The following is a 144,179-nucleotide window of genomic DNA, read 5'->3' as shown; positions in this document are numbered from 1 at the left end:
ATTTAGAAATTACAGCAATTTTTGTACATAGTCCCCCCATTTTAGGGGACCAAAAGTATTGAGACAAATTCAGTTATAAGTGTATTAAAGTAGTAAAAAAAAACATATTCATATCACATAATGACTACATTAAGCTTGTGACTACACATTTATTGGATGCATTTGCTTTATGTTTGGTTTTGTTTCATTTTGGAGTTTCTTATTGTAAATTAGAATAGAATATGTTTCTAATACAGTTACAGACGCACAAATATCATACCCACAAGACATGCTACCCTCTCATGCCCCATCATTTTTTGGAGGGGTATGATATTTGTGAGTTTGTGACTTTCTCACTCATCATTATTCACGATTCATTCACGATTATCCATAATCATGGTACAATCCACAATAATATAGAATTGTTTAGAGACATATTCTATTCTTATTTACAATAAAAGTGACTCCAAAATGACACTACATTATTTGAACCACTTTAACCTCAGTCATTGTATCATTTCAAATCCAAAGTGCGGGAGTCCAGATCCAAAACCAACAGAAATGGTCCCTAACTCAATACGTTGAGTTCACTGTACTTCCTGCATGAATAAACAAACTATGGTGCAGTTGAAGTACATGCATGTGACATAAAATCACACAGTTTATAACCGTGTTGAAGATTTACATTTCACATTGCAGTTTAACCCTATGTTAAAATCAAACAGACATACAGTGGGGAGAACAAGTATTTGATACACTGCCGATTTTGCAGGTTTTCCTACTTACAAAGCATGTAGAGGTCTGTAATTTTTATCATAGGTACACTTCAACTATGAGAGACGGAATCTAAAACAAAAATCCAGAAAATCACATTGTATGATTTTTAAGTAATTAATTTGCATTTTATTGCATGACATAAGTATTTGATACATCAGAAAAGCAGAACTTAATATTTGGTACAGAAACCTTTGTTTGCAATTACAGAGATCATACGTTTCCTGTAGTTCTTGACTAGGTTTGCACACACTGCAGCAGGGATTTTGGCCCACTCCTCCCTACAGATCTTCTCCAGATCCTTCAGGTTTCGGGGCTGTCGCTGGGCAATACGGACTTTCAGCTCCCTCCAAAGATTTTCTATTGGGTTCAGGTCTGGAGACTGGCTAGGCCACTCCAGGACCTTGAGATGCTTCTTACGGAGCCACTCCTTAGTTGCCATGGCTGTGTGCTTCGTGTCGTTGTCATGCTGGAAGACCCAGCCACGACCCATCTTCAATGCTCTTACTGAGGGAAGGAGGTTGTTGGCCAAGATCTCGCGATACATGGCCCCATCCATCCTCCCCTCAATACGGTGCAGTCGTCCTGTCCCCTTTGCAGAAAAGCATCCCCAAAGAATGATGTTTCCACCTCCATGCTTCACGGTTGGGATGGTGTTCTTGGGGTTGTACTCATCCTTCTTCTTCCTCCAAACACGGCGAGTGGAGTTAGACCAAAAAGCTCTATTTTTGTCTCATCAGACCACATGACCTTCTCCCATTCCTCCTCTGGATCATCCAGATGGTCATTGGCAAACTTCAGACAGGCCTGGACATGCACTGGCTTAAGCAGGGGGACCTTGCGTGCGCTGCAGGATTTTAATCCATGACGGCGTAGTGTGTTACTAATGGTTTTCTTTGAGACTGTGGTCCCAGCTCTCTTCAGGTCATTGACCAGGTCCTGCCGTGTAGTTCTGGGCTGATCCCTCACCTTCCTCATGATCATTGATGCCCCACGAGGTGAAATCTTGCATGGAGCCCCAGACCGAGGGTGATTGACCGTCATCTTGAACTTCTTCCATTTTCTAATAATTGCGCCAACAGTTGTTTCCTTCTCACCAAGCTGCTTGCCTATTGTCCTGTAGCCCATCCCAGCCTTGTGCAGGTCTACAATTTTATCCCTGATGTCCTTACACAGCTCTCTGGTCTTGGCCATTGTGGAGAGGTTGGAATCTGTTTGATTGTGTGTGGACAGGTGTCTTTTATACAGGTAACGAGTTCAAACAGGTGCAGTTAATACAGGTAATGAGTGGAGAACAGGAGGGCTTCTTAAAGAAAAACTAACAGGTCTGTGAGAGCCGGAATTCTTACTGGTTGGTAGGTGATCAAATACTTATGTCATGCAATAAAATGCAAATTAATTATTTAAAAATCATACAATGTGATTTTCTGGATTTTTGTTTTAGATTCCGTCTCTCACAGTTGAAGTGTACCTATGATAAAAATTACAGACCTCTACATGCTTTGTAAGTAGGAAAACCTGCAAAATCGGCAGTGTATCAAATACTTGTTCTCCCCACTGTACATACTGCTAGGCCATGAATCTCTGGACGATTGCTGACTCTCCAGCTCTCAGGTAAGGCTACTCATGATGTGAGGCTAGTTGTGCTTTTCTATGTTAATGAATTTGGCCAACAATCAACAACAATCATTCCTTTGATATGCATTCTTATGCCTACATACAGTATAGATGTGACCATCCCATCCTGCTAAGCTAAGGGACTATCCTGAAACGTAACATCCTCATCTGATGTACACAGCCCAGGCCTGAACAGCAGGGAGATCCAACCCGGTTTGGGAACGGGGTAAGGGGTGCAGAGGTGGAGGAGGAGAGGGGGACCCTCTGTTTCACTTAGTGTCTGTCTCTTCCCTCGCTCCCAGCTGAGCCCTCCCTGTGACTTGACTTTATCTGTGTTCAATCACGCTGCAGCTCCAGCAGGCCAAATCGTTCGCCACCCGGGCTCCCGGACAGTGAAATATGGCCACAATTAGCCCCGGACACAGTTCAATGATGATAAAGAGTATTCACACCTTTTAGACCATGATTAAAAGGCCTGCCTACTCTGCCATTGATAGAGAGAACTAATTTCACATTACTATTATTATCACCATCTCTTGATTATAATGCACTCATTCTCCTTCCCTCTTTTCTTTTTCCTCGGCTCTTCCTTTCCTCTCTTGGCCGCAGATAGATGCCGTGGCTCCTTTATCATTTACACATCAGTGGCAATGACTTGCCCCATTTATTTTGACTCCTTTTTTTTTCATTTATACCTATGCTAGTCTGTTTCTATTCACATCCTCCAGTCTGCATAGAGGGTAGCCCATCTCCCTCCTCCAGCCCATCACCTATACCAGCAACCCATCGTCCCCCCCCCCCACCCCCACCCCCACTACCAGGCAGATAGTCACACCATCACAGTCCCCCCCAAATTGTGCATGAGGAAAGTCACTCCCTAAAAGAAAGAAGAAAATGGGTTGATAAATGGAGGGGCAGTAATAAAATGGAGACATCAAGGAGCATGAAAAGGAGAGGAGAAAAGGTGAGAGGGAGGGGAGGGGGCAGTAAACCGGCAGCAACAGAGCTGTCCATAGAAAGAGAAAGGGAGCGAGAGAGATGGAGAGGGTGAGGGAGAGAGAAGGAGAGAGAAAGGCAGAGGAATAAGAATGATCGGCTCTCGCCTGTGTTCCATCAAGGGAGAAATTACACATTTACTAAGGTTTTTTCTTAAGACGACGGCCCCATAGATCAAACCACTGGATGTACGAGCCAATTTTCAACATGAAATATAGACACCAGGAATCAATTTCACATGTGTTCTCTATCACCCTCTGCCACAGAATACTACTCCTGGTTCTTTTAGGGAATGTATCTACCTATGACTTTCACTGACAGTTACTGTACGTTATGCGATGTACTGATGATGTATTATATTGTTCATGATTATGTGAGCATTTAAATAGTCTTTAATAGTTTTATATATCTGTAAAATTGGTAAGCCAAGCCAGCACCTGTAAGGATAACAATATATATTTGTTCTAGGAGATTAATCCATACCCTCATGAAACACATTTCATTAGACAAAAGAAAAACATTCGATACATTTCACTGATTTTAATAGAGTAAGTAATGTTGTTTTTATGAAACAAGAAAACGATTACCATTGTATACTTCAATAGAATTCAGTTAGATAATACGTTATGTTTGTGTTACAGTAATTAGAAGTTTGTTTCCACACCTACTACAAATCATTTAAAAAAAAGGATTTTACAGTAAAAGAAGCTGACATCACATTCATTGTTTCCTTGACCCAGGGAGTTTGACATGATGTCATGTTTGTGCTTATAGCGGTAATAGTCTTATTGTCGTTGAATAGATAGAATAGAGTACATAGAATGCCATGATACAGCTGGTGTCTCCTGCACCGTGTTGGCAGGAAGTGAGTCATCATCACTTCCTGTCTGCTCGGAGACAGACGGGAAACGCCACTGTGCAAACAGCTCCATCCCGTATGGAGCAGGAGGGCAGCTGGCTGGTTCTCTGTCTGACTGCAGACACCTTAGAAAGTCATGGTCAGCAGCATCTCAGACGACTAGGACAGGAATATGGGCTGAAATCCTCTGGGATATAGGAGAGGGAAAAAGATGTCAGGGGGAAAATAAGATCATACATGCACCTCAATGTAAGGATATTTAGGCCTGTAACAAAAGTCTGCATGTATATCATCATATTAAAATGAATCAAGATGTGTGTGTTTTTCTTCATTTTGTACTATTTGACTCTCTTATTTGACTATAGTTTACCCTTTCTTTGTCATTTTGGACTATAAGACGGTCTCCTCAGTATGTATTTATTTTAACTTCTGAACCATGGCCGTCTATGAACATGGCATTACTTCAGCTCACCCAGTCATCCTCTGTGTCACAACGCAATTACTGCACAACCAGTCAGGGCCCGCGGTGGATAAGCAGTGGGTGGATCTTCATGTAAAATTCACTTAGGTGCCATATTTTTCCTCCTGGACAAGATTAATTGCATTATAACTCGTTTTGGGAAGAATAATGGCAGTGCTGGCGTGCTGCTCAAACACCCTGTCTCACAGCGATTTCTTAATACATCCCACCAAATGGAGGTTAAGAGGGGATATTCTGGAGGTTATCTGGATCTCCTGCACGAGGCGGAGGAGATTGATGGGCTAAAAAGACTAGTGTTCTCTGGGCCACATTCATATGGTAATGCTCTATTGTAAAGAGGAGCTGGGGCTTTTCTTAATCTGGGCTGGAGTGAAATGGAGCTAGCTGTGCTAAGCACTTTATCTCCACACCTTGATGATGCTGTATGAGTGTTTCGTGACAAAACAACATATTTTGTAAATTAAAGAGGTTTTGATAGAAAATAAATGTCATGTGGAAAATGATAACTATTTTCTGATTGAGTTATAATAACAGCTACTGTATGTCTGGTACTAAAATTATACTTCAGACATTTGACTCAAATACATATTACACTTCATAAAGAGGACAACCCTTTGATATCAATCATGTCATTTTGACAAACTTTTGAGTCATTTAGCAGACACTCTTATCCAGAGCGACTTACAGGAGCAATTAGGGTTAAGTGTTTTGCTCAAGAACACATTCTTTACTTATCGTCTCAGGGATTCCAACCAGAAACTTTTAAATTTCTAGTCCAACGCTCTTAACTGCTTGGCTACCTGGCGTACTTATCTTAGATCAAATGGCATACAGGTTCAATGTATGGATGTGTGCAAAAATATTAAATGTATGCATGTCTGCAAAAACTATTGTATATTTTCATTAAAGAAAAAATAACTATTATGATATTAGTTGCAGCATTAAATGGACAGCCCTTTCACTTTGAATGATACCTGCACTCTCTATGGATCACAATAACTGATCTATAACTACTCTATACACATCGAACACACAACTCTATGTCAGCATCCCAAATAGAAACCTATATGGCTCTGCTCGAAAGTAGTGCACTATATAGGGGATAGTGTGTCATGTGGTACACAGACTATATCTAAACAGTATAGATACCCCTACTGAGAACCAGCATGGCTCATAGCAGCTTTGATTAAGTTGGATGCGATGTTTTTGACTACTGGTCACTCTTTAAGTGCCCATTGGATGTTTGTATCCTAGTGCTTGTGCATGCATTTTTCTCCTTATTATCCACACACTTGCCAGACCCTAATCAATAGGCATATTAATCATTTGGAAGGAAAAAAAGGGTGACAAACCAATTATTAATCTGCCCTGTCAAGTCCAATACAGTAATGAATTTGCAAAAAATGGTCTTAACTTCATCCATTCATTAACTGCTGAAGGGTGGCAGACTTCACAATGTCACAGGATTTTCTCTGGTATTGACGCCAGCTCTGGCAGCTAATTTACAACCCTGTCTCCTGTGCAGAGCTCCACCATGCGCTAATAAAACGTACAGACGAGCTTGAAATACAGCACCTTCCATCTGACTCCATGTCGAAAATAGCCCGGTTTCTGGAATTTGGAGTTCACCTTTAAAACGAACTTTCCCTAGCTGTAGTATGTGTGTGTGGCCCACTTCTTCCTCTGTAGGCCACATCAATAGAGACTTCATTCCTCATATCTGCCCCTGCTTGGCAAATTTGAAATGAACTGCCTTTATGTGTTCAACATTTAGCAACAACATTAGCTTATCCTGAACCAAATGCACATGAGCATCAATTTAATAAAAATAAAAGCTTTAAAATGATGCACTCAAATGAAACTGTCTATTGTGCTGTCTGCCGATTTCCAGTCAACACCAGTAGAGGGCGTACCGCTGTAGCTCTCCCCCATGTCTTCTCTTCACCGCTACTTATTGATGAGACTGCTTTACGCTCCACTAAGCCTGTACTCAACAGAAAAAGACCAAAGCAGGATGATGCATCGGGAAATCATTTACTGGGACCACCCCACTTCAGTAACCACAATTTATGATAATTTGATGAATTGATGAGCTCATGTTTCAGACAGTAAGCAAGGCTGCTTGCAGAGCAGATTTTTACTAAATGAGCGCCAGCAGCAGGAGACTAACTCATCTTATATCTTCTTAAATGTTGAAACATGATGCATTCTTTGAGTTTGCTAGTGATAAAATCCTAGTTTCTCTAGCCCAGCCATGCAACCCAGTCTAAGATCATGTTCTATTTATACAATTTAATGTTGTTGAGTGGTGAACCCCTCTCCTTCCCCATAACCCTACATTTGCATACAAATGAAGTTCTAAATGGGCTCAATGACATAATTGACTTGCAATTAGAAATATTCTCGAGCTGGTCACTTTGCAGTGGACAGAGCAAGTGCAAAATGAGGGGAAAAGGCCTGTTTAGCATTTTAATGAAGCTCATTAGCTGTCACTTCACTAGGCTGACAAGAGGACTTATTTATGCAATGGCCTTACAGCTTCATTTGAAACGTGAGTTCTCAGCAGTAATTGTTTTTGAGCATGTTGTCCCTTGATCATCATCGAAATTAGGCCCATTTGACTGAACTTAGCCAACATGTAGAAAGTGTAGCCTACTATGTTTAACTTGGGTGTAGCTTAATCATTCTGTTTTGTTCCAAGGTAAAAGCAAGTTCCAGAAAAAAGGGGTGAAAAACAATCAGACATGCTTCAAATACGTCCAAACCTTTTTATGGTTCAACATAGCTTTGTAAGAGTTCAAAACCCTATTTGATCTATAGCAACCCCACTGCTTTGACATTCACAAGCCTGAACTGATTTGAACAGAGAAGGGCACGGCACACCTTACTTGGTATCCGAGGCACCTCTGTTTTATCCGAGGTACTCTGAGGAGAAACATTCAGATGCTTTGCTTGCCGGCACCCTAATTATCCTGCGATGCAGCTCTTTTTCTAGGTGTGTTCGTGCCAGGCAGGCAGGGAGGGAGGCAGCGCTACACAGGGAGGTGTTAGGTTTGGGGGGGGGGGTTATCTCCTATCTCCCAGACAGGTTTAGCACCCCCAGATTGTAAACAAGGGCCCCAGTCGCTTCCTCCAGCTTGTTAACATCATCTCCGTCATTCAGCGCACCGTTACTGTCAGGTCCTCGCTGCGCCCTACGCAATCAGCATTAACCATGTCAGGCCCTTAATGGGAGCGCTGTAAAACCCGCTGACAGGCCCCGCACTGTGGATTCACATGGAAGACAAACTGCCTCCTCCACCTCACAGTACTCATACGCTGTACTCCGAGACACACACACATAGCATGCACACACACACTGAAGGCTGTAGTATAGAAGTACTGTAAAGATGAGCAGCATACATAAACATCTTTCTCTCAACAAGTAGCATCATAATAGTAGCATCATAATAGTAAATCTTTGTGTTATTTCCTTATTAGTACCTCAGCACTGACTGTGTCAGTTACAGTATGATAAAGGATATTGTGTGACACCTGTGAATAGTGCATTATGAAAGCATATGTTGTAAGGGGCCATGGGCTGTGTATTTATGCATTATAGACTGTTATGAAGTACACTACATGACCAAAAGTATGTGGACACCTGCTCGTCAAACATCTCATTCCAAAATCACGGGCATTAATATGGAGTTGGTCCCCCCCTTTGCTGCTATAACAGCCTCCACCCTTTTGGGAAGCCTTTCTACTAGATGTTGGAACATTGCTGCAAGGATTTGCTTCCATTCAGCCACAAGAGCATTAGTGAAGTCAGGCACTGATGTTGGGCGATTAGGCCTGGCGCGCAGTCTGCATTTCAATTCTTTCCAAAGGTGTTCAATGAGGATGAGGTCAGGGCTCTGTGCAGGCCAGTCAAGTTCTTCCACACCAATCTTGACGAACCATTTCGGTATGGACCTCGCTTTGTGCACGGGGGCATTCTCATACTGAAACAGGAAAGGGCCTCCCCCAATCTGTTGCCATAAAGTTGGAAGCACAGAATCGTCTAGAATGTCTGTGTATGCTGTACTGTAGCTTCAAGATTTCCCTTCACTGGAACTAAGGGGCCTAGCCCAAACCAGACCATTATTCCTCCTCCACTAAACTTTACAGTTGGCACTATGCATTTGGGCAGGTAGTGTTCTCCTGGCATCCACCAAACCCAGATTTGTCCGTTGGACTAGCAGATGGTGACGCGTGATTCATCACTCCAGAGAATGAGTTTCCACTGCTCCAGAGTCCAATTGCACCAAGCTTTACATCACTCCAGCCGATGCTTAGTATTGCACATGGTGATCTTAGGCTTGTGTGGGCTGCTCGGCCCTGGAAACCCGACAAACAGTTATTGTACTGATGTTGCTTCCAGGGGCAGTTCAAATCAAATCAAAGTTTATTTGTCACGTACGCCGAATACAACAGGTGTAGACCTTACAGTGAAATGCTTACTTACAGGCTCTAACCAATAGTGCAAAAAAGGTATTAGGTGAACAATAGGTGAGTAAAGAAATAAAACAACAGTAAAAAGACAGGCTATATACAGTAGCAAGGCTATAAAAGTAGCGAGTCTACATACAGACACCGGTTAGTCAGGCTGATTGAGGTAGTATGTACATGAATGTATAGTTAAAGTATCTATGCATATATGATAAACAGAGAGTAGCAGCAGCGTAAAATAGGGGTTGGGGGGGGGAGGGGGGCACACAATGCAAATAGTCCGGGTAGCCATTTGATTACCTGTTCAGGAGTCTTATGGCTTGGGGGTAAAAACTGTTGAGAAGCCTTTTTGTCCTAGACTTGGCACTCCGGTACCACTTGCCATGCGATAGTAGTTTGAACTCGGTAGTGAGTGTTGCAACCGAGGACAGACAATTTTTACATGCTTCAGCACCCGGCGATCCCGTTCTGTGAGCTTGTGTGGCCTACCACTTCGCTGCTGAGCCGTTGTTGCACCTAGACTTTCTACTTCACAATAACAGCACTTATAGTTGACCGGGGCAGCTCTAGCAGGGCAGAAATTTGACAAACTGACTTGATGGAAAGGTGACATCCTATGACGGTGCCACATTGAAAGTCACTGGGCTCTTCAGTAAGGCAATTTTACTGCCAGTATTTGTCTATGGAGATTGCATGGCTGTGTGCTTAATTTTATACACTTGTCAGCAACGGGTGTGGCAGAAATAGCTGAATCCACTAATTTGAAGGGGTGTCCACATACGGTTGTATATATTGTGTACCAATGAACTGTTATAAATGATAATATAAATGACTGTTATAAATGATAATTTAATACACTAAGATTTGATAGAAGGCATTATACATGCATTGCACATTATGCATCATGTTTATATTAATATCCTCCATTAGCGCTGTGTCAGATTTCGTACAATTACAAAGAAGTTGTAGGCTACAGATAATTATTGCACGTTTATGACATTGCTACAAAGACAAACTAAGAGACATGCCAAAGAGGTGTGTGAGAGAGACATCTGTCTGAAAGTGAGTGAGCAGAGAGGTAAAGTCAGAGTTAATGTGGTCTGTGCTGTGGCGACTGATTGCATCATCCCCCTTCACAGCCACTGACTGCATCCCAAATGGCACACTATTCCCTACATAGTGCACTACTTTTGTCCAGGGTCCATAGGGCTCTGGTCAGAAAGTGCCACTATAGGGAATGGGGTGCCATTTGGGGCACAAGCACTGTCTGCTGCCTCTTCCCTTCATTTAGATTAAAGCCATTCTCCATCTCTCCCGTCCCACGATTAGTGCCCTACAGCAATTTACAGGTTATATGTGACTTCATTTTGGAGTAAAAGGGACACTCGAGAGGTGTAAGAGGGATGAATATAATGGAATGACATGTAATTTAAAGTCCAGTGGTAGCAGGGTACAATCATGGCAGAAAGGCTTGAGGTGATGGGGAGACAGACAACGTGATAAGGTTTGAGGATAGTCAGCATCTGGTTCATTCTATAGAATTGAATAACGCCATTTTCTAAGCCCATTAATAGAAACAGAGAAACCAAGAAAAATGTCTTAGAGGGGATCACTGAGGTTGAAGATGTTCTCAGCCAGGTATCCATTTGGGACATAAAAAGAACATGCGAATCATGTCATGATCTTGCCCTTTATGTAAACGGCTCTTGGGGCCACAAAGGCTAACTGCCCCCTCGCTTGGAGCCAATAGGTGCTTTCCGGGATGCCACTTTGAAACAATCTCTACATGGTCGAGCCGAACGGCCACAACTGTGAATGCGCTTGACCTTTCCCTCCCTGGACTAATCTGATTGTGCCTTCTTTATGAAATCAGCCGCTAAAGGTCAAAGAGCTATTTAACATGGGAACCCTTTAGCTATGGAATTTGCCTTGCAGTAAATTACCTTTATTATGTTTCATTCACATGTCACCCATGCAAAAGGCTACTTAACTCATTGGGTGTCAAGAGCCAAGAGAGTCTACAGCAATGGTGTTTATGGTTAATTGTTAATGTAACTGTCTTATTTGACCGTAAATCATGTGATGGATCAGGAAATGCCAAATATGTAGGCTATGGGGTTCATGTTTTTACGAGCAGAACCCTGAAAATGATCATACAAGGCTAGGACACATAATTTTGCATTGCTCTCGTCTATAAAAAAATCCACAGTGAAAGGATACGTGGTCGCTATGACTCCCAGACCTAAGAGAGCTTTCTGAATATGACCAATAATATCAATGTCTGACTTGAATATTCCCGACCATTCATCGTGAGTGTTGTTAGAGATATGTTAGAGAGAATCAGAAAGGATAGACCTTCAACAAATATCAAATCCATACTGGAGAGAGACTGTCTCGGAATTACGAAGCAAAATGTCAAGCCTTCATTTTGGAGCAGATGTCAAAGCAGGAACTAATAATGGGCTTGTCATTTGAACTGTTGAGCCATCATTCAGTAGCTCATGACCCTTTGCTTTCATAGATACTGTATGTCAGATATCCTCAGCCCCAGTTCCACTGTATGTCACTCATGGACAACTGGATTACTGTCTTATTGGTGACATCAGACTTTCTCCCGTTGCCTAGGAGGGGGATAAATAATAGGATGCATCTCAGAGCTGCAGAAGTAGGTTGAGTCCCAAACAGTGGCGTCGTAAGGCCTGGATGTTTTTGGTCCAGCCCTGAACCTTTTGATGGTCCAACAAAATAAATATTTGTATAATTTTTTTAATTTCAGGCTGTACGTCTGATATGAGTTTCCATAACCGTGCATCACTTGAGCTATGCAGTATTTAAGCATTTTTTTACAGACAAATTTTTATGACAAAAATTAACAATACAATATACTGCACTAGGTAGTAGCAGGCTTCGTAAAAAGCCCCTGGAGTGACGATCTGGTGCCTGCTGTGATTGGTTGAGATTTCACAATGCAGTTGCACACTCACGTCCATTGACCCCTCCCCCACTCCTACAGCGACGTTCACATTTCTAGTCAGCACTAAGATAAACGACTGTCACTCAGTCAGAGTCTGCAGCATAGCACAGAGAAAATATGGATATTTGGAACTTCTTCTGAAAGAGAGGCAAAAAAAGCAAGCAAATCGAGTGTGAGCAGGGTAGCAGGGAATGAGGTGGAGATGGCAGAACAGCCAGAAAGTTAAAGTGCAATAGCAGCAGAGTTTGTGCAGGGTTGGTGGTAGCCATAATTATTATTATTATTATTATGGTAGCATAAGGGTTAATTATTATTATTATTATGGTATCATAAGGGTTGGCTAATGCTAATACGTTAGCGCTTAGCATCCATAAGCTATTGGTTGTCAGTCAGAGTTATTTAATGGTAGGTGTTGACATAAGGATGTTGACATAAGTTATGATATTAGGAAAATATATGTATTTTTATGGGTTTCGTTTCTGTAGCTAGTTTAGCTGGCTAGTCACTTCAGTAGCTACTGACCGAAGAGATTAGGAAAAAAAATTCTGACTGAAAAAAAAATTCTGACTGAAGCACATATCTTCTGACAGTGACACAGTGCCCCCCTGTGGACTGAAGCTGAACTTTACTACAACTAGATATTTAACCATGTTTAAAATGGGCAATGTTGAGGTGGTAGAACTGACTAAATTAAATGAATCATAGAGGTCTTATAACCCATTCCATTCTACAGCTAAACATTTTTGGCTCGTCCCTTAAATAATAGGGATCGGTGTCCCATCCACGGGACAGTTGAGCTAACGTAGGCTAATGCAATTAGCATGAGGTTGTAACTAACAAGAGAATTTCCCAGGACATAGACATATTGTCAGGACCCGGTGAGAGAAACAGTCACTAATAGTCGGCAGAACCCAGAAGATGAGGCAGACTCAGCAGTACTAGAGATGGTGGTTTAATAAAAGGACAAGATCTTCAGGCAAAGAATATAAATCCACCACGTCCAAAAATAAAGCCAAGAGGCACAAAATGGATATCCTCCAAAATACAAAGAAACTCCACAAAGTGGCAAAAACAGCAGGGAAAAACAAACCTCAAAAGACTACTCAAAAATACACAAGCACTAAACCAGAGAACCTCTGGAAAATCCAATAAGAGAAATATATGTTCACAACAAGGCTGGGGCTGGGTGCTAACATACAAACACTGAGCAAAGAACTGAGGAACACACAGGGTTTAAATACTAACAAGGGAACGACACACAGGTGCAAACAATAATTAGAGCAAGGAAAAAACAAAAGGTACAAAAAAGGTGCAATAGGGACATCTAGTGACCAAAACCTGAACAGTCCTGGCCAAAACCTGACACATATCTGATATTGGCAGAAAGCTTAAATTCTTGTTAATCTAACTGCACTGTCCAATTTACAGTAGCTATTACAGTGAAAGAATACCATGCTATTGTTTGAGGAGAGTGCACAGTTTTGAACATGAAAAGTTATTAATAAACAATTTAGGCACATTTGGGCAGTCATCATTTTGAACAGAAATGCAATGGTTCATTGGATCAGTCTAAAACTTTGCACATACACTGCTGCCATCTAGTGGCCAAAATCTTGATTTGCAGCTGGGCTGGAATAATGCAGTTTTTTTCCCTTTGTATTATCTTTTACCAAATCTATTGTGTTATATTCTCCTACATTCCTTTCACATTTCCACAGACTTCAATGTGTTTCCTTTCAAATGGTACCAAGAATATGCATATCCTTGCTTCAGGACCTGAGTTACAGGCAGTTAGATTTGGGTATGTCGTTTTAGGCGAAAATTGAAAAAAAGGGACGGATCCTTAAGAGAATTTTATATTCATATAGGTTATGTAGCTTCTTATCTGTCATGTTCGGAGCTGTGTGAGTCTTAATGGACACTTACATTTTTCTTTACAGTTGAGTTGCCCTGGTCGTGTCAGTATACAGTAACTTTAAAACTAACTAATGATGTGTTGCACCTCTTACCTTGCAGAAGCCAAGGAGAAGGACAGATGAGAACAGCAGGCCAGTGGAGCACTTAGAACAGCAGCAGCCAGGGGCAACTGGTAGGGAAGAGGATGGTTTTGGTGACCCAGACACAGGCCGAAAACAAGTTAAGCTACCCCAGTATCCCTTCGACTGTGATGGATTGCAAAAGAGGGCCTTTCAACACAAGTGGTTTGAAACCTTTGATTAGTTAGAATACTCAATTGAGAGAAATGCAGCCTTCTGGCTTTCCTGTAGACCAGGGCTTTCCAACCCTGTTCCTGGAGAGCTACCCTCCTGTAGGTTTTCAATCCAACCCCAATTGTAACTAAACTGATTCAGTTTATCAACCAGAGTCAGGTGTGCTAGATTAGGGTTGGAGTGAAAACCTACAGGGCGGTAGCTCTCCAGGAACAGGGTTGGAGAGCTCTGCTGTAGACTATGGAAGAGAACACAGCAGAAACAATAAGGATACATTGATCAGCACAGGGTACACAAATTGGAAGACAGCTCTGGACTCATTCCATGACCATGAGAAAACCGCTATGCACAACGCTACAATGGTGTCCTGGAAAAGTTATAGGAGTAGTGTAGAGCAGTGTTTCCCAACTCCAGTCCTCAAGTACCCTTAACAGTACTAATGTTTATTGTAGCCCTGGACAAGCACACCTGATTCAACTTGTCAACTAATCATCAAGCCCTCAATGAGTTGAATAAGGTATGTTTGTCCCTAGCTACGACAAAAATGTTGGGGGTACTGGAGGACGGGAGTTGGGAAACACTGGTGTAGAGCATCGAGACGTTGTAGAGCAACTGCAAGCTGCAAGTGTGTGTGAGACTCAGGAGAGACGGGAGTACTTCCGTTGATTAGTGGCTTAGGGAAAGAGGGTGTACCCTTCCGTGGTCACGAGGAGATGGAGTCAAGTAATAACCAGCGGAACTTTCTGGAGTTCATGAAGGTCCTTTCACAATTCGATCCATTCCTCCAAAATTACAGGGCCTCTTCTCACAGCACTTACCTGTCCCCAGTCTCTCAAAATGAGATGATCCAGAACTGCTCCCAAGAGGTCAATGCAACAATTGTGAAAGAAATTAAGGCAGACAAAATGCATTCTGTAATAGAAGGTCATGCCAGGGATAGGCATACTGAACAGTTGGCAGTGGGTGCAGTATGTTACACGAGCGGGGAAGTTGGTGTACAGGCACGTTTGTGAAGTGCCTGTACACCAACTTGTGTGAAGTACTTAAGTAGTTTTTTGTGGTATCTGTACTTTACCATTTTTTTTCTACTTTTACTTTACTACATTCCTAAAGAAAATAATGTACTTTTTACTCCATACATTTTCCCTGACACCCAAAAGTACTCGTAACATTTTGAATGCTTAGCAGGACAGGAAAATGGTCCAATTCACGCACTTATCCCTGGTCATCCTGACTGCCTCTGATCTGGCAGACTCACTAAACAAACATGCTACTTTTATAAATGATGTCTGAGTATTGGAGTGTGCCCCTGGCTATCCTTAAATGTCGAAAACAAGAAAATTATGCCATCTGGTTTGCTTTATATAAGGAATTAGAAATTATTTATACATTTACTTTTGATACTTAAGTACATTTTAGCCATTACATTTACTTTTGATACTTAAGTATATTTAAAACCTCTCTGTTAAGGTATCTTTACTTTTACTCAAGTATTACTGTAACGGCTGTTTGCAGAAGAGGACCAAGGTGCAGCGTGGTACGTGTTCATGATTTTTAATAAACCTGAACACTAGAACAAAAAATAACAAAGCAGAACAAACTAAACAGTTCTGTCTGGTGCAGACACACAAAACAGAAAATATCTACCCACAAACCCCATGTGGGCAAGAGCTACCTAAGTATGGTTCTCAATCAGAGACAACGATAGACAGCTGCCTCTGATTGAGAACCACACCGGGCCAAACAACAAAGAAATACAAAACATAGAACACAAAACATAGAATGCCCACCCCAACTCACGCTCTGACCAAACCAAAATAGAGATAAAAAGGATCTCTAAGGTCAGGGTGTGACAATTACAATTGGGTACTTTTTCCACCACTGCTGCTGTGGAAGGTGTATTTGTATTTATTTTGTACAAAATTGTTAGTAGATCAACAAAAATGTATATGTGAAAATAGGAACAGAAAATATAATAACTGAATATATTAATTGATATTAGTCTGTATATTATATATGTACCTGTGTAAGCCCCATTCAAAAAATTACAAACGAAATAAAACATTTGTCACAAAAAAATATCTTATTAGATCTAATCTCTCAATGTTCATCTAAAAGTGTACCAAATTCATGCACTAGCCGTTGATATTTAGGATGCCCCCGGGCATCCCTACTTGCTTTGGGCTAAACCCCAAATTGAGTATCACAGTATGAGTCATAATATCCATAAAACCTAGCGGTAAAACCTGGAAACAGTTCGAATTGTTTTTCCACCATTCATTTTTCCGTAGGGGATTTTAGAACTACTTCTTATAAGGTCTGTGTTTCATGTAGGCTGGCATGACTTTTTGATAACCGCGCAAATCTCTATCAGACAAGGTTGCTTTTATCAATATATTCTCCTGTAATTACCCCCCTTCCCAGATGAAACGTTAATTAGCCGCTAATGTGGCTATCATACAGAAGTACAAATCCTGTCGCAAGCTTTGATGTAATCACTCAAGGCCCAGGGTGGGAAAAACCTCCACATTTCTACATGCAAACTCTCATCAACAAGTAGCATGCCTTGATGTCCTCCTCGTTGTTATCTGTGCCCCACTTTACAGACAACACCCTATCCAACGACTGATAGAGTAACACGCTTGGCCCTAACCACTGCTCCATAATTGCTGGCCGTCAACTTCCCTCTCCTCGTGGTGTGCCAGTTTGGGTTGGTGCCCTGTCCAACTGTTGCCTGCCGTATAGCCTCCTGCTGCTCCACCGACAGCGCCATGCCAGCCAGGATGCCTGTATGACCCAGGTGCCCTTGTTTTTTAACAATGTCCGGTACAGACAGGGAGGGTAGTGGTTGTTCTGGATCAGGTTCAAGGAGACAATGCCATTCCACTGAACCTGCCCCAGAAACGGTTCCTTACCCACTGAAGATCCTCCTCTGTGGGCTCTAGGGACAGAGGGTTGTAGTCTTTGGTCGGGTACAGGCCCTCCACTACCTGCACCTGATTGGGTGCGGCTGGCTTCCTCCACTCACATTCCACATACGTATGGCCGATATTGTGAACCGCCAAAATAGGCTGCATGGGTACACTTATGAGCTCCACGGAGGCATTCCCATGTGGTAGAGAATCCTCTGGTCACCAATAGAGACCTGCCAAGAGGAAAGATGTTAAGTACCACATGCCTTTCAATGCATGACTTTCAACACCTTGAAATGCATTTGTTGTAAGAAATGTGCTATATAAATACATTTTGAATTGATTGATGACATTACAGCTGTAGAATATTTAATTAACTGTAATTTTCACATGAGGACAAGTGCAGTTTTTCCATAAACTTTGAATTGATAACTGGGGATTTTATCACTTGACATATCAATCATACAGTGGGAAGGATCCTATAAATCAAGACTGTGTGAATGCATGTACCACTCAGAATAAATAAATACTGTGCCTTTGAAGATTTATCTCTGGTCATGAAACTACAGTACAGGCTGGATTTCTAAACAAAGTCAATTCTGAATGTCAATAGATTTTTGGATTCATTCTCATCAATGACAACATTCTTGAACTGAGTTATCAGTCATCTAAGTCTGGTATCCAGGGTAATCTGGTTACTGATTATATAATTGATTAAGTGTCTCTTTCCTTGTAGAATGTTGACAGCAGTATGGAACACATTGTATTGCCACGATGCTCAAACTTAACTTAATAGCTACACTCACCGACACAGGATAAACTTCATCCCAATGCCATGAGGTCTGAAATAGATACCAAACTTGAAATACTGTACAAACAATTATCCAGGCTAAGTACTACAATATGATTTGTTTATCTACTGCTCTGCTAAATAGCTAGCTAAAGTGTAGTCAGTGACTAGCTAAAACAGAGAAAAAGGATGGTAGAAATTCAACACTATTCAATTAATTTCAATACAGCAGATGGATTCATCATGGATTGGGCAAAGGTCTCTGATCGTGCTGGTGAACGGTAGCTGACAGTGTCGGCTAGAGATGACGTGCAGGATCTTCCTGCAGGAATTTGTAGTCGTTATCAAACGTCATGCCAAGGTAAGCCTACACCAACCACGTACTTAGTTTGAAGTGTTTGTAAAATTCACTCTGTGAAAAAACGATTGGAACCAAAACCACTAGTTTTAATGTTAATAATGACGTGTCCACTGTGCCGGACTATGTCTTCAAATCCTAGAAATGCCCCATGTTCCGAATGGCACCCTGTTCACTATGCCTGGTTCTGGTCAAAAGTAATGCACTATCTTGGGAATATGGTGCCATTTAGGACATAGTCATATACAGTACCAGTCAAAAGTTTGGACACCTACTCATTCAAGGGGGTTTATTTTTACTATTTTCTACATTATAGAATAATTGTGAAGACAAAACTATGAAATAACACACATGGAATCATGTAGTAACCAAAAAAGTGTTAAACTGTCAGAAGGTGAGTGTAGCTGGTGCATGAAGTCAGGCGCAGGAGAGCAGAATGAGTGAGCAACGTACTCAACAAGGCACTGTCACGCCCTGACCTTAGAGATCCTTTTATGTCTCTATTTTGGTTTGGTCAGGGCGTGAGTTGGGGTGGGCATTCTATTTTCTGTGTTCTATGTTTTGTATGACTTTGTTGTTTGGCCGGGTGTGGTTCTCAATCAGAGGCAGCTGTCTATCGTTGTCTCTGATTGAGAACCATACTTAGGTAGCTCTTGCCACATGGGTTTTGTGGGTAGTTGTTTTCTGTCTTTGTGTCTGCACAAGACAGAACTGTTTCGTGTTGGTCTATTTTTGTTATTTTGTCTTAGTGTTCTGAGTTAAAATAAATATCATGAACACGTACCACGCTGCACCTTGGTCCGATCCTTTTCATTCCGACGACAACCGTTACAGGCACAAGGTAACAATTACACTTGACCAAAACAAGACGGTAAAGATAACGCACGGGTGAACACAGCACCCGTCAAAAAACCAGCCATCAAATAATCCTAACTGAACATGAAATAATCCCGCACAACACCATGGGGGAAACAGAGGGTTTAAATACAGGAACAAATAATTGTGAAATGGAAAACAGGTGTGTGAAAACAAAGACAAGGAAAAAGAAGGAAAAAGAAAAGTGGATCGGCGATGGCTAGTAGACCGGCGACGCCGACCGCCGAGTGCCGCCTGAACAAGGAGAGGCACCGACTTCGGAGGAAGTCGTGACATAAACAAATCCAAATATATTTTATATTTGAGAGTCTTCAAAGTAGCCACCCTTTGACTTGGTGACAGCTTTGCACACTCTTGGCATTCTCTCAACCAGCTTCATGAGGTAGTCACCTGGAATGCATTTCAATTAACAGGTGTGCCTTCTTAAAATAACATTTATCAGTTTGAGCCAATCAGTTGTGTTGTGACAAGGTAGGGTTTGTATATAGAAGATAGCCCTATTTGGTAAAAGACCAAGTCCATAAAGATCAGTCAAATAGAAACGACAGTCCATCATTACTTTAAGACATGAAGGTCAGTCAAGCCGGAAAATTTCAAGAACTTTGAATGTTTCTTCAAGTGCAGTCGCAAAAACCATCAAGTGCTAAGATGAAACTGGCTCTCATGAGGACCACCACAGGAAAGGAAGACCCGGAGTTACCTCCGCTGCAGAGGTAAAGTTCATTAGAATTGCCAGCCTCAGAAATTGCAGCCCAAATAAATGCTTCACAGAGTTCAAGTAACAGACACATCTCAACATCAACTGTTCAGAGAAGACTGCGTGAATCAGGCCTTTATGGTAGAATTGCTGCAAAGAAACCACTACTAAAGGACACCAATAATAATAAGAAACTTGCTTGGGCCAAGAAAGACGAGCAATGGACATTAGACCAGTGGAAATTTGTCCCTTGATCTGAGTCAATTTTTGGTTCCAACCGCCGTGTCTTTGTGAGACGCAGAGTAGGTGAATGGATGATTTCTGCATGTGTGATTTCCACCGTGAAGCATGGAGGAGGAGGTGTGATGGTGTGGGGGTGCTTTGCTGGTGACAGTCTGTGATTTATTTTGAATTCAAGGCACACTTAACCAGCATGGCTACCACAGCATTCTTCAGCTATACGCCATCCCATCTGGTTTGCGCTTTCATTCGTTTTTCAAAAGAACAATTACCCAACCTGTGGAAGCTAGTGACTTGAACAATTGAGGAGGATGGGAGACCCACGGTATAGGCTCGGAGATGACAAAGAGTTTTTCAGAAATCGTCAAAGACTCATTATTATTTTAACCTAAAGCAGTTAATAAAGACATTTATAGTACAAAATTATGGGGAATGGGAAAGATAGGGTTACTTACACAGTGTTGGAAAGGGATCACAGCAGAGATTGAATGAGGGTATGAGGCATGAGTTGAAGTGTCGGAGGCTTGACCAGTGCAGGACAGGATTTGACCGGGAAGACAAAAAAACAATAAAATACTTTTTTGCTCCATAAAGTATTCCAACAATATGTGCACCGCCATCATGTCTAATTCAAGTCTTCTCAGGTCTCTGTCATCATGACATGCAGCACTTTTGGGTGGACACCCACCTGTCTTGATCAATGAGAGATGACTTTAAATAGACAAGATGTCCACAAAAATATTTGCTTTTGAGAGGAAAGATCAGTCAACAAAGGGAATGGGCTGGTGGGGCTAAAGAAGGTGTGAAAAGTCTTGTGAAGGCAGTTGTTAGACAGTATGAATTGTTGTGTATGGGAGAGCAGTTTTCCTCATGATATATATTCAATCACTGACAGTCACTCAATTAGCCCATGTCAGTAAAAAATAATTGATTGGTAAATTAGTCTAACCAGCTATCTAAACTTGTAGTAATCACGTCCGAAATACTGACCGGGTGCGCAGGGAACATGCCCAGGGACCCCTGAGCTACAGGGGGTCCACGTCGATTTTGTTAGTCACTTTCGCTCAGATATCACATTAACCTGGCATAAATCATGGCAAAATGTGTAAAATTACAGGAAATTTGCTTTAAAACTGCAAAAATGTCTCCCCACCCCATCGCAAAATGTGTAGAATTGCAGGGAATTTGCTGTAAAACTGAATACTTGTTTTCTTCTTCTGTAAAGCTAATTTATTTGTTTACCTTTTGTTAATCCCTCACTATTTATTAAATTATAGTTTTGTTTTTTTGGTGGCCAAATCTTTATATATTTTTTTTCTTGTTGGGGGGACTATATGCACAATACATAAGTACATATGATTTAATAGTTGGCTCGCATTCATCTGTGGGCTGCCAATCAAAAATAAGAAAAACACAAATACAAAGTATTGGTCACCATGATCATAACACAGAGCCAAAAAGTAACAATAATACTGTAGTATGTAAAAAGAGAGAAAAAAAAAAAGAAGTGAGCCATTGTTTTTCAATTTTGCGCCAAATAGAGATTGTGTGAGACATAATAGGACCAAAGCGTAGTTTACATTGTTTAAGTGATATATCAGTGAAGACCACCTCTACCAGGGCAATAGGATACATCATATTTCTCTCTATACTCAGCCAGGGGGTGGAAGAATCATGTCTAAATCAATTTAGGATGGGACAAAATGCTAGTGCCTGGAAACAATTTAAAGTTTGGTATGGATAGCAAACTTATTTGTTTACCTTTTGTTAATAAAATAGTTTTTCTGCTAACAGATCCCTCAGTATGTATTCAATTGTAGTTATTCATTCCTGTGATGAGTTAATGTGTAGCAGCTAATTGTATAGCTAATAGGCTATGTGTTTGTAGATTGACTGAGGTTAAGTTACAGCAACCAATGTGATAATGGCTGGAGTAATTTTTGCTTGTTTTTACTGTTCTCCAAATAACATTTATGGGTTTTTAAACTGTGTAGAAATGCAGTAAATCAGCTTCAACTTTCTAAACATTTCTTATGAAGGCAGACCCTGGCTAAGGCCCTGGCAACAAGACTGAACTAATGATTAGTAAATCCTTTATAAGGACCTATATTAATCATCTGGTGAATGGAGTAATGATTAATAAACTATTTACTAATAAATGTTTTATTACCTGGAGTTATTATAAAGTGCTACCACATATATATTTAACTCAACTGCCTCTAAAAGGTCACTGTGGAGAATGTACTGTACTTGATTAAGATTCAGAAAATATCTGTTCCATCAATTGATAATGTGTGCTGCAATCTAAAAAAATACATGTAACATACAAGTACACAGAGACACAGTCTGTCAACTAATTTTGAAATATGTTCTACATATAAGACGCAGCAACAATGTAACACATATACTCCATTCCAGATAGGCTATAGTCTGTTCATAAGAAAATGTTTAGTCATGGCCAAGAATTTATGTATTTCTACAAAACTTCCTTTTGAAATTGGGAGCATGCTTGTATTCAAGCAGATAGATTCATGTGCGCCACAACAGCAGAACTTATAAAAGGTCACGTCCAAGGTTATTATAGTTTTGTGTTTATATTTCTATTAGAAATTCAGTTTATTTTCACTTAGTTTTCAGAACAGATTTGCTAGTTTGTATTTAGTTTGAATTGTGTCCAAATATTTATATTTTGTTTTTATATTATTTAGTTTCAGTTTTCGTGTTACGGACAGAAAGCATGCGTGGGAGGCTAGGAGACACTTTTTTGTGTACGTGTTTTTTGGGACATCACTTCTTGCAATGGCGATCAGTAATACAGTAAGACATAGGGTGATGGTGTCACGGGTGTGTACGGGAGGCGAAGTCAGATGCAGGAGAGCAGAGTGTAGTGAACAGGCGCACTTTAATTCCATTACACAAAATACAGCACATAAAAACAATAACATGCCAAAAACACGGAACATGGCAAAAGTAAAGCGCCCGACAATAATCCACATCACAAACAAACAATTACACACAAAGACATGGAGGGGAACAGAGGACTAAATACATGCAGTAATTATGGAATGAAAACCAGGTGTGTAATGGAACAAGACAAAACCAATGGAATATGAGAAATGGAGCGGCAATGGCTAGAAAACCGGCGACGTCGATCGCCGAACGCCGCCCGAACAAGGAGAGGAGCCGACTTCGGTGGAAGTCGTGACAGATGGGTTAGGTTAGGTTAGGTTTCAATTATAAAGTCAATCTCAATGTGACTTGAATTTAAAAGGAATTGTGCAAAGACTGATGAAAAGATATGGCCAGATGAAACCCTCTCTCGCCCATGTTTCGAAGTAGCCTACAGTGTTGTTTTGAATTATGTGCAGTGAGTGAATTTGAGATCAGATGGTGTTAACAAACTGTAGCATAGCCTATCTGTGTTTAGTTTCAATCAAAACATATATTTTGCCTGGTGGCGCCACACGAGAGAAGAAATTGACCATTCGCACAATCATCCAGAAATTTCATAAGAAATTAGGTGGTGTTTTTTGCCTTATAGTAACATTATACCATGCTATTATATTCGGTTCTGTTATGAGTAATTCTAACATGATGTGATCTTTAGCCTACATTGATTCAGCTTTGATCTAACTTTATTAAACACGCAGCATTCGCCAGTGTAGCCTTTTTCCTGAGCAGAGAAGAGACTGTGCTTAAAGTAGAGAATCATACATTTGCACAAATTTAATCCGCAGGCACTCCGTTTTAACTTTAGTAGTACATGTAAGAAGATTCAAGTTAGCTAACCAGACAACTTGTTCTGCTGTTAGCTAGTGATAGCTAGTGATAGTGATACACAAGCTAGGCTTATTTGAAACATCGCCATCTCCTGGTCGCATTTACCCGCCAGATTCAGTAGTTGGATAACCCCATTGAAACCGCCAGATTTTTTACCAAAGTTTAGAAAAGAACTTTAACATAATTCATGATGGATTTTATTTTATTATGGAGTCAAAGATAATAGTTTCAATATAGTTTTTCAAACCTGTTTGTTGATTATTTTATTTCAATTTACTGAATAGTTTTTTCATGATTAGTTTTAGTTTCAGCTTACTATAATAACCTTGATCCCCCCCGTCCCCCTGAAAACAGTCCAAATAGAATTATTCATGTCTGTTTTATGTAAATGGAAAAACACTTTTCTAATAGATTCATGTCATCATACTAAAAGCCTCTCCTCGGGAACAATTAAAGATAACAAATTAATATTGCCTATTATTTCAAACAGATTCCCAGATGCAGAATCCATAATTCTAAACCAATTGTAAAATTACTCCTTATGAATGTGCTGCAACGTGTCATTTAATGTTTCTTTTTCAGACTAAAATCATTTCTTTCATTAATCAAAGGTTAATGACATTGAAGTTTTAGAGTTTATGTGATGGGAGGCCTGTGCACTCAGACTCTGAACACAACTTTCCTTTACTATATAGGATGATATGGCTTCTGTAGGGAAACAAAGCAAAAGTGTAGAGAGTGTATAGTAGTATTTTACACCCACACTAGCTTCCCTAGCAAGCCTTCATTTATTCATTCATGTTAAATCTATTTGTTACTAGGCTTAATGACTATAATCCCCAACTTAAGCATACATCATAAATAAGACCATTGTGTTGCTGTCACGTATACTCCCTCTCCGGCCTCTAGGTCATCAGGCTGCTGATTATCCCGCACACCTGTCACCATCTTCTCGCGCACCTGCACCTCATGACACTCACCTGGACTCCATCACCTTGATTATCTTCCCTATATCTGTCACTCCCCTTGGCTCTTTCCTCAGGTGTTATTGACTCTGTTTTCATGTCAGTGCGTTGTTTGTGTTTCGTGTTAATTGTTTTTAAAATTTATTAAAACACTCACTCCCTGAACTTGCTTCCCGACTCTCAGCTCACTCGTTACAGTTGCGTCGTTAAAAATGTTATGTGCATATAGTGCTCATGTGTAAACAGATATTCTCTCTCAAATTAACTGCAGTACTACTAGTAATTACAGGATTATGTACAATATCTAACAGAGCACAGTATCTCCACATCGTTCTCTCCAGTCCTTTGTTATGCGGCTGTGGGGAAAATGCTTGATGAGGGATTCATACAATCATTGCAATTTCATTATATGTTTTTGCCACCCTCAAATTGGAAAGGTTGTATTTCACTCCTCCTGAATTCACTTGTAGGTTCAGAGAGGAAGTGGAGACTATGTCCAAATCTCCTGAATTTGCTATTGTAGCCAGGGACTAAACAGAATATCAAACAGAAAATAAAAATGTCCCATCTATTTCTATACACAAGAATGCAATCCAAACGCCTGCATAAGGCCATGTTGGATCATCAAGAGTAGGTTCCAGCAGTGGCAGCAGCCACACTGACTGTACTACATTGTAGAGAGGATGGCTAAGGGTCAGGTAAATAGTGCCTAGATCATGTAAAGGAGCTGTAATATTTTCCAGATAAGGTTTCTATTATTTAATGACATTGTAGCAGGAAGGAAGGAACCATGCTGGCCTGGCTGTCCTGGCACATACATAGCAGACAGTGAATAGGGAAGAACAAGATGATTTAATGTAATGGGGGAAATAAAGCATCATTAGCGCAAATTAACTTTTGTCAGCCGAGGTGATCTTGTTGGGTGCTAATGCCACTGGCAACCATGGAGATAGCAATTTATGCGCAGGGGGGTAGGGTCAAGTGAAGTGCACTTCGTGATGCATTTAGCCCTGAATGGCAGCGGCGGTCACCGGCGTTCCATATTGTTTTGCCTCCTTGAGTTTGCAGTGCCAAGACGAAGGATGCACCATGTTTAATTCATACCGTTGGTTTAACTCACGGCCAGGAATGAATCCTAGTCCATTAATTAGTACCAAACGGCCATTCAAAACAAGATCTGCCTTGTATAGGTCACCGATTTTGCAGCGCTCTAGTGTTGCCTTGCTCCTTTGGCTGGAGTGGAGTGGACATCCAAGGCTTAGAGCAGGAGTCCTGCTGACTGCATGCCCACTGTAGCTGGAATATATCACATCAATACAGTTTCTCATAATGCAGATTATAGCTGCCTAAATGATGCCTTGCATATGCCATTTTTGAGAAAGCAGTTATTTGAACCGTCAGTTTATCATTATAATTATTGAGCTGCTGATGCTGTTATGGATTATGTGATTGTTTGATATTATCATGGATCATGGAACAACAAGATGTACTGTGGACTTGTCGTTTGTCTCTTGGCTGCTGTGTAGCTACGCCTGAATACGTGGGCTGAGTGTTTCCTTGCTTTCCAAACATTTCATTGGCTTTAGTTAATTTATTATGATAGTATTGTTCAAAAGGGACACATGAAAATATTTAATAAAAGCCACTGATGAAACAGGAATACGAGAAAATATTGATGCTAAGAAAACTGTATTGCATTGTTTTCTGTCCATTTTAAACTGGCAATTAGATGACAACAGAAGTGGAGGACCTAAAATATCCTACCTCTATTATCACTAATTTTGTAAGCATCATAAATGTAAATAACTAAGTACAATTAAAAAGACTGAAGAACAGTGTTGACAAATTCAGATGGACCCCGGTGACAGGATTCTCCTTTCCTGGGGAACGAAGCCAAATTGATCTACCCCACAGTGCCATTTCCTCTCCAAAGACAGTCTTTTTCCCACCACCTTTTCATGCCATGAAATCTGTTATTACTGCAGAGGCCACAGACATCTCCCTTCTGCAGTTTATCTTTGTTTCAATTCATTTTTCAATGTTATTTATTGGTTGTGCTGCTATACTTTTTGTTAACCTGTATTTTTTTCTCCATTAAATTATTTTTAGGTCGATTTTTTTATTTTCTTCTTGGAATAAGAACTAACCAGATTACATGTATTAGTAGTAATTATTTAGCATCGCTACAACGGGAAAAGAGGAGAGCAGCGGTGACTAAAAGCATGATCTGAATCTCTGGCGGAGTAGCTGAGAGACTAGGAGCACCATGTTAGATGGGAGGGAGATTAAAGCCTTATATGTTAATCAAGCCATGATGAATAGACCATACTCACACAAACACAGGCACCTCACGAGTCCCTTGTGCATTCTCCACGCAACTGGGACGGTGGACGGGGAGAGAGAATTAATTCTATTAAGTGAGCTTGTAAGGATGCACTGTATGCAGATAAGTGGTGTGTGTCAGGGAAAATTGCGGGGGTGGGGGTCACTGGAAAGTTAAGTTCATGTAATGCACTTCTGAGGTGGGGCTGTCATCGCTGTGACATATCTAAATCTTCTTAGTTAGTGGGGTCTAGCTAACGGATTATCAGCCACATTTGAGTAATAGACTCCTCATTTAGATTTAATGCGTTTTGCATAGAGAGCAACCTCCCCTCATCACTCTTAAAGATGAATCGGCTTCCTAGGCAAAATTCTAAAGATATTAGTCTGCCGGCAACTGCATAAATCATAACATTTTACTAATGGGAGCAAAGTTAAACACTCCTCCCACCCTTTTAAGCACACATGGAGGAGGATTATGATGATGCTGCCTTGGCCATTTGTTCTCCCATGCAGGCAGGCAAAGGTCCTCTTTATTTACATGAAGCTTGTGCCCAAACGGCACCCTATTCCCTTTAAAGAACACTACTTTTGACTAGAGCACTATAGGCCTTGGTCAAAAGTAGTACAATACAAAGGGAATAGGTTGCCCCTTTATTTACATGGAGTTTTGTGTCCACACAGCCCACAGGGAAGCTGGCTTTACATAAGCATAAAGCCATTAATCATTGATATTTATTTCAATTAACTACTACATTATCATAGTGTAATTCATACTGTTTGCCTCTGCATAGGACAAATACTAATGGTAGAGTGTTGACCTACCGTGTGTTTACCTCTCATGAAAAGATTATATAAAGAGATGGCGAGAATAGTGTGAAAATGTGGATTATTAAAGGTGCGGTGCAGTCAAAAACATGATTTTGCTGTGTTTATATATATATATATATATACTGTCACGCCCTGACCTTAGAGATCCTTTATTCTCTATTTTGGCTAGGTCGGGGTGTGACTAGGGTGGGCATTCTAGTTTCTTTATTTCTAGGTTGGCTTGGTATGGTTCCCAATCAGAGGCAGCTGTCTATCGTTGTCTCTGATTGGGGATCAGATCTAAGCAGTCTTTTCCCACCTGTTTGTTGTGGGATCTTGTTTGTTTTTGTATTGTTGCCTTTGAGCACGACAGAGCTGCATGTTCGTTTCTTTACTCTTTATTGTTTTTGTGCCGGTTCTCATAATAAAAGATGATGAACCCAAACCACGCTGCATTTTGCTCCGATTCTTACAACAACGTTCGTGACATATACACACAGTACCAGACAAGAGTTTGGACACCGACTCATTCAAGGGTTTTAATTTTAATGTTATTTATTTTATCTTTATTTTTACTATTTTCTACATTGTAGAATAATAGTGAAGACATCAAAACTATGAATTAACTCATATGGAATCATGTAGTAACGGGAAAAAGGTTTAAACAAATCAAAATATATTTGAGATTTGAGATTCTTCAAATAGCCACCATTAGCCTTGACAGCTTTGCACACTCTTGGCATTCTCTCAACTAGCTTCATGAGGTAGTCACCTGGAATGCATTTCAATTAACGCAGAGTAGGTGAATGGATGATTTCTGCATGTGTGGTTTCCACCATGAAGCATGGAGGAGGTGTGATGGTGTGTGGGGTGCTTTGCTGGTGACAGTGTCAATGATTTATTTCAGAATTCAAGGCGCACTTAACCCGCATGGCTACCACAGCATTCTGCAGTGATACACCATCCCATCTGGTTTGCGCTTAGTTTTTCAATGACCCAACACACCTCCAGGCTGTGTAAGGGCTATTCGACCAAGAAGGAGAGTGATGGAGTGCTGCACCAGATGACCTGGCCTCCACAATGACCTCAACCCAATTGAGAGGGTTTGGGATGAGTTGGACCATAGAGTGAAGGAAAAGCAGCCAACAAGTGCTCAGCATATGTGGGACCTCCTTCAAGACTGTTGGAAAAGCATTCCAGGTGAAGCTGGTTGAGAGAATGCCAAGTGTATGCAAAGCTGTCATCAAGGCAAAGGGTGGCTACTTTGAAGAATAAAAAATATAAATAAATAATTGTTTATCATTTTTTTGGTTACTACATTATTCCATATGTTTTATTTCATATTTGTCTTCGCTATTATTCTACAATCTAGAAAATAGTAAAACATTTTTTTATAAAACCCCTTGAATGAGTAGGTGTGCACAAACTTTTGACTGGTACTGTGTATATATATATCATTTCCAAACTATGAGGTTGGAATGATACTGTGAAATTGTGAAAATAATGATAACCCACTGGGCACAGACTTCAGTTCAACGTGTAGTTTTGATTTATATTTGGTTGAGTTGTCAACTAACAAGAATTCAACTCGAAATCACCAACAATGTTTTTGGTTAGAAGTTGTGCAAAAAAATATGAAATGCCCTTTTTTTGATTACTATTTTGCAAATCCAATCGGTTTTCCATGTTGATTCAACGTCATCGCATAGATTTTGGGGGGTTGAAATGATGTGGAAACCCAGTGGGAATATCCTTTTTAGTGTAAGAGCTGTTTAAATAGACCGCCTGAAATTTCAGCCTGTTTTGGAGGGATGGAGTTTTGGCCTGCCTGGTGACATCACCAGGTGGTAAAATAGTTAATAGACTAATAAGAGAGTTCCAAACCTTTGACAATAACAGCTAGTTTTCAGTTTTCCCCTCCCCACTCAGACCACTCCCAGACTGTCCTAGCAAAATCCGTCATTGAGAAATTGCTCTTTGCTAAGAAGCTATTTTTGTTTCTTTTTGGAAAATCTTAATTGAAAATAATCACAGTAAGGTAATTAATTGTTCCCCACAAATGATTTGATATTGAGATAAAAATGGCTGCAATGGACCTTTAACCTTTAAGCTGACTATTAAAATAAACTTATAAGGGGGAGATGATACATTTATTTTATAACCTACAAATACTCTATGAAACTGCATGAAATTCACATAAGGAAACAAGTACCTCAGATTGTATACATACTGTACAAAATAGAGATTAATTACTTACCATTGATAATTATCGAATTCATTTAACAAGGATAACTGTATTTTGTGCCCCTGTATTTTAAACCGTATAAAACCTATAACCTAGAGGTTTCTTGGAATAAACAAAAACACACAAAGACAGTTCATGTCGACAGGAGGCTTGACGACAAGGCGTGAGACAGTATCAAAAGGCTGCTAGCTTGTGCCTGGTCCTGTGTGTGTCTGGCTCGTGGCTTTTGAGAGTCCCACAGTGGTGGCCTGTCAGACACAGGCACTGCTCTCCCCCTCATTAGACACCCTTCCCCACTGCCACTCCCTGTGTGCCTCTCTCCCCCTCCGAGCCAAATTAAACACACACATAAGCAAGAGCACACACACACACACAGCCCAGTACACCGTCACTGCCATCACACAGGCGATGCCTAGCTGACACACAGTTTGTTTTGTACATTTAATTTGACAGTGCTTTAACTAGAGAGCCTGCATCTTGTCAAATGTGCCGGCAGCACACAGCTGAGCTGGAGGTGTTCTGTTGAAGGGCATCTGTGAAGCAGCAGAGTCACTTTTGAACAGGCCGCACTGGCTGCTGCTCGCCCTGTGTGCTGAGAGGTGCTGTGCACACGCTGAGGGCTTCCGTGTCTGTCTCTTTCTTTCTTTCCCTGAAGGGCGGATGGGAGACGGGGATTCTGATGATGACAGCTGGTTCCATGTCTAGTCCAGCTCAAACCCCCACACACACTCTCTCTCTTCATTCTTCAATCCAAGCACCAGTGAAACATTTTAAAGTGTCTCTAAGCAGCGCTGACTTTGGTCCCTATAGCTTCCTGGCTTTGAAACAGAGAGGGTGGGTGTCGTGCTGTCACCCCCCAGCATGTTCCACAGGACACTTTGCTCATTAGTGAAGAGGGGACTGGTTTGTGGCTCCCTGCTCAACTTGATCACAAGTCAGTCAGCCAAAACAGGTGCTGAGGAAAGGGTAGGACCAGGAAGTAGGAACATCCCTGAGTGTGTTTTCAGTAAATGCCAGTGTTCTGTGCCAGAGTAGTGTGAGGGCAGTAGAGACGGAAAGACAAAACAGGGATGCTGTCTGGTGTGTTTCCTGACTCCAGACAGTCAAGGATGGAAAACAAATGCCTACGAGCTTAGACAGCCAGATACAAAAGGAACAAGATGACCAGACATATCTGTTCACATTAAACCTTTACGACTGAGACATTTTTTAAATATACATATCAGGTAATGGGATGAATAGGGAGGTTGGCCCTGAAGGTGGGTAGAGGAGCAGTTTTATACTACCTTTATTATAATTTTTTTAAATCTTTTTTTTATTTAACCTTTATTCAACTATATATAACACTTTGCTATTTGCATGGTTTTACTGTAATTGATTTGGTCAGAATTACAACATATATAACATACTGAATGTTGAATGTGAATAAAATTCAGTGAACTTAAATTTGTTCAATAATACATCTAAATGTCATAAGGATAGTTATGCCTCATCATATCCGCGCACATCATCTGAGGAGAGCAGACAGCCAACTGGGCACAGACGTCAACTCAATGTCTATTCCACGCTGGTTCAACAAAGTTCAGTCAACCAGTGTGTGCATAGTGAGAGATGTGAGCGATCTAAACTTGGTTAATAGCAGTACTTGGATAATACATTGGCCTATTGCCTGCAAACTGTAATAAATCAAAATACAGTGTTCCACCTCAAAAGCCCTCAGCTTAAATCAGACACATAGCCTGACATTAAACTCAGAGCAAAAGCAGCCTAGTGAAAGAGAGATCATTCTCTCTTGTAGGGTTGGTGCTACTGTACAAGGTTGATGGTCTACACACCAGGCAGTATACTGGTCACACATCCATCCATATTTAAGACGGCCATTTACTTAAGGGACATTATACTGACTGATGCCTACAGAAAACTTTGGAAATCCATTAGCTCCTGTGACCAGCATTGATTCACATCATCCAATCTCATGTTGTTAGGCAGGCACTGCCCCCTGAAGAGCAAGACTCGAAATGCTCGAGACATATATGAGACTATCAGATTAAACTGAGAAAATGTTGCTCAATTACCAAATGCTACCACTTAACACCATTCATCTTAGTGCTTGCCTTGCTTGCTGTACGAACGCTGAGCGTCCTCTAATGTAAGGAGCTTGACAGTTACCATTTTCTATGGAAGAGGAGGCTAAAGAGGCCCATTGACCCCTCCTCACTACAATTTTCCCTCATCGTGTCGAGAGACTTCATTAACTTTTAGGGCAATTTCAGCACATTTTCAGATCAGAGCAACCTCCTTAGAGCTTCTACTGTCAGTTACACAGCCCTACTACTGGTACATCAATGAAAGCATATCTTATAATAAAGTGTTTGGCATTGCGGTTATTTGAAGGCCATTGAATGGTAAAATTGTGTAAATAATATACTAGAAAATACACAGTAAAATGTGAGCAATTACACCTTCTATATTTCAAGAGCAATGAGAAAGGGTACAGTGCTTAACAACATTTGAAGAAAAACATTGTGTGTGTACGTATACAGTATATTGTGATGAGATGCAGAATGACTGATAACAATAGGTTGTTGAGAATAATAGGTAAATGCTGCCCTCCACAGGTCTCAATACAGCTCAACTACTGTAGGACTATGTGAACACATGGATCTTAGACCTAGAGTTGTCCAGCGTTTGACTCACAACAGTAGTGCCATTATAGTCACTATAGACCTGTTAGAAAGCAGATTGAATAGTTCATTGGATTGATATTGGATGAGTTCATGAAAATAATCCAGACATTTTGGGGAGGTATTTGTTACACTTCAGGGATCTAGACCTTGTTGTGGGGGAAAGCCTAAAAAGAGTGGCAATTTGTTACACTTTTTTTAAGTGAACAAAATAATGAATGAGGCAGGTTAAGAAAATTAGTATTTTTTTTAAATTACAGATGACAAGTTTATTATTGATTACAAGCTGTTGTTGTGTTTTGGGCCATCCACCACCCCACCGGAGGACAAAAATAACTTTGTTTTACGGTGTTTCTACAGCTATTTTGTTACACCCCCCAAAAAAGTGATAACCAGTTTTTAGGGTACTCAAAACGTTTACTAGAAAATGTAATTTTGCCAACACTAGGACCTGCTACAGTAAATCATAATGGATCTGGATGCACACTCAGACAAAATGGAGATATGGTGAGGAGACCACATAATTGGCCTACTGGTGAATAGAACCAATGTTCTTTTGTTTTAAATGATAATAGGTGTGAGAACACATTTTTAAAGAGGGTACTTTTACCTTTTTAGACTTAGTGTTCACATTTTAACAGTCTTATGTTGAGTAAAACAATGTAAATAAATAAATACAGTAGCACAACTGGTGGATTACAGGATCAATTCTGTGTTGTACAAAATGGGACGGAATGGGGGAGATTTTCAAAAGGACAAGATTGTTACGGGACTGTGACATTATAGAAGAAAATTTCAGACTCAGCAAGATAGCATGTTGCGTATCACGTTTAGCCAATCAGACCAGGGGTAAAAATACGTAATGCTCCAACCTGATTGGCTGAACGTGATACGCATCTGGGACTAGCATTAGGCACTGCAGCGTGGTGGAAAATTGTGTTTCATAAAGACAGCACGCCTATCTTCCCCATTTTTTCTGCCTTCTCGCCATTAAATCGAGTAAAGGAGGAAATCGATGCCTTTGAAGCCTGAATGGAGAATATTTTATGTACGAACTGGTCCACGGGGGTTACAAGTGTATAGCCAGCTGTATGGATTCCCTTTGGATGGTAAGATTAAACATCTCAATATCGCCATCTGCCTGCCTTTGTGCTACATCGTCTCACCATCGGTTCAGCTCTGAACTCTCTAATCAAATCTCTGTGCATTAATAATTCTAGAAATGATTCTATAAAAGTATATAAAGTAATATTATCAAAACCTTTTTGGAAAGACTATTTGTATTGCAGCAATGTTTTCTGATATTTTGATTATTGATTGCAAAGAAGAAAAAAACGTAGTATAGTTTGTGGTTGGAATGCCAGATATTGTCCCATAGTTTCATCATCCTGTTTGTTGTTATTGTTGATGTTATTATAATATATTTTGTACAGTTTCACCAACTTATTCCTCAACTGTTAATAAAAGCCCATTCTGAGAAATTGCACCTGACCATCCTTGTCTGCCTCCTCCCTGAACATACACCACAAAGGCCTACCTCACAACTCCACAACAGGGTGTTGTCCAAGGTCAAAACGTCACAGTCTGAGAGTTGGACACAAGAGAGTTGCCAACAGTGGTGGAGAGGTCTTGGAGCGGGAAGGACTTCCCAAAGAAGGAATAGCAGTGTTGTCTTTATGTAGAGGTTGAGGTGGTGGGCCAACATGGAAGTGAGGAGGTCTGCCGGACACTGACAGATCATACAGGTGGGGTTGGGAGAAAAGGGTTGAGCGCCATCAGAATAACAGTGTTAAGAAAGACCTGTCATGCCCTGATCTATTTCACCTGTCCTTGTGCTTGTCTCCACCCCCCTCCAGGTGTCGCCCATCTTACCCATTATCCCCTGGGTACTTATACCTGTGTTCTCTGTCTGTTGCCAGTTCGTCTTGTTTGTTCAAGTCAACCAGCGTTTTGTATCAGCGCCTGCTTTTCCCCAGTCTCTCTTTTGCTCGTCCTCTTGGTTTTGACCCTTGCCTGTCCTGACTCTGAGCCTGCCTGCCGTCCTGTTCCTTTGCCCCTACTCTGGATTACCAACCCCTGCCTGACCTGACTCTGGGCCTGCCTGCCTGCCGTCCTGTACCTTGGCCCCACTCTTCTGGATTATCGACCCCTGCCTGCCTTGACCTGTCGTTTGCCTGCCCATGTTGTTGCAATAAACATTGTTACTTCAACACAATCTGCACTTGGGCCTTACCTGAAACCTGATAAGATCATGTGAGGATGTGACAGAACTAAGTGACTTGTTGTACAGACAGAACCAAAGGGGACACAGTACTGAGTTCTGGGGACGCAAGTAGTGGGGGCGTAAGTCAGGTGTGAACATAAGGAGTGAGGGGGTAAGGTGTGGACACTGACCCTTTCCATGTTACCCGGTAGGAGCCAGGTAGCAATAGTAGTCTCTGCGTCGGCCCCAGCCACTCCAGAACTGCCAACACAGAGGTGGAGATTAGAGTAAGGGTAAGGTGAGGAGCATTATGCCTAAATTGTGCTAACATTTGCCCAGGTCAGGAATCAGTGTACGTTGCAGCAGCAGTCATCTCTGATTCGTGGAGTTGTCAATGGTAATGGAGAGGTCTTGGAGCTGACAGGCCTTCCCAAGGAAGGATTAGAAGTGGCATCTTGTAGAGTATGAGCTTGAGGTGGTGGACCAACATCCAAGCAGAAAAGTCTGCCAGACACACAGCGATCAAACGTGAGAGGGGAGGTGGGAACAAAATAGATGAGTGCCATTAGCAGGCCACTCCAAAACTGTCAACACAGAGGTGGAGATTATAGCAAGGGTAAGGAGGGGAGCATTCTGCCTAAAATATTTGAACACTCACCCAGGTCAGGAATCAGCTTACAACAGCAGCTGTCTGCATCATAGTACAATTAGTTCATTTCTGAACTCCACAACAGGATGTCGCTCAAGGTCACACTGAAGTCGCAAAGGGGACCTACTTGTACTGAGAGCTAGGGGAGACCAGTAGTGAGAGGGTGAGATTCAGACACTAACCTTTCTACAGTGCATTCGGAAACTATTCAGACCCGTTGACTTTTCCACATTTTTTTACATTACAGCCTTATTCTAAAATGTATTGAATAGTTTTTTTCCCCTCGTCAATCTACACACAATACCCCATAATGACAACGAGCAGGTTTTTCATCTTGAATGCTCCAAACCCAACAATGCAGTAATCAATATCAATGTGGCACTAAAAATAACATAAGATATAACAAAAACACACAAGAAATAAAAAGAAGAAATAAGACGAACAAGAGAAAGTAAGAAGCTATATACAGGGTCAGTTCCAATACCATATTTACAATGTGCAGGAATGCTGGAGTGATGGAGGTAGATATGTATAGGGGTAAGGTGACTAGGCATCAGGATATATGATAAACAGAGTAGTAGTTGTGTAAATTATGATTGTATGTAAGTGTGTGTGCGTGTGTGTAGAGTCAGTATAAATGTGAGTGCAGGTTGTGCATAGAGACATTGCAAAAATCTAATACAAGGGTCAACTCAGACAGTCCCTGTAGCCATTCTGTTCGCTACATTGAACAAAAATATAGACGCAATATGTAAAGTGTTGGTTCCCATGTTTCATGACCTCAAATAAAATATCCCAAAAATGTTCCTACATATCTGGCTTCTTCACCTGCAGCATCGTCTGAGACCAGCCACCTGGACAGCTGATGAAACTGGGGGTTTACACAACCGAAGAATTCCTGCACAAACTGTCAGAAACCGTCTCAGGGAAGCTCATCTGCGTGCTCGTGGTCCTCACCAGGGTCTTGACCTGACTGCAGTTTGGCATCGCAATCAACTTCAGCGGGCAAATGCTCACCTTCGATGGCCACTGAATCCTTTCAACTGTACCGGGCAGATGGCAGACAGCATGTATGGCGTTGTGTGGTTGAGCGGTTTGCTGATGTCAATGTTGTGAACAGAGTGCCCCATTGTGGCGGTGGGGTTTTGGTATGGGCAGGCATAAGCTACAAACACAATTGCATTTTATTGACGGCAATTTGAATGCACAGAGATACCGTGACGAGATCCTGATGTCCATTGTCATGCCATTCATCCGCCGCCATCATGTTTCAGCATGATAATGCATGGCCCCATGTCGCAACGATCTGTACACAATTCCTGGAAGCTGGAAATATCACAGTTCTTCCATGGCCTGCATACTCACCAGACATGTCACCCATAGAGCATGATTGGGATGCTCTGCATCAATGTGTATGACAGCATGTTCCAGTTCCCGACAATATCCAGCAACTTCGCGCAGCCATTGAAGAGGAGTGGGACAAAATTCCACAAGCCACAATCAACAGCCTGAACAACTCTATGCGAAAGGAGATGTGTTGCGCTGCATGAGGCAAATGGTGATCCCAACAGATACGGACTGGTTTTCTGTTCCACGGCCCTACTTTTTTTATTAAGGTATCTGTGACCAACAGATGCATATCTGTATTCCCAGTCATGTGGAATCCATAGATTAGTGCCTAAAGAATGTATTTCAATTGACTGATTTCCTTGTATGAACTGTAAGTCAGTAAAATCTTAGAAATTGTTTCATGTTGCGTTTATATTTTTATTCAGTGTATTTATAGTAGTAGTCTTATGGCTTGGGGATAGAAGCTGTTCAGGAGCCTGTTGCCGGCAGACTTAATGCACCAGTATCGCTTACCGTGCGGAAGCAGAGAGAACCGTCTATGGCTTGGCTGGTTGGAGTCTTCAACTATTTCTTCCCGTGCTTTCCTTTCACACCGCCTGATATAGAGGTCCTGGATGGCCTAGGCCCCATTGATATACTGGGCTGTCTGCACCACCCTTTGTTGGATTTACTCTGTTAATCCAGCAACCAGTTTGATTGAACAGACCCTACCTCTTCCATTTTAAATAATGGAGGACCAGATGGGGCATTGACTTGATCAACCCCCCAAAACAACTTTAAATATTGAGATGCAGGCCTATGCCGGGGATCACATTCAGACACTTTGTGATTGAATATTGACCAGACCTGTAAGAGCAAGAACAAGTTCTGAAATACATTTGTATAAATGCACACTGGAATGTCCTGCGTTTCTAGTATAATTGGTTTGAATGCTATGTCCTAACATTGGAATAACCACGATTTGTTTTGCTGTAGTAATAAATAAAAGCAAACTAAAACAAAATAGGTGTATAAATGGGTTAATTAAAACTTCTTCAGGATCGGTGGGTCCCCTGTGGGACGGTTGAGCTAACGTAGGCTAATGCGATTAGCATGAGGTTGTAAGTAACAAGAACATTTCCCAGGACATAGACATATCTGATATTGGCAGAAAGCTTAAATTCTTGTAATCTAACTGCACGGTCCAATTTACAGTAGCTATTACAGTGAAATAATACCCTGCTATTGTTTGAGGAGAGTGCAGAGTTTTGAACATGAAAAGTTATTAATAAACAAATTAGGCACATTTGGGCAGACATTTGGAACAGAAATGCAAATGGTTCATTGGATCAGTCTGAAATGTTGCACATACACTGCTGCCATCTACTGGCCAAAATCTAAATTGCACCTGGGCTGGAATAATACATTATGGCCTTTCTCTTGCATTTCAAAGATGATGGTACAAAAAAAAAAAAAAATGTTTTTTTCTTTGTATTATCTTTCACCAGATCTAATGTGTTATATTCTCCTACATTCCTTTCACATTTCCACAAACTTCAAAGTGTTTCCTTCAAGTGGTATCAAGAATATGCATATCCTTACTTCAGGTCCTGAGCTACAGGCAGTTAGATTTGGGTATGTCATTTTAGGCGAAAATTGAAAAAAAGGGTCCGATCCTGTATCAAAAGTAAAAGTATAAATATTTTCAAATTCCTTATATTAAGCAAAACAGGTGGCACCATTTTCTTGTACACTGCTCAAAAAAATAAAGGGAACACTTAAACAACACAATGTAACTCCAAGTCAATCACACTTCTGTGAAATCAAACTGTCCACTTAGGAAGCAACACTGATTGACAATACATTTCACATGCTGTTGTGCAAATGGAATAGACAAAAGGTGGAAATTATAGGCAATTAGCAAGACACCACCAATAAAGGAGTGGTTCTGCAGGTGGTGACCACAGACCACGTCTCAGTTCCTATGCTTCCTGGCTGATGTTTTGGTCACTTTTGAATGCTGGAGGTGCTTTCACTCTAGTGGTAGCATGAGACGGAGTCTACAACCCACACAAGTGGCTCAGGCAGTGCAGCTCATCCAGGATGGCACATCAATGCGAGCTGTGGCAAGAAGGTTTGCTGTGTCTGTCAGCGTAGTGTCCAGAGCATGGAGGCGCTACCAGGAGACAGGCCAGTACATCAGGAGACGTGGAGGAGGCCGTAGGAGGGCAACAACCCAGCAGCAGGACCGCTACCATTTATGAGAGATTCTGGCGCGGTGCCTTAGACAGCTTTTCTTGTGGAAGAATGGTGGGGCATCCCTCCAAAAGAGGTCCAGACACTTGCAGAATCTATGCTAAAATGGATTGAAGCTGTTCTGGCTCGTGGTGCCCAACGCCCTATTAAGACACTTTATGTTGGTGTTTACTTTATATTTATTTCAACATTATAAAAAAACTACTCAGATTTGTATTTAATTTCACCTTTATTTATACAGTTAAGTCAATTATGAACAAATTCTTATTTAGAATGATGACCTGCCATGTTGATGTGAGCCTTGCTGTTAGAAAACCAGTGTCCGACTTTCGGCTGTCGCAGATGCACCTCCCCCTATTTCACTCCTCGACTTTCATCTACAGTCGGTTACTTTAGCCTTACCACTCAGACACGCCCAATATCTGCGGTGCTGCTCGTGGCAACGTCAACTTGCTGAATCCACCTGTAAATGATAAAGTCAATCTCAATGTGACCCGTCAGATTCAGAATCTTGAAAACACTATTAGAAAGAAAAGCTTGAAAACCCCTTTTCATATTGGCCCCCCAAAAAACTAAAACCTGACCTGACCTGGGGGGCTCTGATGTTCCGGAACGAAAAGATTATCACCTTTATAATAAAGTTTGCATGAATTAGCATCACTTTTGCGTACTGGCATAGAGCAGTAGAGTAGAGGTGTGCACACATGGGTAAAAAGGTTTGTAGCCTATGGTCCGGGTAAATTTGGGCTTTTTATAAATGCATTTCATGCAATTCTACATCCTTTTAGATGACTGGAGACTTTAGACGCATTTTTTGAAATACCTCACAAATGATGGAAATGACAGGCAATTGTACACTGACACACTGAGAATCTGTGAGCAATAAAAAATGTCTTGAATCCATTAATAGCCTAGACCTACAGTCGGTGTGTGTGGAGACACCTATTGTACAATATGAGGAGGAAATTATAGTGTAAAAAAGCTTCCCAGTTTCACTGACTCACCCAATGATGCGCAGCTCACTCACCTGCAACAGCTGATGCCCTTGTGTCAAAAAACCTCTGTCTTGTTTTACTATGGAAAACAATGCTGTTCACTCAATAGGCCTATTTGTTAATAACATATTTGGTAGCCTACAGGCAGATTCGTTTTCTCTTTTCAGCAGGAGCCATTTGCTTTTCAATCTGTGTTTTCCCGCGATTGTATTTGATATATTGGCCTGTTTTGGCTGCATGCTGTTTGTTCACTGACAGATTTGCCATGTGTGCCCAACTGTAAGCATGCCTTGTGATTGGGCTACACAGAATCGACAGCTAGGATATTTTTTTACAAGTTATTGATCCTCTGTGGCTAAATGATAGGCCTACTCCTGGTGTAGTCTTCTGAATTATTTACTTTATTTCTGAACAGACATATATGACTTTGGTAAATGTATTTACATTTTTCAGGGGTGCTGCGGCACCTCCAGCAATCTTCTCGCTGCTATGATTCTATTTAAGCAATAAGGCCCGAGGGGGTATGGTATATGGCCAATATACCACGGCTAAGGGCTGTTCTTATCCTGTGCCTGGACACAGCCTTTAGCCCTGGTATATTGGATAAATACCACAAACCCCCAAGGTGCCTTATTGCTATTATAAACTGGTTACCAATGTAATTAGAGCAGTAAAATGTAATATTTTGTCTTGCCCGTGGTATACATTCTGATATACCACGGCTGTCAGCCAATCAGCATTCAGGGCTCGAACCACCCAGTTTATAAAAGGAAATAAATTATGAAGTGAAATGCTGGAGAGATGAAAGTTGCAGGCTCATGTCTATCAGAGCAGAGCGAGAAAGGGGATGTCATTCTAGTTCTGTGAGAGATACAGGCGAGCACCTCTATCTCACCACCGCAATGGCCACGTGTTGGTCTATAGGCTACAATGTTGCGCAAACCATAAGCCCGGCCCGGCACAACTCAAATACATTTTTGGAATATCAGGCATCTGCCATAGTTCCTGCCCTTGGGATAGAAAGAACATTGCTTACTAACTTCAATCTTCTGCAGAGGCAATAAAGGCAGCAGTATCACTCCGTAGACAACAAAACAAGTGTATAACTCCTCTTCCAATGCAGTGCAGTTCTAATCATACCTTCTCTGCACATCTGCCATAGTTCCTGCCCTTGGAGTACCAATCTCTGCGTACATCTCCCACACACCAGGACCAGTATGTGAGCACCGCTCCAGATCAGAGTTCTAGAGCAACATCCAGCTTGGATTGCATGGGGTAGGCACTGATGTCTGACTCTGCTTCTCCCTCACAAAATCTTCTCCAAAGTAATAATATCTATTGAGGAAAGTGTTTTATAATATGTGGGTCGTTCCACCAATTGAGTACCTTTTTGGGTAGTGCAACTTGGATTTCACCAAATTTTAACATTCTGTCGTAAAGATTACATGGTAATCTTACAAGATCACAAGGTTACAATTTAATAAAAAAATATGTTTTCCCATCTCAAGAGGTTAAATAAGAAAAAGGGTTGACTAACAGGGTTGACTGTAAAGGGGGGAAAGGAAGCTTGTTGTGTGCAACAGGGAGGGGCAATCGAATGCAAATTTGAAATAAAAAAATGTCTAGTCTGTCTACCTATCGGTTAAAGGGTTGACGTGTTCTGCTCGACCCACTCAGTTTTCCACCAGAAAACACCAGAAAATGAACAAAGAGTAGAACCAGCTCACCTGCTTTCACACTAGAAGTTCAATGTTTATTTTGACAAAAAAATAAAAAAGCAATAGTTTCACCATATTAAAATGAGAGTTCAGTTCACGTAACAGTGTTGACCTTGTAATGAGGGACAGATGTAAATAAATCACATCAAATAAATTATCATCTTAACTGGGGTTAAGTGGGTTAAAATCTTCCAAGAAATCACAGAGGGTGCACTGAGGGACGTTAGCAAGTCTTTATTCATATATATAATCAGATGTATTGAATTTTACATGTGGTCTATATTACAGATAAAATCCGCAGTAGGGGAAATAGAGCCACTGTCAGTCCCACCGCCATTGTTATTGTTGACGAAGTGGGGGTGAGCGTCGTGCAACGTGGTGTTCTATCGCTCGTGCAATGATGTCTGAGGGTAGAAACTGTGTTTGTTGATGCAGTAACAACTTTGTTGTTGTTATATTGCAAAACGGACGAGGCAGTCTCACCATTAAGGATTCCAACTTCAAAGGAAACTTAATTTAATATAACAGGCTTTTAAAATTCAATATTGGTGCACATGACAGCCATGTGACAGTATTTACATATACGTGTGGAGATACTCAAAGGGTGTCCTAGCCTGTGGAATAGAGTGTGTGTATTGTGGGCGAATCTGCCTGACACTTGTCCTCTGTAGGCAGGTAACCAGTCTCTGAAGGAGGACTTGAACAGGGAGACTGCAAAGTCCAGGCACAGTGAGGGCAGTGAAAATAAGAGGAAGTAACAAGCTGTAAGTGTTAATATGTCAATATGTATTAACAGAAATGCTGAGAAATTGACTGGTGAAGCAAGAGTGGGCAGATTTACATCAAGGCTAACACAAGCAAAGATATTTAGCGCTTTGCCCGGCTCTCACCCAACCTAGGGCTCTATTCAATCCGTATCACGGAAATTCAGAGTTACAGAGATGTTGTGGTAGAATTGGGAATGGCTGTCGTAACTTCTCAAGGGTTATGTTATTGCTCTGTGTTAGACTGTGATGTTATGCATTTCATAGACTCCTGTTATCACTGCACCCTAACAAAATGCTATTGTGTTCTGGGACTGTTGCCTGTATAAAATAACTGTTGTGTAACAATATGATTATATTATCACCTCCCACTATATAAGGAACATGTAACCATTTACTGTTCAAGCTCCTTCTCTGACTGCGATCAGAGACGGATCTACCTGCCAGCTGCTCGTATGCATTAAAGATTTTTCTATTATACAATTAAACAGCCTCTGCCTTAATCTTGGGATCTAATTATCAACAACATTTGGTGTTGTAACACGGATGAGAGCGACTTGACTTTTTGACCCGTTTCACTCAGCTTGGACCCAGACATCCCTCTGGCCACAATTAAGAAGGTAAGAGGGACTGTTTGTTTTCCAGCCAAGCCTTAATGGTGAAAGATCTCTTGCCCTCCTCATCCACAAAATGTTAGGGTTCAATATTTTCCTATAATAATTAATCTGGCCAGTTAACATTGATCAATGGGAGCACAGGGGTGTCTCTAATAGTAAGGATTGGTTTTCCTACAATCACGTGAAAATACTGTTGGATCAGTATAAATACTGTTGGGTCAGTATAAATACTGTTGGGTCAGTATTTAAATAGGGATTGCTTTCTCTACACTTGCAGGTGAAGACTGTTAGTTCAGTGTAAATACTGTTAGTTCAGTGTAAAATATTGTTTGATCAGTATAAAATACGTTTGGATTTGTATTAAATACTGTTGGACACAGACACAGCAGGTGTTCAAACTGTAGAACCTAGTTTATAATTTGTTTTATTTAACCTTTATTTAACTAGGCAAGTCAGTTAAGAACAAATTCTTATTTACAATGACGACCTACCAAAAGGCAAAAGGCCTCCTGCTTGGACGGGGATTGGATTCTCTACACTTGTAGGTGAATACTGTTGTGTCAGTATGAATACTGTTGTGTCAGTATGGATACTGTTAGGTCAGTATGAATACTGTTGTATCAGTATGGATACTGTTAGGTCAGTATGAATACTGTTGTATCAGTATGAATACTGTTAGGTCAGTATGAATACTGTTGTATCAGTATGGATACTGTTAGGTCAGTATGAATACTGTTGTATCAGTATGGATACTGTTAGGTCAGTATGAATACTGTTGTATCAGTATGGATACTGTTAGGTCAGTATGAATACTGTTGTATCAGTATGAATACTGTTAGGTCAGTATGAATACTGTTAGGTCAGTATGAATACTGTTGTATCAGTGCATTCGGAAAGTATTTAGACCCTTTACTTTTTCCAAACGTTTTTACGTTACAGACTTATTATAAAACTGATTAAATGAAGGTTTTTCCTTATCAATCTACACACAATACACCATAATGACAAAGCAAAAACTGTTTTTTAGAAAAACAGAAATACCTAATTTACATAAGTATTCAGAGCCTTTGCTATGAGACTCGAAATTGAGCTCAGGTGCATCCTGTTTCCATTGATCATCCTTGAGATGTTTCTACAACTTTATTGGAGTCCACCTGTGGAAAATTCTATTGATTGGACATGATTTGGAAAGGCACACAGTAAAGCAAATCGTAGCCTACTATAGGAAACAAAATGCCACATCTGCAGTAACCAACTATTCCAGCCACTATCTTCCTATGAGCCAGTTTCTATTAATACAAGTCTAATGACGTATCCTCATAAAAATCTGTTAGTTTTAGCTAGACATTTTTTGTTGTTGCATAGACTGCATCTCAATCCACCGCATCCGCCTATCAAATCAAATCAAATGTTATTGATCACATACACATATTTAGCAGATATTATTGTGGGTGTAGTGAAATGCTTGTGTTCCAACAGTGCAGTAATATTTAACAATACACAACAATACAAACAAATCTAAAATTAAAAGAATGGAATTAAGAAATATATAAATATTAGGACAAGCAATGTCGGAGTGGCATTGACTAAAATAGAATACAGTTTATAAATCTGAGATGAGTAAAGCAGTATATAACATCATTAAAGTGCCTAGTATTCCATTATTAAAGTGGCATGTGATTCGATGTCTATCTATATACAGCAGCAGCCTCTAAGGTGCAGGGTTGAGTAACCAGGTGGTAGCCGGCTAGTGATGGCTATTGAACAGTCTGATGGGCTTGAGATATAAGCTGTTTTTCAGTCTCTCGGCCCCAGTTTTGATGTATCTATGTAGGCCTTCCGCATCTGCTGTAGAAGGTGGCCGAGCTACAGTGGTGTTTGTCAGACCATGAGACATCCCGAAAATCGGTCTTCTCATGAAAACATCTGTGAGCTTCAAAACGGTTTGGCCTACAAATGAATATGACCACTCTATGAAAGATGAGATTTTCATTAACAGATTTTCGCAGTTTTGCTACATCCCCCACAAGTGTCATGGGACTCCTCTGAAGGTAACCCTGAACTGGTAGAAAGAAAAAAAACGAATGGAAGTATGGAGGTAGTTTTGTGCCAACAAATAAAAGAGTGTTAAATATGTGTCCAAAAACACTTTAGAGCTTTCTTATATATCCTAGATATAGGACAGACACTTCAACGTCTTATTCCTTATGATACATTTTTTGACTGTCTGTTTTGCCATTCATGAATCCATCATTCAATGCGTTTCTATGGGCAATAGTAGTAAAGGCCAAAATCAAAGTCAAATAGAATGTTTTGGGACAGAAAACCTGCAGCTAGGGTAGGATTCTAGGCTAACCTGGGCTGGCTCCTCTCTTCCAAGATGGTCAGGAACAGTCAGAGGTGAAGGGGGCTGTGGATCCATTATCCTGGCAGCACTTGTTGAGGGGTGGGTAGGCTTAACACGTGGAGCTAGCTGCTGGGCTTGGCATCACTAGCCAGCTACCACCTGGTTACTCAACCCTGCACCTTAGAGGCTGCTGCCCTATATACATAGACATGGAATCACATGGGCTTGCTGCTGCTGCTCATCGCTTTCCTTCTCCTTTTGGCCTTGTTTGGGTACTTTGGCGAAGCCAATTTCTGATCGAGATTATTGAAGTAAGCATATTGTTAGCTTAGCACAATTACTGGAAGTCTCCCACAGTAGCCATCTCCTCTCAAAAACATGGAAATAGACATTCTAACTACTCCAAAGCTGGGTGGGGTGGTTAGTCATTTATAGTCTTACAAGGCTATACATAGTAATCTAGATTGTATATATTTGTTTATTTTACTGATAATCATAAGAAACAAGATTTTATCCAATTTGTCATTCACTGTGCCATTGGCATATAGACATCGCAACATTGTATCTGTTTCATTATGGCGTCTGTAAGCGCACCATTGAGACAGATGCAACGTTGCGATCTGCTGGCTACTGTACCAGGAGACTTCCAACAATTGTGCTAAGCTAATGATATGCTAACTCAAATAATCTCCAAACTGCACGCAGAGAAATAAAAATGGTATTCATGAGTTAATTTGACTCTGGGTAAGTAGAAAAACAACCTAAATCTCGCAGAATCCCAAATAGTGTTATTTGACGTGTGTCTTTTTTGACACGCAAAAGACACAAACGGCGTTCCATGAATTTGCTAGCTAACACAAGATGACTCCTGACCTTCTGCTTCAAAAAGTCCCGCGGTTGATGACGTTTCCCATTTCAACCAATCTATTGTCTCTATTTAAAAAACAAATTTTAATGTCAACTTAACCCCATTAGCATCAGCTGATTGATGCTAGAGACAAAACCATTTGAACCAAAATACTTAATCAAAGATTTTAGATTTCATTAGAATAAATCCCTCCATAAGGCAGACATATTCAGGTCATACAAGCTAAAGAAAATAAACATCCACAAAGAAGATAAAGAACACAGACCACACACACTCCTTTTCATGTTTGTGTATTTGGCACATCCTTGCTATTAAGGGACCAAGTATGAGTCTGTATTGTCACAACGTAGGCCAATAGTTTATCCACAAATCACCTCAGTAATTCATTTTTTCCTGTCTTTTGTAATATTGCTATTCAGACTTTCATTAATTGGGCACACCATCCAAATGGTTATTCATGTTTGCTCTTCATCTCTTAAAGTCAGGGAGGCAGTTAGGTTTAAATCAGATCAGCAGGAAGAGTCTGCATCTCTGGAAAACATTCCCAAAACAACCATTTGGCAATGTGAGCCATGCAGCCACCCAACTAACAAAAATAATCTAGTATGTACTCCAATAAGCTTTGTTCATCTGTGTCTGCAGATGTGTAAACTTTTCCCTTCTCCTTTGAGTGGATATAAATTATGTATGAAGTGCCAGGGTGAGCTTTCTGTGGAGACAAATGCCCATGACTCTCTCCAAAATGTCAAATTTGACATTCAGAATCATTCAATAATCATCTCTACCTGACCAACTTAGAGCACTGCTCTTCAAACTATCACTGATGTCTGGCGAGGCAAAGGCTGAGTTTAGACAAGGCCAAAGGTAGCCATGCACAATCTGCAGTGCTAGGTTGAGTGGAAGGGGTCCTTCCCCAATCGCAGCATCATACAGATCGTCACATCAGAAAGAATATTTTTTTAAATGACCTTTTGTGTGATGCAATATTTACAGTATAGTCAATAAGAATGCTGAACTGCTTTACTACATCTGTGAAATGTTATTGAATTGTAATCATGTGTTCAACCCTATAATTTCACAAGAAACCTAATTCATGTAATGGCCATTGCTAACTGTAATAGTTAATCTTCCAGAGTAATCTAAGGTTCCGGATTTTCAAACAAGTAGACCAAAAGAAATGCAAATGTTGACATAACGCTTCTTTAATTTATAGAAGGCACAATAGTTAAACACGTGTTTAGTAAGTACATACATTCTTAGTCAATCACATTCTTTTGAAATATCAACCACTGGATTAAAGATTCACAAATAGTACCAATCAAAATTCACAGCACTGGCACTTTGGTTATCACCTGTCTAATTTTGCTTAATTGTCTTCAACTCTTAAAACTTAAGCATTTGAAATAAGATGTTCAGTGGAGGTGCAGATTTCCAAGTACAGATTTATACATGTGTAACATTACAGTAGAATCACAAAAACATAAGTGCCATAGACTTTTGAGAAACATTAAAGTAGTGTGCTTTCAATGCTGGATCAAGTGTCGCTTTTTTATTTGCGCTGTTGAATCCTTCATGCAGTTGGTCAGGAAATCCAGGCATCTCTTGGAGTACTCCTCTGGAAAGTCACGGAAATGGCTCACGTGGGCAGGGGTTTTGAAGTCATAACTTTCCACAGACACCCCTTTCTCCTTTAGCGTCTTGACCATGAGCTCAACATCACTGTACCGAATCACTCGATCAGCTCTGGAGTACAGGTACAGCTGGGGCCAGGTAGGAGGGCGCTCCCGGATGGCATCATAGTGGTTCTTGTGGATGTACTTGGTTATGGGGTACAGAACGACCCTAAGCAGGAAAACAGTTACAGCAAACAGTGCCAAGAGCACACACCTCAACATCACATTGATTTTGGGTCCCAGAGTGGCTGTAAGAGCCCGTAATGCCCCCCTCACATTTCCACTGCCTGGGGCACTGTCCACCACAGTCCCAACTATACATAGGGTACTGAACTGTTTATGACTGTGCAAGAGCTCAACAATGTAGCGGTACAGCATGAATCCCCCGTTGCTGAACACGTGGAAAAATATAGGGCTGTTTTCCACCTCGTAATCATAGAGTATCTCAAGTAGTTTGTGGGCAGTATTACTCAGCTCCTTGTAGCCAAATGATTCAGAGACGAATACTGTCTTCAAGGGCGCAGTATAGCAAATAGTGACACAACCCTGGAACAAAGAGAGGGGGAAAGGTAAGTCACACATGAATAATGAAGTAGAATAATAATTTATTGAAATGACAGGAGACATTTACCACCACAATAATAGTTTTTACGCCAACCTGTTCGTTATAAATGGAGCTGTACTTGGCAAGATGTTTGTCTCTGCAACCAGCCCATCCCAGCAGTATGACAACTGGTTCCTTTGTTCCGTGCCAGTGTCTTTCTAAAAGGAGAGAAAAACAAATCAGTTATCTGTTAAGTAAACTAACTGCATAACCAGGAAAACAAATGTAGCTAGCTAGCAAGCAGTCTTTGAGTCAGTCCAATTCAGCTATAATTGAATTATAGACAAACCTGCCAGTGCCCACGTTAACGTTGTCTAAATAGCTCATGGGTCTGTCTGACAGCTAACGTTAGCTAGATTAGTGTTGTTAGCTAGCCTAAGCAAGGCTAGATAAAGTGCTCACCCGAGATCAATGCATCTGGAAATACAATGTTATAGTCCATGCCATCATCTTCCATTCTGTAGCCGATTATATTACAGATAGAACAATGAGCCCTTTTGCTATACGATTCATTTGGCTGATGCGCTGAACCTCAACGTTTTCGCAGGTTCGCTAGTCGCTACGGAAGTCAAGATTTGTTCGTTCATTGTTTCTGATTGGTTCGTTTTCCCTTCACTATACATTCAGTTCCATGTTCCTCCACGAGATGACGGCCAATGTCCATATTTGAGTTTTCAAGCTACAGTAGAAAACGAATCGAATATTTCACTCAGAATAACATGGGAGTTATTTGACAACATTATGCAATCTGTGGAATAACACTTTTGTAATTTATTTCGTTTGAACAAAATATATTTAGAGGTGTACCCTGTACCATATTATGTGATGAGTGTTGTGGTAGTGTGAAATGTGAAATAACTGTAGACTATTAGAGTCCATGCATAGTAGAGGGAAATTATTATTCACAGCTGGTGAAATGATTATATACGTTCAAACTACCATCAACATTCGAGTTAACACAGTCAAATATTGTACATTACACACACCCCAACAAAAACATTAGTGTGTCGCATTCTTGTCCCTGAATGGAAGCCTCAGCTGTCAATCTGGACGTGAAAAGGGGGATCGCAGTTTAGTGGGAGTGTTAAAGGCGGTACATGGTCAATCTGCTGTCTGCATTGACCGTGCAGCGTTACGGTGATATGACCATTCATACTTCTTGCGCTTCGCAGAGCAGCGCAGAGCTGTTGTGAAGGAAGTTGTCAAGAAAGTGAGTTTATGTTTATACAGGACCTCCCGTCTTCACCTACCGTCAACCAATCATGTCAATGCGGAGCCCTCCACATTGTTAAAAAATCTAAGAGGCGCACAGCGATGCGGCACAGAGCTCAATATGTGCCTCTGCGTGTCTCTGGGTGCTCCGCAAAATTGCGTCACACCATCCATATGGCCTCCGACCACATTTTCGGATCAAGCATAAATTGGCTCTTAGGGGAGCCAGTCAACACTGCGTAGCAGAGCTGTCAAACGACTGAGATGTCTTTAACCACTGCGATTGTGTTTTAATGAGAAAACAAATGCCACATAAGGTGTATTGCGAGTTCACATTTCGATTTGAGGTAAGCTATAATAAGTGTAGTTAGAGTAACTTCTCGTTTGTTAGCAAAGTGGAGTGGCTACCGTTAACTAGCTTCTCCTCATCTCTTGTTGACAAACTAAACTAACGTTAGCGAGACCAGCTAACTACAATCAAGTTAGCCAGCTTGCCGCTACTAGCTCGTGCATGGTGAGTAGACCGACTAGCCTGCAAACTATTGCAATGAGATGGAAGTAACTGAGTTTAGCTTGTCATTTCATCAAGTTGTTGTTGAAGAGTCCAACATCTCATCATCTTCATGACAAACGACAAGGTAAGAACTCTGGCTAGCTCTGCCAGCATGCGAAGTTTGCTAGCTAGGTAACGTTAACGTTAGCGGATGAAGCCTGCCACTCAGTATTTGTCCGTTTAGTAACTAACGTTAACGTGAGCTAGTTGGCCAGCTAGCTTAGCAGGCTAAAATAAGCTAACTAACGTTTTCACGGAAAGTGAACCGCGTGGGGTAAACAGACCAACATTTGTTGCAAGTAGTAGTTAGCTACCAGTAACAACAAAGTTACTTAATTAAATTGTCCATTGACTATTTCACAACAGAATAGAAACCTAAATAAATGTTCTACCCTCAAACACTCTCTGATCATCCCTCTTTTTCATGGGGATTCTTGATCTTGCGTTTCATCATAACCAGATGACCCTCCAGTTGGCGATTTAACAATAAACATATTTTATTGTAGCACATTTGAACAGCTGGATAGAGCACAAATACTTGGTGTCAGGCGACCACAGGAATGTCCAGGGCTTGACATTCAGGTAAAGATGCCAATGGCACACCGGACAAGTGCCAACCGAAAGCTACTGGCCCAAATAAGATTTACAAAAGACTGTCCCAGGTCAGGATCTGTCAGGGAAGCAAATGATGCGCGCATAATTTCAATTGCAGGTTATTTTCTTTCATTTGGGCTGAGCAAGTATACACATTCAAGGTCTTTCAAATACTTTTTCATGCACTTAATTGTCATTTTCATGGAACTACATTTTATATCTAATTGTTGTAATAGCCAATATAAAAAAACATCTGCATTAACACTTAGAGAATAATGCCTGTTTTACCGCAACAGACTAGCGCAACATCCGAAACAAATGAAAGCTGCTGCATCTCACAAACATTTATCAGAAATTAAATCGCAGAATAATTATTTTGAGCAGTAGAACTTCTAAATCAGCTACCATAACTTCAAGGGCTTTAAGGACCAAATATCCTTGAGGAAATGTCAAGTTAGGCTATTCCATGATGAGTGAATTGCGCATAGCAAATATTCAACCATCAACTAAGACTGAACTTTTTATAGCTGGTTTGCATACCCATTCTTGATTATTGCCTTAGCATTTACTAGTATATATCATAACTTGGAACATCTTTCCTACCGCTATTGGTGTCCTATCGAGTTGCTGCAATCTCAAATTAGGCTATATTTGTGCGGCGCGCGTGTGATAAATCATCGACATGACTAACTAACAGCTTCAGGAATTAATCTTTTTTTTTTACCAGTTTATGTAGCCTAGATTTATTTTATTTTTATTTTTTTAAATAGCATTATTACAATATTTTGTCCAAGCAGGCCACTGACAGGGATGAGCAACTGGCCAGGAGGGTTTTCAAAACCTCCCGGGCAAGTCAAGCCCTGATGTCCCATGGGCATTTCCATTGAAAAGGACCCATGAGTGCAAACGTGACGTTCATCGGACCATATATCAAATTGAGTGTCAAATGGAAGCTTAGTCTATATTTCTGGGAAATGAAGGCTTTGATTTCTGGATTAACAGATGAAAAAGGGGTCTTAGCAAGAATCTACCAGAAAGAGTCTGAAAAGGTATTAATCAAAACACAATGTTGACATAGTCCCTGCCAACTAATATCAACACTTCCAATACATTTGCAAAGTATTCAGACCCCTTCCCCTTTTCTGCATTTTATTACATTACAGCCTTACTGTAAAATGAATAAAAAATATAATACTAATCAATCTACACACAATACCCCAAAATGACAAAGCGAAAACAGGGTTTTAGAAATGTTTATCTTATTTAAATAAGTATTCAGACCCTTTGATATGAGACTCGAAATTGAGCTCAGGCCCATCCTGTTTCCATTGATAATCATTGAGATGTTTCTACAACTTGATTGGAGTCCACCTGTGGTAAATTCAATTGATTGGACGTGCTTTGGAATGACACACACTTGTCTATATAAGGTCCAAGCCATGAGGTCAAAGGAAAAGTCCGTAAAGCTCCAAGACAGGATTGTTTCGAGGCACAGATCTGGGGAAGGGTACCAAAACATTTCTGCAGCATTTGAAGGTCCCCAAGAACACAGTGGTCTCCATCATTCTTAAATGGAAGAAGTTTGGAACCACCAAGACTCTTCCTAGAGCTTGCCGCCTGACCAAGCTGAGCAATCGGGGGAGAGGTGACCAACAACCTGATTGTCACTCTGACAGAGCTCTAGAGTTCCTCTGTGGAGATGGGTGAACTTTCCAGAAGGACAACCATCTCTGCAGCACTACGCCAATCAGTCATTTATGGTAGAGTGGCTGGACAGAAGCCACTCCTCAGTAAAAGGCACATTACAGCCCACTTGGATCTTTGGTCTGATGAAACCAAGATTGAACTATTTGGCCTGAATGCCAAGCGTCATGTCTGGAGACAACCTGGCACTATCCTTACCGTGAAGCATGGTGGTGGCAGCATCCTGCTATGGGGATGTTTTTCAGCGGCATGGACTGGGAGACTAGTCAGGATCGAGGGAAAGATGAACTGAGCAAAGTACAGAGAGATCCTTGAAGAAAACCTGTTCAGGACCTCAGATTGGGGCAAAGGTTCTCCTTCCAACGGGACAATGACCCTAAGCACAAAGCCAAGACAACGCACAAGTGGGTTGAGGACAAGTCTCAATGTCTTTGTGGCCGGACTTGAACCTGATCGAACATCTCTGGAGAGACCTGAAAATAGCTGTGCAGTGAGGCTCCCCATCCAACCTGACAGAGCTTGAGAATCTGCAGAGAAGAATGTGAGAAACTCCCCAAATATACAGGTGTGCCAAGCTTGTCGCGTCATACCCAAGAAAACTGTAATCGCTGCCAAAGGTGCTTCAACAAAGTACTGAGTAAAGGCTCTGAATACTTATGTAAATGTGATATTAGTGTCTTTTTCTTGTTTTTATTTTACAAATGTGCAAAATATTCTAAACCTGTTTTTGCTTTGTCATTATAGGGTATTGTGTGTAGATTGAGGATGTTTTTAAAAAATGTTTTGAATGAAGCTGTAACGTAACAAAATGTGGAAGAAGTTGAGGGGTCTGAATAGGAGAAATTGTTTACCTTCTGTAAGTTAAAAAAATATATATATATTGTCTTGTGCCTTATAATTCCATTACCAAAAGCACACACATCTTTAAGATCTTTAATAATTTTTCTCCCTGATGTGGAGGGAGGATAATAAATGTTCATAGAAGTAATAAGTAATGGTAGACCTGACAATTTAGTTATAGTGATTTTACTGATATCAATTTTGTTTATAAGTTAAGTGATTTTAAAACAAATTGGTAACAGAATTACCAAAACATCAGTAACGGAATTACTGCAACTGAATTGGCTACAATGGGAAATCAGTCACAAACCACAGTTGGGTCACCTGCTACTGTCCTCCCTTCCACTGGCATACTGTGATGTTCAGCTCATTACTGTTTTCTTTGTCTTTCTATTGTCTGGTGGTCAAACTAAGATTCACTGCACACAGTCGGAGTCTGGACAACCCCTCCCTCTACCTCTCTCTTTCCAGTTAATGTCAACTCTCACAACTCTTACTGACACCTACCCATGAGCCCCCTCTCTTTCCATTTACTGTAACCAGCATCCTCACCCACTGAGAACCGGACGTCCATGGATGTTAAAATGTAGTTGAAATTTGTTCGGTCCACCCTGGCCTTGACGTTAGCGTCCACAGACGGACCGGACTGGACCAAATCTGAACCTATTATAGAAGTATGTTTGGATAGCACAGTAGAGTACAGTCAGTAAAGCAGAGTACAGTACAATGCAGTAGTAGAGTGCAGTATATTGTACTGAAATATACTGTACTGACCTCTGCTTTGCTGTATTGTACTGCACTGTACTCTACTGTGATGTCCAAACTTGTGAAACATGAGGAGAATGACATTCATATCCATAATTATGCATATCTGTGTAGTATAGATCAGGTAAACATGATGTAATTCTGTTACCGGGTGTAAATCCACTTCACTTACTGTAGTTCAATAACCAAAATATATATATATTTTTTAAACTCAAGGTGCCATGTCATAGCTGGCATCCCATTCTTTCTGCAGACGTACACTACATGGCCAAAAGTATGTGGACACCTGCTCGTCGATTATCTCATTCCAAAATCCTGGGTTTTAATATGGAGTTGGTCCCCCCCCTTTTGCTACTATTACAGCCTCCACTCTTCTGGGAAGGATTTCCACTAGATGTTGGAACTTTGCAGTGTGGACTTGCTTCCATTAAGCCACAAGCATTAGTGAGGTCAGGCACTGATGTTGGGTGATTAGGTCTGGCTCACAGTTGGTGTACCAATTCATCCTGAAGGTGTTTGATGGTTTTGAGGTCAGGGCTTTGTGCGACGGGTGGTTGAAATAGCCGAATCCACTCATTTGAATGGGGTGTCCACATACCTTTGGTGATGTAGCGTATTTTAATCTTAATTCGTAGCAAATGTAAGCGTTTTTGGAAAATGTGGTTGTGTAAAAGCAATAGGGTCCAGCTGCGACCTCGTCTCTCAGGGCAGTCATCCACAGGGTCTCTATGCTTCCACCTACTGATATGTCATCGCTCAGTGCATCTCAAGAAAAGTGGGGGTGTCGAATGGAACCATATAAGGAGAACTGGGTTTTTCAAAAAGTCTTAACAGCAGGAGTGCTGGAATTCCATTATTACTAGAACCACCATGACTTGATATTTCAATGATTGTTATTTCAAATATTCAATAATAACTTACATTTTTTTAAATGATTTAAGGTAGCTAACGTTAGCTAACATTTACAATATACTTAACCTTACATACATTGCTACCGGTAGGTAACGTTCAAAGACACAGCTCACAGTGAGTGAATAGACATATATTTTTTTTGCTTAACTGAAATTTCTTACTGTCAACTCTGCAGGCCATGACTGACATCCAATAACCCAAACAATGTCTTGAGTGGTACCTTTTCAAAACCCTCACTTCTCCATATGATTCCTTTCGACTCCCCCACTTTTCCTGAGAGATGCATTGAGCGATGACATCTCAGTAGGTGACATCATAGAGACCCTGAGTGATGACTGCTCTGAGAGGTTGCAGCTGCACCCTTCTCAATAAAAGGTGTTACTGTAATGTTGTTACCAAAGTTTGTATCTGCAAAGTTCTAGTGTTATCACGATACCAGTCTTGCGATAATAAATGCCATTTAGCAGACACTTTCATCCAATCATGCGTGCATACATGTTACATATGGGTGGTCCCGGGAATCAAACCCACTATCCTGTCGTTACAAGCGCCATGCTCCACCAACTGAGTTACAAAGGACCACTGCGATACCAGATTTTCCGCTTCGTGTTTTGCTTCCTTTCTTCCTAGTATTGTGATACTGGTATTGTGACCACACTACACCGTTCATCCACAAAATTAGGTTTCGTGTATATTTCTTTCAGTGGACATCATTATGTAGTCCTTGTGCATGGAGTTGTATGATTTGTTAAACTTTGAAATTAATGGGGTTTTTTTGGCATACATTTTAAATTGAAAAACTGATTCAAAGTTTAAATCCGTTACCGTGGAATTGCCCCCATCTGTAATTTTGTCATTAGTGCCCCACTGTAAAATTCCTCTACTTCCTCCAGTTCATTATCATTGAGACTGATTTATCACTTTGGAAAAATGCATTATGTCCACAAGCCTACAGTGCCTTCACAAAGTATTCATACCCCTTGACTTATTCCACAATGTGTTACAGCTTGAATTCAAAATGGATTCAATTGAGAAAAGAAAATCTCACCCATCTACACTCAATACCCCATAATGACAAAGTGAAAATGTCTTTAGACATTTTTGCAAATGTATTGAAAATTAAATACAGAAATCTAATTTACGTAAGTATTCACACCCCTGAATCAATTCTTTGTAGAAGCACCTTTGGCAGCGATTACAACTGTTAGTCTTTCTGGGTAAGTCTCTAAGACCTTCCACACCTGGATTGTGCATCATTTGCCTTATTCTGAACAGGATTCCTTCTTTTCACTCCGTCAATTAGGTAAGTATTGTGGAGTAACTACAACGTTGTTGATCCATCCTGTTTTCTCCTTTCACAGCCACTGAACTCTGTAACTGTTCCATCATTGGCCTCATGGTAAAATCCCTGAGCGGTTTCCTTTCCCCATGCTCAAAGGGATATTCAATGTCAGGTAATTTTTTTTTTTACCCATCTACCAATAGGTGCCCTTCTTTGCGAGGCATTGGAACATCTCCTTGGTCTTTGTGGTTGAATCTGTGTTTTGAAATTCACTGCTCGACTGAGGGACCTCACAGATAGATAATTGTATGTGGGGTACAGCGATGAGGTAGTCATTCAAAAATCATGTTATACACTTATGTGACTTGTTATGCACATTTTTACTCCTGAACTTATTTAGGCTTACCATAACAAAGGGGTTGAATACTTATTGACTCAAGACATTTCAGATTTTCATTTTACTTTTTTTTTTCAAAAAATTTTTTTATAATTCCGCTTTGACATTATGGGGTATTGTGTATAGGCCTGTGACAAATCTAAATGTCATCCATTTCAAATTCAAGCTGTAACACAGCAAAATGTGCAAAAAGTCCAGGGGTGTGGATACGTTCTGAAGGCACTGTAGTTGTTTTCTCACCAGCTACAAAATGTAGGTTGCTGCTGAGATGCTAGGGAGGGAGTGAGGGAAGTAAGGGTTCAGACTGGAGAAGTCATGAATTCAGTATCTGCATTATTGCTGTGGGAGGATGGATATGACACTTAAGTGTTTCTGCTTTGAATGAAGGGACATTTTATAATTTGTGACATTTATGACTTGTTCTTGTGAACCCAGACGACTAGGCCTAGCAGCAATTGAAATTAAAAACAGCCCTCATATGTTATACATTCTTTCTGCTTCTGAAAAGCAGATTTACTAAAATAGCAACTTTAAACATTCTTGGCAGACCGAGTCTGATCATTGTCATACACTTGCAAAATGGCAAAAAATGCCTTTAGTAATGGAGGAGGATAACATCCTTTTAAGGGTACGGCTGTAGCAGCAAAAAGATCCCAGAACTAGTCCAGTAACTTTGGATGATTTGATTTCAGTTGTTTTCATTTGGGATTGGATGGGGGATGGGAATCACACAAGGTTGAATTAAGAATAGCATTCTTCTCCCACAGTTTTTAATAGCTTCTCTCTAGTCTCTAACTCAAGGAAAGGGGAGGACAGCAGAATAATCCAGAGACATCGCCTACTTACAACCAGCCCATCGAGTAAGCTCAATAGACCTGTGCATGCTGGGGAAATCGGGGGTCCTTAACAAATGCTGGATGCTTCAAAGTACTAGTGCCATGTGAAAGGTCATCCTCGCCCTCACTCAGTCATCATTAAATCAAAGGACTGCTTCCTATGGTCATTACTATGGGGTTATTATGTCTCCTTGTGTTCCTGTACATGCTCCCTTGTTCGTTTTGGATCCCAGTCTTGGACTTAGGCTTTATCTTGGCTTAATCTCATATAATTGGACAATCCATCCCTATTAGAGCCATTATTTGTAGGCTTGTCAGACCAGAGGCGGGTTAGGACCCCTGTCATGTGTGTCTAAGTAGATTGATCTTGTGTGAAGTAATGCTTTTGTCTTAGTATTTGAAAAAAGTTGGAGGAAATGTCAGAGGAATGTAATAAAATAGATGAGGCTTATTATCCCCCTCATGATAACACAACTGTGTTCTGTTTAAATGAGCAGAATGGGGATAAAAAAAACACACACACTGATTTTATTATACTTCAGGGGTGCATAAAACGCCATATTTTCCATACAGATACTAGCTGAAACATCAGTGTTTTCTGGCTTGTTATTTGTGTTCTGTGAACCATAAGCTTGTACTGTACATTCTAAACTACAGGAAAGTACAAATATTATTAGCTGGCACCAAAACACACAATTTTTTTCAGTCTGCCTGCTGAGAATGGATTTTGGTGTTTCCTTCCTCTTAGGGCTGTAAAGGGTTGCCAAGCAGTTATCGAAAATGTGAAACCTTCATGGAGAAGTCCCCCACAGAGTTACCAGTGAAGAGACAATGATGGATCGGAACAAGCGCAACTCCATTGCCGGCTTCCCCTCCATGAGGCCAGACCGTCTTGATGACCTGGATGGTGGAGGGGAGTGGGCCCCGTCTCAGGTGGGAAGAGTGTGCCCCTCGTCGTACCGCGCCCTCATCAGTGCCTTCTCCTGCCTGACGCGCCTTGATGACTTCATCTGCGAGTGGATTGGCTCCGGCTTCTTCTCAGAGGTCTACAAGGTGGGTTTATGTTATGATTGACCTGAAATGCAAGAGTTTTATGGTAGGTAGGTGGTACTGGTAGGTAAATAGTAGATTGTGTGAGGACTTTTATTTATTTCACCTTTATTTAACCAGGTAGGCAAGTTGAGAACAAGTTCTAATTTACAATTGTGACCTGGCCAAGATAAAGCAAAGCAGTTCAACACACAACAGTTACACATGGAGTAAAACAAACATACAGTCAATAATACAGTAGAAAAATAAGTCTATATACAATGTGAGCAAATGAGGTGAGATAAGGGAGGTAAAGGCAAAAAAAAAGGCCATGGTGGCGAAGTAAATACAATATAGCAAGTAAAACACTGGAATGGTAGATTTGCAGTGGAAGAATGTGCAAAGTAGAGAGAAATAATGGGGTGCAAAATAAATAAATACAGTAGGGGGGAGGTAGTTTGGGCTAAATTATAGATGGGCTATGTGCAGTAATCTGTGAGCTGCTCTGACAGCTGGTGCTTAAAGCTAGTGAGGGAGATAAGTGTTTCCAGTTTCAGAGATTTTTGTAGTTCATTCCAGTCATTGGCAGCAGAGAACTGGAAGGAGAGGCGGCCAAAGGAAGAATTGGTTTTGGGGGTGACCAGAGAGATATACCTGCTGGAGCGCGTGCTACAGGTGGGTGCTGCTATGGTGACCAGCGAGCTGAGATAAGGGGGGACTTTACCTAGCAGGGTCTTGTAGATGACCTGGAGCCAGTGGGTTTGGCGACGAGTATGAAGCGAGGGCCAGGCAATGAGAGCGTACAGGTCGCAGTGGTGGGTAGTATATGGGGCTTTGGTGACTAAACGGATGGCACTGTGATAGACTGCATCCAATTTCTTGAGTAGGGTATTGGAGGCTATTTTGTAAATGACATCGACGAAGTCGAGGACCGGTAGGATGGTCAGTTTTACAAGGGTATTGTTTGGCAGCATGAGTGAAGGATGCTTTGTTGCGAAATAGGAAGCCAATTCTAGATTTAACTTTGGATTGGAGATGTTTTATGTGAGTCTGGAAGGAGAGTTTACAGTCTAACCATACACCTAGGTATTTGTAGTTGTCCACATATTGTAAGTCAGAACCGTCCAGAGTAGTGATGTTGGACGGGCGGGCAGGTGCAGGCAGCGATCGGTTGAAGAGCATGCATTTAGTTTTACTTTTATTTAAGAGCAATTGGAGGCCACAGAAGGAGAGCTGTATGGCATTAAAGCTCGTCTGGAGGGTTGTTAACAGTGTATACAAAATGGTGTCGTCTGCGTAGAGGTGGATCAGAGACTCACCAGCAGCAAGAGCGACATCATTGATGTATACAGAGAAGAGAGTCAGTCCAAGAATTGAACCCTGTGGCACCCCCATAGAGACTGCCAGAGGCCCGGACAACAGGCCCTCCGATTTGACACACTGAACTCGATCAGAGAAGTAGGTGGTGAACCAGGCGAGGCAATCATTTGAGAAACCAAGGCTATTGAGTCTGCCGATGTGGTGATTGACAGAGTCGAAAGCCTTGGCCAGGTCAATTAATACGGCTGCACAGTATTGTTTCTTATCGATATCGTTTAGGACCTTGAGCGTGGCTGAGGTGCACCCATGACCAGCTCTGAAACCAGATTGCATAGCGGAGAAGGTATGGTGGGTTTCTAGCTTCCCTGAAAAGTTGCATATCACGGGGGCTGTTCGATGCTAATGCAGAACGCCATAGGATGTTTTTGTGTTGGTTAAGGGCAGTTAGGTCTGGAGAGAACCAAGGGCTATATCTGTTCCTGGTTCTAAATTTCTTGAATGGGGCATGCTCATTTAAGATGATGAGGAAGGCATTTAAAAAAATAAATAACCAGGCATCCTCTACTGACAGGACGAGATCAATATCCTTCCAGGATACCCCGGCCAGGTTGATTAGAAAGGCCTGCTCGCTGAAGTGTTTCAGGGAGCGTTTGACAGTGATGAGTGGAGGTCGTTTGACCGCTGACCCATTACGGATGCAGGCAATGAGGCAGTGATCGCTGAGATCTTGGTTGAAAACAGCAGAGGTGTATTTAGAGGGCAAGTTGGTTAACCTGTTATGGCTGCAGCCCGACACCGGTACACCTATGACAACATCCAGCTCAAGTGCAGGGCGCGAAATTCAAAATCTATTTTTTTTTTAATATTTAACTTTCACACATTAACAAGTCCAATACAGCATATGAAAGGTACACATCTTCTGAATCAAGCCAACATGTCCGATTTTTAAAATGTTTTACAGGGAAGACAAAATATGTAAATCTATTAGCTAACCACGTTAGCAAAAGACACCACTTTTTTTACTCCATCAGTTTTTTACTCCATCAGTAGCTATCACAAATTCGACCAAATAAAGATATATATATAGCCACTAACCAAGAAACAACTTCATAAGATGACAGTCTGATAACATATTTATTGTATAGCATATGTTTTTTTAGAAAAATTTGCATATTTCAGGTATAAATCATAAATTACATTTCAGCTACAATCAGAAATTGCACCGAAAGCAGCCATAACATTTACAGACACCAACGTCAAATACCTAATTACTCATCATAAAACATTTCTGAAAAATACATACTGTGCAGCAATTGAAAGACAGGCATCTTGTGATTCCAGACAATATTTCCGATTTATTAAATGTTTTACAGCGAAAACAAAATTTAGCGCTATATTAGCATAGCCACAATAGCCAGACACACTTGGGCGCCCACGACCAGTTCACATGCACGACAGATATATGAAATAACATTATAAATTGGGTCTTACTTTTGCTGATCTTTCATCAGAATGTTGATCAAGGTGTCCTTTGTCCAGATGAGTCGTTGTTTGGATTCAGAATGGCAACTTTCCCTCTTCATTTAGCATGGGTACTAGTCGAGTGGCACGGATCTCTCCAAAGTAAAAAAAGTCAGAGAACGGAACACGGCAAAACTCCCGAAAAAATTCTAATAATCTGATTAAAACATACATTACGATGATATGGTCACATTTATCAAATAAAAACCGAGCCGGAGATAGTTGTCGTCCGAAACGGCAGCAAAACAGAACGCAATCTCACTTCCAAGTCGCGCGCTTCAGAGTTCCGGAAGTGGACGGTCACGTCAAAGAAATAGCTTTTATTCCACCTCAGAACAAGATGAACACAAAATTTCTTCTCTCACATCCTCTTGACACCCAGAGGAAGGCGTATGAAGTGTACGTAGGGTCCTACGTATCATGACCATGTATAGGCAGAACGTTGAAGAGAGCAATAGATTTCTGACATTCTACTTCCTGGTCAGGGAAAGTGCTGCCAAATGACTTCTGTTCCACTCAGAGAAAAGATTCAAACGGTTTTAGAAACTAGAGATTGTTTTCTATCCAATAGTAATAATAATATGCATATTGTACGAGCAAGAATTGAGTACGAGGCCGTTTGAAATGGGCACCTTTTATCTGGCTACTCAATACTTTCCCTGCAGCCATTTAAGATGATATCTATGAGGGTGCCTGTGTTTACGGCTTTGGGGTGGTACCTGGTAGGTTCATTGATAATTTGTGACATTGAGGGCATCAAGCTTAGATTGTAGGATGGCTGGGGTGTTAAGCATGTTCCAGTTTAGGTCGCCTAGCAGCACGAGCTCTGAAGATAGATGGGGGGCAATCAGTTCACATATGGTGTCCAGAGCACAGCTGGGGGCAGAGGGTGGTCTATAGCAGGCGGCAACGGTGAGAGACTTGTTGTTAGAGGTGGATTTTTAAAAGTAGAGGTTCAATTTGCTTGGGTACAGACCTGGATAGTAGGACAGAACTCTGCAGGCTATCTTTGCAGTAGACTGCAACACCGCCCCCTTTGGCCGTTCTATCTTGTCTGAAAATGTTGTAGTTAGGAATGGAGATTTCAGAAATCGGTGGTCTTTGGTGAAATTTGGTGGTCTTCCTAAGCCAGGATTCAGACACGGCTAGAACATCCGGGTTGGCAGTGTGCTAAAGCAGTGAATAAAACAAACTTAGGGAGGAGGCTTCTAATGTTAACATGCATGAAACCAAGGCTATTACGGTTACAGAAGTCATCAAAAGAGAGCGCCTGGGGAATAGGAGTGGAGCTAGGCACTGCAGGGCCTGGATTCACCTCCACATCACCAGAGGAGGAGTAGGATAAGGGTACGGCTAAAAGCTATGAGAATTGGTCGTCTAGAACGTCTGGAACCGAGAGTAAAAGGAGGTTTCTGGGGGCGATTAAAATAGCTTCAAGGTATAATGTACAGACAAAGGTATGGTAGGATGTGAATATAGTGGAGGTTAACCTAGGTATTGAGTGATGATGAGAGAGATATTGTCTCTAGAAACATCATTGAAACCAGGTGATGTCATCGCATGTGTTGGTGGTGGAACTGAAAGGTTGGATAAGGTATAATGAGCAGGGCTAGAGGCTCTACAGTGAAATAAGCCAATAAACACTAACCAGAACAGCAATGGACAAGGCATATTGACGTTAAGGACAGGCATGCTTAGTCGAGTGATCATAAGGGTCCAGTGAGTAGTGAGGTTGGTTGGGGTAACGGCGATTCAGACAGCTAGCCGGGCCAGCGGTAGCAAGCTAGCATAGGATGGAGGTCTGTTTTTAGGCACCTCGTGCGTTTCCGACGGTAGATTAGTGGGGTTCCGTGTGGTAGAGGGGAATCAATCCAGTTGGCAAAATAGATATAGTTATAGTGATCCAAGAAAAATTGTCCGATAGACCTATTCAGATAGCAGCCGATAAGACGGCTAACGATTAGCGGGCCGCAGATGGGCGTTCAGGTAACGTCGCGATGGAGGGGCCAGTTGGATAACTCCCTCGGGCAGATAACGTCGGTAGTACAGTCGTGAAGGCCCGGTGGGGCTCCGCATCGGCAGTAAAACGGATCCGGATAGGTGATTGTAGCCCAGGAGTGGCTGATGGAACTCTTCAGCTGGCTAGCTCTGGAATAATTGATGTTTGCTCCGGGATCGACGTAAGCCAATAGTCACACGGATAGCAGCTAGCTAGCTGCGAGATCCAGGTGTAAATGTCCAGAGCTTGCGGTTGAAATCCGGGGATATGGAGAGAAAAATAGGTCCGGTATGTTCTGGTCTGAGTCGCGTTGTACAAAACTGGCGATAGCTTTTCGAGCAAAGGATAGCTGATGACCACAAACCGTGGTTAGCTGAATACTAACGTTAGCCAGTAAACTGGCTAGTTTCTGGGTAGCTTCTGGCTAGCTTCTATTGTGGATTTCAAATTTGAGGTAAATAAAAATAATTTAGGCTAGCAGAAAAGCTATGGTATGTCATCACCAGGATTACTTAAACATATAATCTCACACCCTGAGCTGTGTCTCAGCCCTCATTCTATTATTAAACCTCAGTGTGTGTGTGGTGCAGAATACAGTTAGCTAATACATTGAGCGAGTGACAAGGAGACAGCAACCAACCAAGACGACTTTTTTATTTTTTTTATTTAACTAGGCAAGTCAGTTAAGAACAAATTATTTTTTACAATGACAGCCTAGGAACAGTGGGTTAACGGTCTTGTTCAGGGGCAGAACGACAGATTTTTACCTTGTCAGCTTGGGGATTCGATCTAGCAACCTTTCGGTTACTGGCCAACGCTCTAACCACTAGGCTACCTGCCGCCCCTATCGCTATAGTAGACTACTAGCTACCATAGTAGACTAATAGCTACCATAGCTAGGTTGTTTATCATCAAATATGATTACGTAGTACCTGTCTTGACTGCATCAAACTTGGAGAAGCTAGTTAAGCTATCTAATGGTAGCTAGCTAGGCTAATTGAGGCTGCAGAGCATTTTTTTTTAAACGTTTTTTTAAAATTGCAAGCACATTCTCATCCTACAGTTACAAATACCAAGTCTGTTCAGAATATTAAGTTGTACTCTGCCTGTTGGCGCTTAGTCGTTGTAGCCTATCGTTCTCCTTTAACTTTTAATTCTGTCGTTTTAATTCTGTCACTTCCATTAATTAGATACACTACATGACCAAAAGTATGTGGACACCTGTTCGTCGAACATCTCATTCCAAAAGTATGGGTATTAATATGGAGTTGGTCCCCCCCTTTGCTGCTATAACAGCCTCCACTCTTCTGGGAAGGATTTCCACTAGATGTTGGAACATTGCTGCGGGGACTTGCTTCCATTCAGCCACGAGCATTAGTGAGGTCGGGCATTGATGTTGGGTGATTAAGTTTCCACTTCACAATAACAGCACTTAGTTGGCCGGGGCAGCTCTAGCATGGTATAAATTTGACAAATGAACTTGTTGGAAAGGTGACATCCTATGACTGTACCACGTTGAAAGTCACTAAGCTCTTTAGTAAGGCCATTCTACTGCCAATGTTTGTCTATGGAGATTGCATGACTGTGTGCTCGATTCTATACACCTGATAGCAACGGTGTACGGAAATAGCCGAATCCATTAATTTGAAGCGTTGTCCACGTGTGTGTGTGTTTATTTATACATACACACTCACTCACTACCGTTCAAAAGTTTGTGGTCACTTAGAAATGTCCTTGTTTTTGAAAGGAAAGCACATTTTGTTTTTGTCAATTTTTAAAATAACATCAAATTGATCAGAAATACAGTGTAGACATCGTTAGTGTTGTAAATGACCATTGTAGCTGAAAACGGCTGATTTAAAAAAAAAAAAAAAAAAAAAAATGGAATATCTACATAGACGTACAGAGGCCCATTATCAGTAACCATCACTCCTGTGTTCCAATGGCACGTTGTGTTAGCTAATCCAAGTTTATAATTTTAACATGCAAATTGATCATTAGAAAACCCTTTTGCAGTTATGTTAGCACAGGTGAAAACTGTTGTGCTGATTTAAAGAAGCAATAAAACTGGCCTTTAGACTAGTTGAGTATCTGGAGCATCAAATCCAATTTTATTGGTCACATGCGCCGAATACAACCGGTGTAGACCTTACAGTGAAATGCTTACTCATGTGCCCCTAACCGACCGTGCAGTTTCAAAAAATACGGATAAGAATAAGAGAAATGAAGCTGGCAGCTTCATTAAATAGTACCCGCAAAACACCAGTCTCAACGTCAACAGTGAAGAGGCGACTCCGGAATGCTGGGCTTCTAGGCAGAGTTCCTCTGTTCAGTGTCTGTGTTCTTTTGCCCGTATTAATCTTTTATTTTTATTGGCCAGTCTGAGATATTGCTTTTTCTTTGCAACTCTGCCTAGAAGGCCAGCATCCCAGAATTGCCTCTTCAATGTTGACGTTGAGACTGGTGTTTTGCGGGTACTATTTAATGAAGCTGCCAGTTGAGGACTTGAGAGGCGTCTGTTTCTCAAACTAGACACTTATGTACTTGTCATCTTGCTCAGTTGTGCACTGGGGCCTCCCACTCCTCTATTCTGGTTAGAGCCAGCTTGCACTGTTCTGTGAAGGGTAGTAGAGTGTTGTACGAGATCTTCAGTTTCTTGCCAATTTCTTGCATGGAATAGCCTTAATTTCTCAGAACAAGAATAGACTGATGAGTTTCAGAAGAAAGGGCTTTGTTTCTGGCCATTTTGAGTCTAATCGAACCCGCTGATGCTCCAGATACTCAACTAGTCTGAAGAAGGCCAGTTTTATTGCTTCTTTAATTAGGACAACAGTTTTTAGCTGTGCTAACATAATTGCAAAAGGGTTTTCTGATCAATTAGCCTTTTTTTAAATGATTAACTTGGATTAGCTAACACAACGTGCCATTGGACTACAGGAGTGATGGTTGCTGTTAATGGGCCTCTGTATGCCTATGTAGATATTCCACAAAAAATCTGCCATTTCCAGCTACAATAGTCATTTACAACATTAACAATGTCTACACTGTATTTCTGATCAATTTGATGTTATTTTAATAGACAAGAAATGTGCTTTCTTTCAAAAACAAGGACATTTCTAAGTGATCCCAAACTTTTGATCGGTAGTGTAACATACATACAGTACCAGTAAAAGGTTTGGACACAGCTACTCATTCAAAGGTTTTTCTTTACTTTTACTATTTTCTATATTGGAGAATAATAGTGAAGACATCACAACTATGAAATAACACATGGAATCATGGAATATATTTTAGATTCCTCAAAGTAGCCACCCTTTGCCTTGATGACAGCTTTGCACATTCTTGTCATTCTTGAAGGAGTTCCCACATATGCTGAGCACTTGTTGGCTGCTTTTCCTTCACTCTGCGGTCCAACTCATCCTAAGCCATCTCAATTGGGTTGAGGTCGGGTGATTGTGGAGGCCAGGTCATCTAAAGCAGCACTCCATCACTCTCTGTGGTCAAATAGCCCTTACATAGCCTGGAGGTGTGTTGGGTCATTGTCCTGTTGAGAAACAAATGATAGTCCCACTAAGCGCAAACCAGATGGGATGGCTTATCGCTGCAGAATGCTGTGGTAGCCATGCTGGTTAAGTGTAGCTTGAATTCTAAATAAATCACTGACAATGTCACCAGCAAAGCACCATCACATCTCCTCCTCTATGCTTCACGGTGGGAACAACACATGCGGAGATCATCCGTTCACCTACTCTGCGTCTCACAAAGACACAGTAGTTGGAACCAAAAATCAAAAATTTGGACTCATCAGACCAAAGGACAGATTTTCCGGTCGAATGTCCATTGCTCATGTTTCTTGGCCCAAGCAAGTCTCGTCTTATTGGTGTCCTTTAGTATTGGTTTCTTTGCAGCAATTTGACCATGAAGGGCTGATTCACATAGTCTCCTCCTCTGAGCAGTTGATGTTGAGATGTCTGTTACTTGAAATTCTGAAGAATTTATTTGGGCTGCAATCTGAGGTGCAGTTAACTCTAATGAACTTATCCTCTGCAGCAGAGGTAATTCTGGGTCTTTCCTGTGGTAGTCCTCATGAGAGCCAGTTTCATCAGACCTTGATGGTTATTGCGACTGCACTTTAAGAAACTTTCAAAGTTCTTGACATGTTCTGTATTGACTGACCTTCATGTCTTAAAATAATGATTGACTGTTGTTGCCATAATATGGACTTGGTCTTTTCCCAAATAGGGCTGTCTTCTGTATACCTTGTCACAACACAACTGATTGGCTCAAACGCATTAAGAAAGAAATTCCACAAATTAACTTTTAACAAGACACACCTGTTAATTGAAATGCATTCCAGGTGACTGAAGCTGGTTGAGAGAATGCCAAGAGTGTGCAAAGCTGTCAAGGCAAAGGGTGGCTACTTTGAGGAATCTCAAAGATATTTTGATTTTACACTTTTCTTTTGGTTACTACGTGATTTAAACGAGTTTTTTCCTATTTTTGATGTCTTCATTATTATTCTCCAATGTAGAAAATAGTAAAAATATAGAGAAACCCTGGAATGAGTAGGTGTCCAAACATTTGTCTGGTTGTGTGTGTGCATGCATATCGCTTTTGAAACGCACAGAGGCTCTGACTGTAGCCTATTGTCGCTTTGATGACTTATGATTGGACAACAAGCTACACGCGCCACTCTCCACTTTCATGAAAATCAAGAGCAGCAGCATAAATGATCCAATTTCTCCATCGCGCGCGCACAGCAGTCGCTTTCTGATATGTACAGGCCCTTCCGGATAAGTCAGTTAAAATGACACATACCCGTAACAATCAGATCCAACCCAAACCCATTACATTATTTAGAATTCAGGATTGGGTCTCAGGTATTCGGGTACAGGTGGATCCGTGAACACCTTTAATACACAGATACTGTGGCCGCTCCTTATTACATTGATCTAGGCTATTCTCTCACAATCGACTGATTTGGGACGTGCGAAAAGCCCTTTATTTCCACGTCACTCTGGTTGCGACATGAAAATATAGAAGGGCTGAAGCGGTTTATGATGGCGACTAGACGTTAGGCTACAATGGCTGTCTAAGTGCTATATCGTCCATTACACTAACACCCTGACAGGGTTGGTACTTCAATAGATATGGCTGTTGGGGTTAGATGTCCTCAAAATGTCAGTAAAGGAGTTGAACATGTTAGCTACGTTCACTTTTAGTGTAACCCACATTGTAATTCCCTCCAACCAGCGTCAGCGCTCATGAAAGTTACTTTTACTTTCAATGATGGACTTTCAATTAGTTATAGGCTATAGACTTCAGCTTCACCTACTGAAAAGTCGGAGTCAGGGCATTCTATATTGATGTTGTCACAACCACCACAATAATGTCAGCACTTTCTATCTCATGCCTCTATCTTAGTCATACTATTTCCTTTCCATCTGTATGTATGAGTCATACATACTGATGGACTGGAAATAGAATTCCGATTTAGTTCTTAGCTCAAACAGGAAACTAGCCTAATTACAGAAAGGAATAGAAGTGTTGCTATGTCTGGAGCTGTGATGCACAGTAATCTAATGGCGGCTTCAGAGCATGGCCACAGTGGTCTGCCTTAGAACTACTCAATCACTGCTCATTGGATTCAAAGGGTTAATGCAAAGGACCCAGTGCTGACTTGGTGGGGGAAGGGCAGCGTGTAGGGTCCTGCCCAGGGCTGCCTGAGGGGATGTCATCACACCATGTATTTTAGGGAGGGAATGCCCATCCAACCTGAATATGACTGGGGCCTTCTGCCTTTACAAATAGTCCTTGTTGAACAAACCTTAAGAAAAAGCTTCCTTTATTCACACACACATGCTCAACCATGTTTTAAAAGGTGCTGTTTAATCCTTGGGGCCATGATATTGTTATATTGCAGCTGTTTCCTCTCAAGTCAAAATGATGACTTCAGCTTTATTAGTACAACAATATTTACCCTCATTGCTTCTCACTTGCAATATTTACTCTCGTTGCCTCAGACTTGCTTCTCTAAATGCTTAACGGACACAAATGTTTCCTGTGTAATGAGAGTTCCATATTTGTCTAAGCAAGGGGACAATGGATCTACATTAAATAAAATAAAAAATGGAATTATCTGTTTGTCTTCGACTGTGTGTCCTGTCTACAGGGCTAGGTATTGAAGAGGCTAGCTGGATTGATGGAACAGATTGGAGGTGCAGGGTCTTGCTGGGGCAACATTATGGGTCTTTGTTTGAGCCAGGCTGCGCTCTCTCTCCTGGTGGGCAGAGTGGGGGAGGTGGTCTAGAGGAGGCCATCTGCTGTCTGCTCCTCTCCTACAGGGAAGACTAGCTGCACCTTTGTACTAGAACTTCAAGAGTGGCTAAAGAAGCACTACGAACTGGATACTCATCCAAGTGCTATATAAGTCTAGATTGGTCTGCTTCCCTTTTCTGTACCTCAAACTTCCTTTTTATCTCCACTCTCCAACAAATGTAAACTAGCTATATAACCAGATATGCATTGTATCTGTTACTGTACTCGCAGACCGACCTGAGTTGAGACTTAGTATCTTCTTATTCACTGGTTTCAGTGTCTTAATATTTCATCTGGAGGAAGTGAGCAGTAGCAGATACAGCTTATTTTTCTCACCCTGGCTCATAACTTCCTGTGGTTGTTATGGCTTTGAGGAAGCAAATCATTCTGATTGTTGGGAAATAGTTTTATGTTTGTATTGTTGTAGTTAGAAAAGTATTCTGCCTTCTCTGCCAAAGAAAAGGGTTACATTTTAGGTAGTTGTGATAGGCTAACACCTAGGTTACATATCACAACATTCATATTCTTGGCCTCGGCTCAGTATTCTTTCTAGTGCACCAATGTGTGGATCAAAGCCAGCCACTCATCTTTGATCACATTGGAGTTAATGCTGCAAGGAAGGCCAGTGACTGACCTAATTCACAGGAGAAATAGACTAGGTTTACTTCCCGCTGTTCTGGATGTGGAATGACATTCATTTTGCTGCAGAAATAGAGAGAACCGTTCTTCATGATCTTGGAATAATGATAATGTTTAGAGAAAAGTGTCCCTATGATAAGGGAATATTGATAAGGGAACGGTAGTGTTAAAGAGAAGCGTTCAGATAATGCCTAAATGACCGGATTGTTGTGTTCGTTGCAGGTACGCCACAGAGTGTCGGGCCAGGTGATGGCTCTGAAGATGAACAAACTGAGCAGTAACCGAGCCAACATGCTGAGAGAAGTCCAACTGATGAACAGACTGTCCCATCCCAATATCCTCAGGTGACCTACAGGAAACAAAACACCAGTCTTCCACTACATTTTGGACAGTTGATTTTTTTTTGGGCACGTCACCATCCTCAATATTTTGTATAGTTTGAATATCAATCTGTCCTTTGGAGAAACATAGAAATAAAATGCCTTCTGCGATATTATACAATTCTTTTTAATTCTTGGTCAGTTACTGATTTAAATTATCCCAGCTTTTTAATAACATAATCTCAAGGGGCTATTCAAAAAATGGGTACAATACAGGGCTAGAAAAGTTCCGTTATGGTGCCATATTCAGAAATGGCGTCATTTTCTGACTGACTAATAGCCTAATCCCTTTTTTTTCTAGAAAGTGACTCAGTATCAGTCATTTGTGAATCCTTCATCTTTGAAAGATACTTTGATCTGTAGCTTTCTGTCAAAATGATATTAGCCTCCCCTTTGTAATGGAATCAGTGGGGTAATAAATAATATTATAAACTGGGTGGTTCGAGCCCTGAATGCTGATTGGCTGAAAGCCGGGGTATATCAGAACGTATACCACAGGTATGACAAAACATTTATTTTTACTGTTCTAATTATGTTTGTAATCACTTATGACAGCAATAAGGCACCTCGGGTTTGTGGTATATGGCCAATATTCCACGATTTAAGGGCTGTATCCAGGCACTCTGTGTTGCGTCGTACATAAGAACAGGCCTTAGCTGTGGTATATTGGCCATATACCACACCCCCTCATGCCTTATTGCTTAAAAATATGCCTTTTAGCAGACTCTTTTATCCCAAGCGAATTACAGTAATGCGTGCATACATTTTACGTATGGGGTGTGACCTTGATCTCCGCTGTTCCACAGTATTTAACAATGGATTTTCTGGAACAACATCCTGAGTTTGAATTTCATTGACATGAATTCCCTTATGAGGAACAACCTTTCACTTTCTTCTCACCAAAGCTGTTTATTTTCGTATTAAGTTGGGAGCCTGCAAAATGGGCACACATACATATTTGACCAAACCCATCACGATAGAACAAATAGTTTTGGATTTATTATTGTATGACAATGTTTTATGTTGTCATGGACAATAATATGGAACAATCTGAATTTCCTATCCTCAAATGGATTAAGCTGACCGGGGCTTTGCGTGATACACTACAGAGCTCACTGCTGTAGGTGGTGGGTAGGAAAGAGATGGTCGGTGTGTGCTGTGTTACAATCACAGCTTTGTGGCAGTTAGTTCTGTGGTGGTTGGCTGAGAAGAGAATTCTGAGGGGTTCTTTGTCTGAGAAACCCTTCGAAGAACCCACAAAGTTCTGTCTCGCGTTTATTGGGTCATAACTCAGGTGCGCCAACCCTCGCTGTGCGTACAGCCTGGCTCGTGTGTTAGGATATTCATACAGCCAGTTTGTCATTTACAAAAACAGACTGCCTTGACTGTGACTCCTGCCTGTTAAGATTTGGAAGCAGTGGCTCAAAAAAGAGGGAGAAAAAGAGATGGAATGTGGGTCAAGAGAGTGAGCCTTGTTTCCCCCTAGAAAATGACTTTCTTGTTTGCACCGCTCTTGTTGGGTCATTTCTTCCAGTGCAGAAGTATTTAACCACCAAGAGCTTTGTCATTTTGCTCTCGAAAGGACTATGCTGTCGTCCTTGGGCCAGATAATTACTTTTTTTGCGCTACATATAGACCCACTCAAATCTTAAACTCTAGACCCCATAGCTTAGTTTTGTCATGTCAACATGAGATGAGCATAACAGGAGATCCATAAATATGCATCCACCACATGTCTCTCATGGTATTTTATGGTAAATTATACTGAACAAAAATATAAACGGAACAATTTCAATGATGTTACTGAGTTATAGTTTAAGGAAATTAGTCAATTTTAAATAAATTCATTAGGCCCTAATATATGGATTTCACATGACTGTGCAGGGGTGCAGCCAAGGGGGTTCAAACTGTAGAACCCAGTTCCTACATTTTGAATATAAAAATGTATTTTATCAGACAAAACTATGCTACATTTTATCTTTGTAAATTGGACAGTGCAGTTAGATTAACAAGAATTTAAGCTTTCTGCCCATATAAGACATGTCTATGTCCTGGGAAATGTTCTTGTTACTTACAACGTCATGCTAATCACATTAGCGCATGTTAGCTCAACCGTCCCGTGGGGGGGGACACCGATCCCCGTAGAAGTTAAAAACCGAAATAATTGTCCGTTTCATTAGCTGTCCGGTGGCTGGTCTCAGCCGATCCCGCAGGTGATCAAGCCGGAAGTGGAGGTCCTGGGCTGGTGTGGTTACACGTGGTCTGCGGTTGTGAAGCGTGTTGGATGTAATGCCAAATTCTCTAAAACAACTTTGGAGGCAGCTTATGGTAGAGAAATTAATTTTCAATTCTCTGTCAACAGCTCTGGTGGACATTGTGTTGTGTGACAACTGCACATTTTAGTGGCCTTGTATTGTCCCCAGTACAAGGTGCACCTGTGTAATGATCATGCTGTTTATTCAGCTTCTTGATATGCCACACCTGTCAGGTGGCTGGATTATCATGGCAAAGGAGAAATGCTCACTAACAGGGATGTAAACATATTTGTGCGCACAATTTGACAGAAATAAGCTTTTTGTTCGTATGGAAAATGTCTGGGCTTTTTTCTTTTATTTCAGCTCATGAAATGTTCATTATACATAGAAACAATAACTGACTGATGTCTTTGTCTTCCTCTAGGTTCATGGGTGTGTGTGTTCAGGAAGGCCAGCTCCATGCTCTGACTGAGGTAAGAGGAACCACTGTTCTTCTTTGTGACTTCGAGCCTTGTATAGATGGCCTACACCTCAGAAACATGACTGCGCCGCTTGCTGTCGTGTTTCAGGTTGAAGTTGGGACACTGTCTTCTTATTCTGTTTTTCCATCCACTCTATCATGGAATGTGATTCTAGAAACATGATGGGTTTTCTAGCATCAGTATAGGCCTAAAGGCGTTTTACTTGTAATGTAGCTAATACTGTCATATTGCTCATTGAGTCCTGTTGCAGTATGGTCAGCTTGTTATGTAATGTAAGTCTCAGATAAGTATAACCCACTGAAGGGTGACCTCATAGCCATGATTATAATGAAAAGTTACTGTGACTGTGAATGTTTATCAAGGGTTTTTCTTCAGGTGAACACTAAACAGTGCCGCATCGCCCAGAAGGACAGCAACCTGTAATTGAAAGAACCTTGTGTTTCCCTGCATAGTTTACATGTGAGCAAATAAAGCTGTGTTGATGTTCTCAATGAAAAGCCAGGGGATGGGTTCCATTAGGGCTAAGGGTTATGTTTTCAAGATTGACCTATTTTTAACCTATCTGTGTGACTGAGTCGGCGTGTCCATGTAATCCAAATAGATAGCCTTGTGCTAATGATAAGCGTCGATTAGTAAGGGGAGTAGCTTTACGACTGACTGCCCCATCTGAGCCCAAGCACTCGTGTGAAGTGAATGATGGCAGGAAGTTATCCAATATGTGGATCCATGGAGATGAAGCCTGGGAGAGAGGGGAAACTTCTCACACACCAGTCTCCTGGGGCTGTGGTGTCAGCAGCCTCAAGCCAGGCTGTGAATACTGAAAACACGGCATCATGGGGTTATGTTTTGCTGCTACTGCTGTATAAACAGAACTAGCTGCTAGCTACCAGCACTGTCTGCTTTGGCTGGATCCTGACCTTAGCAACGGGCCTGATAAGTCTCCATGGTAGGAAATGAAGAGTCAAGTTACCGTGCAGCCACAGGCTTAGAGATACAATCACTCATCAGGGCTCTACAGTGTGACCATTTTACTCCCATATATGCCTAAATATTCTGTGTGACCAAGAATTTTAATTTAGGAGGACCAGTGCGCCTAGAAAAATGAAGGATTCTAGCTTTATTACCTCCTATATTTTTTTTATTGTGTTCCTAAATTTCTTTGTGTGCCTACATTTTTCCATTTAGAATCACGTGCTCCGTGTAAAGCCCTGCTCCTCCGATCAAAACTCCCTTTGACTCCGCTGGCCCTGCCAGGGCCCGTCGGGTCGGCACACTAACCTCTGCTCTGCTTCCCACTGCCTGACAGACCTAGTTTACACATTAGGCAAAGACCGATTAGGAGCATTATAATCTGGGTAATCCATGAGCCACTGGGGGATTAGACCATTATTTGAAGCTGCTCGCAGTCTCGTGTGACACGAGACCATTAATTCCCATTTCCTTTCTGGCTTTCTTAGCTTTAATTCAGGAAGGCTCAGGGAAAGCCTTGTCTTCAGCTAAGTGTATCAGTTAATGATTTCTAAGAGTTGCACCTGCCTAGAACAGTGTTTTATGTATGTTAGTAGTTTTGGATATCGTCTAGGGCTATGCTACTATTTTCTAAGTAAGATGACCTTTTTTAACATTAAACCTGTCTTCTCTTGAGATTCAAGTCATGTTTAGTTTTACTGCAAGATATGAATTGCCACAATGTTTGTTAAAATGATGTATTTTAGTGTCTCTGCTGCTATGGACACTTAGGGTAATATGGATGATCTATCCCATTAACAGTTTGGCCTGTCAATCAATCACTGTGGGTGGGATGTTTGAGGCAGAGTTGGTAGGGTTTCAGACCTGTCAATCAATCACTGTTGGTGAGACATTGATGGAAGGCAGTAGATTACTAATCAAGACAGAAAAAATTGTCTTGTCTACCCTTTCAATTGAGTTTATTGTGGTTAAAATCTAAGAAAAAAGGTTGTGTTCTGTCAAGTAACATATTGTTTCTCAATAGGGAATATATTTAAGGAAAAAAAAAATATGCAAACATTTTGTGCACCTTCGCTTTTATACAAAATCAAGCGCCCATTAATAATAGACCGACAGGTATGATTTGAACAATGAAACAAGTGTTAAACATGGGCTTTTCTACACAGAACAAACTCAATCATCAACTTTGCTGACGACAAAACAGTGGTAGGCCTGATTACCAACAATGATGAGACAGCCTATAGGGAGTAGGTGATAGCCCTGGGAGTGGTGCTAGGAAAATAACCTCTCCCTCAACGTCAACAGCAGAGAGAGCACTTCCCCATCCACATCAACGGGGCCACAGTGGAGAGGGTCAAAAGCTTCAAGTTCCTCAGCATGCACATCACGGAAATGGTCCCTCCACACCGACAGCGCCTCTTCAACCTCAGGAGACTAAAGAAATGTGGCTTGGCCCCTAAAGACCCTCACAAACTTCTGTCGGGCTGTATCACCGCCTGGTACGACAACTGCACTGCCCACAACCACAGGGCTCTCCAGAGGGTGGTATGGTCAGCCCAACACATCACCAGGGGCACACTGCCTTCCTTCCAGGACATCTACAGCACCCGGTGTCACAGGAAGGCCAAGAAGATCATCAAAGACCCCAGCCACCCGAGCCACGGCCTGTTCATCCATCTAGAAGGAGGAGAGACCGTACAGGGGCATCAAAGCTGAGACCTGATAAACAGCTTATGTCTCCAGGCCATCAGACTGTTAAACAGTCACCACTAGCCGCCCAGTATCCTGCCCTGAACCTTAATCACTGTTCTAGCCAGCTACCACCCAGTACTCTACCCTGCACATCAGAGACTGCTGCCCTATGTACATAGTCATTGACCACTGGTCACTTTTAATCATGTTTACATACTGTTTTACCCACTTTATATGTATAAGCTATATTCTAGTTATGGCTCATCCTATATAACTACTGCTGTACACCTTTTCTATTAATATACTGTCTACACACCATTATACACTCAGTGGCCAGTTCACTAAAATGGTTCAGTCACTTAGCAATGGCTTGCTATATAAAGCAAGCAAAAAGGCATCCGGGCATTCAGTTACTGTACGATTGAACGTTAGAATGGGCAAAACGAATGCCGTCCGTTTGCAAACAACCAATCACTAGGCTACACCAGTGACTGTATGGGGCTACGCTGACGAGTCACTTTAGCGGTCACTGGCAGGCTTCGACTCCTAGGAAAATACAAACAAGATCTTTGGTTTATGTGTCCTGATGCCATGGACATATAACTACGTTGTATGATTCATGAATAGAAAAGCGGGATATAGGAGATTGACTTTATTCAGTCAGTTTGACACCTTTTATAAACTACTCAGCACAAGCTGTTTGGTCTTCTAATCTGTGGCTGGCTAAACACACAAAAGAAAATGTAAATGAATGTGCCATAAAACAATAATTACGTGGATTCCAACATCTTTAACACTTACATTACATGGGACATGTAAATTCACTCACAGGAGACGACGAAGAAGCATCATGCTCTCCCTCCTCCATGAAAAGAAATGTTACCGCAGCCAACCACAGCGCACAAAAATAACACCGGTACCGAGCGGCAGGTCAGACAGCAGACTGGCAAACCAGAAGTTTGGCTTTGTGACTGACAGGCGCCTGTCATCGCTGGCTGTGACTGACAGGGGCCTGTGCTATCAATAGATCACTACAAGATGCATATCGTTCATTCTAGTGGAAAAAGGCTATACAGACTTTTCTGACTATCCAATTGAAACGTTTAAATGAAAAGAAGCCTAGTTAATGAAGTGGGGGAAAAGTAGCCAGCTGACAATGTGTCTGTTATTGTCCATTTAGCCGACAGCTGGCGCTTGTGGAAAACATTGCTAGATTTGATTCTCCATCAACATATCCTGTTGAGTCATTCACATTTTCACTGCCTGGGTTCTGCCCTTTTATCCTTCAGTCCACTATTCTTGCTCTCTGTGATCATGTGTTAATGGCCTTTCCTTCTCCAGGTTACCTTGTCAGGGTTTGGGGTGGAGGTGAGTTGATGTGGCCTTGTGTGCCTAACTTTTGGCCTTGGCTCATTCATCTGATCTGGAGACTGTCGCCTCAACCTACAGGTTGCATGGAGTGGATCATGTCCGCACTGACCGACTGGCAGCAGGATTTGTCTGGGCTTTACCCCTGTGAAGTGGAGGCTCCTAGTGGAGCGCTAGGCTGGCAGACTACAGATGCGGGGGGCTACAGAGGAATTTGTAAGGCAAACAAGCTGTAATCCTCTCCTGCGTCTGGAATTGGTTTGGGGATGGTCTGCAGGGCAGGGGGAGAGACCAGACAGAGGGGAGAGAGTATTACAGCGTGTTGGCCTTTCAGTGCGTAAGACCAAATGACACGCGCACACACACTTGAGTTGGTGTGTTTCTAGGTTTACTTATTAGGCCTACTTCCAACATTCTACCTGAACAAAGGTAGAAGACTGCAGCACAAGTCAAATGTGAGTGATGCTGTAACCTCCGCTTTGGGCGGGCTAAATTCCATTGAAAGGTTAAGCTGTTAAAGGTACAGGCTAAGGGAGTTTAGTCTTCGTTCACATACCTAATTTATTTACAGTTCCAACTGGGAGAAGACAGACGCGTTTTGACTAATATTCTCTTTTCTAGAAGTCCTCTATGTATTAATTGACAGTTTGCCAAGAAACCTAAAACACACCAGTCTAGAATCACAAGGGAGGCCCAGAGAAGTCTGGTCAGTCAAGGGACCCCAGTCTCTCTTTTCGTTACCCTTATCTACTTTAATTTCTCTCCGTAGTTATTTTCCAAATATTTTTGTTTTGTGGCTGGATTAATCATTCTACACTACATGATATAGGTTAGGCTAGTTCTGTGTAGGACAGCCAAGCCTCTCCCGATTTTAGAGCCGACAGAGCTACTTTTAAAACTACTGAGTGGATTTCCAATTCACTTTGCTTTTTCTGCAAGCAGCTAGTCTTGTCTGTCATTGTCCTCAGCTGTGCTTGGCATTAGCATCAATCTATGTTTAGAGCGCTCAGAGTAAGTCGATTGACTTTGACCGGTCTTCCTGAATGAGGCGGGGCATAGCCCCAAATGACCAACAGGATGCTGTAACAATGTCTGTACAGAACATTACTTCATATCGCAATACCTCATGTAGAGTATGTACAGGATATAGTCATTGAATTCAGTAGTGTACATTTACTGATAATGTGTACTTTTTCCTACCCAACATTTGCTCACATCAAGGTGAAAGCCTGTGATAGAGGACAACTTTCTCCTGAACTCTCATTTGAAACCTTCCTAAATTGTTCTGTTTTCCCCCTCTCTCGACCTTTCTGCAGTACATCAACGGTGGGAACCTGGAGCAGCTGTTGGACAGCAACAAGCCTCTGAGCTGGGCAGCCAGGATCAAGCTGGCCTGTGAGATCGCCAATGGCCTGGGCTACCTGCACTCCAAAGGCATCTTCCACCGGGACCTCACCTCCAAAGTGGGTGGCAGTTGACTGTGGATGGATGCATCCGAAATGTGGTGCACTGTTTCCTTTCTGAAACAGAGATAATAGATCTAGTCAGCATTTATATACAGTAACGTGTGTTCCAGTGCATTTTCTTCAAACCATAGGAGTTGGGACCTGGTTTCCATGCAATAGTACTTGACGTTATTGTGATTCTCTGGCTATCGGTTTCTTCTATTGCGGGTTGAAACTGAGCCACGTGGTGTTTTGACTCATGCAGGGTGTAAACCTCTTGAGTTGAATCTAATCGACCAACATGCAGTACATCAAGTTCATTTGTGATTCAGTTCAAGTATGACTGATTGAGCATTCACTGAAACTTTCCCTTTTCCTCCATAAATGTCAGTCATTTTAGAAGCTCATAATGGAATTTGTGCTCACTGTCCTCAGAACTGCCTGATCAAGTCAGATGAGAACTGCTACACTGCAGTGGTCGGAGACTTTGGTCTCGCTGAGAAGATTCCCAACTATGAGTAAGTCATTTCCACGGTAACGGTTATATATTAAACGGGCCAGTGCTATACAAACACAATGTTGGTTTACATTCATTGCTTAAACAGTTTTTAGCACGATACATAAGATTAAGTTCAGCACTGAAATGGAATCCCACGGTTTTATTTTTTTACTCCAAAAAGAAAATCAAGATTTGCTCCTTTGAGTCAAAGTCCAGTGAAATGTCTCTGTAGTAAATGAATGTGCGGCTGGGAGGTAAAGGGATGGACAAGTGCCAGTAGGGGAGGGTCATTTGATTAGGCAGGAACATGAAGTACTGTTTTGGAATAAACTGGTACGCTAGGCTAATAATACCAGAGCAGGTTAAGAAGGCCCCGCTCGCTCGCTCTCTCCAGGCCATGACTTCATTATTACATATTAAACTGATGAAGAATCGACCTGCTTTCAAAACAAAGTTAGAGAAATAACAATATTATTAATAATATTTTGGCTTGTCTGATAATTGTTGTGATATTGCAAAAATAGTCATTGTATAGTCATTGTGGTGTTTTTTTAACCTTTTATTTAACTAGGCAAGTCAGTTAAGAACACATTCTTGTTTTCAATGACAGCCTAGGAACAGTGGGTTAACTGCCTTGTTCAGGGGCAGAACAACAGATTTTTACTTTGTCAGCTCAGGGATTCGATCTTGCAAACTTTCGGTTACTAGTCCAACGCTCTAACCGCTAGGCTACCTGCCGCCCCGATCTACTGTAATGAATTGTATTATTCCCTCACCCAAAAGGCTTGTAACCTCCAGTCTAATGTTTATCTTCCTGTACTTGTGTTGTGCCTGCAGTGGTGAGGGGGAGAAGCTGGCTGTGGTGGGCTCTCCCTTCTGGATGGCCCCTGAGGTGCTGCGAGATGAACCCTACAATGAGAAGGTATTGGGATTTTATTAAGATCCCCATTAGCTGTTGCAAAAGCAGCAGCTACTCTTCCTGGGGTCCACACAAAACATGAAACATAATACAGAATGACATAATACAGAACATCATTAGACAAGAACAGCTCAAGGACGGAACTACATACATTTTTAAAAAGGCACACGTAGCCTACATATCAATGCATACACACAAACTATCTAGGTCAAATAGGTGAGAGGCGTTGTGCCACGAGGTGTTGCTTTATCTGTTTTTTGAAACCAGGTTTGCTGCTTATTTGAGCAATATGAGATGGAAGGAAGTTCCATGCAATAAGGGCTCTTTATAATACTGTGTTTTCTTGAATTTGTTTTGGATTTGGGGACAATGAAAAAATCCCTGGAGGGATAAGTGTGTGTGTCAGGGCTGTGTGTAAGTTGACTATGCAAACAATTTGGGATTTTCAACACATTGTTTCTTATAAAAAGAAGAAGTGATGCAGTCAGTCTCTCCTCATCTCTTAGCCAAGAGAGACTGGCATGCATAGTATTAATATTAGCCCTCTGATTACAATTAAGATCAAAATGTGCCGCTCTGTTCTGGGCCAGCTACAACTTAAATAGGCCTTTCCTTGCAGCACTCGACCACACGACTGGACAATAATCAAGATTAGACAAAACTAGAGCCTGCAGAACTTGCTTTTTGGAGTGTGGTGTCAAAAAAGCAGAGCATCTCTTTATTACGGCTAGACCTCTCCCCATCTTTGCAACCATTGAATCTATATGTTTTGACCATGACAGTTTACAATCTAAGGTAATGCCAGGTAACTTTTTCTCCTCAACTTGTTCAACAGCCACACCATTCATTACCAGATTCAGCTGAGGTCTAGAACTTAAGGAATGATTTGTACCAAATATAATGCTCTTAGTTTTAGAGATGTTCACGACCAGTTTATTACTGGCCACCCATTCCAAAACAGACCAACTCTTTAAGGGGTTTCGGTGACTTCATTAGCTATGGTTGCTGATGGATATATGGTTGAATCAACAGCGTACATGGACACACATGCTTTGTTTAATGCCAGTGGTAGGTCATTGGTAAAAAATAGAAAAGAGTAGAGGTCCTAGAGCTGCCCTGCGGTAAACCACACTTTACATGTTTGATGTTAGAGATGACCAACTGGCAGGTGTCTTCACTGACATTTTCAACATGTCCCTGATTTGAGTCTGTAATACCAACATGTTTCAAGCAGACCACCATAATCTCTGTGCTCAAGAACACAAAGGCAACCTGCCTAAATGACTACAGACCCGTAGCACTCACGTCCGTAGCCATGAAGTGCTTTGAAAGGTTGGTAATGGCTCACATCAACACCATTATCCCAGAAACCCTAGACCCACTCCAATTTGCATACCGCCCAAACAGATCCACAGATGATGCAATCTCTATTGCTCTCCACACTGCCCTTTCGCACCTGGACAAAAGGAACACATATGTGAGAATGCTATTCATTGACTACAGCTCAGCGTTCAACACCATAGTACCCTCAAAGCTCATCACTAAGCTAAGGATCCTGGGACTAAACACCTCCCTCTGCAACTGGATCCTGGACTTCCTGACGGGCCGCCCCCAGGTGGTGAGGGTAGGTAGCAACACATCTGCCACGCTGATCCTCAACACTGGAGCTCCCCAGGGGTGCATGCTCAGTCCCCTCCTGTACTCCCTGTTCACCCACGACTGCATGGCCAGGCACGACTCCAACATAATCATTAAGTTTGCAGACGACACAACAGTGGTAGGCCTAATCACCGACAACGACGAGACAGCCTATAGGGAGGAGGTCAGAGACCTGGCCGGGTGGTGCCAGAATAACAACCTATCCCTCAACGTAACCAAGACTAAGGAGATGATTGTGGACTACAGCAAAATGAGGACCGAGCATGCCCCCATTCTCATCGACGGGGCTGTAGTGGAGCAGGTTGAGAGCTTCAAGTTCCTTTGTGTCCACATCAACAACAAACTAGAATGGTCCAAACACACCAAGACAGTCGTGAAGAGGGCACGACAAAGCCTATTCCCCCTCAGGAAACTAAAAAGATTTGGCATGGGTCCTGAGATCCTGAAAAGGTTCTACAGCTGCAACATCGAGAGCATCCTGACTGGTTCCATCACTGCCAGGTATGGCAATTGCTCGGCCTCTGACCGCAAGGCACTACAGAGGGTAGTGCGTACGGCCCAGTACATCACTGGGGCTAAGCTGCCTGCCATCCAGGACCTCTACACCAGGCAGTGTCAGAGGAAGGCCCTAAAAATTGTCAAAGACCCCAGTCATAGACTGTTCTCTCTACTACCGCATGGCAAGCAGTACCGGAGTGCCAAGTCTAGGACAAAAAGGCTTCTCAACAGTTTTTACCCCCAAGCCATAAGACTCCTGAACAGGTAATCAAATGGCTACCCGGACTATTTGCATTGTGTGCACCCCAACCCCTCTTTTTACGCTGCTGCTACTCTCTGTTTATCATATATGCATAGTCACTTTAACTATACATTCATGTACATACTACCTCAATTGGGCCGACCAACCAGTGCTCCCACACATTGGCTAACCGGGCTATCTGCATTGTGTCCCACCACCCACCATCCCCTCTTTTACGCTACTGCTGCTCTCTCTTCATCATGTATGCATAGTCACTTTAACCATATCTACATGTATATACTACCTCAATCAGCCTGACTAACCGGTGTCTGTATGTAGCCTCGCTACTTTTATAGCCTCGCTACTGTATATAGCCTTTCTTTTTACTGTTTTATTTCTTTACTTACCTATTGTTCACCTAATACCTTTTTTGCACTATTGGTTAGAGCCTGTAAGTAAGCATTTTACTTTTTGGCGCACGTGACAAATCAACGTTGATTTGAGATGCTTCCATTAAAGAAAACCCTTTGAGTTCTATTAGATAGATTGCCATATTGTGGATTCAGAGCCGAGGTTGAAAAGCCATAGCACTTAAGTTTTTTCAACAACCGGTTATGGTCAATAATATCAAAGGCTGCACTGAAATCTCACAGTACAGCTCCCACGGTCTTCTTATTATCAATTTCTTTCAACCAATCATCAGTCATTTGTGTCAGTGCAGTACATGTTGAGTGCCCTTCTCTATAAGCATGCTGAAAGTCTGTTGTTAATTTGTTACAGAGAAATAGCTTTGTATTTGGTTGAAAGACCAAAAAAAATCAAACAGCATTTTTTTCAGCAGTTTGCTAAGAGCTGGCAGCAAGTTTATAGGTCTGCTGTTAGAACCAGTAAAGGCCGCTTTACCACTCTTGGGTAGTGGAATTACTTTAGCTTCCCTCCAGGCCTGAGGACAAAGACTTTCCTCTAGACTCAGATTAAAAATATGACAGATAGGAGTGGCTATACAGTCAGCTACCATCCTCAGTAGCTTTCCATCTAAGTTGTCAATGCCAGGAGGTTTGTCATTTTTGATAGTTAGCAATACTTTTTCCACCTCTCCCACACTAACTTTACAAAATTCAAACTTGCACAGCTTTTTCTTTCATTTTGTTTTTTATACATTAATATAATTGCTCACTGTTTGTCGTGGGGATTTCCTGCCTAAGTTTGCCCACTGCCAATGAAATAATCATTAAAATAATTGGCAACATCAAATGGTTTTGTGATGAATAAGCCATCTGATTCTATGAAAGATGGAGTTGAATTTGTCTTTCTGCCCATAATTTAATTTGAAGTACTCACGTTTTTTTCCATCATTCTTTATATCATTGATCTTGGCTTCTAATAAAGATTCTTATTATTTTTGTTGAGTTAAGTCACATAATTTCAAAATTTGCAGTAAGTTAGCCACTCCTTTTGCCCCATCTCTTTCAACCATAGAGTTTTTCAAAATCCTCATCAATCCATGGAGCCTTAAGGTAGGTCCCTGATCTCTAACCCTTGACCTCTACTCTTGACAGGACTTGACAGTACTACTGGTCTGATACACATCAACCCCTCAAGCTAAGAACTTATCTCAAACGTCTGTCTCTCTGTTTTCTTCTGTTTCCAGGCGGATGTGTTCTCCTACGGTATTGTCCTCTGTGAGATTATTGCCCGAATACAGGCCGACCCCGATTACCTTCCTCGCACTGAAGTGAGTATTGCGCCATTTCCTCAGTCCTCCTCATCCCCCATCACATTACATAAGACTCTGGGATTTAGTTGAAATGAATTTCCTACCTGACCCCTCTCTCTCTCTCTCTCCACTCCCTCTATGATAGAACTTTGGCCTGGATTATCATGCCTTCCAGCACATGGTAGGAGACTGTCCTCCTGACTTCCTGCAGCTAGCCTTCAACTGCTGCAACGTAAGTGGGCCCTCAATCTCTCCGTTTTCCCAAAACACAAAGCTGCTTCCCAAATCTTTATTCTCTTGTGTGGGATAGAAACTATAAACACAATCTGATTTAGCAGTACCCCTGATCTTGTTTGACCTGGCTGCTGTATCCCCCTCCCTTTCCCCCCCACTCCTCACCATGTCCGTGTCCACTTTCTCCAGATGGACCCCAAGCTGCGACCCTCGTTCCCTGAGCTGGTAAAGAGGCTGGAGGAGATCCTGTGTCGGCTGAAGGCCGAGGAGTCTGAACGAGAGAGGATCCCCCTCAGTGAGGACAACGATAAGAAAACCATCCCTAAAGGTGATGCCTCCAACCTCCTATCTAACCCCTTCAGAAGCCTGACTGCCATGGCAGTGGAACTGTTTTATGGAATAGTATGATCAAAACATAATTTTATGAGGATAGCATAACAAATGCACGATCAAAACCATAAACATCACCACCTAACAAACTCCCTAAAACAATACAAACTGTGTAAAGATGCCCCTCAGCAATCCATTTCCCTTCAATGTACATTTCTACAGGCAATAAAAGCTTGCCTGCCATGTTAGCCCGCAGTCCTGCACCACTTGACACCCAGTTTCCATGTAATAGCTGCACGGTGCAATGGTTTCTTGGAACCAGGAAGAAGCTGTTGTGCCTCTCAAATGGCACCCTATTCCTTTTTGTAGGGTAATACCTTTGACGAAAACCCACACTATGTAGGGTATAGGGTGCCATTTGGATGTACCCCAGGTCTACTCTAAATAGGTCCAGTTGCAAGCCAGGGATGTCCTTTCCCTCCCAAGCCCTGTCCCAAATAGTCCCCTCAGTCCTTTTCTCAACATTTATGATGCAGTGTCTGCTTGCAGGTTCAAGTTGCCTTACAATTTAACATGACGTAAACCTCTAACCTCTTGAGTGTTTCGCAATCACCTGATTCTGTGAAGCAAAGAATAAGATACAGTACGGTTATTTGTTATGTGGAAATCACCATGTATCCTTTGAGTAGGTTGTAAATAAATAATTAGTATTTTCTCAGATCCTATTTCAATTCTAATTTGGTTCAGGGGCCATTTGGAATGTTAGGGCATGGCTTTGTTTTTGTTTAGCTGGCTTTCATTCCTTGGCCAGTCATTCCCTCTTCACTATTTACTTCTGTATCTATAATCTCTGAGGCCCCAGTCCACTTTAGTATTTCTACTTTATATCTTAATTATTTGCATGTATTTCCCATAATGTTTTGACCTATGCCATTTACTTCAATGTAAGAATTTGACTGTCTCGTTTATTTTTATGCCTGTACTTTATATCTTTGCATATATTTCCCCCTGGTGGCTACATTGGGAACTAACACTTCAAAACAATGTGTTGTCTAGTAGAGATTTGACTTGTCTCGCTCTCTGTCGGTCTCTCGCTTTCTCTGTGTCTCGCTCTGTGTCTCTGTCTCCCTCTCTCTCTCTGTCCAGGTGACAAGGTCCAGGGGATTAAGAGGTTGAACCCGTTGGGTCTGGAGGATGATGATAAGATCTCTCCCAAGTCACCTCGTCCTCGCCGCAACATCTGGCTGTCCCGCAGCCAGTCAGACATCTTCTCCCGCAAGCCCAGCCGGAAGGTCAATGTCCACGACCCCTACTACAACCCGGGCCCCAGGGCTGTGCCAGGGGCCCGCAAGATCAACCCCTTCAATGCCCGCGAGGACCTGTGTGGAGGCAAGATCAAGTTCTTCGACGTGCCCAGCAAGTCTGTGTTCTCCCTGATGTTCGACCTGCACTCTTCTCAGGACAATGTGTTCTCCTCTGGGACCCAGATCCACTCTGGAGCCCACATCCACCCGGGTATGTGGCAGGAGACCTGGTTTACTGGCAGACAGTGCCGCTCTCTGCCCGCCTCCCCCCAGCTGGCCCTCTTGGACGGCTGCTGCGCCCCTGCCTCCTGCCCCCTTTCTGCCACTGTCTCCAAGTGTGACCCAGCCCAGCTGGGCCAAGAGGTCCGACAGAAGGTGCTCAGCGCCTGGGCCAGGAAATATGCTGTGATGGAGATCCCTCCATACTGTGGAGGGAAAGAAACAATAGAGGAGGAGAACAGAGTAGATGAGAGCGGGTCTCTCTATCCCATGCCCAGTGACCGTACAGAGGCTATGGACTGCTCTAGCAGCCAAAGGAGTCCAGAGGAGGACAACGTCAAGGACAAACATGTCTGCTGCCCCATGCAGGCCCAGAATGGAGGCCCAGTGAGGGACAGTAGGGATGCGGTGTCTGTGTCTGAGGAGATGGAGGCTGAAGACCAGGAGGGCATGCAGCAGCAGAGCACTCCCTGTCCAACTGTCACCATCAGCCCAGCCACAAACCAAGACCATCTGAATCCCATTGTACTGGTGCCATGTACGGCCCCACACGCCTCCACAGAACCGCCCTCTAAGTGTGACATCATCTAGGCCTTAAACAGGTCAAGGAGAAAGGGAGCCTTGTGTGAACTCGTTTTTAACCGAGAGACACTCCTCAGATAGGAATGATGACGTGTGATGATCAATGCTCTGCAGATAATCTCATGATTTAAAAAAAAAAAGATTTCTATTTAATATACTGAAACTTACTTTATTTCTTAAAAAGGCACCCCTAAACCAGGGGTCTCATAATTCCTTGAGGTTCTGTGTGTATGCTGGTTTTAAATCACTGCCTTCTCCTTGATATTCAATGGTATTGTGTTTTATCTTCTGCCCCATGTGGAGATGTAGGAGAGTAGATGCATATGATATTAAAGTAACACATCTAACACTCTTACCAGGGAGAAAGGGTTGAATTCTGAATGAAAAACAGCATACTCACTGCCTATCCAACATTGAGACCCCCCACCCCTGCATCATCTTGATTAGTGGTATTTCTGTACTAGACAATGGTGCCTGCCAGAAAGGAGAGCCCAAGCCAGATCCAGACCATATCAAGGCTAGTAAAGGAGTGTGGTTCACCAGACTACAGAGGTCTCTTATGGAGACTAAAAATAGACTGCTCTTAAATTTGCAGTAAAACCAAATACAGTTTGTGTAAATGTGCACGCCCACGTGCACTGGAAATCGTTTGTACGTACCTTTTTAACATTTCTATGATTTAAGCGTTTGGTATAACCTGAGTGTACAAAACATTAGGAACAACTGCTGTTTCCATGACACTGACCAGTTGAAAGCTATGATCCCTTAATGTCACCTGTTAAATCCACTTCAATATAGATGAAGGGGAGACAGGTTAAAGAAGGATTTTTAAACCTTGAGACAATTGAGACATGGCTTGTGTGCCATTCAGAGGGTGAATGGGCAAGACAAAAGATTTAAGTGCCTTTGAACGGGGAATGGTAGTAAGTGCCAGGTGTACCAGTTTGAGTGTCAAGAACTGCAACGCCGCTGGGTTTTTCACGCTCAACAGTTTCCCGTGTGTATCAAGAATGGTCCACCACCCAAAGGACATCCAGCCAACTTGACACACATGTGGGAAGCATTGTAGTCAACATGGGCCAGCATCCCTGTGGAACGCTTTGGACACCTTGTAGAACCATGCCCTGACGAACTGAGGGCGGGGGGTGGTATTTTATGTCCGTCCTCCATCATGAAAAATGATAGTTCTCTGAATGATATGTCGTATTGAAAACTTGTGGAATTAGGTGTGGCTTGAATGTGTGATCACACTTATGTTGAGGTGGGTCCTATTTTGGCCTTAAGTTGAAAGCTCTGTTGGGTATAAGTTGTGTAAGGAGCACTAGTTGTCATGGATGCATCACTCACACACACTAGTTGGCATGGATGCATCACTCACTCACTTTGGTTCACTACTCCCTTGGCACATGTTTTGGTCTCTTGAAATACTCTGCACTTGAAAGGAAAACATTTTAGTAAACTTTATCACTAAATTTCTATGCAATAAATGTAAACTGCATCAGGATAATTTTACATAGAGGATCTATTTTGATGTAAAACTCAATCTCCTTTTTAGGTCTTACTCTGTATGAGGCATGTGTAGATGCCATGGTGTGATAGAGATGTTAGAACTATCCTTTGTTTTCTGCCATCTTGGCTGATGTATGAACATGTAACAGGATCTTTCAGGCAAAGCTGAAGAGCTTACAATTCAATTCAACTTTTTTTTTTTTACGTTGATAAAGAACATGTGTCCAATCGTTTTTTAAATAAATGGCTAACTTTAGCTTCTTGTGCTTATTTCAGTGTGATCCTATGAACATAGTCATACCGAGTGCACTACAGGCTGATGAGGACTAATGTGAAATCAGCTCACTTTTCCTGCCAAACCTCACATCAAGTTGTTTTAAGACACAAATTACCATGTTTGTCATAACCAAGGAAAAGCCTTTTTATTGAAACATAACTGTATCAACAAACATTAAAATGTGCAACAAAGCATGTCTAACTAAAAATGCTTTATTATAAACCAGGAATACATTTGGTTCCATTGAATGTTTATACAGCTCCCTCTGCTTTGCTAGCCACACTGCTAGAAAAGCTTTTTCCCCACACAATGTCCATCTTGTGCATGTGAGCCTTGGAGGACTTGGAGAAGGTGCTCTTGACAATATGCATTGGGACAGACTTGCCACTGAGGTAAACTTTGTTCAGGCACTCAGGGAGCCAGGACTCTGAACACGGTGGCTCACCTACTCTCTCTGTCAGAGTGGTGGCATAGGAGAAGATGTAGCCGGTCATGAATGCATCGAACCCTGCCCGGTGGGAACCTCCTTCCAGCTTCTTCCTCTTGGACTTTTCTTTCTTCGCTGCCTCAGATGTGGCCAGAGGCTGTGGCTCTGACACACCATTACCTTCCACCTTTTCTTTGTCAGTCTTCATTTCTTCATCTGCAGACACAGCCTGTGGCTCTGCGACTCCGTTGCCTTCCTCTACCTTCTCTGTCGTCATTTTCTCACCGCTCTCTGACCCCTGTGCCGGAGTCCCATCTACCTGCTCTGTGACAGGGGGAGGTTTGCTGTCTGTGTCAGGGATCACCTGGTCCGGGCCCTGCTCTCCATCCTTCAGCTCCATATGGGCCTGCTTATTCTCGGAGGCACCTTCAAAGTCCACGTTCCCCTGAGAAGAGTTTTTTCTTTTCCTCTTCCGTTTCTTTTTCTTTTCCACCTTGTTTTTTTCATCGTGCTGGATGATGAGGTCAGTGTCATGTGACAAGGGACACAGTGACCCATTGGGGCACCAACCGTAAGCCTACAAAATACAGAATGTTGTAAGTTAACAAAATAGAGAAATTGGACTTATTATTTGTATGGCAGCACAGCCCCTGAAGTGACTCTCATCAACTGTATGCAAGCATTCTCTTATCTTGCCAACCCCCATTGTCACACCTGAGAAGCAGAGGTTCTGTTGTCTTTACAGGTCTGATATCTGATTGGAGGTTAACTTTTGAATCTAAACAACTCAGATGCTTATGAAAGGGTCTTTCACTTTTTTGTTCCTGAACTGATGTGCTGCGATACCTACACTCACATGAGCCATGGTGCACCTCTATCTCACTCAACATGCTTAGAATAATGCTTTGTAACTTAGGCTTTGCCTTGTATGTGAACCCATTCAAGTTATTAAATAATACTTGCTTTGATATTCGCTACTCATTACCATTCCTTGATCTTAGTCGGCTAAATGCATAATACTTGCATATTGCTAGTTATCTTATGTAGGCAGATAATTAATTTAATGGGTTAATTGCTTAGTCTTATTACGAGTGAGGTGTGTATATATAAAATACTTATGATAAATATTACCCCACTACACGTGTGTCAGCTGAAGTGTAACAGGGTCAAGACACTGCATTGTTCAGATTCAGTTTATTATCATTAGAAAAATAGCTTGGTTATACACTCGTTATTGCATAAGAGTCCATGAAGTGCCCCAGTGCTGATCATTATTGCACACATTTTTGGGATCCTTTAAAATAGAATCTGGGGTTGCCAACAAGTTTAAGAAGTGATGTACTTACAGAAAAACGCTGGCAGACATTCAGCGGTCCCTCCAGGCTAGACCCGGCCAGGCAGGGCCTGAAGTCCACATAGCTGGACAGGTGGCCTGAGTATTTGCAGAACTCCAGGAACAGATGGTGTCCATTACCACCAACCTCAAGAGACTTGCTGTTGTCCAATTTACTGTGGGAAAAAAAGAGCAACAAAAATACTGTAACTACTTCCTTGAATGTGTAGTAGTATGGCTAGATGTGTCATATTTAGTGTTTAGTTTACTAACCATTTCTTGTAGGCATACTCAAGGTAAGAGGCAGCAAAGCGCAGCTCATACTCTGTGGCGTACTTGGTGTCATATATCCCAGCTGGGAACATCTGGGACAGGTCAGCAGTGAAAGTGCCAAGTTTATCTGGCAGGTGTGCATAGAAGCACTGATACAGGAACACCATGTCGATCAAGCCATTGTGTAGAACCAATGGCTTGCGAGCACGCAGGAGTTCCACAAACAGCATCCGCATGTTTATTCCATGGGAATCCCCTCCCTGGATACAAGAAAGGAACAGAACTCTGGATCACTTCACCACTTAAATGTAAAAATAAGGAATAGTCCAGGATCTATGACGGATCACAACAAAAACTTTATCTCACCATGTCATTGCCCTTGAGATAAGGGACACCTTCAGCATATTGTTTGTTGAAGTCAAATCCATGTTGCACCAGGAACTGCACAGATTGTGGTTCAATTACATACTCCTCACTGCAGAGCAACGTCAGGTTGTACACCTGGACAAGGTACGTATCATCATCCTGGAAAGAGATATAATACATCAAATAAAACAATGTAACATTTTATGTTAAGCTTTCTGAATGTCAGGATGTGCAAAGGTTACATTTACCTTGTTTTCAAGTTTCTTAAAACAAGCAAACCCAAGGGAGAGAATTGAGCGTGTGCGAGCTGCATTGCATATGGCTTTGTAACGGTCCTCTATGCATCTTAAAATGAAAACAGAGATAGAGCTAATGTAAATCTTGAGATTGAGATAGCATAGTGATTGTACATTGGGTAAACCCAATTGAATTAAATCCCTTTTTGACAGCATCCCTTTAGACTTAAACAAAACTTTCCATACATGTTTGCCTGTGGAAGAAGTGGTCAGAAAGTGCATTTTTGGACCTGAATGACAAAACATTCAGGAGATAGGGGTGGTCAAAGTTGACCCATTTTGCATACCCCACCATACCATGAGACATCCATGTCTTTCTTCATCACCGGAAAAGAGAAACGGTTGAGTTTGATCATTTAATCAAAATAGTATCAGATGTTATATTTGCATATGTTTAGATCCTATTTCACATCTGAAGTTTTTGTGTTGTGCCTGCCATCGGTTGAGACAGCATGCTCTTGAATACAGGGTGGCAGTCATTTCAATCCTAGAAATAGATTTCATAGAATGGACCTATCCCTTCAGACCACTGCAACTTAGCTGGTATACCATCGAAATGTAAATTGAATTGAAATTTGAACATCTAATTAGTACAACAAAGATCAACGCCAGTCCAACCACTGTCGAATATCAACTTAAATCATGTATTTTCTATGATATTTCAAAGCGTTTCCTATGGAAGTTTGACAGTATAATTTAAAGGAACAGATATGCCCATTCAAGTCAACAAGTATGGACCTCCATCTTTGTAGTACCATTTTAAAGTTGACATTTCAATGTTATTCCCATTTTAGTACATTTAATCAGCCAAAACATGACACCCACCCTGTATCCAAGAGCATGTTGTGTCTGAACCGATAGCGGGCACAACAAAAACCTTAGATGATGTAAAATCAACTATAAGCTACAACATATGCAAATATGAAGAAAAAAATAGGAATGTACATGTTTTTTGTAAATAGACTTGATGTTAACGATAAAAGAAAATACTTATAGAAAATAGTTTGACAACCCTGTGTATAAGCTTGTAAATGATATAAATCTCAGCCTATTGAAAAGATGGATGTCTCATGGTATGGTATGCAAAATGGGTCAACTTTGACCACCTTTATCTCTTGAATGTGTTGGTACTCAGGTCCAGAGTCGCTTTCTAAAAACTACTACAATTGGCAAAATGCATGGAAGGTTTCGTTCAAATCAAAAGGGGGTCTGTCAAAAAGTGACTGAATTCAAATGGATTTACCCCATTAGCTACATTAAATAATGAAGAAACCCCCAGAATCAACCATACTCACTCTGCCAGCAAAGCTTTTCTGCTTCCAAGCCCACTCAATTCCTGAAACAAAACATGCAGACATTATATGTGTCAATGGGCTTACATAAAGACGTAAACCATCAATGTACCCACAGCTGTTTGTCTGCAAAGCTCGCTGTAACACTTACTGTATCCAGTGCAATGAAGGAGGCAGTCTTGATTGCAAGGACCATAGCAGGCCACAGTTCTTTGAAATTATCATTTTGCACATCAATAACAGGGACTACCATGGAGGATGTCATAGCTAACTAGTTAATATTTGGAACACAACCAAAATGTTCAACTGAGTGTAAGCTAGCTAGCTAGTGTTAGCTAACTGAACACTGGGAGTGACTAGACTTATTGAATGGTCAAGGAGCTCATTGCAGGAGGTTTTCGGTTGTCCAGTGAAAGCTTCCTGTTCACTACTATGCGTTATTCTTCGTTTGTCGGATTGCATTGATTCGTTTCTCAACAATAGTTTTCAGCGAGGAAGACCCAAATTCTTGGCAAGAATGAAGCGCAGCTGTAAACATCCAACCAACGTGGTCTGAATGGGTCCTTACAGATTGTACACCAACAACACACAAAGGACCCCAGTAGGAGTGGACAAAATTTTCCAATTCAAAATGTAGAACATTCGTTTTTACCATCCTATAACCATCCTTTCAATATGGGGACGATGTTGACAAAATATATATTGTATATTTTGTTAGTCTGTATAAATCGAATTTTAATGAAGGATACTTTATAGTTCTCTTGAAGAAATATTTGAAACATGCAGTCATATGGGCAGCTCAAACCCGTGACGTTATCAAACAACCGTTGAGGGCAGGTGCGCCATTTTGGCTCAAACAAAGTCGGAAATTATTTACTTTGCAATTTCATATTATTTGGCATGCTAACATCGCTTAATACTTTTGTGAACCTTTGGGATGATAAAATATCTTACGTGAGCTCATGTTTCAACCATGTTCTATTTAGTTTTGTTTCCTATGAGAACAAGTGTAAAGTTCTGGTAGCCTTCGCTAGCTACAAGCTAGCTCTGTTGTTTGATTGGAATGCAAGTAACTGGGGCTATAGTTCGCTTGCTAGCTAGCTGCATTCAGCAGTTTTGACTTGTTAGCTCGATAGGTATGGGTGGGTGTTCCGCTCCAAATTGCTCAAACTCAACAACCACTGGGAAGCAACTATTTCGTTTTCCAAAAGAGCCTATACGCAAGAATAAATGGCTTGTAAACTGCCGGCGTAATTTTGTACCAACTCCACATTCCAGACTGTGCCAGGCAAGTTTATGGGTGACTAATGTTAACCTTACTGGCTAGCTAACGTTAGCTAGTTTGGTCCACCAGTCAACAATTCCCAACTCCAAATTAGAACAAAACATGTTGACATGTTTGTCTACACTTTGAATATAATAACTTAATTGATTTAGTGCAATATATAATGCACCAAGAGAAAATACATCGATATTTAGCCAGCTAATCCTACAGCTATGTCTTCTTGCAGGACCATTTTGAGCTGAGTCAGTTTGAAGAAATAGCCAGGTCGCCAGCAGGGGGAAAGAAGCTGAAACCAAACGCTATCCCCACTCTTTTCAGTGTGCAAAATCCACCTTATCCCATCACCCCACAGATAGTGCTACCTTTCAAACCAGAGCCAGGTAACTACTTTTTTCTTTATTTCTCAAAATCACATCTGTCAAAATAGATATTGACACATCAGATAGCCTACTATTGTTGAATACTAGTAGGCCTAATGCAAATGTTGGTCCAGTTGTGCTAACAATTTTTTTTTTTAACTGTTAGTTCCTGATTGTAACAGTGGATCAAGTGAATGATTCAGATGTGTTGTTAATGTTCTCTGTATACCTAGTAGAGAGAGATCTGAATGTGGGGGATCATGGCTATGCACGGCGGCAACCAACTCTGGGCATGGAGGAAGATGCTGATGAACTACACAAGGCAGAGGAACGTCCCTGCACCCATTGTCAACCTTACAAAACCCTGCTGGAACAAGAAATGCAACACACTGCCAGACTTCAGAAAGAGGTGTGTTGGTAGCTCCCTTTTCCCAACTAATTTCAGACTATTGCCTCATATTTCCTAAAACATCTTTCTCTAGTCAAATCTTTTCAGTGTAAATTATTATGTTATGTGAAATTATACAATGGACCCTTTACGCTTTCAGTCATTAGAATTTTCTCACAGAAGAAAAACATAACATTTTGTGAGAATCTTGGAAAAGATAACACCTCCTCAACATGTTAACTTGTGTGCAGGCTGAGGAAATGAAGAAGAGGATGTTCAAACTGGACAGAATAGAGAGGGGCCTCCAGACATTTTTGTATGAAGACCAGATCCGTGCCCTGACCCTGACCAAGCGTTCCCGGAGAGCTGTGTGGTCCCACGAGACAGTGCTGAAGGCTCGTAAAATCCGATGTGCAGTTGGTGCCAAGGGTTACGAATTCCTTCGGGAGTTAGGCTACCCTTTGCCCTCTTATAGAACTTTATGCAACCGCCTGGAGGAAAAAATCATGGTGACGACAGCCATGGGCTGTGATGAGCTTGCAGAGCTTGGTCTAGGAATCATATCTACATGTGACAGTCCAGAGGGAGATGGGGACAATGAGGAGGCTTTCATTGGAGTGATGTCATGACTCATGAAAGAGAGATTTTTGATCAATTTGTTTGAATATGTGTTTCATTTTGAAGAATGCAACGCAAAATGACAGGACAATATAACAAAGACTGACGACAGCTACTAGGCCTATGCGGTGAAGAAAATGTGGAAGCATATGCACAATGGGAGATGTTAGTGTTAAAGCGTTCTTGCTTCTGGACTTGGTTTCACTTAAGTGTTTTTTTAGAATGGTTTACTCATGCTAAAGAAGTTGGTGTTTATTTTGGGAATGAAACATAAGCTCCTTCAAAACAATAAAGAGCAGCAGTCATCTGCCTTAAAGCGGCAATCGGCAGAAGAAACAATAACAAAGCGGCCTCCTCACCCCTGGATCATTAAAAAGCTGAGAGATGGGGCTGGAGAAATTTAATCACTCTCAAATTCATAGACCTATGGATGCAAGGATTGACCATCCATGATATCAAAATTATAATTTTAACAATGTTTTGAGGTTATATAGTGTTTGTTACATTTTCTTTGTCTATAAACATTGGAGTAAAACAAGCATATTTATTTATTTTTTTTCACCTTTATTTAACCAGGTAGGCTAGTTGAGAACAAGTTCTCATTTGCAACTGCGACCTGGCCAAGATAAAGCATAGCAGTGTGAACAGACAACACAGAGTTACACATGGAGTAAACAATAAACAAGTCAATAACATGGTAGAAAAGAAAAAAAGAGAATCTATATACAATGTGTGCAAAAGGCATGAGGTAGGCAATAAATCGAATAATTACAATTTAGCAGATTAACACTGGAGTGATAAATCATCAGATGATCATGTGCAAGAAGAGATACTGGTGTGCAAATGAGCAGAAAAGTAAATAAATAAAAGCAGTATGGGGGGTGAGGTAGGTAAATTGGGTGGGTAGTTTACAGATGGACTATGTACAGCTGCAGCGATCGGTTAGCTATATATTTGGAGTTCTAATGGGGTACGACAGTTGAACTAAGTTCATAAGTTATATTCTTCAAGAATCAATGGGTACATATCATTAATTTCTAAGTCCAAAAATGGATGTAGCAACTGCTGATTGCTCCTTTAAGCTTTGAAGCTGCAATTTCAAATCACCTTTCTGTGCTCAATGTGAGGTCATAATTCAGAAGCTACGCTAAATCATTTGCTGTACACCTTTTTTCTTCAGCTGAGAATGTTTGACAAATGCAAAGGAAGAGCAGAATTTTAACCCCTGTTTGCAGAGTTTTTAGTTGTTCTTCATTGTCACTTATGTTAAGTGAACAAATTGGATGATTTGTTTGTATTTTGTAATGGGAATCTGTTTAGCTGCATTTGGAAACTGCAATGCAGTATGCAGCCTTTGGAGAACTGTGGTAGCTGCATTGTATACTGGCTGCTCCACCTGAACTTAGGCTGAATAACCTGAGGCTTATTTTGTTACAATCACTAATGGGATATTAGCCAGCAAGCAGAACCTCTGGGTGGGAGGAGGTTTGTTGAAAACACACTAAAGAGGCAGGAGAGTATACAGTACCCTGATCAAAACAATGGTACTGTAAAAGAATAAAGAAATCTATCAAGTAATGCTGGGAATTGCCAGGGACCTCATGATACAGTATTATCACAATACTTTTATTGCGATTCGATGTTTGGTATTTTATTAGGATCCCCTTAGCTGTTGCAGCAAAAACTCTTCCTGGGGTCAACACAAAACATGAAATGTGACATAATGCAGAACATTAATAGACAAAAAAAAAAAGGCATACGTAGCCTACATATCAATACATACACACAAACCCTCTAGGTCAAACAGGGTGGAGGTGTTGCTTTATCTGTGTTTTTTTTTTTATTTGCTGTTCATTTGAGCAATATGAGATGGAACGGAGCTCCATGCAGTAATGGCTCTATATAATACTGTACGCTTTCTTCAATTTATTCAAGATTTGGGCACTGTGAAAAGACCCCTGGTGGCATGTCTGGTGGGGTAAGTGTCTGTGTCAGAGCTGTGTGTAAGTTGACTGCAAACAATTTGGGATTTTTAACATATCGATGTTTCTTATAAAAAGAAGTGATGCAGTCAGTCTCCTCAACTCTTAGTCAAGTGTTCCAAACATATCGCTCATATGTCTTCTGCAAAGGGACAAGAAAGAGCCTTGAGAAAACAAGTTTTGATCAGTCATGGAAATAAAAGTGCTGAAAACAAATTGGCTCCCTATTTAAAAAGAAGATGGAGAACAAGCTATGAAGAAGAAATACTAGAGTTTTGGTGCAGGTACAGTCAACCAGCGTAAAATATAATATTGAGATATTGTCAAAATGATACATCGTCAAAAAAATATACCAATATGTAACTTGATTTTTTTTCTTTTACTCCCATCACTACTATCAAGTAGGCTGCCTATGTTTGTGGCTTTTGTTTTTTGTGATGTTGAAGTGTTCACTTTTATCAACAGTGTGAAACATTGTTTTGCAAAGGAGACCATACCTTACTCATAGCACTATAACTATAAAAATATAAACGCAACATGTAAAGTGTTGGTTCCATGTTTCATGAACTGAAATTAAAGATCCCAGAAATGTTCCATACGCACAAAAAGCTTCTTACTCTCAAATGTTGTGCACAAATTTGTTTAGATCTGTGTTATTGAGCATTTCTCATTTGCCCAGATAATCCATCCATCTGACATGTGTGACATCAAGAAGCTGATTAAAAAGCATGATCATTACACAGGTGCACCTTGTGCAGTTTTGTCACACAACGCCACAGATGTCTCAAGTTTTGAGCGAGCATCCAATTGGCATGTTGACTGCAGGAATGTCCACCAGAGCTGCTGCCAGAGAATTGAATGTTCATTTCTCTACCGTAAGCTGCCTCCAACGTCTTTTTAGAGAATTTGGCAGTACGTCCAACCGGCCTCACAACCGCAGATCACGTGTAACCACGCCAGCCCAGGATGCCACATCCGGCTTCTTCAACTGCGGGAACGTCTGAGACCAGCCACCCGGACAGCTGATGAAACTGAGTAGTTCTGTCTGTAATGAAGCCCTTTTGTGGGGTAAAACGCCTTCTGATTGGTTGGCTCCTAAGTGGGTGGGCCTATCCCCTTCCAGGCCCATCCATGGCTGAGCCCCTGTCCAGTTATGTGAAATCCATAGATTAGGGCCTAATGAATTTATTTAAATTGACTGATTTCCTTGTATGAACTGTAACTCAGTAACTGCATGTTGCATTGATATTTTTGTTCAGTATAGATACTATGAAACTGATTCTTGAAACAGCAACTATTCTGTTCACATATTTATTATATTTGGATTTGTATTCATATCTATAGCGCTCCTCTGGAATGTTGTGACCTTTGAAAAGCCATGCCCATCACCCTGTAGAATTACTTTTAGCCTGTACTGTACTTTGACCTAATCATTCAGGGTAGAAAGAGCATTGCTGTTTATGTGGTCAAAATCAACTGCAGTGTTTTTCCAAAATTCTGAGAGCCAAAAGAGGGGCAGAAAAGACGTTTCTGATTTTTGTTACTCCAAATATGAAAAGACCATTGGTGCTGAATTTATTTGGAGTTCTCAGAATCAGACATGCTACTTGTAGACGTGTTTGTATGTCACACATTTATTCTACTCCCACACAGTTGGACCCCTGACCCACTTCTTGGTAAACCTTGCTAAATTGTGATCAATGATTTCTCATTGTGGAGTATATATACAATCAGTTTGATAATGTTGTTTTTGAAGATTTACACAACCCTTTTTGTTCTATAGTTTTCCTGTTTTGGCATTATTTGTCAGCCATCACACACAGTATATGAGCATGGAATCAGCATGGAATCAGCATGGAATGAGCATGGAATTCAGTGCCTTGGATCTGGTGTCTATAACATTTATTAGAATACAATACCATTTGACCAATTTTCCTTACCATGAATTACATTATCCAAAATTGTAGCCTCATAGAGAAGAAAACATATCTGGAATTGACAGGTTAGTGTTGGGTTTCACAACCCTCTTACCCTAAAGTAAACACAGTGGCTTACTCTGTTTGTTTTGGGGGCAGTGCTTACCTGAGATAAGGGCTTAAAAACAGCAGCGTAACATTGTATTGCTTAGTTGTGTGAAGCAGAAGAGAGGCTCAACGAGGACAGAGGTCAGTCCAGGTATCATGCCATTCAGAAGTCCATATTTTGCATACTGTATGTAGCAGAGACTATGGCTATGTTCCTTGCTAGTGATACATACGAAGAGTTGTAATGACCATCACATCTGAAAATGAACTTCTGACATCGGCCTCTCTCTTGGAACTCTTTTTAGGTGATATTTGGATTACATGATGCAGAGTCTCTTGACTCTGTGGCTGTGTGCTGCTCTGCCAGTGCTCCTATGTGCATCGCCTCTGTTAGTAGAAGGGGACAATGATGCCTCCAAGATCTGCAAGCCTGCACCACACTGGGAGATCAAGGGCCATGGGGCACCCATGAAGGAGCTGCTGGGAAATGTAGTTGTTCTGGCTCTGCTGAAAGCCAGCTGACACTTCTGCCTCACACAGGCCTCCAAGTAAGAGAGAAGTCTTCCGAATCTGTCTTGCATAACATTACTGTAGACCTACTGCAACATACTGTTATTATACCACTGTGCAAAGATTTGGTATAGAAATCATATAGATGTAATAATAATGTATTTACAAACAAATGTATGTAAAGTTGTTGATGTAATGCTGCTGGTGATCCATTTCAGATTTATTGAGAGCAGCCTTCCCAAACAGTAGAGAGAAATTATCTGAATTATGAAAGAATGGGAAATTAGTAAATAACGCCATCTAGTGGCAATCAAGTGGCACCTCGTCATGACTGATCTGCCATTGTCCTGTTGCTGCTGAGTAGACTAGGAGGCCTGCGTGACAAGCTGCTCCGCAGCAACCTGACAGACGTGTCGTTCCTCATCGTGAACGAGAGGGAGGCCCAGTCCAGAGCCATGTACTGGGAGCTGAAGAGGAGGGCCCCCCCGGGCATCCCTGTCTACCAACAGGCCCCGTTACAGGACGACGTCTGGGAGGCCTTGGATGGAGACAAGGACGACTTCCTGGTATATGACAGGTAATAATGGAAGGTAACACTGCCGCTATTACCTCGCTTTCCAACCAAGGTGCAGAAATTGAGGCGCAAAAACCCTGATGAACCATGATAAGAGCCGAAATGCCTTGGCTTTACTTAAAGGTCCAATGCAGCTGTTTTTTTTCTCAATATCAAATGATTTCTGGGTAACAATTAAGTAGGCCTACCTAATGGTGATTGTTTTCAATTAAAATGTAAACTTTTTGAAAAAATAGCTTCTTATCAAAGATACATTTCTCCAGCAATAATTTTTCTAGGACTGTCTGGGAGTGGTCTTGAGTGGGGAGGGGGAAACTGAAAATGAACAGTTACTGGCAGAGGTTTGGAACTCTCTTTCTTATTGGTATATTAACTAATTTACAGACCAAAACACCATCCCACCAAAACATGCTGACATTTCAGTCTGTCTTTTTAAACAGCTCTTACACTAACAGGGCATTATCATCATTTTCACAATTTCACTCTTTTGGGTCTTAATTTAAATGGAGGATAGGCAGGCAATGGAACAGGGATTTTTCCAAATAAGAGGCACTTCCGGGTTGGATTTCCTCAGGTTTTCGCCTGCAAAATCAGTTCTGTTATACTCACAGACAATATTCTGACAGTTTTGAAAACTTTAGAGTGTTTTCTATCCTAATCTGTCAATTATATGCATATTCTAGCATCTGGGCCTGAGAAATAGGCCGTTTACATTGGGAACGTTATTTTTCCAAACATAAAAATTCTGCCTCCTAGCGTCAAGAAGTTAAACAATAAATAAGTCATTTTTTCAACTTCCACTGTCCTCCAAGAGTAACTGAATTACTTCTTCACTTCAATATGACAGATAAGAGCCATCAAAGAGGCCCAAAATACTGTCATGTTGTTTCTCAAAATGATACATCTCTCATGAATAAGGAATGGGCTTGTATTGATTGAAGGAAACCCGTCAGCCCTAATCTAAAGCTTATCACTGCTCTTTGACTTTAATGGTATGAAGTATCTATCAGGTTTTATTGAGACATTTTCTATCTACAGAGATCTTTAGAACTGGTGTGACACCTCATTCGTGTGGCCATGTAATGTATCTCTCTCCTATCCCCTCCTCTCTCTGACAGATGTGGGAGACTGACGTTCCACATAGTCCTACCCTACAGCTTCCTCCACTACCCCTACATAGAGGCAGCCGTCAGAGCCACCTACCACAAGGACATCTGTGGCAACTGCACCGTAAGTGAAAGCACAATTCTTAAGGGAACTGCAGACATTTCATTTCAGTTTGGCTTCTCAATTGAAAACACTACTGTCTGCAGAAGTGCTCCATAGAAATACAATTACTAAAACAGGAAAACACCACAGACTCTTCTCTTTCTAGTAATTCTCTATGATTCGGCTTTGTAGCGTAATAAAGGTTCTGATTAGTGAACCAAATAATAGAGATCTCTCTGCGGATCTCCTAGGTGTATTTTTAGCTTGTACCTATTTTGTTAACTTTAGTTTGTTCTACTCTTCTACAGGTGGACTCCAACACAACCTCCTCAGCTGGGTGGAACAGCACCCAGAGAAACGAGACACTGAGCAGTTCAGAGATGCGTGTTAACGAGACAGACAGCACAGTGGTTGATACAGTGAGGTCTATTGATGTCGATACCGTCAGCAACCCAGTTCCAAATTGATGGACGCCAGATGTCGTCTGAGGGGGGTGGTAACATGTCACACATACATCACCAGCATCATCAGTACCCCCACCACCAGCAGCATCATCAGCACCACCACAATCATGGGTCAGATGCAGATAAACAGGACTCCAATTAACATTGTCTGTGTCGTTTCTGAGATGAGTAATTGTTAATTAGCATGGTGGTGGCTTGTGTCAGTGACTTGACCGTCCGATAAATAGTTTTGTATGAATTAAATTTGATTTTGTCTGTACCTGTCAATTGTGTCTGATAAGGCAAACCTGTACAGTAAACTGGAATTATTTAGGCCCTTGAAATACAGTATGTCTTCCCTACATGTGGTCTGGTGACAGGTCCTGCTCTCCTCTGCAGTTTATGAAGTCTGCAGGTCAAACCTTACGGAGGTGTCTGTAGACAGATGCTGTGCTAAGGAAAGTTGGACTGACAGTCACCGAACCCATGCAGGGCAGTGTGCATGACTTCAGGGTATACTTGTCAACGTCTTGACTATATTTCCTATTCATTTTGCAACTAATTTCATGTATGTTTTCATGGAAAACAAGGACATTTCTAAGTGACCCCAAACTTTTGAAAGGTAGTGTATATATACATATATGATATATACATTCCGGACTCCGACATAAGATTTACGTTCCAGGTTGCTGGTTGTTCCATGGTTAGATACTGGTTATTCACAAGCAGGTAGCCTACGCCTACTATGTTCTATATAACTAATCTGAATTCACAATTAAACTTATGATTATGTTGTTGTATTAATGTAATCAAAATCATTTCAATATGTTGTGTTTCTATGTTATAAAGGGTGGGGCAGGGTAGATTTATTTTGCTTGTCTGGAGCAGTGGTGGGAAAAGTACACATAGATAGCCTAGGGCTCAGCTATAGGCTAAAATACCATGCACAGCAGGTGGATTACCTCATTGCCGCGGGGGGTGATGGTAAACGACAATTCAGCTCACTCATATCGCCATCAACACTCAGAGAGAATGCTGCGCTGGATGGCGGACAAATTCAACCATGGTTAGATGGTTTGCGACCATCAGATCTGCAATTTGTGCATTCCGGTCGATGAGTGCAGCCTACGAAGTAAGTTCTGTTAATCTCGCACCTGAAAATAGACAATTACAGCCTATTATAAATGACTTTCGTATGACAAAATCAGTTAGGCCTAGCCTAAATAGTTATTTTGTCATTCCTAAAAGGAATGTCCCTCTAGCCTAGACTGTAGTGGTATAACCAAGAGAAATACCTTCATAATTGTATCATCACCATTATTATCTATACCACTATTCATGCCAACACCTTGTTATTTCATAAAGAGCTATACACACTTCTGTGAGAGAGAAAAAATCAATAAAGTGTAACTCTTGTAGGCGACAGAGAGTTAAAATACAGAAGAGGTTATCCGAGGTTCAATATGCTGTGTCGTTGTGTCAGGGATTTTCTAAATCCTCCTGAAGCAAGAAGCTAAACCTACTTTAGCTTATCCAGCCGGCCGACTGATTTGAGTAGCCTATCAACAAAACGTCTCAGATACAGTATTTCTGTGCTTGTTTTGCAATTGTGACCCTTTTCATAATTTACCAATCTGACGTTAGGTGGCAGTACTGTCGCTTGCATAGACATCCTTCTGAAATCTGCTTATATGAGTTATAAAATGTAAACTTCTAGGAGCAAATAATTCACACCAACTATTTGGATAGCTTCATCAGAGTGAATATTTACTTTATATAATGTAAAGTGATAAAATGCATTTAACTCATCATATAATGCATTTTTGCAGCGTTTAGGGATGGCCACAACATGGCAGAAAATCCAACTGTTCTACCAAGGGGTGCTAGATAATGGAGGTAACTGTGCCCAGCTTCTAAAACCAGACATTGCTGACTGAAGTTACCAGTACAAGACCAACATATGTAAATCATTGCTTCACCTATCCATTTTCTTATCCTATAGTAATGCGGTCTCTGTGTGCTTTCAGACAAAAGAACTGACAGCTGGTTGCTGGTGTACTCACCTGTGCCAATCACTTGCATCTTCCTGTGCTACCTGCTCCTAATATGGGTGGGCCCCAAGCTGATGGCTCAGAGACAGCCAGTCAACCTCAAGCCTGTGCTCATCATTTACAACTTTGCTATGGTCTGCCTGTCTGCCTACATGTTCTATGAGGTATGGAAACTGGAAAGCATGGATAACGTGTAGCTATTTTACTCATATTGGATGTGCTTTGGATCTATTGTACACATTACAGTACCTATCTACATCCTTGTTATATAGTGTATGTGTAAATAAGTGATGATGAGTAGCTATTTCTCTACCTGTAAGCATATAGTATTTTAATGCATTTTACTCTCTCCTCAGTTCACAGCGTCATCCTGGTTGGCAAATTATAGTATATTATGTCAGCCTGTGGACTACAACACCAGCCCACTGGCAATGCGGGTAACTCATATCCACTGCAATGCTTTGCAATTGCCTTAATGTACATATACTGTATGTAAATGGTTTCTAATCTTAACCTACTGCTGAAATGTATCTTCTGTGTGTTCTGAACAGATGGCCACGGTCTGCTGGTGGTTCTTCTTCTCCAAAGTCATCGAGCTCAGTGACACTGTAAGTACACATCAGGGATTCTACTGTCCCAGGTTGAAGCAAGAACGGTGTGCTCTTATTACATCGCTTCTATCAAGACATCTTTAATGTGCTGTCTTCTGTCCATGTGACTGTAGCTAATTGTGTTTCTTGTCATATTCTTGTATATCTGTCATGTTTGATAAATAAATGAAATATGACACGTCTCTTCCAGCTTTTCTTCATCCTGAGGAAGAAGAACAGTCAGCTGACGTTCCTGCATGTCTACCACCACGGCACCATGATCTTCAACTGGTGGGCTGGGGTCAAATACGTGGCAGGAGGCCAGTGTAAGGGTTGTCACATTACTACAGCCGAGACGGTGATTCATTTACCCAGTGTTAGACCCAGACAGTTCTGTCCTATATGTAACAGTATGGCACTGCACAATCTATTTCTTGTGTCTGCTTCCTGCTCAGTCTTGGTTGAAATAATGATTAGGCTATTCATACAGGACTTGTTCTGTAGGAGACATACAGTACACACACCCACACATTGAAATGCACCTGACATTTCAATGAATCTGGAACACATGCCGTGATACCTACAGTGTCCTTGGAACTGTTCCATACCCCTGCTATTTGAAAAGGACATTTGCAGTGGTCAAAGCAGTGATCAAAATAGACCAGCTAGGAACAGAACGGCCAGGATTAAGACAAGTTTTTGGCACTAAGATGCTGTATAATTTGTTTAAAATGGCGGTGAGTTTGCAGAAAACAGCTGGCCAAGCATCTTAGTGCAGCATTTGCCCTCCTTTTGGTTTAAAGATAGTCAACACAGCCTGGCTATTTATTTTCACATTGCATGTACTAAGATGGGCAGATAGTTAGTTACGCCTTGAGATAAAATAAAGGATGAATCAAAACCTTGTCATTCAATTAAAGAACCCAACTTTAGAAACAAGTTATAAACAACTGACCTTGTAATAAATGAAGAACTGCTGTAAACTTATGACTGAATGAATCGCCCAATCTCTGTGTATTGTGTGTTCTCCTCCCTCCAGCCTTCCTTATAGGCCTTATCAACTCATTGGTGCACGTGGTGATGTATCTATACTATGGGCTGGCAGCGCTGGGGCCTCACATGCAGCAGTATCTGTGGTGGAAGCGCTACCTCACCTCCCTGCAGCTGGTGAGTAGAGTCGCCTTGATGCAGAGCCTCTGCTACAGTATGGCCTCCAAAATGGCGCCCATACAGTACATTCACTAGAGTCTAGATAATACAAATGTACATTTACTTTATATCCTGTAGGGGATTTTACCCTAAGAACCTCAAAGGGCTTTAAAACCCCTTTAATGTTAAGTCCCCTATATTACCGGTTCTGGGCCGGTTCTGACTGACATGTTGCTATACAAAGCACTATGTGAACTTCACAGGGTCCAGTTCCTTATATTGGCAGAAAGCCCCATCCGTCTGCTCTCCACTCTGTCAGTAGGCCTGGCTTGAAGTATACGTTTTCATACCCCACATTAGCATAGGGAGTGACATGTCACATTTTCTGGCTTATCCAGACAAATAATAGATTTGCTCTCCCTCTGAGCAACTGAGACGACATATTAAAGGGGAGAGTCTAGCGATTTCAGCTATCGTGGTTTCATCTCACTGTGATATTCTCAGCCGGATTTAGAACTCTCAACATGAAAACATTGTAAATAATTTCATTGAATTGAAACACGACCACTTTCTTTAGGTCATAGAGGGACAAAATCACTTTGTGTGTAAAGCTGAAGTTGTAACGAGTCTGCAGCAATTCGAATGGCGTTGCTCAGAGGAGGCTTGGCAGAAAATGCTCTGTCTTCAGTTACATGAAATGGGGCCACATTTGTACTGTCACTAAATACGATCATGTTTATTTTACAGTTAAAATAAATATTAAATCTCATAGTAAGTTGTTTCTAATTGTATTTATTTATTTAGAAAGAATTTCAGTCATTTCAAGAGCTATTCCACTTTTGTTGAACAGTCAAAAGTTTGGACAAATTAAAATATATTTTAGATTTTAGATTCTTCCAAGTAACCACCCTTTGCCTTGATGACAGCTTTGTACACTCTTGGCATTCTCTCAACCAGCTTCACCAGGAATTATTTTCCAACAGTCTTGAAGGAGTTCCCACATATGCTGAGCACTTGTTGGCTGCTTGATGGTTTTTGCGACTGACCTTCATGTCTTAAAATAATGATGGACTGTCGTTTCTCTTTGCTTATTTCATCTGTTCTTGCCATAACATGGACTTGGTATTTTACCAAATAGGGCTATCTTCTGTATACCACCCCTACCTTGTTACAACACAAATGATTGGGTCAAATGCATTAAGAAGGAAAGAAATTCCACAAATTAACTTTTAACAAGGCACACCTTTTAATTAAAATGCATTCCAGGTGACTACCTCATGAAGCTGGTTGAGAGAATGCCAAGAGTAAGTACACTTCAGCAATGTACAACTATGTTTAACCAGACCTTCCTAGAACTATGCAGCAATTAACTAGTTATTGTTTATTGCCATCTCATGAAAAATAATTACTTTTGGGTATGTCTATTTCGGCAGAAATCTACATTTTGCATTATCAGCTGGAATCCTTAATTGAAACAATAACAAAGCTGTCTTCCCACCTGTGTTTTGGTAAAACGTTGAGGGATGGGCCTGGAGAACAGGAACCACTCTCAAATTCAAAGCAAGAGCTATGTATGCAAAGACTGACGATCCATGATATCAACATGATAGTTTCAGCCATGTTTTGAGATCATCACTGACCTTATTAACCCTGAAGCCTTACTGTAAGACCCCCGCTAATAACTGTTGTGTGAAGACAATAGGATCATACTGCATGTACTGTATGAAGCTGCATCAGTGCTGAATACGTGAACTCTTTTTATGGGCTCTACAACTGTGTACTTTCAATGTCGTCACACTAGAAGCCCACAACTGAGCTTTCTTCTTATTGACACTGGTTATGTTGACCCTCTGTGACCCCAGCTCCAGTTCTTCATAGTGACCATCCACACCAGCTACAACCTGTTCACTGACTGCGACTTCCCAGACTCCATGAATGCTGTGGTGTTTGCCTACTCCCTCAGCCTCATCGTACTCTTCAGAAACTTCTACTATCAGAGCTACCTCACCAAGAAGAGCAAACAGACATGAGACACGGATGTAGAGGCAATTATTACTTATTTTATTAAATTGGTCATGTATGTTTTTTAAATATTTATTGACCCATCACGTTTAAGTAAAACAGGTCTCTATCCGCTGGACATAAGCTTCTGTTTGTTTCTGTTCCAGCCTCCCCTCCAACCATTAGAGTAGCACACACACACTCAGGGAGAGCTAGCCCTCTCCCATTCCCTCCCATCCCCCCTTAGGTCATTAGGGATGAAGTCCCAGCCACGCTCTGGCGACTCTGCCAAATTGAAATAAACCTGAGCAGGCCTCCTGCTCTTCACTCCACTTATTTATCTAATCTCTCTCTGTGACACTTCATTTGTCTTCGGAGTCATTGGCTGAGAGGTTAGCCAATCGCAAGTCAGCTGGCAGTCTAAAACCGCACCCTGTGCCCCTCCTACTCTCTCCCTCTCTGACTCTGTTCTGTGAGTCCCAATAACTCAACTAGGTGAACCGAACAAGTGTGCTCGCATACTCCCTTAGAAGACTTTTGCTTGAAAAGAAAAAAAAGTGGCAATAGTACTGTTTGTCCACCTTGAGATGCCGTAGCCAGTATACACTTCCTCAAATTAGTCAGAATTAATCTAAGATAACTCAAAAAATCTGTAATTCATTTAAAAGTTTTTCATTTAGAAGTCGCTAAGATGTTTGGTGCAGTATTTCTCAAGGGAACAATTTTTTTGCATGAAAACAAGTCGTCTATCGTTGTGAATGACAACAAACACTTGAAGAATCCCTACTGCTGACCAATGAGGCGTAGACTTCAGCTACCGAAATTCTGCTTGCCTCAATAATTTTTTTGTTCTTATGAACAGCCGAAAAACCTTTGCTAAAGAACAAAACGAACAAAAACGTCAAAATGTCTTTATAATATATGCACAAACTATTTCGGATGGAAAGCCTGCAGACGCCTTTAGCTGATCCTGTTTCCAGTGTCTATTTGAACCATTCAAGTGAGGATGACTTTGAGGGGGTTTCCATCTTATGTCACTACTTTATGACTTGTGAACAGTAAAGCCTAATTTCATTACTGAAACTGATAAGCCTGTTTCCCTTCCTTCTTTGAAAGTTCTTAAAGTCGAGTGACAATTAGTGTCTGTCCGTATAGTGTCACCAGTGACTGACTGTTCTAGTTTTCCATCCTGAGTGTGTAACTCTCGCTATTCATGGGTTCTGGAAAATGACGTAGCTTGTATTGCAGTGCATGTGCTCAGTCTGTTGTGTTGTGTTGAATTGCATGACAGCTGTCTTTTAAGAAAGCAGTTCAACAACAATCACTAAGAGTTCAGTCAAGCAGGCACTGTGACGTCTTTGTGACTCGTGTCATGACCAAGGACAGAGGGGCTTTGTGGCTCCATGTAAAGTAGCCGGTTTGAAATGTCTCTGGTACACTCTTAGCCAGCAGCATACCACCCTGCATCCCACTGCTGGCTTGCTTCTGAAACTAAGCAGGGTTGGTCCTGATTGGTCCCTAGATGGGAGACCAGATGCTGCTGGAAGTGGTGTTGGAGGGCAAGTAGGAGGCACTCTTTCCTCTGGACAAAAAATATCCCAATGCCCCAGGGCAGTGATTGGGGACATTGCCCTGTGTAGGGTGCCGTCTTTCGGCCTGGATGTTAATGTCACGCCCTGACCTCAGAGAGCCTTTTTATTCTCTATTTTGGTTAGGTCGGGGTGTGACTAGGGTGGGCATTCTAGTTTTGTTATTTCTATGTTGGCCTGGTATGGTATGGTTCCCAATCAGAGGCAGCTGTCTATCGTTGTCTCTGATTGGGGATCATATTTAGGCAGCCTTTTCCCACCTGTTTGTTGTGGGATCTTGTTTTTGTATAGTTGCTTTGAGCACTGCAATAATGCATGTTTGTTATATTCTTTGGTGTTTTGGTTGTAAGTTTCATTATTAAATATAATGTGGAACTCTATGCACGCTGCGCCTTGGTCCACTCATTTCAACAACCGTGACAGTTAAACGGGTGTCCTGACTCTCTGTGGTCACTAAAGATCCCATGGCACTTATCGTAAGAGTAGTGGTGTTAACCCCGGTGTCGTGGCTAAATTCCCAATCTGTCCCTCATACGGTCACCTAATCATCCCCAGTTTACAATTGGCTCATTCATCTCCCCTGTAACTATTCCCCAGGTTGTTGCTATAAATGAGAATGTGTTCTCAGTCAACTTACCTGGTGAAATAACGGTAAAATTGGAAAAAAAGGTGCTATCTAGAACCTAAAAGGGTTTTTTGGCTGTCCCCATAAGAGTACCCTTTTGGGTTCCATGTAGAATCCTTTTTGTGTTCCGTGTAGAACCCTCTGTGGAAAGGGTTCTACATGGAACACAAAGGGTTCTACCAGGAACCAAAAAGGTTTCTCCTATGGGGACAGCAAAAGAACCCTTTTGGAACCCTTTTTTCTAATAGTGTAGATACAGCTGTGTAGAGTTACAGACCATATCCTGCTGGCGAGATGACCGCTGTTTTCCTCGCAAGTATGAGTGTGACATCTCATACCCCACAGCTTATTGCCAGATGCACATTTGGACATATTTGTCACTGGAATCAGCTTGCAGTATTGCTCTGGGGGCATGTGTCCTCTCCCAGCAATATATTGCTGTCAGTCTTCAATCCCAGCCATCCAACACCACATGCCTGTGCTGATGTATATAAAAACAAACCCTTGAGTCTCCTTACTCCTAAGAGCACATTTTCATGTCTGTACGTTGTGTTCACACAAATGCCAGATAAATAAATGATAGCCAGTATTTTCCACCACTCTCATTTTAATAAAAGTTTGACACAGCCGACACTCCTCCTTGGCTCTCTAAGCCTGTCACATAATATCTGACAAGATGTCCTCTTGGAACTTGTCTTTTAATGTGACTCATCTGGGAGAATGCAGTGGTCTACAGCCACAGTGATTTACAGTAGGGGCCTCCCCTCCTCAACGTTCATCCACTGACTGTCTTGTGTAATAAACAAGTGACAGGTTCCTGGGTGTGTGGTTAAATGTCACTTTCCCTGTGAGACAGGAGATGAAGGCCATCCTTTAATGCCACTGTCACTTTAAGTATCGGATGCTTCCTCTGCTGCTGCCGTTTGATAAGGGGAATTGAAAGTGGATGAAAGCACATTAATTTGTGGTGAGAGAGAGGTTGGAGGGAATGAGAATCTCTCCCCTAACTCCCCTCTGTTTCTTCCTTTCTTTAGTTTAGCATGTCGTGGTTGTGGCTGATATTAAGGGATCCATCTTACCTTCAGTGGCTGGTGCCAAATGGTTTGGGATTGAGCAAGGGGTCATTTGAATCACTTGTGTCCAGTCCTCAGCTACTCTATGCTGTTCTAGGTATACTGACAAACACCCATACCCACTCTTCCACATGAAACAAGATATGTTAGTTGTACAGTCTAAAAGCTTAAACTCTAATCAAGATGAGAACTCATGTTCACAAGTCCCTCTCACATCTAGACATGGCGACATTATCTTCTAAAAATGACTCACAGATCAACAAAGGTACACCACTTATGGCAACGAGAAGGAAAGTAAACACAACCACTGATAACAAGAGAAAGTGATGATGTAGAGGCACTTATAAGTTAGTTTGGTAGTCTCCCCAGTAACAGCAAGTAGCACCTTGTCTGTACACTGTAATTTGTAATCCCTTAAAGTGGGGGTGAGCCCTCCTTAGCCGGGCCAGTCGGTAATCACAGAGTCAGTGAGAGGGGCTGGGGAACGAGCGGCTGATGATGGTGCTTGAGGTGAGCGACTGGTTTCAGACAAAGAGGGTTAACAAGAGGGTGAGCAATCTCAGCTAGTGCTTTCATTGAAGCCTCTTGTTTCAGCCAGTCAACCAGCTAGCACTCATAAAGGGGTCAGTACAGGGCGTAAGGTATGTATGAGAGTTCTGAAGAGGTTTATACAGACATGGAAGGAAAGGATGGGAAATTGTTTTGTTGAAACAAGAGTTAACCATTTGGTTCCTAATGGAAGCGGCCTAACGTGTGTGGATATCCCTACATACACACACACACACACACACACACACACACACACACACACACACACACACACACACACACACACACACACACACACACACACACACACACACACACACACACACACACACACACACACACACACACACACACACACACACACACACACACACATACACACACACACTCTCTCTCTCTCTTTTTTAACTAACCTTGTGGTGACACTCAATTTATAAACATTCAAAATCCTATTTTTCCTAAACCTAACCTTAGCTCTAATTCTATCTTAACCCTCTAATTCTATCTATCCCTAAACCCCTTAGAAATAGCATTTGACTTGTGGGGACCAACAAAATGTCCCCAGTTTTTTGTTTCCAGGTAGAACCATTTTAGGTTCCATGTAGGACCCTCTGTGGAAAGGGTTCTACATGGAACTCCAAAGGGTTCTACCTGGAACCAAAAATGGTTCTTCATATGGTTCTCCTATGGGGACAGCTGATGAACCCTTTTAGGTTCTAGATAGCACCTTTTTTTCTAAGAGTGCAGAATAATTAATCTGGTAAGAACGACCACTTTCATCAGGAAACATGAAAACCTTATCAACATTTGTGTTAATACACTGTGTAGCTCCCAGGCTGTACCTTTTATGGGTGTCTGATGAACAATACAAAATGGCTGCCAAAGGGCTACAAAGGCATTGTTTACCTTTTGTAGAACCCTCATAGAAGAGTGAGACTAATAACCTTCAGCCACCACCAGTCTCCAGCGACCTAATATCTGGTTTGAATAGGAATCTAGCCTGCGCTGAATGGATGGTTTGTCTGTGACTGATGTTCTCTAGCTCTCTGGTCTCATATAGAGATGACTTGACCTTTATCAGTAGTGCTGTAATGCAGCACACCGCCTGGCCTCCCTCTGTGTTCAAATTGTAATCAGCAGCTGTGCTGTCAGGTTCAATTCCAATGTGCAGACAGCCCACCTGTCACATACACTCCCACACATATACAGACACACACACACAGACATAGCAAACACGCACACACAAACGCACACACACACACTCACAGTTCTTAAAGTGGGCCCTTATGTACCCTTTAGACTTAGCAAATCATCGTAAGATGGACACAGCTACTTTGTGGTTTACTGACACACCAATGCCTCATACCACAGACACAGTGGGCCCTATTTGATATTAACACTTTATTTGGTTAAAATATTCCTGAAATGCATCGCGTCACTGCCCTCTAGTGAGATCAGAGGCCATACCAAGCTCATTGGAATTGGACTAGTGGTCTATACCTGATTATGAACTAGTACTATAAACTCACCCATATCATTGTGATTGTACATCAAATCGTTCTTTTACAACATATTCTCAGCGGAATACTATCTCTGTGTACTATCTCCTTGCAAGGTCATTCTAAGGTCAGTCCGAAGGCTTGATAGCTTTACATGACATCTTTAGAGCACTAAGTGTGTGTGTGTGTGTGTGTGTGTGTGTGTGTGTGTGTGTGTGTGTGTGTGTGTGTGTGTGTGTGTGCGTGCGTGCGTGCGTGCGTGCGTGCGTGCGTGCGTGCGTGCGTGCGTGCGTGCGTGCGTGCGTGCGTGCGTGCGTGCGTGCGTGCGTGCGTGCGTGCGTGCGTGCGTGCGTGCGTGCAAGGGAGCTGTGACCTTCACTTCATTATCAGTGGAATCACACAGAGTCAGTTAGTTGGGGTCACTGTCCCTCCTATGTGTGATAGGATCTGAGAAAACATTCGTTTTGATTGGATGTCTGAAATAAGCACTTATATGTCCACTATCCAGTAACCATCTAACCATCAAATGATCAGTTGATTACTCAGTAATGTGTATAAAGTTATACTAAGAATAGATATAAGGATTTCATTGATGTACAGAGACCCTGGCTGTAAGTTCCTACTTGCACTTACACATTACCTTTTGCAAATTTGCACTTGATGCTCAGTCATGTCAACACATGCCAAAGGTTGTTGCATATTTCATCATGAAAAAACAGTAAGTGTTCGGTTGGCCTCTCTGGTTGTAGGGCAGATTTTCTGTGTTAAACTGGCCCTCTTTGCCTACCTACTCACCACCCCACCTCGGGTCCGGCTGGCCTTCTCTACATTATTAAGAGCCACAACGCCAAGTTACAGAGCTGTATTTCCCATGTCTTCCATTTCAAATGATTTCCCAAACATATTTCACTTGACACAAAGACAAAGGACCCGGCACATTTGTTTCTCTCCTTTTCCTCGTAACATTAAATATTAATGCCAGCATAATTTCGCAGACTCCCGAGTACCAAGGGGCGGGAGAGTACAGCCCTGTAGTCATCAGCGACTTCAGTGTTTTTTCCTAGAGGTAAGAAGTTTGTCAAAATCAATTTTGAGATGCAACAGCACAGTATTTACAGTTACATGTCACATTTTGTTCATATATGGGGGGCTATTTAATATGAAGCTCTAGTCTGTTCTATAACATTTGCCTGGGTGTTTATGTTTATCTTTGTTTGTGTGTATTACCCGGTCCTTACCCGGACCAGAACAACACAGAGAGATGGCAGCAGAGTTTGCTGGTTCATGAGTGCAGTCACAGTGCATTGCAGTGGCAACATTTATACAAACCATTATTCATGCATTGTGGAGACCCCGCTCCCCACAATACGCCAAGACACTTTAACATCAAAGGCACCACACATAGTCGCCTGGCTCCTGTAGGAGCGTATTCTTTTGATTCTCTTTCCCCCTCTCCCTCCACTGTCTGCAGAGCGGTTCCCCCTGGCCCCCTGCTCTCCCCAGCCCCCTGTTCTCCTGCTCCCTGGGTCACCTAGCGCTTAAAATAACCGCGCCAAGGACCCGCTACGTCTTCTCCTCAGCCCACTCCTCCAGTGAATTACACAGCCGTTCCACGTTATTAAACATGACACTCAACCAAGATAATGAAGCCTTTCTTCATCTCATTTGGAATCCTAATCTAATTTCTTTGATTAATGGGCACTGATCTGCATATCAAGGGCTCTTGTTAATTTCTCCGGCAAATCCCTTTTTATGATGCGCTCGCAAAACAAAAAACGTATCTGCCTTAAGAATCTCTCTTTCCCTACCCCTTCTTTTCCACATGAGAGGCTTAATGGGGAAAGTGAATGGGGCCGGGTAGCAGGCTGATTAGATGATGGCTCCAACCACCATCCCCTCCTCCCACTCAAGACAAGACAGGAGAAGAGAGAATCTGCCATGTGTTTTGTTCAAGTTCAAGTTTATTTGTCTGATGTACAGGATACGCATGGTATACACTGTTGAACGAAATGCGACAACAATAACAAATAAAATATATGATTTTTTGTTGTTGAATGGTCTTGGTCTCCTCATTTGTCCTCTCTGTGCGGTAGTACTGCTCTGCTGCATTGACCATTATATCAAGGCATAATGCGAGACCCAAATTCAGACACAGGAGGCAGATGGTTGGAGTCTTACAATGTTTATTAATCCAAAGGGGTAGGCAAGAGAATGATCGTGGACTGGCAAAAAGGTCAAAACCAGATCAGAGTGGCAGACAGGCTCGTGGTCAAGGCAGGCAGAATGGTCAGGCAGGCGGGTACAAAGTCCAGAAACAGGCATGGATCAAAACCGGGAGGACTAGAAAAATGAGAATGCAGAAGAACGGGAAAAACGCTGGTTTACTTGGAAACATACAAAACGAACTGGCACAGAGAGACAGGAAACACAGGGATAAATAAACTGGCGGAAATAAGCGACACCTGGAGGGGGTGGAGACAATCACAAGGACAGGTGAAACAGATCAGGGTGTAACACATTAGGCTACTCCACATCCCCACTAGAAACCAGTCGAGCCATCCAGGACACAAGAGCCACCAGGCTTCTTCATGGGGGAGGAGGAGGGATGGAGGTCTGGCCTGAGCCATTAATAACAATCCCTACTCAGAGGAAAAATACAATAATGGAGCTTCACAGCACAAGCCTCCTTCTGTGTATTCATCCCAAATGGAATCCTACTCCCCACAGGGCTCTGGTCAAAAGTCACACACATAGGGCCTGATTCAGACTTAGGAAATCTATTCCTTTTTTATGCATTTTTACTTCTCAGTAGTTGTTATTCAGACTTACTGTTCCCTTGCATGGGCTTTGGCTCTTGCTGACCAACAAATGTTCTTTTTGAGTTTTTATTCAATAGGGTTTCAATACATTCATCTAAAGCCATCCTTTTAAATATGGTATACCTTTAATTTGAATTTTCTCGACAGACTCACTATGGAGAAAACGGTTCAGAATTTTAGCGATCAATGAAAGAAAGACCCCTAAATACACATCGCATATTATTCTCCTTTTCAGGTGGATACGAAAATACTCTGATCTTGTATATTATTTAGGGTTAGGAAAGTATTTATGAATAATAAAAAACAGGTTTGGAGAGCCTTTGCACATCAAACATATTAGTGAATCAAAAATGCAGGGGTTTGATTCATCCTGAAAGTTGCCATATTCAATTGTTCAAATCCATGAAATATTGGAAGGTGAGAAAAATGTACAATGGGGGTTGAACAGTAGTCCTACAAGTCTACCCTAATATTGCTCACTAACCATGGAACTGTGATGACAACGATCCAGTTTCTTTGGACTGTGCGCCAGGCTCCAGGTTTAAACTTCTATGTGTGTTCTGTGTTCCATAATTATTCAAATAGGCTTCATGTCCCAAATTATTGCACAACTTACAATCAAATCCAAATCAAATCAAATTTATATAGCCCTTCTTACATCAGCTGATATCTCAAAGTGCTGTACAGAAACCCAGCCTAAAACCCCAAACAGCAAGATTATAACAAAACATGGCCAAGATGTTCAAATGTTCATAAAGGACCAGCATGGTCAAATAATAATAATCACAGTAGTTGTCGAGGGTGCAACAGGTCAGCACCTCAGCAGTAAATGTCAGTTGGCTTTTCATAGCCGATCATTGAGAGTATCTCTACCGCTCCTGCTGTCTCTAGAGAGTTGAAAACAGCAGGTCTGGGACAAGTAGCACGTCCGGTGAACAGGTCAGGGTTCCATAGCCGCAGGCAGAACAGTTGAAACTGGAGCAGCAGCACGGCCTGGTGGACTGGGGACAGCAAGGAGTCATCATGCCAGGTAGTCCTGAGGCATGGTCCTAGGGCTCAGGTCTTCCGAGAGAGAAAGAACGAAAGAGAGAAAGAGAGAATTAGAGAGAGCATACTTAAATTCACACAGGACACTGGAGAAATACTCCAGATATAACAGACTGACCCTAGCCCCCCGACACATAAACTACTGCAGCATAAATACTGGAGGCTGAGACAGGAGAGGTCAGGAGACACTGTGGCCCCATCTGATGATACCCACGGACAGGGCCAAACAGGAAGGATATAACCCCACCCACTTTGCCAAAGCACAGCCCCCACACCACTAGAGGGATAACTTCAACCACCAACTTACCATCCTGAGACAAGGCCGAGTATAGCCCACAAAGATCTCCGCCACGGCACAACCCAAGGGGGGGCGCCAACCCAGACAGGAAGACCACGTCAGTGATTCAACCCAGTCAAGTGACGCACCCCTCCTAGGGACGGCATGGAAGAGCACCAGTGAGCCAGTGACTCGGCCCCTGTAATAGGGTTAGAGGCAGAGAATCCCAGTGGAGAGAGGGGAACCGGCTAGGCAGAGACGGCAAGGGCGGTTCGTTGCTCCAGTACCTTTCCGTTCACCTTCACACTCCTGGGCCAGACTACACTCAATCATAGGACCTACTGAAGAGATAAGTCTTCAGTAAAGACTTAAAGGTTGAGAGCAAGTCTGCGTCTCTCACATGGTAGGCAGACCATTCCATAAAAATGGAGCTCTATTGGAGAAAGCCCTGCCTCCAGCTGTTTGCTTAGAAATTCTAGGGACAATTAGGAGGCCTGCGTCTTGTGACCATAGCGTACGTGTAGGTATGTACGGCAGGACCAAATCGGAAAGATAGGTAGGCGCAAGCAAGCCCATGTAATGCTTTGTAGGTTATCAGTAAAACCTTGAAATCAGCCCTTGCCTTAACAGGAAGCCAGTGTAGGGAGGCTAGCACTGGAGTAATATGATCAAGTTTTTGGGTTCTCGTCAGGATTCTAGCAGCCGTATTTAGCACTAACTGAAGTTTATTTAGTGCTTTATCCGGGTAGCCGGAAAGTAGAGCATTGCAGTAGTCTAACCTAGAAGTAACAAAAGCATGGAATTATTTTTCTGCATCAATTTTGGACAGAACATTTCTGATCTTTGCAATGTTACGCAGATGGAAAAAAGCTGTCCTTGAAACAATCTTGATATGTTCGTCGAAAGAGAGATCAGTTAGCCTAATATGATCCACCGTCACTAGCGATCCTCAGGAACAACCACACGAACGCAGAGGAAAGAATGGTAAACTAACAATGGAATGGAATGATCCAAGATGTATGGAAACTAATACTAAAGTGACAAGTTCTAAATGTCTGTGGGTATAACTGATGGCGGCTACTGATAGTGGCTAATATTTAGCATGGCACAAATCTGCAAAAAATATAGTGAAAAGTCTGGGCATATAATTAATATCTTCTAGAAATCATAAATCAACTCGGTAGGTTTGGCACTAAACTGTCATTTGCGTATGGCTACAGAAGCCTATAGCTTGGGTCTCCAAATGTCATCCCTGCAAGTTATAAGGCCAGCATTTCATAAACTTGTGGAAAAGGTTGAAATGCTTCAGTTTTCTGCCATATGACTGGTTTCACATTTGTCTCTAGCGATCTAGCGATTTAAAACAATTGTCATTTATATTTATAATCCCCTTATCTAAATGGGTTACTCATTTACCTAGCTCTTATCAATAGCTCTTATCAATTTGTAAATTACAGTGCATGGAAAATGGTGTTATTTCTATAGGGGAAAAAATCATCATTTCATTGTGCGTAAAACTGGTGGAATTATGAGGGAATTAAATCAAGGTCAGAATACGGCGTATCTGTAGACACACCTCCGTCTTCAATTCATTGGATCTCTACCCCAAACAAATAGCGGATGAATAGCATGCTATTCTCATGCTTAATTAATTTCAAGGTCAGAATACGCATAGCGATAAAAGTGCTTAAAAAGGGAATTATGTTCCATTTACGCATGCTTAGCTCGGGTTGGAATTCCCCCCATAGTGAATAGAGAGAGGGCCATATGGGACTCAACCCATCATGTTTCTCAGTGCAACTGCAACTAGAGTGCTTCTCAAATTGTTGTTTTTCTTAAAGCTACAGTGGGGAGAACAAGTATTTGATACACTGCCGATTTTGCAGGTTTTCCTACTTACAAAGCATGTAGAGGTCTGTAATATTTATCATAGGTACACTTCAACTGTGAGACACGGAATCTAAAACAAAAATCCAGAAAATCACATTGTATGATTTTTAAGTAATTAATTTGCATTTTATTGCATGACATAAGTATTTGATACATCAGAAAAGCAGAACTTAATATTTGGTACAGAAACCTTTGTTTGCAATTACAGAGATCATACGTTTCCTGTAGTTCTTGACCAGGTTTGCACACACTGCAGCAGGGATTTTGGCCCACTCCTCCATACAGACCTTCTCCAGATCCTTCAGGTTTCGGGGCTGTCGCTGGGCAATACGGACTTTCAGCGCCCTCCAAAGATTTTCTATTGGGTTCAGGTCTGGAGACTGGCTAGGCCACTCCAGGACCTTGAGATGCTTCTTACTGAGCCACTCCTTAGTTTCCCTGGCTGTGTGTTTCGTGTCGTTGTCATGCTGGAAGACCCAGCCACGACCCATCTTCAATGCTCTTACTGAGGGAAGGAGGTCGTTGGCCAAGATCTCGCGATACATGGCCCCATCCATCCTCCCCTCAATACGGTGCAGTCGTCCTGTCCCCTTTGCAGAAAAGCATCCCCAAAGAATGATGTTTCCACCTCCATGCTTCACGGTTGGGATGGTGTTCTTGGGGTTGTACTCATCCTTCTTCTTCCTCCAAACACGTCGAGTGGAGTTTAGACCAAAAAGCTCAATTTTTGTCTCATCAGACCACATGACCTTCTCCCATTCTTCCTCTGGATCATCCAGATGGTCATTGGCAAACTTCAGACGGGCCTGGACATGCCCTGGCTTGAGCAGGGGGACCTTGCGTGCGCTGCAGTATTTTAATCCATGACGGCATAGTGTGTTACTAATGGTTTTCTTTGAGACTGTGGTCCCAGCTCTCTTCAGGTCATTGACCAGGTCCTGCCGTGTAGTTCTGGGCTGATCCCTCACCTTCCTCATGATCATTGATGCCCCACGAGGTGAGATCTTGCATGGAGCCCCAGACCGAGGATGATTGACCGTCATCTTGAACTTCTTCCATTTTCTAATAATTGCGCCAACAGTTGTTGCCTTCTCACCAAGCTGCTTGCCTATTGTCCTGTAGCCCATCCCAGCCTTGTGCAGGTCTACAATTTTATCCCTGATGTCCTTACACAGCTCTCTGGTCTTGGCCATTGTGGAGAGGTTGGAGTCTGTTTGATTGAGTGTGTGGACAGGTGTCTTTTATACAGGTAACGAGTTCAAACAGGTGCAGTTAATACAGGTAATGAGTGGAGAACAGGAGGGCTTCTTAAAGAAAAACTAACAGGTCTGTGAGAGCCGGAATTCTTACTGGTTGGAAGGTGATCAAATACTTATGTCTTGCAATAAAATGCAAATTAATTACTTAAAAATCATACAATGTGATTTTCTGGATTTTTGTTTTAGATTCCGTCTCTCACAGTTGAAGTGTACCTATGATAAAAATTACAGACCTCTACATGCTTTGTAAGTAGGAAAACCTGCAAAATCGGCAGTGTATCAAATACTTGTTCTCCCCACTGTACATACACAGTACATGTCTATCTCTGCATCATGCATTACTGTGGGCTTAGAAGAAATGTCAGGAAGGGTTTCGGAATTGCACGGTGGTATTAGCCAGTGGCAGCCGCTAATTGGTTGAAGACCCGGGGTGTGAGGTTGTTAGAGTTTTGATATGATGCTAAGTTTTCGAACTACCGGTAGTTTCTTTGAGAAGATATATAATGTGATCTGTGCATTTGAAAAACAGCATAAATACACCTATTTCACTTTTGCATGTCAAAAAGAATGACCACTGCTGCACATCCTGCCACTAATTTGAACAGATGAACAAAAGGGCACCAGGGAGAACGCAACAAGCATGTAGATGCATGAAGTGAAAAAACATTATCTAACTGGGGATAGCTAGCTAACATAATGTCAGAAAGCATGATGCGCTAGCCAGTTAACTTTCATTCTGAAATAACTTCATATTTCCAAGTTAGTCAGATATTATTGTGGAAATACTTGAAATTGGCATGGGAGCTAACTAGCTTGCAAGCTACCAGCTAGCTATAGCTAGCAAGCTGCTTATCAAAGGTAGATAACTGGTTAATTTGATAATGCTTTGTGATACACCTGGTTTTATGCTGTTTTAGTCCACACAACGTGTTGCCCGGTCACCTACAGTAGAACATTGTGAACCCGGGGGAAACAATAAAATTGACCATGCTTTGTTGTCCTATCAGATAGGCGATGAGAAGGTTCTAGCTAGTGTATCCCTCTGTCATTCAACTCTTATTGGATGTAGTTGTCCAGTTCATCGGCTCCCAGGCTCCCATGACTGCTATAATTATTTATTTACAAGTTAATTACAATTAGCTTTTTACTTTAGCCCCATCTGTGCCTGATAATGCAGATCTAGTCTCACGTGCGAGATTGAAGTAAACTGTCTGGCGTAAGAGACTACTTTCAGCATATCTGACTACCACTCCATTTACTTCCCCCCTGCTTAGAAACAAAGACTCAAGAGGGAAATTCCGGTGGTCAGGTCTGTACAATGCTGGTCCGACCAATCAGAATTCATGCTCCAAGACTGTTTTTATCACGTGGACTGGAATATGTTTTGGGTCGCCCCTGGGAATAACATCAATGAATACGCCGACTCGGTCACCGGATTCATAAAGAAATGCATAGATGATGTGATACCTATAGTGTCTTTCAAAACTTACCCGAATCAAAAACTGTGGATTGTTGGCAGACTTGAAAAGAAACTGAAGGAGAGAGATGCTGCTTACAAACACGGCAAGGTGACCAGGGATGGTAGTATGGTTAAACAATACAAATACAACCAACGCAGATAGATCAAGACGGCGAAACACAAGTATAGGGACAAGGTGGAGGAGCAATTCAGCGGGTCGGATACAAGGCTTATGTGGCAGGGGCTCCTAACGATTATGGATTACAAAAAGAAAGCCATCCACCAACACCGCCCTTCCGGATGAGCTAAACATCTTTTTCTCACACTTAGAGCAAAACAACTACTGAGCGGCCGAGGAGAGCATCTGAGGTAAACATATTAATAGACCCCACGGAGGACGTGTGTAAGTCATTCAAACCTGTTAACCCTCGCATCCCTAGCCGTGCCATCAGAGCACGTGGAGATCATGTGGAGATCAATCTTTCTCTTGCTCAGGTCGCTATCCCCACCTGCCTCAAGATGTCCACTATCATCCCCATGCCCAAGAAAGGGAAAGTAACTGAACTGAATGATTATCAACCCGTAGCCTTCACTTCCGTCATCATGAAGTGTCTTCGAGAGGCTGGTCAAAGACCACATCACCTCCTCCCTCCCCAACACCGACAGATCCACGGATGACACAGTCGCCATTGCACTGCACACTGCCCTCACCCACCTGGACCAAAAAATATATATGTGAGGATGCTGTTCATTGACTACAGCTTGGCTTTCAATATCATAGTGCCCTCTAAGCTCACCACAAAGCCCACAGCCCTGGGACTGAACTCCTCCCCATGCAACTGGGTCCTGGACTTCCTGACGGGCCGCCTCTAGGTGGTGAAGGTAGGCAACATTACCTCCTCCACACTGATCCTCAACACGTGGACCCCACAAGGGTGTGTCCTGAGTCCCCTCCTGTACTCCCTGTATACCCACGACTGCATGGCCTCACACATATCCAACTCCATCATCAAGTTCGCTGATGACACGACAGTAGTAGGCCTGATTACCAACAACGACGAGGCGGCCTACAGGGACGAGGTAGGCACTTTGACTGTGTGGTGCCAGGTAAACAACCTCTCCATCAACATCAGAGAAACAAAAGAGCTGATTGTGGACTTCAGGAGGAACCAGGCTGGGCACGCCCCCACACTCATCAATGGGGCCTCCGCGGAGACGGACAAAAACTACAAGTTCCTCAGCGTACACATCTCTGAGAAGCTGAAATGGTCAAACCACACGGACACTGTGGTGAAGAAAGCACAACAGCGACTCTTCAACCTCAGGATGCTGAAGAAATGTATAGTTTCCCCAAGGGCCCACAGGAGCACCATCGAGAGCATACTGTTGGGCTGTATCACAACCTGGTATGGAAACTCCACCACGGCGGACTGCAAGGTACTACAGAGGGTGGTACGCTCAGACGAACACACCATTGGTTGCACACTGCCTGCCCTCCAGAACACCTACAACACCAGGTTTCGCAGGAAAGCCAAGAAGATTTTCAGGGACCCCAGTCACCCGAGCCATGGTCTGTTCTCCCCTTTCCATTACTCAGACGCGGGCAGTATAGGAGTATCATGGCAAAAACTTTAGGACTGGCCAATAGCTCCTACCCCCATACCATCAGGCTGCTGAATATTGTCATGTTGAATAGCCACCACTAGCCAGCTACTGCTCCCACCGTCCCCCATCCCTCCCACTCCCCCACACTTCCTACCGGTCTTTCTCCCCCCTGCTGCTCCCCCTATGGACATTTCCCACCCCCGTCAACGGACATTTACCCTGACCCCACCCCATTGGACATGTATCTTTGTGCACAGTTGTTAATATGTATATACAGTAGTATTATTGTCATGACGTTGCCCTGTTGGGGGAGGTTTATGACCCCCCATAAATACCTTTCCCCCTTTTTCTCTCCACTCTACAGAATGGACTGTTGGAAAGCCCTTCGTTAGCATAGAGAGAGTATTGTAACATCAAAAGGTTGGGGAAAAGAACTATCTTTATGTAATCCAACCAGTTGAAAGTGTCCGTGGTACTTAAAGAATATGATGTCAGATCAGATGTCGTCTGAGACATTATTACTGATGATAGGACGTCATAAACTGTATCTTGGAAAGTCTACACATTCTAGTTATCAGATTCACATGGAATTGTTGTGCAATTTAAATGTTTAAATATGAAACTATTTGTGAAAGTTTAAATGTAATTTTAGTTTTTAAAATGAGAGAATTGTTTTCATAAGTAAAATATGCTCAATCAGTGGCCACACCCACGTGAATAGGCATTGGTTGGAAATGATGAACCAACCCCTTTTCTACATTTCTATAAGAGCCCCCATGACCCAATTCACGGCGAACTAAGCCATCCTCAGCATAAGCTCCGGTTGCGAATTGTTGAACGACTACAACCTAACGAAATTAACATTGTGTTCCCGATGACGTAAGGACTGATGTCCATACGTTTAAAAGGGCGACTTTCAACATGGAGGTGACGATCACCACGCTGGAAGGATGAAGTTCGACTATACCAGACAGAATATAGCATGAGCTTATAGTATGGCAACTTGGTATGAACTTTGAACTCTTATTCACGAAAGAAGTGATACAGCCTAGACATCGAGTTATCAGCAGCAGCTGCAAATGTGCATGGCCTAGGACAGGACGTACAATCTATTCAGAACGACAGGGTACTACAACATATCCGTTCTACCACACAACAACGGTACTGCAACGTATACGTTCTACCACAAGACGACAGACTACAACGTATCCGCCCAGAAATATTCTTAAAAGGACAAGGGAGCTCTCTGCCGGGCAACCCAGCCATCCATCTTCGACCAATCTATCGAAGCGCAGCTCAGAGTAAATATATTTCTTGCATTTTCCTTTTCTGAATGGGCGGTTATTTAGAATGCATAAGATTCTGTATTTACGATAGCATAGCTTCATAATGTCCGATAGAGACCCAATTATTTTGTTTCTCAGTCTTCCCGCGCTTCCATTCAATCCCAACCCCCTTTCTTTGTGTAACAAGCTGTCATATCGGTTTCATCCGCTAGGGACATTTCTTTTAATGACATAATTAGTAATCAATGTATGATCCATCCTGTGTACATGTAATTCTGTGTGATTATTTAGGTACAGTGCCTTGCAAAAGTATTCACCCCCTTGGCCTTTTTCCTATTTTGTTTCATTACAATCTGTAATTTAAATAGATTTTTATTTGCATTTCATGTAATGGACATACACAAAATAGTCGAAATTGGTGAAGTGAAATGAAAAAAATTACTTGTTTTATCTGTGTCGTCTGCAAACTTAATGATGGTGTTAGAGTCGTGCCTGGCCATGCAGTCGTGGGTGAACAGGGAGTACAGGAGGGGACTGAGCATGCACCCCTGGGGAGCTCCAGTGTTGAGGATCAGCGTGGCAGATGTGTTGCTACCTACCCTCACCACCTGGGCGCGGCCCGTCAGGAAGTCCAGGATCCAGTTGCAGAGGGAGGTGTTTAGTCCCAGGATCCTTAGCTTAGTGATAAGCTTTGAGGCTACTATGGTGTTGAACGCTGAGCTGTAGTCAATGAATAGCATTCTCACATAAGTGTTCCTTTTGTCCAGGTGGGAAAGGGCAGTGTGGAGTGCAATAGAGATTGCATCATCTTTGGATCTGTTTGGGCGGTATGCAAATTGGAGTGGGTCTAGGGTTTCTGGGGTAATGGTGTTGATGTGAGCCATTACCAACCTTTCAAAGCACTTCATGGCTACGGACGTGAGTGCTACGGGTCTGTAGTCATTTAGGCAGGTTGCCTTTGTGTTCTTTGGCACAGGGACTATGGTGGTCTGCTTGAAACATGTTGGTATTACAGACTCAATCAGGGACATGTTGAAAATGTCAGTGAAGACACATGCCAGTTGGTCAGCACATGCCCGGAGCACACGTCCTGGTAATCCGTCTGGCCCCGCAGCCTTGTGTATGTTGATCTGTTTAAAGGTCTTACTCACGTCGGCTACGGAGGGCGGGATCAGACAGTCGTCCGGAACAGCTGATGCTCTCATGCATGCCTCAGTGTTGCTTGCCTCAAAGCAAGCATAGAAGTGATTTAGCTCGTCTGGTAGGCTCGTGAGTTTATTCAGAAGACAACAGCTCTATAAACATTCTTCCGTGGTGCCCCGACTTCCTAGTAAATTACATTTACATCATTAGTTTAATCAGGTAATGTTAATTACAGAGAATTGATTTGATAAAATAGCATGTCATATATCACTTAATCCACAGTAAAGACACAACATTATATACAGTATTATTATAAACAATTTTTATTATATTTATATTGTTTTATTTGACTTTGTCATGCACTGTTGGAGCTCGTAGCGCAATAATTTCACTGTACTTTGTAATCACATCTGCAACCCTGTACACATGACAATTAAACTCTCTAAATCTAAAAAAAGGAGACTAGAGCACACAGAAGTTCTAACTGAACGGACGAACATTTGCATGCTCCTGGACGGTCCATTTACTTTGTGCTGTTATAATTTATGATATGAAATCCTGCAATTTTATTGGGGCAGTTCCCCCACAGAGCAAACAGCTGGCAAAACAATCCAAGCAATGTTCACACGGCGTATGCACCCACAGAGGCGGAGCTGCGGTAGCTGGCAGTCACTAAGGAGCAGAGTAGTAAGTAACTGAACAGCTTGTTTTGAAACAGAAACATGTACACATTTACCACACTTTGATTAACATTAACATTTAAAACATAAAAATCCATGAATTATGCAGTATATACAGTGCATTCGGAAAGTAGTTTGTCACGTTACAGTCTTTGAAAAAAACTTTTTTTATACCCCTTTTTCTCCCCAATTTTGTGGTATCCAATTGGTAGTTACAGTCCTGTCCCATCGCTGCATCTCCCGTACGGACTCGGGAGCCGTCCCTCCTCCAAAACACAACCCAGCCAAGCTGCACTGCTTCTTGACTCAATGCCCTCTTAACCCAGAAGCCAGACGCACCAATGTGTCGGAGGAAACAGCGTACACCTGGCGACTGTTTCAGCATGCACTGCGCCCGGCCCGCCACAGGAGTCGCTAGTGCGCAATGGTACAAGATCATTCCTGCCGGCCAAACTGTCCCCTACCCCGGACAACGCTGGGCCAATTGTGCGCCGCCCCATGGTTCTCCCGGTCGCGGCCTGCTGCGACAGAGCCTGGACTCGAAACAGGATCTCTAGTGGCACAGCTAGCACTGCGATGCAGTGCCTTAGACCACACCATCACTCGGGAGGCCCTGTCATGTTACAGTCTTATTCTAAAATGTATTAAATTGTTTTTTTCCTCATCAATCTAGGCACCCCATACTGACAAAAACTGTTTTTATTTTAATTTTAGCAAATGTATTTAAAAAAAACTGAAATATCACATTTACAGTTGAAGTCGGAAGTTTACATACACTTAGGTTGGAGTCATTAAAACTCGTTTTTCAACCACTCCACAAATTTCTTGTTAACAAACCATAGTTTTGGCAAGTCGGTTAGGACATCTACTTTGCGCATGACACAAGTAATCTTTCCAACAATTGTTTACAGACAGATTATTTCACTTATAATTCATTGTATCACAATTCCAGTGGGTCAGAAGTTTACATACACTAAGTTGACTGTGCCTTTAAATAGCTTGGAAAATTCCAGAAAATTATGTCATGGCTTTAGAAGTTTCTGATAGGCTAATTGACATCATTTGAGTCAATTGGAGATGTACCTGTGGATGTATTTCAAGGCCTAACTTCAAACTCAGTACCTCTTTGCTTGACATCATGGGAAAATAAAAAGAAATCAGCCAAGACCTCAGAAAAAAAAACGGTAGAAATTTCCAAACGCCTGAAGGTACCACGTTCACCTGTACAAACAATAGTACGCAAGTATAAACACCATGGGACCACGCAGCCGTCATATCGTTCAGGAAGGAGACACGTTCTGTCTCTTAGAAATGAACGTACTTCGGTGTGAAAAGTGCAAATCAATCCCAAAACATCAGCAAAGGACCTTGTGAAGATGGTGGAGGAAACAGGTACAAAGTATCTATATCCACAGCAAAACGAGTCCTATATCGACATAACCTGAAAGGCCGCTCAGCAAGGAAGAAGCCACTGCTCCAAAACCACCATAAAAAAAGGCAGACTACGGTTTGCAACTGCACATGGGGACAAAAATCTAACTTTTTGGAGAAATGTCCTCTGGTCTGATGAAACAAAAATGGAACTGTTTGGCCATAATGCCCATCGTTATGTTTGGAGGAAAAAGGGGGAGGCTTGCAAGCCGAAGAACACCATCCCAACCATGAAGCATGGGGGTGGCAGCATCATGTTGTGCGGGTGCTTTGCTGCAGGAGAGACTGGTGCACTTCACAAAATAGATGGCATCACGAGGCAGGAAAATTATGTGGATATATTGAAGCAACATCTCAAGACATCAGTCAGGAAGTTAAAGCTTGGTCGCAAATTGGTCTTCCTAATGGACAATGACCCCAAGCATACTTCCAAAGTTGTGGCAAACTGGCTTAAGGACAACAAAGACAAGGTATTGGAGTGGCCATCACAAAGCCCTGACCTCAATCCTATAGAAAATGTGGACAGAACTGAAAAAGTGTGTGCGAGAAAGGAGGCCTACAAACCTGACTCAGTTTCACTAGCTCTGTCAAAAGGAATGGGCCAAAATTCACCCAACTTATTGTGGGAAGCTTGTGGAAGGCTACCCGAAACGTTTGACCCAAGTTAAACAAATTAAAGGCAACGCTACCAAATACTGAGTGTATATTGAGGTTATGTAAACCTATGACCCACTGGGAATGTGATGAAAGAAATAAAAGCTGAAATAAATCATTCTCTCTACTATTATTCTGACATTTCACATTCTTAAAATAAAGTGGCGATCCTAACTGACCTAAAACAGGGGATTTTTACTAGGATTAAATGTCAGGAATTGTGAAAAACTGAGTTTAAATGTATTTGGCTAAGGTGTATGTAAACTTCCGACTTCAACTGTACATAAGTATTTAGACCCTTTACTCAGTACTTTGTTGAAGCACCTTTGGCAGCGATTACAGCCTAGAGTCTTCTTGAGTATGATGTTACAAGCTTAGCACACCTGTATTTGGGGAGTGTCTCCCATTCTTCTCTGCAGATCCTCTCCAGCTCTGTCATGTTGGAATGGGAGCATTGCTGCACACCTATTTTCAGGTCTCTCCAGAGATGTTCAATTGTGCTCTGGCTGGGCCACTCAAGGACATTCAGAGACTTGTTCTGAAGTAACTCCTGAACTGTCTTGGCTGTGTGCTTAAGGTTGTTGTCCATTTGGAAGGTGAACCTTCACCCAGGTCTGAGGTCCTGAGCACTCTGAAGCAGTACTTTGCTTCGTTCATCTTTGCCCCGATCCTGTCTAGTCCCCCAGTCCCTGACACTGAAAAACATCCTCACAGCACGAGGCTGCCACCACCATGCTTCACCGTAAGGATGGTGCCAGGTTTCTTCCAAATGTGATGCTTGGCATTTAGGCAAAATAGTTAAATCTTGGTTTCATCAGACCAGAGAATCTTGTTTCTCATGGTCTGAGAGTCTTTAGGTGACTTTTGGCAAACTCCCAAGCGGGCTGTCATGTGCCTTTTCCTGAGGAGTGGCTTCCGTCTGGCCACTCTACCATAAAGGCCTGATTGGTGGAGTGCTGCAGAGATGGTTGTCCTTCTGGAAGGTTCTCCCATCTCCACAGAGGAACTCTAGAGCTCTGTCAGTGTGACCATTGGGTTCTTGGTCACCTCCTTGACCAAGGCCCTTCTCCCACGATTGCTCAGTTTGGCTTGGCAGCGAGCTCTAGGAAGAGTCTTGGTGGTTCCAAACTTCATCCATTTACGAATATTGGAGACCACTATGTACTTGGGGACCTTCAATGCTGCAGAAATGTTTTGGTATCCTTCCCCAGATCTGTGCCTCGACACAATCCTGCCTTGGAGCTCTACGGACAATTCCTTTGACCTCATTGATTGATTTTTGCTCTGACATGCACTGTCAACTGTGGGACCTTACATAGACAGGTGTGTGCCTTTGCAAATCAATTGAACTTACCACAGGTGGTCTCCAATAAAGTTGTAGAATAATCTCAAGGATGATCAATGGAAACAGGATGCACCTGAATTCAATTTCGAGTCTCATAGGGTCTGAATTTTTGGTATGCAAAAAAATTCATAAAACCTGTTTTCACTTTTTCATTTATTTATTTAATCCATTTTAGAATAAGGCTGTAATGTAACAAAATATGGAAAAAGTGAAGTGGTCTGGATATTTTCCAAAAGGCACTGTATATATATATTTTTTTACTGTTGAAAAAGCATTCCAGGTGACTACCTCATGAAGCTGGTTGAGAGAATGCCAAGAGTGTGCAAAGCTGCCATCAAGGCAAAGGGTGGCTACTTTGAAGAATCTCAAATATAACATATATTTTGATTTGTTTCACACTTTTTTTGGTGACTACATGATTACATATGTGTTATTTCATAGTTTTGATGTCTTCTCCATTATTCTACAATGTAGAAAATAGTAAACATAAAGAAAAACCCTCGAATGAGTAGGTGTGTCCAAACTTTTGACTGGTACTGTATATATATATATATATATTTTAAGGACCAATCACAAGTGGGGCGCCGCCCCTAATGCCCTAATGGGTGGGCCACCGCTGGTATTTGCACATTGCTACAGTGTCAGAATTTCTACATTGTGCAACAACAGCAAGGCTGGGAGCTATGGCGGATGTAGCCTTAGACCGAGGGGGAGACAGGGAGACTCAAGAATTTCAGAGATTTCTAAGCATGCAGAAAGGGGGTAGGGCGGGGGTGCTGGTTCCCCCTCAGGGTGAGCTGAACTGGGAAGAAAGACGAATAAACACAGAAGCTAGTCAGTGTGACAATACCAGCACTCTCTCTCTCTCTTTCTTTCTCTCTCTCTCTCTCTGTTGAGCCTGTAATTATCATCATACTCTGCAGCTCTGCTCAATCAATCATGGTCATTCTCTCAGCCACCCACCCCTTGAGGAACACTCCATCAAAACCTTTTGAATGTGTTTTGCTGTTGGGCAACAAAGAGAAATAGAGAGAGATACAGAGCGGGAGAATGTGTTTTGAAAGTGTATAGTGTAGAGTTCACTCTCACTTTCCCTGCCTTGCCACTCTCTCTTTGTCTTCCTTTCCTTCACGTTTATGTCTGTCCATCCCACTGCACCTAAACCGTCAATGCATATCTGTGAATCACTGGCTCGCCAATAGCCCGGGTGATCAGAAATCCATCCCTTTCGCCGCTGCTAAAATAAATACGTGTGAGATCACTGGTGATGTCACCAGGGGCTCCCCACAAGCCAGACAAACTAGTCGTTTGTCTTCTCTCAGCCTCTGCAGCAATATCTCCCTAATCCATGGCTTCCAGCCAAAGGCACAATAAGTTAATTAACCAGCTCATTCCATCAGCACCTCAAAGGAACTTAAAAGCAAGCAATCCCTCATTTATGGGTTAATTAATAAGATGGGGAAAGGTAAACATAGGAATCAATTTGCCAGACCAAAGCTGCATTGGGAAAAAGCTCATCCGACTGATTAAGATGATCCCGGAGACTAAACATGGACACATTTGCTCTGACTGCAGCCCTCTCCAAGGTGGATATTGTTTTGAAGTTTAATGGGAAGGTTCACTTCCCAATAGCCACATCAACACAATCAAATCATTGTATGCTTGGGAAATTAGGCTGTCAAATAGCAAGCAGAAGTCCCATTTGGGAAGGCACACTGTAGTGTACAGTGAGTGCTGCAATATGCCTGCAATCTCCAATTGTCTTTGCAGACAAGCGAACCCGATTGACTGCATTATTCTGCTGTCGTGATTGGTTCTCTGCTCCTCCATCTTGGCAGCTTGACATCAGTAGAGGAAGAGTGACATCCAAATACACCCACTATGTGTTTGTCTGTCCAAAATGGTTCCATTTTCCAGCAGCCCTGTATTCTCTGCCTCAGCTACTATAGATCCACCAGTGCTGACAGACAGACATATCATTTTATAGTATCACACAAGGCTACAGTAGGTGACCATGATAGCAATAGGTGTCCATGATGACAATGTCAGACAGAGGCTGTTGTGCCCCAGTCTCTCTGATGAGCAAGTGTGTCTATCTACGCTCCCAAAAGAGACAGTTCCAAATTACCATGAACTACAGGCTCCAAATTGTGATTACAATCGTGCAAGGCTAAATCATTCTGCTGTTGGAGGAAATAACCTGGCTTAGATAATGAACAGATGAAGCTTCGACGTGATTGGCACTTTGAGCATAAATAACCATGGTAACCGAGTAATTGCCATAAAGTTCTCTTGTCTCAGAAATAGCGGTTTGGGGGAAAAAGGGAGTCAGAAATTAGTCCTTGCTCAGTTTAACTTATATATAATTGTATACATTGTGGCCATTTATTTGTGTCACAAAGGACTGCAGTGGCGTTCTCTCAACATGATCCTTTCTCCTGGCATTAAAGAAGGCCATTAGTATCGAGGGTTATGATTATGAAATGCTTTTCTTTTGAAAAGGAATCAGATCCCAACTTAATCCACAAATAAGACTTGTATAGGCTATGGAAATCATGTGTTGTACTGGCACAGCATTCAATCTGCCTACATGAAAGGTGTCCTCCCACAAGGCAAAACACCTTATTTTCCAAAATGGCTTCTCTAAAAATAAAAATATATATGCAACGCTGGGAGTGTTTTTTATCTCTTGGGATTTCCTTTGGGATATTTTTTTTCTCCACATTTCAAGGAGAGGTAACAGTGGTAGTGCTACTAGTAGTGGTGGTGTTGGTGGTAGTAGTAGTAGTAGTAGTAGTAGTAGTAGTAGTAGTAGTAGTAGTAGTAGTAGGCCTAGAAAAGGGTATTCTTACAACCTAGCTATCTGTGTATTTGACTGGTGTGGCCACTGAGGTATAATAAGAACTAGACTGCATCCAAGATGGCCAACTTTTGTTTTCAACGTAATCTACTCACGTCCGCATACGCCGCTTCGTGGTTGCTGCCAACTTTCTTATTGTGATTACTCCACCTGTGTACTACCACTCTGTGCGCACTGGACAGACAGCAGTATTGTGAGAACATGCTCTGGGAACTCTGTCAGAGCATGTGTACAGCAAAACAAGCCAACCAGCACTTCCCTGGCTAGCTGGCGTCATGACCTCAGAGCATGAATATAAAATGTTAACATCTTTGGCTGTAAGTGATGATGAAAAAATTAATCGGCCTCTGCAATTATAATTTGAATAATACAATGGATGTTTTGTTCTCAAATTGACTTCTCTGTGGATCCGTCAATGGGAATTGTCTTTCTCGGCCGTGATTCAGTTAAACTGCAGTACGTAACCAATACTGTAGGTGTAGTCAAAAGCGTGCTTCCATCCTCTGGCACCTTTGGTATGGCAGTTGTAAGGATTATGAGACATTTCAATTTAAAGGGCAATTCCATCACTTTTAAACTCATTTTCATTATCTCCAGCACAATACCAGCGTATACATAAGTGAAAACCACACATTTCTATGTTTTGTAGAAAAAAATATTAAGTAAAACATTTCTACTGGATGACCATCAAAAGTTAAAACACTTTAAAAACAGTGATTTTCAAACACTATGAGATTCACAGGGATGTGGGGAGCAAGAAAATAACCTCCCTCTGGCTAAAAACTTGTTGCAGGTTTGAAAACCACTGTTTTTCTTACTTTTAATCCTACCCTGTGATATCACAGAGACCATTTTTTAGGATCTTTCTTCTTATCTCTTTATGATCCACAGATCATAGAAACGTGTGATTTTCACATATGTAGACACTGGTATGGTCCTAGAGATGTTGAATATGAGGTTGAAAAGTGGTGGAATTTACCTTTAAGTACTATTCTTTATCCAGAGGTATTATAGCGGTTCTTTGTTTAAAACTATCAGCAACACCAGTTTCCTCTGCCTCATGCCGTTGCCAGCTTGAGTGACACAGTTGTGCCATGAGATGTCATATCGATCGGGTCTGAGCGCTCATTTCCCAGGCAGGTTGCCTTCCCCTGCTCTGTCTCAATGCCTGGACATTTAATGCGGGGAGGCAGGAGGAAGTTTCTGATTAATAAAGATATTATGCAAATGTGTATTCCCTGCCTGCCTTGCAGCCCTGAGGTGCGGGGGATCGCAAGGCATGTTGTTCATAATGTGCGCCAAAGGAATGACAGTAGCTGGAGGTAGATGGTGAAATGACGAGTAGGCAAGGTGCCATACATGTTAGAATGTTTTTCTTGGAACCAAACTACAGTGCATTCGGAAAGTATTCAGACCCCTTGACATTTTCCATATTTTGTTACGTTATTCTAAAATTGACTAAACCATTTCCCCCCTCATCAATCTACACACAATACGCCATAATTACAAAGCAAAAACAGGTTTTTAGAAATGTTTGCTAATTTATTAAAGATAAAAAACTGAAATATCACATTTAACAGAAGCATTCAGACCCTTTACTCAGAACTTTGTTGAGGCACCTTTGACAGCGATTACAGCCTCAAATCTTCTTGGGTATGACGCTACAAGCTTGGCACACCTCTATTTGGGGAGTTTTTCCCATTCTTCTCTGCAGATCCACTCAAGTTCTGTCAGGTCGGATGGGGAGCGTTGCTGCACAGCTATTTTCAGGTCTCTCCAGAGATGTTAGGTTTGGTTTAAGTCTGGGCTCTGGCTGGGCCACTCAAGGACATTCAGAGACTTGTCCCGAAGCCACTACTGTGTTGTCTTGGCTGTGTGCTTAAGGTCGTTGTCGTGTTGGAAGGTGAACCTTCGCCCAAGTCTGAGGTCCTGGATGCTCTGGAGCAGGTTTTCATCAAGAATCTCTCTGTACTTTCTCCGTTCATCTTGGCCTCAATCATGACTAGTCTCCCAGTCCCTGCCAGTGAAAACCCCCTCACAGCATGATGCTGCCATCATCATGCTTAACCCGAGGGATGGTGCCAGGTTTCCTCCAGAGGTGACACTTGGCATTCAGGCCAAAGAGTTCAATCTTGGTTTCATCAGACCAGAGAATCTTGTTTCTCATGGTCTGAGAGTCTTTAGGTGGCTTTTGGCAAACTCCCAAGCGGGCTGTCATGTGCCTTTTCCTGAAGAGTGGCTTCCGTCTGGCCATAAAGGCCTGATTGGTGGAGTGCTGCAGAGATGGTTGTCCTTCTGGAAGGTTCTTCCATCTCCACAGAGGAACTCTAGAGCTCTGTCAGTGTGACCATTGGGGTCTTGGGCACCTCCCTGGCCAAGGCCCTTCTCCCTTGACTGTTCAGTTTGGCCAGGCGGCCAGCTCTTGGAAGAGTCTTGGTGGTTCCAAACTTGTTCCATTTAAGAATGATGGAGACCAGTATGTTCTTGGGGACCTTCAATGCTGCAGAAATGTTTTGGTACTCTTCCGCAGATCTGTGCCTCAACAAAATCCTATCTCGGAGCTCTACGGACAAGTCCGTTGACCTCATGGCTCCCCCTTTTTTCTCCAAACATAATATGGTAATTATGGCCAAACAGTTCTATTTTTGTTTCATCAGACCAGAGGACATTTCTCCAAAAAGTACGATCTTTGTCCCCATGGGCAGTTGCAAACCGTAGTCTGGCTTTTTTTATGGCCGTTTTGGAGCAGTGGCTTCTTCCTTGCTGAGCGGCCTTTCAGGTTATGTCGATATAGGACTCGTTTTACTGTGGATATAGATACTTTAATACCTGTTTCCTCCAGCATCTTCACAAGGTCCTTTGCTGTTTGTTGTTCTGGGATTGATTTGCACTTTTCCCATCAAAGTACGTTCATCTCTAGGAGACAGAACGCGTCTCTTTCCTGAGCGGTATGACGGCTGCGTGGTCCCATGGTGTTTATACTATTGTTTGTACAGGTGAACGTGGTACCTTCAGGCGTTTGGAAATTTCTCCCAAGGATGAACCAGACTTAGCTGGCTGATTTCTTTTTATTTTCCCATGATGTCAAGCAAAGAGACACTGAGTTTGAAGGTAGGCCTTGAAATACATCCACAGGTACACCTCCAATTGACTCAAATGATGTCAATTAGCCTATCAGAAGCTTCTAAAGCCATGACATAATTTTCTGGAATTTTCCAAGCTGTTTAAAGGCACAGTCAGCTTAGTGTATGTAAACTTCTGACCCACTGGAATTGTGATACAGTGAATTATAAGTGAAATAATCTGTCTGTAAACAATTATTGGAAAAATGACTTGTGTCATGCACAAAGTAGATGCCCTAACCGACTTGCCAAAACTATAGTTTGTTAAGAAGAAATTTGTGGAGTGGTTGAAAAACGAGTTTTAATGACTCCAACCTAAGTGTACGTAAACTTCCGACTTCAACTGTAGACAGATGTGTGCTTTGCCAAATCATATTCAATCAACTGAATTTACCACAGGTGGACTCCAATCAAGTTGTAGAAACATCTCAAGGATGATCAATGGAAACATGATGCACCTGAGCTCAATTTCGAGTCTCACAGCAAAGGGTCTGAATACTTATGTAAATAAGTTATTTCTGTTTTTTTTTTAAATCTTTAATACATTTGCAAAAATGTTTTTAAAAAACGGGTTTTGCTTAATCATTATGGGCTAATTGCTGAGATTGTTTTTATTTAATCCATTTTAGAAAAAGACTGTAACGTAACAAAATGTGGGAAAAATCAAGGGGTCTGAATACTTTCCCAAAGCACTGTATTTCAGGTATTGGCCACAGGCTGCTGTAGAAATGTTCTCTTCCATCTCTTTCATACTATACTCTACTATTTTCAACAATAACCACCACTTGCTTCTTGCCCGTACTGCTAAGCACAGTGGTCTCATTCCATCTGTGATCTCTATTTCTTCAAGGTTGGACTGGAGGTGCCACTCGTTCCTGGCTGGACACTACAAGCACATTTAGAAAAGACGAGAGACAAATCTTGTTTCTAGCATTTTCTCTTAACATGTTTGTCCTCCCATTTGCCTATTTTTCATCGTTTGACCCCCTCCCACCCGCCACCCCACCACAGCTGGCCATGCTTTCTCCGTAAGACCAAGGCTTTCTCTATTATTACCATGCTTGCCTGGAGTCCTTTGACCCCTCCTCCTCTGAGCAGCCGGGCGTCTCGCGTCCAGGGCCGTGGGCCATCCGCTCACTCCATCACAGCTCCCCACTTAGCTCTCTTGTTGTAGTCCACCCTCATAAATTTGCCCAGTGGGACTGTTGACCAGGGCCAGGGGTTGGCTGGTAACTCTAGCCCAGTGGCCAGCCTCCTCCTGGGGGACAGTGGAGGTCTTTGTTCCCCTGTCATGCCTCACATTCCCAGAGGAGCCATGGGTCCCCTGGAAGGCAGAGTTCATGGGGAGGGACACAGTGCCATAGCCTCATAACTCCCAGACTGATTCCATGGTAGCGAACATTCACGTAAACTCGCGAGATCAGGCAGCTTGCGAGGCTAACAGACCCATTCTTCTACACCATGGTTTCCAAATCCCGCCCCCAGGCATACCCATTGAGAGCAGAGCAGTGATATGGCTCAAGCCCTCATTAAATATGGCAGTTTCAGACAATGGCTTTAGACAGAGGTGCTTGAAGGTAGTTGTTACACCCCTAAGGATCCGATTGAAAGACATGCAGTTTGGCATCCAGGATTAGACTACTACATAAAGGGTCAATGGATCTGGATTGGAGTGAGGTGGGGGCAGTGAAGGATGGAAGGATGGATCCTTTCAAGACGTATGTTTAAAAGACAGAAAGAAAGGTCAATGGTAGGAGTGAAATTATATTGTTGCTATTTGAAAACACAACAGTTGATGTTGTACGTAAAATTGGGAATTTGGCTTAAAGCTGTAAAAAAGAGAAAAAAAACATACCATAATATCATAGCATGTAACATTTGACTGTCCACATTAAATCCACAGTAAAAAAAGATAACATCTGATAATAAGGTACATAAAACCTGATAGTACACAATGTATTTTTCTGTTCCCTGAGAGGAAAAGGACAATCTGAGACAGAGCCCCCTGGCCGCTGTTGTTCCCCCATCCAAAAGAATTGGAGCGGACACTTCAGGCTAGGCCATGATGTCCCCGCAAAGGATTTGTTTAATGGAAATTTGGTGTAGGAGTACATCCCCCGAGGGACACTGAGCTGTAACAAATCTCAAGGACGTGCTCCAAAATATGACATTTACCCGCTGCTGGCATCACAAATCATTCACACCAGGATGTACTAACCAGTGCACACAGATCCAACCAACCGTCACCGGAAAATACATCCCCCTCCAGGACCACGCTCTCTTTTCTTCCTCTTTTTCCCTCCACACTAGCCCACAACACACAGGATTTATTTCTGCACCTCCCGTTTCTACTAAATACCAAGTCTGATGATGGACAGGTTCTTAATTAGAATTATTGACGTGTTCTTAGGGATTTAAGGCCAGGTGAGACAAGATGTTCTGTTCAAATATGTTTAGTTCATAGCTGTGTGATTGTAAAGTGAACGTCTAGCTATACTGTATGTGCAGTATAGTTAGATGTACAAATAACATACAGTACCTGACGGTCAGTGATTATTCCAGATAATGAAAAAGGTGAGGCTTTGACAAGGCACTGCATTGCACACAAATACTGGGCTCTGTTGGAGGATAGACTGTTAGGGAAGTTAGCCCAGGGAGGGAGGGGGAGATGGGACGAGGGTGATCCAGAGAGGTGGGTGGGTAAATGTTTCTGATGTGGACAGGAATGAGTTCCGACAGCTAGACTAAGGATGGAGGAAGGAGCTTATTTCACGGCTGATTTGTTTTAATATCTGGAGCAACAGCAGGAGGGATTGTGGGGTAGAGGGCTACGGAGAAGGGTATCGAAGCCAGGCACTGGGAGAGAGAGAGGATATTGGAGATTGTGTGGTGGGAGGGAGGGAGGGACAAGGTGGAATGTTGGAGAAGAAGAAGAAGAAGAACAAGGTTGAGGGTTTATATAACAGGTAACTTAATTAAGAGAAGGGAACATGAAAGGAGGCAGGTGATCATGGCTATAGAAGGGATCACGGCTATAGAAGGTGAGAGGCTAGAGAGAGAGATAGAGAAAGAGAATAAGAGAGGGATGTTGTTCTCTGGAAGAGAACAGAAAAGAGAGATCAGATGGACCGAGAATGAATGAAAGAATGAGAACAAGAGAACAAAAAGGGGGGGGGGGGGGGTAATCTCTGTAAGAGAGAACCAGTGTAGGGTAGAGGTTATGAGGTATGGGGAGCTGTGTTCTCAGGGCTGAACGAGGTGATGTCGGGTGATGGTCAGGCTCAGAGAGAATCAGAGGAGAGCAGCCCTTTGATGCAATCAGAGGTGAAGAGCAGAAAGGTGAAGAGCACATGAAAGGCCCCAGAGCTAAAAGAGAGAGTGGCAGAACACAGAGAGAGAGAGAGAGAAATAGTAGAGCGAGAGAGTGCTCTACCCTGATAGAGGATGAGTTGGAGAGATCACGCAGTTTCTGCATATTACCTGCCTCACCAACAACATCCCATTAGCATGTCTATAGCTGCTAGCACAACATCTAAAATACATCTATGCAGTAATATAAACCAAAATATCATCTTGAGTTAAAAGAAAGAATTATGAGAAATGAAATCAGCAGGAAAGTAATTGTGGTTTGCCTAAGAATGAGCATGGACATTGATAGGAGCTGATTGCTGCTACTGAGAATCAAAGTGAAGAGGAGAGGAAGGGAATATTAGCAGTCCTGCTTAGCCAAGCCCAGCGTGGAGGGACGAGCCCAGAGCCAGGCTAACAGGTCTGTGATCCATGGGTAACATCTGTCAGCAGGATGCAGCTCCCCTGCTGACAACACCATGGATCACAACCTGGCAGCTTCTAGTTAACACTACAGTCTGAATACAGCCCTATATGATCACAATGTGGCAGCTCCTAAACACTACAGTCTGAACACAGCCCCATGGATTGTAATGTGGCAGCTCCTCGCTAACAGCACTACAATCTGAATAGAACACAGCCTCGTAGATCACAACTTGGCAGCTCCTGACAACCCTCCACTCTGCACAGGCCGATAGAGTTGGTTCCAATTCGCTCCTTACACCTCTGTCTTGGCCCTAACCCTTCGATGTTTGCAGATCTGAAGATTCTGGATAGGTATAAGTAATGCTGTGGTGGATCAAGTTGGGGTCCCGTGATGCTCAGTTGGTAAAGAATGGCGCTTGCAACACCAGGGTTGTGGGTTCAATTCCCACTGTGGACCAGTATGAAGCAGTAAAAAAATGATGCACTCACTAGTGTGTTGCTTTGGATAAGAGTGTCTGCTAAATTGCAAAAAAATGTCAAGGGTTACAAAGAGAATTGGGAGCAGCTGATAAACTACCATCAAACTCAGGAGGTACATGTGTAGATACAACTCTTATTTTGAAAGGAAACGCAATTATTCTGCCCATCGAGCGGTGAATGTCTCAGTACTTGTTATCCAGTGCTTGTGTTGTAGTTTGAATCATCCTTTGATTGCCAGATTTACACGGAGAATCCTTTCAAATAGCTCTCTGCACCAAGAGCACTCACTCTGTTGGAGCATTGTTTGGAGGAACCCACTGAAATGTTCTCCCCATCTACCGTCTACTTTGTCTCCCATTGCAAGTGGGCCTGTCGAAAGCCATTTTAGACTGTAAGCACCTATCCTCTTTTATGCATGGCTGTTGTTGAAAGCCAAAGCAGTGTGCTTGTGCGAGAGAGAGGTCCGTGAATAATACTCCAAATACAAAGAATACTTTTACATAATACAGCGCCTCTGTCACAAACCGTTGTCGTTGCTATTGGGCTAGCAGCATATGAATTGATGTCGCTTTATTTGGCAAACAGCATCCAATTTTTCTTGTCCTGTGTCCTCTACAGTGACAGCTGCTCCCAATGGCACCTGCTATGGCCTCCTGCCAATTTATTGTACATCTGGTATGTGACATCATTGTGTCACACACTGTCGTAGAGACAAAGTAACATGTCACCCACCACAGCAAAGAAGGCTCTCTCTTCCTACCCCAAATTGAAGGGCAAACAACCTCCCCCTCATCTCCATCGGAGCTGGGAGGCAGTGCAGGGAGTTCACTGCCATGTGTGTAGCGGTTATGGTCTAGAGCAGTGGTATTCAAGGTAGGGGTCACAACTCCTAGTGGAGTCGTGGGAGAACTGCAGTGGGGTCCAAAAATGAAGAGTACAGATTATTGTATGAGACAATATACAAACGTTTTTGAGAAAGATAATTAAAACAATTTATTTTATTGAGTAAATGTATTTATTGGTTTCTTTTCATTTTGAAAAGAGAGGAAATGTATTTGAGAGAGGAAACTAATTTTAAGGTGAAAAAAAAAAAGTGGTCCCCAGAAATTCTGCCCAAAAAATTGGGTCCCTGCTGAAAAAGTTTGAATGCCACTGGTCTAGAGGGTACAGGGAGTGCAGTGTGGGTAGTAGAGATAGCATTGAGTGCAGGGAGTGCAGTGTGTGTATTAGCACTGTCAGAGAGAGAGAGAGAGGCCACTTTGTGTGCAAATATTTCACTGTCCATTGACAAGCACAGAAATAATTACTCCCTTGCAAATGTGCCTGAATAATTTGCTCGATTACCCTCTCTATGTAGACAAGCACTTCCCCCATTGCAGAAATCAATGGGGGGAGAGGAAAAGGATGGTGAGATGTTGGCTTTTGGGAAGTTGTATAGAAAGAGAGAGAGGAAGCAGTGCCTGTGACTTCAGAGGACCTTCTTTGTAAAGTTTCTTTGAGCAGGGTTACATGGGTGTTCTACGTGCATGCATGTCTGCGAGTGCGAGACTTTGTGTGTGTTTCTGTGTGTTGTATATGCCACAGCTGTCCACGCAGAGTGTGGTGTCGCTGGTGCTCCAGTTAGCTAATCATCCCTGCAGTCTCCACTCACAGTGGTGTCATTACTGAGCATTCCGCATGGCTGGCCAACTAACAAACAAACTGTGAAAGACATTAAGGGGAGAAATCCAAATTTGCCTCGCTAAAAAAAGCCCTCTTCTGAATCTCTGTGGAAAAAAAGGCTCCCCACTTGTTTTAATATGGACTATGGAAGAGCAAAAGCTTTCATAATTATCTATGATTGGTCACTGCGGCCATGATCATTTTCATCCTCTGTTTTGTAAACAAAACAATTTTGACTTTAATATCTTGAGTACCATGAAATTACCCACCGTCTGCACAACACAATGTGATGAGGTATTTGGACAATGTCAGCTCTCATTCCAGGTAGCAGGCCTGTGATTTTCAGCAAACCGTTGGTCGTATCTTCCCAAAATGGATCGAGTCTATTTACACAGCAATGGGTTATACTTAATTAAATAATTCTAAAGTGAGTTTCACATGATACACAGTAGAAGTGCAGAGGTTTGAGGAGTGCTGATTGCGACTAAATTCAAATTACAACTAATTTGAACTTTCCAACTCTTCCACCCCCAACAGCTAACTAAAGGCCTTGCACAAATAATGTCAAAGCTACATTACTCCATAGACAAAACTATCATGGTAAAAACACTAGTCTCTCCCCTCTCCAGACAAATGCCAAATGTCTCAGTAACGTTGTCATTTCAGCAGGTCAGAGGTGATCAGGTTCATCACTACAGCCCTATTCACAGTCCTCTGACTCGGCCGTGCCAGAATACTTTGTTTCATCACAGCTGATGGATGTGGACCTCTCTTCCTCTTTCTCAGCCGAGGTGGCTGTTTATTGTTAAAGCCCAGATAATTTTTCAGCCAGGCACTTGGTTTATGTTTGTTACCAGAGGAGTCTCAACAGAGAGCAGGTAGTGAAGATGGTGCCATGAAACAGCTGGGCCAAAGCCAGGCCTCTGTCTCTCTGGTCTCTGTCTCTCTGTCTAGCTCAGACTGTCATGGTGGTGGGATTGTGGTTTGTATCAATATTATCTACCCACATAACTGCATGAATGTGCCCTCCTGGCCTCTCTCTCTCTCTGTCTCAATCAATGATGTTTTTTTAAGATACTACCCACAGAAAAGGATGCCAGGTTTCAATGTCAGGCTATCTGGTTTTGTTTATGACAATGATTACACACCACTAGAAACACTACATTATACAGGCTCACTTGAAGACCTGGCACTACCCCTGCCACTGGTTGACTTGGGTTTTGACCCTATGATGCACTACCCCCTCCCATATATTCTGATTCCCTATGTTTAGCCACTGGGGACTAGCTTAAAAGAAACACTCCATTTCAGTCATGAAT

At 42.0% G+C, this 144,179-nt stretch overlaps 5 protein-coding genes, 1 long non-coding RNA gene and 1 pseudogene across 12 annotated transcripts; 4 read left to right on the top strand and 3 right to left on the bottom strand.

The window, feature by feature from the left end:
* Window positions 1–3,891: 3,891 nt before the first annotated feature.
* On the bottom strand, window positions 3,892–14,494 carry LOC139551343 (uncharacterized). Its single transcript, XR_011670258.1, has 2 exons — window positions 14,160–14,494; window positions 3,892–4,412 (listed from the first exon to the last, which is right to left on the bottom strand). It is a non-coding gene; the product is annotated as an uncharacterized lncRNA (long non-coding RNA).
* Window positions 14,495–47,971: 33,477 nt separating this feature from the next.
* Window positions 47,972–49,703, bottom strand: LOC139550775 (transmembrane protein 53-like). The gene is made up of 3 exons (XM_071361914.1): window positions 49,465–49,703; window positions 49,117–49,220; window positions 47,972–49,004 (listed from the first exon to the last, which is right to left on the bottom strand). Exons 1-3 carry the CDS (start codon window positions 49,517–49,519, stop codon window positions 48,309–48,311), a joined length of 855 nt encoding a protein of 284 aa, XP_071218015.1. The 5' UTR covers window positions 49,520–49,703; the 3' UTR covers window positions 47,972–48,308.
* A 771-nt stretch (window positions 49,704–50,474) lies between these two features.
* On the top strand, window positions 50,475–89,541 carry LOC139550772 (dual specificity testis-specific protein kinase 2-like). Of its 6 annotated transcripts, none has more exons than XM_071361908.1 (12): window positions 50,494–50,621; window positions 57,004–57,096; window positions 58,906–59,210; window positions 71,206–71,327; window positions 74,043–74,091; window positions 79,446–79,592; window positions 80,010–80,092; window positions 80,911–80,995; window positions 85,042–85,125; window positions 85,253–85,339; window positions 85,531–85,669; window positions 86,818–89,541. In XM_071361908.1, exons 3-12 carry the CDS (start codon window positions 58,989–58,991, stop codon window positions 87,783–87,785), a joined length of 1,986 nt encoding a protein of 661 aa, XP_071218009.1. In that variant the 5' UTR covers window positions 50,494–50,621; window positions 57,004–57,096; window positions 58,906–58,988; the 3' UTR covers window positions 87,786–89,541. The 6 variants fall into 6 exon arrangements, with proteins under 6 accessions (XP_071218011.1, XP_071218009.1, XP_071218006.1 ...); XM_071361906.1 differs by lacking the exon at window positions 57,004–57,096 and adding an exon at window positions 58,089–58,181 and having other exon boundaries at window positions 50,520–50,912; XM_071361907.1 differs by lacking the exon at window positions 50,494–50,621 and adding an exon at window positions 50,775–50,912.
* Window positions 89,542–89,681: 140 nt separating this feature from the next.
* On the bottom strand, window positions 89,682–94,149 carry LOC139550773 (target of EGR1 protein 1-like). The gene is made up of 7 exons (XM_071361911.1): window positions 93,701–94,149; window positions 93,553–93,593; window positions 92,210–92,306; window positions 91,962–92,120; window positions 91,596–91,855; window positions 91,336–91,498; window positions 89,682–90,566 (listed from the first exon to the last, which is right to left on the bottom strand). The coding sequence occupies exons 1-7, from the start codon at window positions 93,812–93,814 to the stop codon at window positions 89,814–89,816; spliced, it is 1,587 nt and encodes a 528-aa protein (XP_071218012.1). The 5' UTR covers window positions 93,815–94,149; the 3' UTR covers window positions 89,682–89,813.
* Window positions 94,150–94,394: 245 nt separating this feature from the next.
* Window positions 94,395–96,889, top strand: LOC139550774 (THAP domain-containing protein 1 A-like). 2 transcript variants are annotated; one of them, XM_071361912.1, is made up of 4 exons: window positions 94,395–94,837; window positions 95,061–95,214; window positions 95,427–95,602; window positions 95,833–96,889. In XM_071361912.1, exons 1-4 carry the CDS (start codon window positions 94,688–94,690, stop codon window positions 96,208–96,210), a joined length of 858 nt encoding a protein of 285 aa, XP_071218013.1. In that variant the 5' UTR covers window positions 94,395–94,687; the 3' UTR covers window positions 96,211–96,889. The 2 variants fall into 2 exon arrangements, with proteins under 2 accessions (XP_071218013.1, XP_071218014.1); XM_071361913.1 differs by having other exon boundaries at window positions 94,553–94,837; window positions 95,430–95,602; window positions 95,833–96,737.
* Window positions 96,890–100,278: 3,389 nt separating this feature from the next.
* On the top strand, window positions 100,279–103,741 carry LOC139550771 (selenoprotein Pb-like; annotated as a pseudogene).
* Window positions 103,742–103,853: 112 nt separating this feature from the next.
* Window positions 103,854–110,632, top strand: LOC139550770 (very long chain fatty acid elongase 4-like). Its single transcript, XM_071361904.1, has 8 exons — window positions 103,854–104,073; window positions 104,771–104,837; window positions 104,969–105,156; window positions 105,349–105,429; window positions 105,544–105,600; window positions 105,794–105,908; window positions 106,622–106,749; window positions 108,594–110,632. Exons 1-8 carry the CDS (start codon window positions 104,005–104,007, stop codon window positions 108,759–108,761), a joined length of 873 nt encoding a protein of 290 aa, XP_071218005.1. The 5' UTR covers window positions 103,854–104,004; the 3' UTR covers window positions 108,762–110,632.
* Window positions 110,633–144,179: the final 33,547 nt, after the last annotated feature.

Source organism: Salvelinus alpinus, chromosome 23 (assembly GCF_045679555.1).
Source record: "Salvelinus alpinus chromosome 23, SLU_Salpinus.1, whole genome shotgun sequence".
Lineage (NCBI taxonomy): Eukaryota > Metazoa > Chordata > Actinopteri > Salmoniformes > Salmonidae > Salvelinus > Salvelinus alpinus.
The sequence above is the reverse complement of the archived record's forward strand: the minus strand, read 5'-3'. Positions and strand labels throughout refer to the sequence as shown.

What these genes read in the sequence shown, in the direction of transcription:
- LOC139550775 (XM_071361914.1), bottom strand. Translation starts at nt 49,519, where the DNA reads ATGGAAGATGATGGCATGGACTATAACATTGTATTTCCAGATGCATTG. An exon ending in TCCAGATGCATTGATCTCGG is followed by an intron (nt 49,221 to 49,464) that starts GTGAGCACTTTA and finishes CTCTCCTTTTAG; the next exon opens with AAAGACACTGGCACGGAACA. An exon ending in GCTCCATTTATAACGAACAG is followed by an intron (nt 49,005 to 49,116) that starts GTTGGCGTAAAA and finishes TCTTTGTTCCAG; the next exon opens with GGTTGTGTCACTATTTGCTA.
- LOC139550772 (XM_071361910.1), top strand. Translation starts at nt 58,989, where the DNA reads ATGATGGATCGGAACAAGCGCAACTCCATTGCCGGCTTCCCCTCCATG. An exon ending in ACCGGGACCTCACCTCCAAA is followed by an intron (nt 79,593 to 80,009) that starts GTGGGTGGCAGT and finishes CACTGTCCTCAG; the next exon opens with AACTGCCTGATCAAGTCAGA. An exon ending in TAAGAAAACCATCCCTAAAG is followed by an intron (nt 85,670 to 86,817) that starts GTGATGCCTCCA and finishes CTCTCTGTCCAG; the next exon opens with GTGACAAGGTCCAGGGGATT.
- LOC139550773 (XM_071361911.1), bottom strand. Translation starts at nt 93,814, where the DNA reads ATGACATCCTCCATGGTAGTCCCTGTTATTGATGTGCAAAATGATAAT. An exon ending in AGAAAAGCTTTGCTGGCAGA is followed by an intron (nt 92,307 to 93,552) that starts GTGAGTATGGTT and finishes TTTCATTTTAAG; the next exon opens with ATGCATAGAGGACCGTTACA. An exon ending in TTAAGAAACTTGAAAACAAG is followed by an intron (nt 92,121 to 92,209) that starts GTAAATGTAACC and finishes ATCTCTTTCCAG; the next exon opens with GATGATGATACGTACCTTGT.
- LOC139550770 (XM_071361904.1), top strand. Translation starts at nt 104,005, where the DNA reads ATGGTTAGATGGTTTGCGACCATCAGATCTGCAATTTGTGCATTCCGG. An exon ending in AGGGGTGCTAGATAATGGAG is followed by an intron (nt 104,838 to 104,968) that starts GTAACTGTGCCC and finishes GTGTGCTTTCAG; the next exon opens with ACAAAAGAACTGACAGCTGG. An exon ending in ACCTCACCTCCCTGCAGCTG is followed by an intron (nt 106,750 to 108,593) that starts GTGAGTAGAGTC and finishes CTGTGACCCCAG; the next exon opens with CTCCAGTTCTTCATAGTGAC.
- LOC139550774 (XM_071361912.1), top strand. Translation starts at nt 94,688, where the DNA reads ATGGGTGGGTGTTCCGCTCCAAATTGCTCAAACTCAACAACCACTGGG. An exon ending in CACATTCCAGACTGTGCCAG is followed by an intron (nt 94,838 to 95,060) that starts GCAAGTTTATGG and finishes GTCTTCTTGCAG; the next exon opens with GACCATTTTGAGCTGAGTCA. An exon ending in CTGCCAGACTTCAGAAAGAG is followed by an intron (nt 95,603 to 95,832) that starts GTGTGTTGGTAG and finishes ACTTGTGTGCAG; the next exon opens with GCTGAGGAAATGAAGAAGAG.